Here is a 144,179-nt window from a genome sequence, read left to right as displayed (position 1 = left end):
GGAGAGATAGAGGGAGAGACATGGTGAGGGATAGAGAGGGAGAAAGAGAAAAACAGGGTGAGGGAGTGAAAGAGAGCGAGAGAGAGAGACATGGAGAGAGAGGGAGAGACACAATTGAGGGAGAGAGAGAGAGACAGGGTGAGAATTAGAAAGAGAGAGAGTCAGGCTGAGGGAGAGAATGGGAGAGACAGGGTGAGGGAGGGAGAGAGAGAGAAAAAGAGTGAAAGGATGAGGGAGAGAGAGAGAGAGACTGGGTGAGGGAGAGAATGAGAGTCAGGGTGAGAGAGAGAGAGAGAGAGAGAGAGAGAGAGACAGGGTGAGGGTGAGAGAGAGGGACAGTGTGAGGGGGAGAGATATAGGCAGGGTGAGCGGGGAGAGAGAGAGAGAGAGAGTCTGAGTGAGGGGGAAAGAGAGAGAGAGGGAGACAGGGTGAAAGAGAGAGAGGGAGATTGGGTGAGGGAGAGAGAGAGAGAGAGAGGGAGAGGGTGAGGGAGAGAGAGAGAGAGAGAGGGAGAGGGTGAGGGAGAGAGAGAGAGAGAGAGAGACAGGTTGAGGGAGAGAGAGAGAGAGACAGACAGAGACAGAGACAGAGACTGGGTGAGGGAGAGCGAGAGAGGGTGAGGGAGAGAGAGAGAGAGACAGGGTGAAGGAGAGAGAGACAGCGACGGGTAAGGGAGAGAGAGAGTGAGACAGGCTGAGGGAGAGAGAGAGTGAGACAGGCTGAGGGAGAGAGAGAGATACAGGCTGAGGGAGAGAGAGACAGGCTGAGGGAGAGAGAGAGACAAGCTGAGGGAGAGAGAGAGAGACAGGGTGAGGGAGGGAGAGACAGGCTGAGGGAGAGAGAGAGAGAGAGACAGGGTGTGGGACAGAGAGAGAGAGATGGGGTGAGGGAGAAGGTGAGGAATAAAATGTCCCAAAATGCTATGCAGGGTACATTATAAAACAAAATTTGACACCAAACCCACATAAGGAGAGATTAAGACTGATGACCAAAAGCTTGGTCAAAGAGGTTAGTTTTAAGGAAAGTCTTTAAGCAGGAATGAGAGGTAGAGAGGCAGAGAGGTTGTGGGAAGGAATCCCCCAGTGTTAACAGGCAGTGACATTAATTCCTGATTGTCGGGAGAGATTTGTTAGGAAAGGGTATTAATGTTTACGGAACCGAGACAGCTCGATGTGGATTAGGAGCAAATCAGCCGTGACCTGAGTGAATGGGTGGGACGAGCTGGAGGGGCCGAATGGCCTCCTCCTAAGGGTTTTAGTAATATCACTGCCAATGCATTGATGGTTTTCTGTTCGAAAAAAGCTGACCAGGTCGGGGTTCTCTCTGGTCTCCCCTAAACCCTCCCGCCAGCCTTGGAATGACTCATTGATTCATGTCTAAGGGAACTGGTCAATGGTCCTGGTAGAATTTCCCTCTTTGCTGATGGGTTAATAAAGCAGATCAAATCCTGAGCTTTATAAACAGAGGTCTAGAGTATAATAGACTGCATGTTAACTTTGTGTGTTCCTTGTACAATTACCCCCAAGTCTCTCTGAACATCAATACTTACCAGTTTCACACCTTTTAAAAAATAATCTGCTTTTCTTTTTTTATGACCAAGAAGACAGGCAGAGACAGAGATAGAGAGAAAGATAGAGAGAGGGAAAGACAGAGGGATGGACAAAGAGAGAGAGATAGAGAGAGGGAGATCCAGAAAGAGAGAGAGACAGACAGACAGACTGAGAGAGATAGAGACAGGGATTGGGAAGACAGGGATTGAGATAGACCGAGATAGAAGGAGAGACAGAGAGAGACAGACAGAGATAGGGAGAGAAAGGCATTGGAAGAGATAGAGATCGTAGGAGAGACAGAGACAAAGAGAGTGGGAGAGAGAATGGGAGAGACAGAGGGGGCACAGAGACAGAGAGAGAGGGAGAGACAGAGATAAGGAGAGAATAGGGGGAGAGATGGCGAGATATGTGAAGAGAAAAAGATTAGTGAAGACAAATGTAGGTCCCTTGCATTCAGAAACGGGGGTACCGCAGGGAGCAGTGCTTGGGCCCCAGCTATTCACAATATATATTAATGACTTGGGTGAGGGAACTAAATGTAACATTTCCAAGTTTGCAGACGACACAAAGCTGGGGAGGTGGGGGGGGGGGGGGGGGGTGGAATGTGAGCTGTGAGGAGGATGCAAAGAGGCTACAATGTGATTTGGACAAGTTGGGCGAGTGGGCAAATACATGACAGATGCAGTATAATGTGGATAAATGTGAGGTTATCCACTTTGGTTGTAAAAACAGAAAGGCAGATTATCTGAATGGTGATAGATTGGGAAAGGGGGAGGTGCAGCAAGACCTGGGTATCCTTGTACACCAGTCGCTGAAAGCAAGCATTCAGGTCTAGTGAGCAGTTAAGGAGGCAAATGGTATGTTGGCTTTCATTGAAAGAGGATTTGAGTACAGGAGCAAGGATGTCTTACTGCAGTTACACAGGGCCTTAGTGAGACCACATCTGGAGTATTGTGTGCAGTTTTGGTCTTATCTGAGGAAGGATGTTCTTGCCATGGAGGGAGTGTAAAGAAGATTTACTAGGCTGATTCCTGGGATGGCAGGATTGACGTCTGAGGAGAGATTGTGTCGACCAGGCCTATATTCACTGAAGTTTAGAAGAATGTGAGGGATCTCATAGTAACCTATAAAATTCTAACAGGACTAGACAGGCTAAATGCAGGGAGGATGTTCCCGATGGCTGGGGAGTCCAGAACCAGGGGTCACAGTCTCAGGATATGGGGTGTGCCATTTAGAACCGAGATAAGGAGAATTTTCTTCACTCAGAGTGTGATGAGAAGGCAGAGGAGGCCAAGTCATTAAATATATTCAAGAAGGAGATAGATATATTTCTAAATGCCAAAGGGATCGAGGGATATGGGGAGAAAGCGGGAACAGGGTACTGAATTAAATGATCAGACATGATCGTTTTTGAATGGCGGAGCAGGCCTGAAGGGCCGAATAGCCTACTCCTGCTCCTGTTTTGTATGTTTCTATGAGAGAGGCAGGCTGAGAGAGAGGGGAGAGACAGAGAAAGAGGGAGAGATAGAGGGAGAAACAGAGACAGGGAGAGATAGAGATGGAGAGAGGTGGTTCTGAGACTTTGATACAGACACGGACACAGACACATACACACAGACACTCACAGACACGCACAGACAGACACTCAGACACTCACACACAGACACTCACACACACACATAGACACAGATTTTACAAGCCACACTGATGTCAGTAAAAATGGCCAACAGAACCTCAGTAACAATCCCCAGTGTCTGCCCAGTCCTGAGAGAGACAGAGAGATAGAGAGTGACAGAGAAAGTGACAGTGGAAGAGGGAGGACAAAACAGCTTGTAGGAGAAACTTTACATTTATTTGTGCTCAAAAGATTTTATTAAAAGTTGAAAGGGACTGGACACTGAAAAAGCTGTCAGTGCACAACAACCCTGAGAGACTTTAGAAGTGAGGGAAGGGGAGACACTTGACAATCTACACTGATGTCAGTAAAAATCCCCAAACACAACCTCAGTAACAATCCCCATTATCTGTCCAGTCCTGTGTTGCGGGTTTAGTGTGAGGGTTTTAGGGGTGAGTGTTGGATCAGTGTTTGATATTTTCAAACTGCAGGGAAAGAATTAAAGGTTCAAAATTAACCAAGAAATGGCTGAAAGTCCTGGGATTAACATATCAACGTACAGGAAGACTCAGGAAGATGTCCTGTCCTGGGATTAATATATCAATGGACTGGAAGACTCAGGAAGGTCCTGTCCTGGGATTAATATATCAATGGACTGGAAGACTCAAGAAGGTGTCCTGTCCTGGGATTAACATATCAATGGACTGGAAGACTCAGGAAGGTCCTGTCCCGGGATTAACATATCAATGGACTGGAAGACTCAGGAAGGTCCTGTCCTGGGATTAACATATCAATGGACTGGAAGACTGAGGAATCTGGTTTATAACTGTGATTTGATTGTATTTGAATATTGCTGATTGCCTGTGTACCTGAGAGAGGAAACACTGGGCTCTTGCTGTGCTATTTTGTTTAAAAATGTCCCTGCTTTGAATTTTAATGCAATTTTTTCTCCTTCTTTCCCCTGAGGAAATTTCATTCTGAAAACTGTATCGTGAAGTTGAAAAGGGGGTAAGTTTGGGATGAAGAATCCTTGGAGAGGAGCTTCCTCCAGAGGGGATGGACTGAGGCCTTGTCCGTGAGTTGTGTCCGTTTATTTATTTAATTGATTTTAACAAGGCTTGTTATAATTCCCGACTCATGCTGGTGTTTTGGGCAGTGCCGTGAATTTTAGGGTTAAGTGAAATGTGCAGCAGCCATTTGAATTGAGAGTGAGGTTCTGAGAGTGGATTTCTCTCTCTCTCTCTCCATCTGTCTCTGAATGAGAGTAACAGGAGGGAGAGAGAGGCAGGAGAGTGAGGGAAACATGGAGAGGAGGGGTAGCCACTGTTATCGCACTACTGTTTGTGGGATCTTGCTGTGCACAAATGGCCTGTAGTGTTTCCAAAATTGCAGCAGTGATGACCACTATAAAAATTAACTCATTCAGTGTCAAATGCTTCCGATTCTTTCAATTCATTTTCCTGAAGTTCTGAGTTTCCATTTCTCTCTCTGTCTCTCTCTCTGCAGCTTCCTTTCCTTCTGTCTCTCTATTTAAACCTTTAATAGTTAAAAACACACGCAGTGATTTGTTATTTTTTTAAATGGTGAGCCAGTAATATTTCCGAGCTCATTTCAATAAAGATTACATATGAAATAGAGGGGAAAAACCGATATGGACAGAGAGAGGGACACAGGGGTGACTGAGATAGAAACAGAGAGATACAGAGACAGGGAGAGAGATAAAGAGACAGGGAGAGAGATACAGAGACAGACACACAGAGGTGGAGGGAACTGTCTGAACCCTTTTAGCCTTTGGTTTATTAACTGATTTGTTTGTATGTGGGAGTTGCTGAGAGAGTGTCTATGTCACTGAGGGCAATTCCTGGGCTCTTGCTGTGCTATTTTGTTTAACAATGCCTTTTAATCAATTTGCTCTCTCTCCCTCTTGCCTTAGGAATTTTCATTCTGAAACTGCATCCTGTAGATGAAAGGAGGGAAAGTCTGTGACGAGGAATCCTCGGACAGGAGTTTCCTCCAGAGGGCACGGACTGAGGCCTTGTCTACAGGCTGCACCCAAAGGGCCCACGTGAGTTGTGTCTGTTTATTAGCCCGAGGTTTAATTTCCTCTTTGGGTCCCTGGGTTAACTAGTTCCTGTTGGATTGGGGCCCTGGAGTTGTAAACAGGTTGACAGCCTGGGATTAAAGGTACAGCCACAGGAGGGAGTCCCATTTGCCACTTGCTCCTTCCAGCCCGGTCTGTGAGGTTTGGTGTGAGCTGTGGAGGGAATTGATCAGTTTGACTGGGGCCTGTTCTTGTTGCCCAGGTTTAGTGCAGAGCCTGTGAGTGGGGCCAGCATTGTTATATTATCAAACTGCAGGAATGTTCCTCTCTGTTTGGGCAGGGGGGAAAGGGGAGGTGTTTAAGAGACACAGGATCTGGAGCTCTCCAGGGTGTAGTTACTGCCCAGCTCCCAGCCTATGGAGTCAATCCTCTCAGTCACACCCTACCACAAGGTCTGATTTACAAAAAAATTAATCCTGGGACCGGAATGTGGAAAAAGAAATGTTTCCCGAAGGAATTTGAAAAGGGAGTTTCGCCCTTGAGGGGGGACTATTGGCTCTTATCGCATTGCTACTTGTGGGATCTTGCTGTGCATCTAGTGCCCTTCAGCATTTCCTACATGACGACAATGAGGACGCTTTAAAAATCAGATTCCTGAGGGTCTGAGTGTGAATTTCTCTGTGTTTTCTCTCCATCTTCCTCTGTTTTTCTCTCCCCCGCATCTTCTCTAATTTAACCATTAATCAATAGGTGCCAGAATGTGATGTGTGCTTATTTTAAATGGTGATAGAAACAGAGAGAGAGAGAGAGAGAGAAACAGGTGGAGTGTAGGTGAGCTGCTTAAGGCAGAGAAAGATGGAGAAAGACAGAGAGAGAGACAGGTGGAGTGTGGGTGAGGGAGGGAAAGCAGAGAAAGACAGAGAGGGAGAGAGAAACAGGTGGAGTGTAGGTGAGCTGCTTAAGGCAGAGAAAGATGGAGAAAGACAGAGAGAGAGACAGGTGGAGTGTGGGTGAGGGAGGGAAAGCAGAGAAAGACAGAGAGAGAGAGAGAGACAGGTGGAGTGTGGGTGAGGGAGGGAAGTCAGAGAAAGACAGAGAGAGACAGTTGGAGTGTGGGTGAGGGAGGGAAGGCAGAGAAAGACAGAGAGAGAAAGAGAGAGACAGGCAGAGTTTGGGTGAGGGAGGGAAGGCAGAGAAAGACAGAGAGAGAAAGAGAGAGAGAGAGACAGGTGGAGTGTGAGTATGGGAGGGAAAGCAGAGAAAGACAGAGAGAGAGAGAGAGATTGAGAGAGTCAGGTGGAGTATGGGTAAGGGAGGGAAGGCAGAGAAAGACAGAGAGAGAGACAGGTGGAGTGTGAGTGAGGGAGGGAAGGCAGAGAAAGACAGAGAGAGAAAGAAATCCACACTCAAAACCTTGGGAAAGTGAATTTTGAAGTGTCAGCATTGCTGGGATCTTGCTGTGCACCGCCTGAATGCAGAATTCGCTGCATTGTAACAGTGACTGCATTTTAGAAGTGATTTCATTGTGTGTAAAGCTCTCCTGAAGGTCTGGAATTAAAGTCCTGAGCTTGAAGCCGATATAATTCCCGAATAATACTGGTGTTTTAGGTTCTGGGCTGAATTTGACAGTAAAATGTAACACCTGGGAGTGGGGGGGGGGGGGGCATTTAAATTCACATTTTCAGGATGGTAATGCGAATTTATCTCTATCCTTTCTACGGGAGGGGATGGGGGTCACCAGTGTTTGTGTGTTTTTACAAAGAGGCAGAAACAGATATAGAGAGACAGAGAAATAGAGAGAGAGAGAAATAACTGGAAATAACAGGGTAAACACAGAGGCAGACACACAAGCTCTGGGGGGTCTGCAGTGTTTAGTCACTGCCCAGCTCCCAGCCCCTGTCGAGAAGCTCCCCCGTTCCCCAAACCATATTTCCCACCCTCGAGGGTGTCTTGATTTTCAGTTTAAAGCTCTCCTGAAGGTCTGGAATTAAAGTCCTGAGCTTGAAGCCGATATAATTCCCGAATAATACTGGTGTTTTAGGTTCTGGGCTGAATTTGACAGTAAAATGTAACACCTGGGAGTGGGGGGGGGGGCATTTAAATTCACATTTTCAGGATGGTAATGTGAATTTATCTCTATCCTTTCTACGGGAGGGGATGGGGGTCACCAGTGTTTGTGTGTTTTTACAAAGAGGCAGAAACAGATATAGAGAGACAGAGAAATAGAGAGAGAGAGAAATAACTGGAAATAACAGGGTAAACACAGAGGCAGACACACAAGCTCTGGGGGGTCTGCAGTGTTTAGTCACTGCCCAGCTCCCAGCCCCTGTCGAGAAGCTCCCCCGTTCCCCAAACCATATTTCCCACCCTCGAGGGTGTCTTGATTTTCAGTTAAATTAAATTCTGGCCCAGTGATTAAGTTTGGTCACATTCATCTCAGTTTAAAGAGAGAATTTCACAGTTTCTGGGAACAGAATGGAGCTGATTGCTGCAAATGTCTGTCTGTAAATTGCAGCAATGTTGTCCACAGTGGGGTTTGAAGTGAAAAGTTTACAGGTTGTTTGGAAGCAGCTCCTTGTCATGTCTCTGCTCAGAGCTGCCTCTGTTACCTGGATTAACAGGACGATGGGCAGGTATTCAGCTCCTAAAACCCTGTCTCACATTCCAATCACTTCCCATTCTCTGGCTCTGTGTCAGGGGGATGTGTCTGTAAAATAGGGAGTCACTGAGAGATTGTTTTATGTCAGTGAGTGAGAGAAAGAGCCCAGAGAAAGAGCCCTGGGCTCTTTCTGTTTTATTTCTGTTCACAAATGCTTTGGTTTGTTTGAATCAATTTTATTTCTCTTTATTCCCAAGGAGAATCTTTTCGGAAGCTGCAGTTTTGATGTTGCAGAGGGAGAATCTTTTGGCACGTGGAATTCTCAGAAAAGAGCTTTAACCAGAGAGGAAAATAATAATAAATATATATGTGTCATTGTCAAATTCATTTCTACATACAGAAAAGAAGACTTTGTGTTTTGGGGGCTGATAGAAAAACAAAGTGCTGGAAATGCTCAGTATTACCAGATCCGTTTTTATTTCAGATTCCCAGCATCTGCACTATTTTGATTTTGTGTTTTTGGGTGTCTGTGGTTTTTTTACCACAAGGGAGGGGGCTGGAGGGAGCTCCGAAGGAAATAGTTTGGGAAGCTCCAGAGCAGTCAATGTAATCCCACAGATTTCTCTCTCTCCATCTCTGGCTGCATTTCTCTCTTTCAGTTCCACATCTCCTTTCCTGCAAGATTATCTCTGCAACTCCTACTCCCTCCCCGAGACACCCCTCTCTATTCTGAATCTACATCTTAATTTGTATCTCTGCCACTCGACATCTTTCAGTCTCTGCATCTCTCTCTTTGTCTGGGATCTTTCTCAATACCTGCTTCTGACTCCCTGACTCTTTCATTCTCCATTTCCCTCTCCATTTGTTTCTCTCTCTCTCTCTCTATTCCTCACTCAGTTCTGTGTTAATCCCTGGCTCTCTGCTTTCTATGTCTCTGTCCCTCTGTCTGGGGGTGGATTTGAACTCGCTGCCTTGGTGTTGCACAGCGTGATTGTGAACGGGGATCCTGCTTTCCATCTCTGCCCAGTTTTGCTCCCATTGAGGTAAAAACAGGGGAGAGATGCTGAACGGGGAGCCGATTCACAACCACCCTCCTCACCTCCACCCTGGTTTGCACCAATGGCACCAAGTCCATGTCCAGCCCAGTGTTTCTTTGCCTCTCTTTGTGTATCTGCTCCCTGACTGTCTCTGCCTGTCTTCTTGTGGCTCAATTGGGCAAGGGACAGATCAGCCATGGTTTAACATGGGTGGGACAGGCTCAAAGGGCTGAATGGCCTCCTCCTGTCCCTGTGCCAGTCAGCGAGTGTGTGTTTGTGTGTGTCTCCCCCTGTTTGATTCCCTGAAGCCGATGGGGAGAACAGGTGAAACACCTTTCTGCAGGGAGGGATGTGTCTAGATCTGGGATCTTGCTGTGTGTTAAAGGCTCAGAATGCCAGTTAGCCTCTGGGGGTCCCTGCTCTATGCCCGGCCCTGTGTTTGGCCGGACAGGAGTTAAAGGTGCCGAGGGCCTGGGAGCCATTTGATAGAATTACAGTGACTTATCCGGACCAGGAATTAAAGTGAATTAAAGACTGTCGGGAGACAGAGTCACACCCAGGAAAGTGATGGAGGTTGGAATTACACAGTGGGGTGACTGGGACGGGAGTTACACAGGGGGGAGGCTGTTCATGGGGGAGATGATACAGGGTGGGAATTAGTGGGAGGGGGCTTTTACAGAACAGGGAGGGTATTTAGAAAGGGGGGAGTGTTTGCAGTGGGGGCAGGGGGAGAATTAGAGGGCGATATTAACAGACGGAATGAGTTATGTTAAAAATGGGAGGGGGGAGGATTCTCCAGTCTGTTTCTGGGGGGGGGGGGTTTCGATGTGAGACTGTTCACTGGGAGGCCGGGGGGCTAATTACATGGGGGTCTGTTGACAGGAGGGGTATTAGATTACGGTCTGTTCCCGGGGGGGGTGTTATTTAGATGGGAGGCTTCCCGGGGGGTATTTAGATGGAGGTCCATTCCCGGGGGGGGAGGTGGTATTTACATGAGGTCTGTTCATAGTGAGGGTATTAGATGGGGTCAGTTAACTGTGGGGGGGGGGGGGGTCCTGTTCACAGGGGGATATTTTTCGGGGGGGGGGTGGAATTACAGCAGTGGGAAAAATTTACATGGGGCTAACAATTGTGGGGGGGGGAAATTTGGGCAGGGGGGGGAATTTCCAGGGGGGAGTAATTGGCAGGGGGCATATTTGTGGGAGGAATCATTTCCGGGGGAGAATTTTGCAGGGGGAATAATTTCTGGAGTGGGGGGTGGAAATAGTTTCCTGGGGGGTCTTTTGTGGGGGTGGGGGGGGTGGGATAAATTAGCAGGGGGTATTATTTGCCGGGGGAAATAAATTGAGGGGGAAATTTTGCGGGAAATATTTAACGATGGGGGGGGGGGAAATTTTGCCAGGGGGAATAATTTCAGGGGGGGGGGATCATTTGGTGGGGGGGGGGAAAGAAAATTGAGTGGGATATTTCCCGGGGGGCTAATTTGAGGGGAGAATTTTGCACGTGGGTGGGAGGGAATTTTGCCAGGGGAAATTTTTGTGGGGGGAAATAATTTGAGGGGGAATTTTGCGGTATTTAGATGGGTTGTCTTTGAACAGGGGAGGGGATAATTTGATAGGGTCTGTTCATAGTGAGGGTATTTGATGGAGGTCTGTTCACAGGGGGATATTTTCCGGGGGGGGTGAACTGCAGTGGGAAAGATTTGGGGGATAACAATTGTGGGGGGAAATTTCCAGTGGGGAATAATTTGCGGGGGGTGAATGATTTCCGGGGGGGATTAATTTGAGATGGGGTATTATGTGGGAAATATTTTGCGGGGCTGGGGGGGTGTTAATTTTGTGGGAAATATTTTGCGGGGGGGGGTAATTTTTGCAGTGTGGGAAATATTTTGCGGAGGGGGGGGGGAGGTGTGGTGGGGGGCAATCCAGAAAGAGAGAAAATGCTGCAAAGTGAGAGAAGGCCAGAGAGAACCAAAGAAAGAGAGAGAGAAGTAGAGAAAAAGACATAAAGAGTCAGAGAGATAGAGAAAAGACTGAAAGAGAGAGAAATAGAGAAAAGACAGAAAGAGAGAGAAGTAGAGAAAAAGGCAGAAAGAGAGAGAAGTAGAGAAAAAGACAGAAAGAGAGAGAAGTAGAGAAAAAACAAAGAGACAAAGAGATAGAGAAAAGACAGAAAGTCAGAGAAATAGAGAAAAGACTGAAAGGGATAGAGAAAAGACAGAAAGAGAGAGAAATTCAGAAAAGACAGAATGAGAGAGAAGTAGAGAAAAAGACAGAAAGAGACAGAGAGATAGAGAAAAGACTGAAAGTCAGAGAAATAGAGAAAAGACAGAAAGTCAGAGAAGTAGAGAAAAAGACAGAAAGAGACAGAGAGAGAGAGAAAAGACTGAAAGAGACAGAAATAGAGAGAAGACAGAAAGAGAGAGAAGTAGAGAAAAAGACAGAAAGAGACAGAGAGATAGAGAAAAGACTGAAAGTCAGAGAAATAGAGAAAAGACAGAAAGTCAGAGAAGTAGAGAAAAAGACAGAAAGAGACAGAGAGAGAGAGAAAAGACTGAAAGAGACAGAAATAGAGAGAAGACAGAAAGAGAGAGAAGTAGAGAAAAAGACAGAAAGAGACAGAGAAATAGAGAAAAGACTGAAAGAGAGAGAAGTAGAGAAAAGACAGAAAGAGAGAGAAGTAGAGAAAAAACAAAGAGACAAAGAGATAGAGAAAAGACAGAAAGAGAGAGAAGTAGAGAAAAAGACAGAAAGAGAGAGAAGCAGAGAAAAAGACAGAAAGAGAGAGAAGTAGAGAAAAAGCAAAGAGACAGAGAGATAGAGAAAAGACAGAAAGTCAGAGAAATAGAGAAAAGACAGAAAGAGAGAGAAGTAGAGAAAAAGACAGAAAGAGACAGAGAGATAGAGAAAAGACTGAAAGAGACAGAACTAGAGAGAAGACAGAAAGAGTCAAAGAAATGGAGAAAAGACACAAAGTCAGAAATAGAGAAGACAGAAAGAGACAGAGAAATAGAGAAAAGACAGAAAGAGACAGAGAAATAGAGTTTTCTAGGGCTGCTTGATGCCATATTCTGTCAAATGCTGCCTTGATACCAAGGGCAGTCACTCTCACCTCACCTCTTTAGTTTAGCTATTTTGTCCATGTTTGAAACAAGGCTGTCATGGGGGTCAGGAACTAGGTGGCTCTGGCAGAACCCAAACTTATCAGTGAGGGGGTCATTGCTAAGCAAATGCTGCTTGATAGCATGTTCGACAACACCTTCCATCACTTTACTGATAATTGAGGGTAGACTGATGGGGCAGTAATTGGCTCGATTGTACTTGTCCTGCTTTTTGCATACACGACATACCTGGGCAATTTCCACATTGCCGGGTAGATGCCATTGTTGTGGTTATACTGGAACAGCTTGGCTAGGGGCACGGCAAGTTCGGGATCATAGGTCTATGGCAGAATGTTGTCAGGGCCCTTAGCCTTTTCAATATCCAGTGCCGTCAGTCATTTCTTGATATCACGCACACATCAACAGCATTGCCCTCATCAACCCTCGCTGATACCTCTTTAACAATCTTCAGCAAGTTAGTTAAACACGATTTTCCCTTGTCAAATTCACGCTGCCTTTCTTTAATTATCCTGCATTTGTCCATGTGGCGATTACTTTTGTCCTGAATTATTGTTTCTAGAAGTTTCCTCACCATCGAATTTCAACTTATTGGCCTATAGTTGCTGGGCTTATCTTTATATGCTTTTCTGAACAAGTGTGTGACACTTGCAATTCTCCAGTCCTCTGGCACCAGCCCTGATTCTAAGGAAGACTGGAAAATTATGGCCTATACGTCCACAGTTTCCACTCCCACTTTCCTCAGTATCCTTGGATTTTTCTTGAATGAACTGCAGGTATAGACAGCCTATACAATACCTCATTAAATTTAAATCGTTCTAGTGCATTAATTACCTCCTCTTTCACCATGGCCTGGGCAGCATCTTCCTGCTTGGTAAAGACAGACACAAAGTATTCATTTAATACCTCAGCTATTTCCCTGCCTCCGTGTATAAATCTTCTTTTCATCCCTAATAGGCTCTACCTCTCTTTTTACAACATTTTTACCATATATATGCCTTTTGAGGACTTTTAGATTCCATTTTATATCAGCTGCCAGTCTCTCTTGATTCTCCCTCTTTGCTTTTCTTAGCTGCTTTTTCGCTTCCCCTCTGAACCTGCTATATTCAGCCTGGTTCTCCATTGTATTATCCACCTTGACATCTATCATAAGCACATCTTTTCTTCTTTATCTTCATCTCTATCTCTTTTGTCATTCATAGAGCTCTGAGTTTGTTTACTCCACCTTTCTGCTTCGAGGAATATACCTTGACTGTGCCTGAACTATGTCTTCTTTAAAGGTAGCCCATTGTTCAAGTACCGTTTTTCTTGCCAACCATTGATTACAGTTTATTCAGCCCAGATCCATTCTTACCCCATTGAAGCTGGCTTTCCACCAGTTAATTATTCTTACTCTAGATTGTTCTTTGTTCTTTTCCATAGCCGACCTAAACCTTATGTGACTGACTCCGAAATGGTCTCCTATTGATATTTGATCCACTTGGCCCACCTCATTCCAAAGAATCAAGTCCAGCAGTGCCTCCTTTCTGGTTTAACTGGGAACATACTGCTGTGGAAAATTTTCCTGAACAAATTCTAGGATTTCTTACCCATCTCTACCCTTTATACCATTACTATATTTGGATAACTAAAGTTCCCTATTATAAATACTCCATAATTCTTGCACTTCTCTCAATTTCTTTGCAAATTTCTTCCTCTACAACCTTTCCACTCTATTGTCACCTATCGACTACACCGGGCAATACAACTGCACATTTTTTGTTCCTTAGCTCTTGCCAAATATATTCTGTCCTTGACCCCTCTGGGATATTCCTTCAGCACGGTAATGATCTCCTTAATCAAAATCACACCTCTTCTCACTTTTCTTCCTTTCCTATCTTTCCTGAACACCTTCTATCTAGGAATATTTAACACCCAGTCCTGCCATTCTTTGAGCCAGGTTTCTGTTATTGCTACAACATCATACTTTCACATGTCAATCTGCACCTTTGATGCCGTACAGAATTCACCAGGTAGTTTAACGGTACTGTTATTGCTTCTTAGCTCTAACCAAATGCACTCTGTCCTTGACACCTTGAGGACAGCCTCTCTCCATTTCACTGCTACATTCTCCTTAATACTCCCACGCCATCTGAATGTGTTTCCTTCTATATCTTCATTTTAGTACTCAGTCCTGCCCTTTCAACAAGTCTCCGTTATCACCACAACATCATTTTCCCACATAGAGATCTTCGCCTGCAGCTCACCAATCTATTTACCATGCTCAATGAATTCATATACATGCATAGTAAACCTAATTTGGTCAGTGTTACATTGTCTGTTACTCTGACCCCACTAATACCTTAATATTCTACTGCTGTTTGTAAGTCCAAATTTCTTGTTTCCCTCCCCCACCAATTTATTTCAAACCCTCCCCAACAGCACTAGCAAACTGCACCGCAAAGACATTGGTCCCAGCTCTGGTCCGGTGCAATCGTCTGGCCTTTACAGACTCCCCGGAACTGGTCCCAATGTACGAGGAATCTAAAGATTTCCCTCCTGCACCAGCTCTCCAGTTATACATTCTTCAGCACTGCCCTCCTATTTCTATACTCACCAGGGCCTGACACCTGGGTAGTTGGAGACTGCTACCTTTGAGGTCTTGCTTTCTGGTTTCTTTCCTTGCTCCCTGAAATCTGTGTCTAGGACATCATCCCTTTCAAACCTGTCTTCACGGCCTTATCGCTCTTTAAACAGGCGCGACGAGCCGAATGGCCTGCTCCTGCTCCTATTTCATATGTTCTTATGATCCTCAGCTCAGTGTCAACTGCTATCTTGGTGCCAACAGGTGTGGAGATAGACTGGTCTGAGACACCTGATTTGATCCCAATTTAAATGCAATTGAAAGATCATGTCTGTTCAAAGCATCAACTATAAAATACATGCTTGATTTTCATGTAGTCACCAAAAACTAATCTACAATTCCTAAATTTGCGGATGAAATCAATTTTGGGGGAGGGGGAGTCGATACCGAGGAGGTTTGCAACAAATTACAGGAGGACATTAGTAAACTTGCAGAATGGGTGAATAATTGACAAATGAAGTTTAAAGCAGATAAATGTGAAGTGAAGCATTTTGGTAGGAAGAATCGGGAAGTCACCTATTACTTAGAAGGTGCAAATCTCGGTTGGGCAGAAGAAAAGGCAACTTGGAGAACAAATACACCAATGGCTAAATGTTGTCCTACAGGTCAGCTACACTATTAAAAAGCAAAGCAACAAAGGTTCATTTCCTGAGGGATAGCTTTGTCAATTTATGCTAAACTTGTATGGAACCTCGATTAGAGCACACAGCTCCAAATTGGTCCCCTCATCCAGTACAGATCCATGATGAACTTCTAAGTACCCTGCCATAACCTCCTTGATAATGGATTCTAGTAATTTCCCTGTGACAGATGTTAGACTAACTGGCCTAGAGTTTCCTGCTTTCAGTCTCCCTCTTTTCTTGAATAAAGATGTCCCTGAATCTAAGGAATTTTGTAAGATTATAACCAAAGCCTTGACTATCACTGCAACCATTTATTTTAAGATCATAGGATGAAGGCCATCTGGTCCTGGGGACTTGGTAACCTTTAAGTCTAATAGTTCTCCCACCACCTTTTCCGTGGTAATGGTGATTGTTTTAAGTTTCTCCTTCCTATTCACCTCTTGATTTTCAAGTATCTTAGGCAGGTTTTTTAAAAACTTTTCTCTTGTACTCTACTTTCTACCCCTTATTTTATTTATTTTTTTGTCATTCTTTGCTGGTTCTTAAAATCTGTCCAATCCAGCTCATCTGCTCTGAGCTGAAGCTCCTCGAGCCATAAACATTTACTGCAGACGTGTTTGCCGTGGATCACATTGGTGTACATGAGCTCCCATGTACTGCAGCTGCACCACATCACCATCTCTGCCATCCTGATTGTGCTTTAAATATGAATTTTTTAAAATTAATGCCTCTCCTCACCAGCATTTGCTGTACTGATCCAAATCTTAGTAATACAATAAACCTTACTGCTCAAAATCGAAACAAAACAGTACTCACTTCCCTTCTGTTTGTGTGGCTTAATTAATTATAAAGTAGCAACTGAAATTTTACATTTTTCTAATTTGCAGCAATTAACAAACACACACTAACAACAGTGCAGGAACCTCGCTATTTACAGACACTCCCTAAGAGCAGTTACTCACCAACCAACCACCTTACAAGTTTTCTGTGATGTCACTGCCTCAAGGTTGCCCTCTATTTCTGGGAAGCAACTTGTATCTTCTGCAGGTACTGGAGGGTAGAAAAAGGACCTCTTTCCCCCTTTCACTGAATTCCCACATGAACCAAATTCCCATCTTCACATTCTGACTGCATCTCACTCAGGCAACGTCTTCTTTCCCTTCATCCTTTACTCCTTGTGGTTTGAAATCCTGATTGTTTTTCTACAGCCTCTGATAAGTCACTGGGTCGCTGCTACAGTAATTAACACCTATTCAAACAACTACTGTCAGCTGATTGACAGGTGACTGCCACTACCAGGCAGCTGTCTGTTTAACAAAGCAATTGAACTAACTTGAAGTTTGAAAGTTCTATATCAAAGCTTGACTCTAAATCTAAAGTGAACTTGAGAAAGTCTTACCAGTACTTACCACGTGATGTAAGTTCCCACCTTCACACTCTATGGCTCACGCAGGGAAAGCCTCCTCTTCATGCGTTCCTTGCTCCATCAGTGAGCATGTTATTGCTGAGAAATGCCATTTGATAGTACTGTCGACGACACCGTCCAACATTTTGTTGATGATTTACGTTGATGGGGCTGTAATTGGCCAATAAAAACAAGAAATGCTTGAAATACTCAGCAGGTCTGGCAGCATCTGTGGAGAGAGAAGCAGAGTTAATGTTTCAGGTCAGTGACCCTTCTTCAGAACTGGCAAATATTAGAAATGTAAAAGGTTATAAGCAAGTAAAGTGGGAGTGGGGGCAAGAGATTATAAAGGAGAAAGTGTAAATAGGACAAGGTCACAGAATAGCTGACCAGAAGGTCGTGGAGCAAAGGCAAACAATATGTTAATGATGCGTTGAAAGACAAAGCATTAGTACAGATAGGGTGTTAATGGACTGAAAATTGAACAGCCGCAAGTACAAACATGAAAAAAACAGTGGGTATGCAAAGTGAACAAACTAGGATAAAATAAAATAAACAGAAAAGAATATATATAAAAAAAGGAAAAAGAAAAAAAATAACTAAAAATAAAAGTAAAATGGGGGGCCCGTCATGCTCTGAAATTATTGAACGCAACGTTCAGTCCGGCAGGCTGTAGTGTGCCGAATCGGTAAATGAGATGCTGTTCCTCGAGCTTGCGTTGATGTTCACTGGAACACTGCAACAATCCCAGGACAGAGATGTGAGCAGGGGGGAGTGTTGAAATGGCAAGCAACCGGAAGCTCGGGGTCTTGCTTGCAGACTGAGCGGAGGTGTTCCGCAAAGCGGTCACCCAGTCTGCGTTTGGTCTCCCTAATGTATAGGACACCACATTGTGAGCAGCGAATAATTGGCGAATGTACTTTGTCCTGTGTTCTGTGAATGGGACAGGCGTGGGCAATTTTTCACATCGGTGCGTAGATGTCAGTGTTGTTACTGGACTGGAACACTTGGCTAAAGTTTAGGGCTAGGTTTGCAGTTAGCTTTAGTCTTAGAGTTGGGGTTAGCATGACAGTTAGTGTTCAGCTACAATATAGTTCAGCGTTATGTTTACAGCTACTTTCAGGCTTATGGATAGTGTTAGGTTTAGCATTACAGTTAGTGTTAGTCATACCAATAGGATTAGGGTTAGGTTTGCAGTTTTGTTTCGGATTCGGGGTAGTGTTACAGTTAGAGTCCAGGTTAGTGTTACATTTAGGTTTCGGACTAGTGTTAGTGTATGGGTTAGTGTTGCATTTAGTGTTAAGGTTAGTGTTAAGAATTGGGTTAGTGTTGCAGTGGAGGTTAGGGTTAGGCTGACAGTTAGGTTTAGAGTTCGGGTGATATTTGCGTTTTCTAAGAGCCACCCCTCATGCTGCAATCCAAATCCGCAGACATTACATTTTTAAGTGCAAGCCAAGTCTGTAAGACGTTACACATTTAAGTGCGAGACACATTTACAGGTTTCTGGGTTTGGATCCCTATTTGCGATGAACAGCACCAGATACAGTTTCAGGACAAACTCCTGATCTTTACTAAGCACAAAGCTTAATCAAAGGCAAGTTACAGGCTACATTACAGTACAATGCTCAAAGCTCCTGCATCATTCTTTAACTCAATTTAAATCAAGGACAAGTTACAGAGAACGTTACAACACCAAATAAAAAAGAGTAGGTTACACGAGCAGTCACACCAGCAATTGATCAGCTTGGTGGCTGGTGGTGGTGTTGCTTTCCATATGGCTGCTCAGGTCGGCTGACTCATTGTTGCAGAAGAGTGACAGTTCTTATACCCATTTTCTTCAAGACGTGTACGTACCCCAAGCCACATCAGTTATTATCCGCTGTAGGTATATCTTACCCTTATTGGCGATCAATTGACCCCATGTTTACTGAAGTAATATCTGAGGGGTTTTGCAGAGTTTGCAACAGTTCGATAATTCTGGACAGCTGGATGCTTGTTTTCACAGAAATCTCGAGACCCATATCTTTATTTTGGTTGCAGATATCTCAAATATAGCATTGTGGCCCCATTCAATCTGATATAATTGCCTGGTTTTTGTAAGCAGGTCAAAAAGCAATGTCACCCAATTAATGCTTTAGATCAGCAAATTGTAAAGAAGTTTACCAATTGAAACCATTCTCAGCTTCTCAAGGTATATTTTTCATCAAGCTTTAGAATGAACTCATTAATCTCTTCGAAAAACTCTACTGTCTTATCGTTTATGTTTAATGTTTTAGTTTTAGTTTTAGAGATACAGCACTGAAACAGGCCCTTCGGCCCACCGAGTCTGTGCCGACCATCAACCACCCAGCTATACTAATCCTACACTAATTCCATATTCCTACCACATCCCCACCTGTCCCTATATTTCCCTACCACCTACCTATACTAGGGGCAATTTATAATGGCCAATTTACCTAATAACCTACAAGTCTTTGGCATGTGGGAGGAAACCGTGTTTGGGTTAGTGTTACAATCAGGGTTAGGATGAAGTTTACAGTTTGGATTAAGTTTGCAGAAAGGGTTTGTGTTAGGGCTTGTATTACATTTACAGTTAAGTTGAGTGTCAGTGTTAGGATTAGGATTAAGGTTCCAGAAAGAGTAGATCTTGGATTAGGGTTATAGTTAACTTTAGGACTAGGGTTAGGGAGAGGGTAACAGTTTTAGGACTAGAGTTAGGGTTGCAGTTGCAGTAAGGGGTCGGATTAGCGTTTGGGTGAGTGTAGCAGTTGCTAATAGAGGTAGGGTTGTAATTGCAGTTAGGGGTAGGATTAGGGTCACGGTAACAGTTACTGTTGGAGTTATGGTTACAGTTAGCGTTAGGACTATGTTTAGGGTAGCAGCTAGGGTTCGGGCAGATGTTAGGGCTGGAGTTGCAATGAGGATAGGGTTGGGATTGAAGTAAGGTTAGTGTTCGGGTTATTTATAGTTATAGTTTAAGGGTTAGAGTTAGTTTTGGGACTGAGAAAGAAAGGCAACAAACGTGTCTGAGAGGGAGACACAGACATAACGAGATAGATAGATAGATAGATAGATAGATCGATAGATAGATAGATAAGAGAGCAACAACAACATATATTTGCATAGTGCCTTTCGCACAATAAAACATCTCAAGACACTTCACTGGAGCATTTCAAAATTTGTCATCAAGCCAGGTAAGAATAAATCAGCTCAAGTGACCAAAAAGCTTGGTGTTAAGATTTTAGTTCTTAGTATTGTCTTATAGCAGGAGAGAGAGAGAGAGAGGCAGTGAGGTTTAGGGAGGGTATTCCAGAGCTTAGGGCCTAGGCAGCTGAAGGCACTGCCACCACTGGTGGAGAATATTAAATCAGTGATGTGCATGAGGCTGAAATCAGAGTATTGTGGAGATCTCTGATGGTTATAGACGCTGCAGGAGGCTTCACATAAAGGAAGATTGTTGGGGCTGGAGGAGTTTGCAGAGAGAGAGGGCAGTAGGGCAGGAGGAGATTACAGAAACAGGGAGCAGCGAGGCCATGGAGGGATTTCAAAACAAGAAGGAAAATTTTTAAATCGAGGCATTCGATGACAGGGAGACAATGTCGGTTAGGTGAGAGGTGAATGGAACTTGGTGCGAGGTCAGACATGGCCACAGGGGTTTGGGTTTCCTCAAGATTGTAGAGGGTAGGGTGTGGAAGACCGGCCAGGAGTGCGGTGGAATTGGCAGGTCTAGAGGTAACAAAAACATGGATGAGGGTTTCAGCAGAAGATCAGCTCAGGTAGGGAGGGAGTTGGCCGATGTTACAGAGATGGAAATAGGTGATATTTGTGATGGTGTGGATATGTGGTCAGAAGCAGATCTCGGCAGAAAATATGACATCAAGGTTGAGAATTCTGACAGTTGCCAGGGAGAGAGATGGAGTGGGTGGCTATCACATTTGTGGCAGGGATCGTTGGAGGAAATTTCTGTTCATCCGGTACCGGATGTCAGACAAGCAGTCTGATAATTTAGAGATGGTGAAGGTGTTGAGAGAGTTGCACTGAGGTAGAGCTGGGTGTGGTCAGTGTACATTTGGAAACTAATGCTGTGTTGTCATATGATGTCACCGAGTGGCAGCATAGAGATGACAAATAGGAGGTGGTGACAGATAAATCCTTGGGGACACAAGAAGTAATGTAGTGGGAGTGGGGACAGAATAAATTTTCAGCAATCTTCTGACAATAGAGAAATGAGGAGGGATAGATTACATTTGTCACAGTCGGATGACAGTGGAGAGATGTTAGAGGATGATGGAGTGTTCAACAGTGACAAAGGCTGCAGACAGTTCGAGAAGGACGAGAAAGGATTAGTTACATTTGCTACAGTCACAAGGATGACATTTGTGAATTAGTTAATAACATTTTCGGTACTGTAGCAGGGCTGGAATCCTGATTGAATGATTCAAACATGAACCTCTGGGAAAATGGGCAGGGATCTGGCAGAAAACAACACTTTTAAGGCATTTGGAGAGGAAAGAGAGGTTGGAGTGCTTTTTTATTCGTTATGTTGGATGTGGATGTCGCTGGCTTGGCCAGTATTTATTACCCATCCCTAATTGCCCTTGAACTGAGTGGTTTGCTCAGATATTACAGAGGTGAAGTTAGTGTCAACAACATTTCTGTGGGTCTGGTATCACATGTAGGTCATCAGATTTCCATCCTGAAAGAATATTCCAGAAAAAGATGGGTTTTTACAAAATTCAATAATGGTTTCGTGGCCACCCTTAAACTAGCTTTTAAATTCCAGATTTTAATTAATTGAATTTAAATTGCACCATTTGCTGTGGTGGGATTCGAACCCATGTCTACAGAGCATTAGCCTGGGCTCTGGATGATTAGTCTACTGACATTACCACTATGGCATTGCCTCTCAAGCAGAGCAGTCACCAAGCTGAGGCACCAGGGCTGCTGGCCCTTCAGCTGAACCCTGCCATGTTCCCTCACCCAAGGTGCCGTTTACAATGCCAAGCACCTCGGCTGGGTTTGCCCAGATGCAAGCATATCACCATGTCCCCCACCCCTGCCCACTCCCACCGATGTATTTCGGGTCATCCAGCTGTCAGTCACCTCTTGCCTGCTGCCCCACTGCTCTTTGGTGTGTGTGATCCCCCACCCCACCAGTGTACTTCTGGTCATCCAGCTGTCAGTCACCTCTTGCCTGCTGCCCCACTGCTCTTTGGTGTGTGATTCCCCCACCCCACCAGTGTTCTTCTGGTCATCCCGCTTTCGGTCACCTCTTGCCCATTGGGGATAAACTTTACATTAATGGAGTGCAAACACTGGGATCCGCCTCTAGGTTGTTCTCAGTTGTTTTATTTATTCATTAATTGAATAATTGATGCGATGGGATATTTCACCGCGCTCTTGAACTGCTCTCTGAACTTACACTGAGTCGCCCCATAAATAAATGTCTTTGTGCAACAATTTAAAGTCCGCAGCATTAATCCAGCTCGTCGAAATATATGTTCGGAATCACTGTAATCTGTGGGAACTCTTCCTGTAATATTCTAATATAAGAATTGTACAACATATACCAACCACAGAAGTATGAAGCTGCCAGATATGCTGAACAGTAAAATCACAGACTTCCTTCTGCTCTCCATCTCTGGGTCACTGCAATTCTCTCCCTTCCTCTCCCCCCTTAGTCCTTTACGGACTCGACTGGCCACGAAAATATGTCGGACTGTCAGAGCATTGAGGAACAGAATTAACGCGAATGGGAGTAATGGGATTAAAATCTTATCAAACCTGTCAAATCCCACCCATCTGGGCTCAGTAAAATATGCTGTAATTAGATAACAGCCCAATGGAACATTGTCAATTATGTCTCCATGTTCAAATACAAAGTAATAGGGGACGTTTTCTAAACAGAGCAGAATGCAGGTTGTTACTAAAATCACACCTGCCGTTTTCTCAGTGCAATATTTTGTTTTCAGCTTCTGACAACAAATGGCTACAAATCGATCAAAGGAGAAAGTGACGGTGAACCAGACAGAACACTCTGTGGCTGTCCGACTCAGGACAATAATAACACTACACACAGGAGTGATGTGCAGGAAACATCGCGGGGAATGATAATAACTGATCCTGAACAGTATCACCTCAGTTATAATGAACAGTAGATCCGCTGTTGCCATGGCCACCAGGTAGCGAGTGGTACAGGTGGAGAGGCCGCATTTTCCCCGGGACAGGATCACAATCGCCAGGAAATTAACTGTGAGAGAGAGAGAAGGGAAAAGAGACTGGAAATTACTGATCAAACATTCTCCGTGTCTGAATCAGAGATTAAAGGCAGGATTTTAGTGATGAAAACAGGTGAGTTAGGGCGGGTCAGAGATTAAATTTTTAAAAATATCAACACTGAACCCAACGGACCTCCAGTCGCCCACTTCCGGGTTTAATGGAGTCGGGACAGGAGTCGAGCAGACAGTCACTCCCAGGAGGCGGCTTGACAATTGAAAGAGTTTAATTAGGGGGCAAGTATCTCATTTCATCTGTCTCACAGGTCTAACTCTGGCCGGCCTGGTTTCCACATGAGAGCCCACACCACATACAAAGACACCTGGGTTTGGCAATTGGAACAGTTCCCTGATCCAGGATCGGACTGCACCTCGGGAATAGGTGCCCCCAATCTCAGATCACACCCCACTTTCCCTGGAATCGGACCACACCACCACCAGGATCAGAGCCCCCCCCCCCCCCCCCCCCACCTCTTATTGGACTCTGCTCCCTGGATCAAACCTCCCCCCCCTGCCCACACCCGCCCCTCTGGCTCGGACCCATCTCCTGGGATCAGACCAGCCTCCAGGGTTCGGGCGCACTGGGAATCAGGTTCCCACCCATTGTGTCTTGGATCAGAGACTCCCCCACGCCCGCTCCCCCGAACTGAACTTGAACAATCTCGAGGATGGGAGACCTCACCCTGGGGTTGTGATCAAACACTACTCCTCCACTAACCCGGTCCGCATTCCACGAAAGGAGACTCCTTCACGGGATTGGGGATCAGACTTTCCCTCTTACCCTCCCCACACTCAGCACACACTACAGGATAGTAGACCCCTCCTGGAGTTTGGGATCGACAGCCCAGCGATCCGAGAAGTCACCACTCTTTCCCCGTCTGGAGTTGGGGAATGAACATTTCCCCAATAACAGGCAGCTTTCCCCCAAATACCTCAGGGCCCGCACTTTGACCGTCCTGGTCCTGTAGCCTAATCCAGTGTCCTGCCTGTCCGACTGGACGCCAAACCTGTCAGTCAGGTGGATTTTAGGGAGGAGAACATGTCAAAGATTAGATTAGAAGTGAGATGAGGATTTTCTTTCCACCCAGAGGGTGGGGGTCTGGAAATCACTACCAGAAAGGGTAGTAGAGGCAGAAACCTCAAGGGATTAGGCTGGTTGACAATGGGCCAAGTGACCTCTTTCTGTGCCGTAAACTTTCTATGATTCCATTCTATTTAAGATAAAACAGGACTCAGTACTGGAGTGAAAACAAAATACTTTTACTGCTGTAAAACTGATAAAAATAGACGAATGTTGAAGACATTCAGGAGGTCAGGCAGCATCTGTGGGGAGCAAAACAGAGTTAACATTTCAGGCTGGTAGCCTATCATCAGAACTGGAAGATATCAGACATTAACAGGTTTAAAACAATGATAGAGGCAGTGAAAAGTGGGGTATCGGGTCAGGAAAGAACAAAGGGGAAGATATGTGATTGGGTGGAGGGCAGGAATGATTGGATGACAAAAGGAATAACGGTGAAAGGCGAATGGGACAATTAAAGAAATAGAGGATGGGCCCAGAGGAGGCATAAATGGTGACATCAGGGGAACACGGACTCACTGCATTCCACAAACAAAGTGATTCCTGACAACGCTGACCACCACTGACATCATCAGGCTGCGCCGCGGTGTGCACATGCACAGATGGTCTCCTGCTCTCTGCGCATGCGCTGCGTTCCGGCTTGCCAGGACTGGTTAGCGTATGCACCGATGGTGTCATCGCGTGACGTCTGCATCTTCGGGCAACGCGCCTGGTCGGCCTCTGCGCATGTGCTTTATGCAACACCAACGGGTATTCACGCATGCGTCAAGCTTCGGTGCGAGTTTCTGAAAGTGGAAGGAGGAGAGGTTTTGTCGGGCATTTTCTCGCAATTATTTAGTCGTTTTGAAGATTTGAGTCTGCTTCATTTTAATCAGAAAGAGGAGATTGCTCCAAGGTAAGTTGTTCTGAAAACACATACCAAAATTCGGGAGGAGCTGGGGAATGTAGATTGGGAGCAGCTGTTTGAAGGTAAATCCACATTTGATATGTGGGAGTCTTTTAAAGAGAGGTTGATTAGCGTGCAGGAGAGACATGTTCTTGTGAAAATGAGGGATAGAAATGGCAAGATTAGGGAACCATGGATGACAGGTGAAATTGTGAAACTAGCTAAGAGGAAAAAGGAAGCAAACATAAGGTCTGGGCGGCTGAAGAAAGACGAAGCTTTGGAAGAATATCGGGAATGTCGGACCAATCTGAAACGAGGAATTAAGAGGGCTAAAAGGGGCCATGAAATATCTTTAGCAAACAGGGTTAAGGAAAATCCCAAAGCCTTTTATTCATATATAAGGAGCAAGAGGGTAACTAGAGAAAGGATTGGCCCACTCAAGGACAAAGGAGGAAAATTATGCGTGGAGTCAGAGAAAATGGGTGAGATTCTAAACGAGTACTTTGCATCGGTATTCACCGAGGAGAGGGACATGACGGATGTTGAGGTTAGGGACAGATGTTTGATTACTCTAGGTCAAGTCGGCATAAGGAGGGAGGAAGTGTTGGGTATTCTAAAAGGCATTAAGGTGGACAAGTCCCCAGGTCCGGATGGGATCTATCCCAGGTTACTGAGGGAAGCGAGAGAGGAAATAGCTGGGGCCTTAACAGATATCTTTGCAGCATCCTTAAACACGGGTGAGGTCCCGGAGGACTGGAGAATTGCTAATGTTGTCCCCTTGTTTAAGAAGGGTAGCAGGGATAATCCAGGTAATTATAGACCGATGAGCCTGACGTCAGTGGTAGGGAAGCTGCTGGAGAAGATACTGAGGGATAGGATCTATTCCCATTTGGAAGAAAATGGGCTTATCAGTGATAGGCAACATGGTTTTGTGCAGGGAAGGTCATGTCTTACCAACTTAATAGAATTCTTTGAGGACAGGTTTAGATGGAGGATCTGGATCGGCCTAGGCTTGGAGGGCCGAAGGGCCTGTTCCTGTGCTGTAATTTTCTTTGTTCTTTGTTCTAAGTGACAAAGTTGATTGATGAGGGAAGGGCTGTAGATGTCATATACATGGACTTCAGTAAGGCGTTTGATAAGGTTCCACATGGTAGGCTGATGGAAAAAGTGAAGTCGCATGGGGTCCAGGGTGTACTAGCTCGATGGATAAAGAACTGGCTGGGCAACAGGAGACAGAGAGTAGGAGTGGAAGGGAGTTTCTCAAAATGGAGACGTGTGACCAGTGGTGTTCCACAGGGATCCGTGCTGGGACCACTGTTGTTTGTAATATACATAAATGATTTGGAGGAAAGTATAGGTGGTCTGATTAGCAAGTTTGCAGATGACACTAAGATTGGTGGAGTAGCAGATAGTGAAGGGGACTGTCAGAGAATACAGCAGAATATAGATAGATTGGAGATTTGGGCAGAGAAATGGCAGATGGAGTTCAATCCGGGCAAATGCGAGGTGATGCATTTTGGAAGAACCAATTCAAGAGTGAACTATACAATAAATGGAAAAGTCCTGGGGAAAATTGATGTACAGAGAGATTTGGGTGTTCAGGTCCATTGTTCCCTGAAGGTGGCAATGCAGGTCAATAGAGTGGTCAAGAAGGCATACGGCATGCTTTCCTTCATCGGACGGGGTATTGAGTACAAGAGTTGGCAGGTCATGTCACAGTTGTATAAGACTTTGGTTTGGCCACATTTGGAATACTGCGTGCAGTTCTGGTCGCCACATTACCAAAAGGATGCAGGTGCTTTGGAGAGGGTGCAGAGGAGGTTCACCAGGATGTTGCCTGGTATGGAGGGCGCTAGCTATGAAGTGAGGTTGAGTAGATTAGGATTATTTTCATTAGAAAGACGGAGATTGAGGGGGGACCTGATCGAGGTGTACAAAATCATGAGAGGTATAGACAGGGTGGATAGCAAGAAGCTTTCTCCCAGAGTGGGGGATTCAATTACTAGGGGTCACGAGTTCAAAGTGAGAGGGGAAAAGTTTAGGGGGGATATGCGTGGAAAGTTCTTGACGCAGAGGGTGGTGGGTGCCTGGAACGCGTTGCCAGCGGAGGTGGTAGACGCGGGCACGATAGCGTCTTTTAACATGTATCTAGACAGATACATGAATGGGGAGGAAGAAAAGAAATACAGACCCTTAGAAAATAGGCGACAGGTTTAGATAGAGGATCTGGATCGGCGCAGCCTTGGAGGGCCGAAGGGCCTGTTCCTGTGCTGTAATTTTCTTTGTTCTTTGTTCTTTGTCTGGGCCACTGCATGTGCTCCAGTCCCTGTTGTAAGTTGCTCTGTTCCTGCACCCATCCGAGCAGTGCACATGGACACACAGCCACCTGTTCCTGCACCCATCAGAGCAGTGCACATGGACACACAGCCACCTGCTCCTGCACCTATCAGAGCAGTGCACATGGACACACAGCCACATGCTCCTGCACCCATCAGAGCAGTGCACAAGGACACACAGCCACCTGCTCCTGCACCCATCAGAGCAGTGCACATGGACACACAGCCACCTGCTCCTGCACCCATCAGAGCAGTGCACAAGCACACACAGCCACCTGCTCCTGCACTCATCAGAGCAGTGCACAAGGACACACAGCCACCTGCTCCTGCACCCATCAGAGCAGTGCACATGGACACACAGCCACCTGCTCCTGCACCCATCAGAGCAGTGCACATGGACACACAGCCACTTGCTCCTGCACCCATCAGAGCAGTGCACATGGACACACAGCCACCTGCTCCTGCACCCATCAGAGCAGTGCACAAGGACACACAGCCACCTGTTTCTGCACCCATTGGAGCAGTGCACAAGGACACACAGCCACCTGCTCCTGCACCCATCAGAGCAGTGCACATGGACACACAGCCACCTGTTTCTGCACCCATTGGAGCAGTGCACAAGGACACACAGCCACCTGTTTCCCCATCCGCCCTTGAAACAACCATGGGGAGCCTTGTGAGCCTCCGCAATTGCCAGCTGCTGCCTGTCAAGCAGAGAGGGCATCAAAAGGGGTCAAGCACTTGGGGAACATTCAGCAAGCAGAGACTGAGCACTAAAAGAAACAAGCATGCTGTGTCTCGTGGTCACACAAATGTGAATGCTCTTGCTGTGTACACAACTGGTGAGGTGAGAGTGCAGCCACACCGTTCTCCATCCTCAATGTTGCTTTAAGGCAAAGGTAGATAAGAGCGAAAGAAATGGGTGGGGGTGTAGTGGGAGGGAGTTAAATTCAGAAGTTCCTGAAGAGGGGGATGCAAAAGGCAGAGACCAGACAGCTGCAATGCCTGTTGAGAAGTAAGAGAGAAAGCTGCTGGATGGGGGATCTGCAGCTGGAGAGAACGGCTGGCTGGAGAGGGCCGGAAGTGAGCAGCCGTAGAGAGCCGCGGGGAGAGAGCGGCCGAAGACCTTGGTGTTGCCAGGTGCGGGGACCGGCCGGTGCAAGTTTATGGCGCATGCGCAGAAAACGCAGTCCACCTCCCTTTCCGCTCCCTCCCCTCCCCCTGCTGTCTCCGGCTCCGCTCTCTGCACCCCAGCCGCCTCACTCGACCTCTCACTCCACCATTGTGTGCTGACATGTGTTTAGGTTCGGTTGTCTCCGTGTGATTATTTGAGCAGCGCCATCTTTAGTCTTGGCAGCTGCCGAAAGTCGCAGTCGATGACGTTTTAGTGGCACATGCTGCATTTGCGCATGTGCTACAGCAGCGCCACCTGGCGGTCGCATTGTCTGCAAATGCAGCTTTTTTTGAACAGTCGGAATTCTCGGTTCCTCCGCTGCCGCGCAGGCGCAGTCAGATCCCTACGACACTGCAGGTTGAGCCTTGCCACTGCTCAAGCGCACAGTAAAGCCTTTCTTCCGGGTTTTATCCGCGGCTGGTCTGTGAGTGACGGTGAGGAAGAGTTAGAACATTGTATAGTATTAATACCGAGTAAAATAGCATCAATATAGAGAGATAGAGTATTAATATAGTAATAATACAGTGATATAGTATTAATATAGTGATATAGTATTAATACAGTGTTAATAGAGGGTTTGGTCTGATTGTGTTAATCTACAGTTTGTAGAGAAGGACCACTGACCACCTCCAGGCGCGTATCCATTGTCTCTCGAGATAAGGAGGCCCAAAAGAAAGAAAAAAAAAAGAAAAAAGAAAGAGAAGATGGAGAATTTCCGGCTCCACCGATGAAAACCCGGAAATAAAATAAAATAAAATAAAATAAATTAATAAACTGACAGGTTTTAACCAAAATCTGGGTTTTACTAATCACTTATTTCCCATTGTTACATCTGTTTCTCAATTTAACACAATATTGGATGTAATGGTTGATCATTAACTGGTGATAAAATTATAATCATGTTATTTTTACAGGATATATTTTTAAACTTGATTTAAATGTAATTACTTTGTGTTCTGTCAGAATAAAGAGTTCTCAATGGTCACCTGATCCAGCTCCCAGCCTCGACCGAGGGTTTTTATTAAACTGAGAACAGTGTTTGTTCTGCTGCATTGTAGATTCATTGCTGTACTCGTTCAACACAAATCACCTGGTTATTGTTGGGACCTGATTTCAACAGGAAATGAAACGACCATGTTTCAGCCCTTTAAACACTCAATGGAGTTTTATTCAAGGAATGTTTCGACTCCTGGACTCCTCAAATGTATGTTGTGATACTCACAATCCTGGCACTTCTGAAATATTAGATGCTTTGGAATTGAATTCAGTATGTTCGCAATAACTTAAATAGTAACTGCTACCAATTCGAAGGTAGATGCACCCAGTGAGATCAGACAGTGTGTAACACGGGGAGGATGGACCCAGTGAGACCAGACAGTGTGTAACACGGGGAGGATTGTTCCAGTGAGACCAGACAGTGTGTAACACGGGGAGGATTGTTCCAGTGAGACCAGACAGTGTGTAACATGGGGAGGATGGACCCAGTGAGACCAGACAGTGTGTAACCTGGGGAGGATGGACCCAGTGAGACCAGACAGTGTGTAACCTGGGGAGCATGGACCCAGTGAGACCAGACAGTGTGTAACACGGGGAGGATTGTTCCAGTGAGACCAGACAGTGTGTAACATGGGGAGGATGGACCCAGTGAGACCAGACAGTGTGTAACCTGGGGAGGATGGACCCAGTGAGACCAGACAGTGTGTAACACGGGGAGGATGGACCCAGTGAGACCAGACAGTGTGTAACACGGGGAGGATTGTTCCAGTGAGACCAGACAGTGTGTAACATGGGGAGGATGGACCCAGTGAGACCAGACAGTGTGTAACCTGGGGAGGATGGACCCAGTGAGACCAGACAGTGTGTAACCTGGGGAGCATGGACCCAGTGAGACCAGACAGTGTGTAACCTGGGCAGGATGGACCCAGTGAGACCAGACAGTGTGTAACACGGGGAGGATGGACCCAGTGTGATCAGACAGTGTGCAACCCAGGGAGGATGGACCCAGTGTGATCAGACAATGTGTAACCTGGGGAGGATGGACCCAGTGAGACCAGACAGTGTGTAACCTGGGGAGGATGGACCCAGTGAGACGAGACAATGTGTAACCCGGGGAGGATGGACCCAGTGAGACCAGACAGTGTGTAACCCAGGGAGGATGGACCCAGTGAGACCAGACAATGTGTAACCCGGGGAGGATGGACCCAGTGTGATCAGACAGTGTGTAACCCAGGGAGGATGGACCCAGTGAGACCAGACAGTGTGTAACATGGGGAGGATGGACCCAGTGAGACCAGACAGTGTGTAACATGGGGAGGATGGACCCAGTGAGACCAGACAGTGTGTAACCCAGGGAGGATGGACCCAGTGAGATCAGACATTGTGTAACCTGGGGAGGATGGACCCAGTGAGACCAGACAGTGTGTAACACGGGGAGGATGGACCCAGTGAGACCAGACAGTGTGTAACACGGGGAGGATTGTTCCAGTGAGACCAGACAGCGTGTAACACGGGGAGGATGGACCCAGTGAGACCAGACAGTGTGTAACACGGGGAGGATGGACCCAGTGAGACCAGACAGTGTGTAACCTGGGGAGGATGGACCCAGTGAGACCAGACAGTGTGTAACCCAGGGAGGATGGACACAGTGTGATCAGACAGTGTGTAACCCAGGGAGGATGGACCCAGTGTGATCAGACAGTGAGTAACCCGGGGAGGATGGACCCAGTGAGATCAGACAGTGTGTAACACGGGGAGGATTGTTCCAGTGAGACCAGACAGTGTTTAACCTGGGGAGGATGGACCCAGTGTGATCAGACAGTGAGTAACCTGGGGAGGATGGACCCAGTGTGATCAGACAGTGTGTAACCAGGAGAGGATAGACCCAGTGAGATCATACAGTGAATAACCCGGGGAGGATGGACCCAGTGAGATCAGACAGTGTGTAACCCGGGGAGGTTGGACCCAGTGTGATCAGACACTGTGTAACCCGGGGAGGATGGACCCAGTGAGATCAGATAGTGTGTAAGCTAGGGAGGATGGACCCAGTGTGATCAGACAGTGTGTAACCTAGGGAGGATGGACCCAGAGCGATCAGACAGTGTGTAACCCGGGGAGAATGGACCCAGTGTGATCAGACAGTGTGTAACCCGGGGAGGATGGACCCAGTGTGATCAGACAGTGTGTAACCCGGGGAGGATGGACCCAGTGTGATCAGACAGTGTGTAACCCGGGGAGGATGGACCCAGTGTGATCAGACAGTGTGTAACCCGGGGAGGATGGACCCAGTGTGATCAGTCAATGTGTAACCCGGGGAGGATGGACCCAGTGTGATCAGACAGTGTGTAACCCGGGGAGGATGGACCCAGTGTGATCAGACAGTGTGTAACCCGGGGAGGATGGACCCAGTGTGATCAGACATTTGCCTCAAACACAGAGGGAAACTGCCACATTTCCATGTTAAATTGTGAAGGTTTGTGGGAATTCCAGGTGGGTGATCTGGGGATCTGAGGTTGGGACTAAATTCACCAGACACACGTGGCCCTGATCCTGAAGACGTGGAGGATCCCGGCAGCTATTGGTCCTTCTGTTACCTCAGCAATCCAAGAGACAGTTTCTGATACAGTGTCAGTTTGTCCACGGTGCTGAGAAAATAGGCTCATTTCTGCCGCAAACACGGGTTGTTTTCCTGTAGCCCAGGCGGATGGACCGGGGATCTGTGGAAAGGAACAAAATCAAACAGAAATATTTGTCCCTTAAATTTCACTTTGATGGTTAAAAGACAAGTGTACATTACATTACCTCACACCGCCTACATCCTTCTCATTTTCTGCCCTGCTGTAGTTAGATCTCCTGGTGAATGACGGAGTGATGAGAAAGGTCCACAGCTGGAAGTAAACAGGGATTGTAGACTGAGGAACAACAGCAGGTGAACCAGCGCAGGATTGTGAGAGCACCAACCAGAGAGAACCCTTCCCATTCAAAGAGCTGTCATAGATCGACTGGGGAGAAAGGTAAGAGAAAGTCCCATTTACTCTGAGAGACACTGGTCCTGTGGACAGTACACAAAGGTGACAGGGTGAGGCAGGAAATGGTGAGAATGAGACTGGGAGTGTCTGACCACCGAGAACAATTAACCAGAATGAGGCCGTGCAGTGGAATGTGAAGTGAGATCAGTTTCTGTCTCAAAACACACAAAACCCAGAAGCACCTTCATAACAACACAGAGGTCCAAGTCAACTTTGTGTTCAATTTTGAGTAAAGGGATTTGATCTGAGGGGTGACTCCAGTCTGCGTCAGAGCCCAGCAGATGGACAGTTGTCTGTTTATTAGGTGGGGCTGAAATCACACCAAGTGTTAAAATGTCTCAGATTTGGGGACAAATCAAATGGGAGATTTGAAGTGAAAAGTAATTCCTGTCAATTCACTGAACACGATGCAGAGATAAACCTCAAAGATCCCAAACCAATAAAAACACAGAATATAGTCTGAAATGGGGATGAGTCATCATATTAGAAATAAAGCAGAAAATGCTGGAAATACTCAGTGGATCAGTCAGTTTCTGTGGAGAGAGGAAAGTGAGGTGAATGTTTCAGATCCTGATCCTGTTCTCAGGAATCGTCATCAACCTGAACCATTAACCTCACCGTCCTCTCCCCACAGACTGTCTGATCCACTGAGGATTTCCAGTATCTCTGAGGTGCAGAGAGATCTGGGTGTCCTGGTGCGTGAATCGCAAAATGTTAGAATGCAGGTTCAGCAAGTAATTAGGAAATCTAATAGAATGTTATTGTTTATTGTGAGGGGAATTGTATATGAAATTAGGGAGTTATACTGGCTATTGGTGAGACCACATCTGGAGTATTATAAAAGCAAAATACTGCGGATGCTGGAAATCTGAAATAAAAATCAGAAATGCTGGAACCACTCAGCAGGTCTGGCAGCATCTGTGGAAAGAGAAGCAGAGTTAACGTTTTGGGTCAGTGACCCTTCTTCGGAACGAGCAAATATTAGAAATGTCAAAGGTAAAAAGCAAGTGAGCCGGGGGTGGGGCAAGAGATAACAAAGGAGAAGGCGTAGATTGGACAAGGCCACATAGCTGACCAAGAGGTCATGGAGCAAAGGCAAACAATATGTTAATGGTTTGTTGAAAGACAAAGCATTAGTATAGATAGGGTGTTAACGGACTGAAGATTAAGCAGCAGCAAGTACAAATATGAAAAAAAACAGTGGGTAAGCAAACTGAACAAACTACAATGAAATGAAATAAACAAAAGAAAAAAAATTGTAAAAAGCGTAAAAAAAGAAAAAGAAAAAATAACTAAAAATAAAAGTAAAATGAAAGGTCCATCATGATCTGAAATTATTGAAATCAATGTTCAGTCCGGCAGGCTGTAGTGTGCCTAATCAGAAAATGAGATGCTGTTCCTCGAGCTTGCGTTGATGTTCACTGGAACACTGCAGCAATCCCAGGACAGAGATGTGAGTATGAGAGCAGTGGGGAGTGTTGAAATGGCAAGCAACCGGAAGCTCAGGGTCCTGCTTGCGGACTGAGCGGAGGTGTTCTGCAAAGCGATCACCCAGTCTGCGTTTGGTCTCCCCAATGTACAGGAGACCACATTGTGAGCAGCGAATACAGTATACTACATTGAAAGAAGTACAAGCAAATCGCTGCTTCACCTGAAAGGAGTGTTTGGGGCCTGGGATAGTGAGGAGAGAGGAGGTAAATGGGAAGGTATTACACCTCCTGCGATTGCAGGGGAAGGTGCCATGGGACGGGGACGAGGTGGTGGGGGTAATGGCGGAGTGGACCAGGGTGTCGCGGAAGGAACGATCCCTTCAGAATGCTGACAGGGGAAGGGAGGGAAAGATGCGTTTGGTAGTGGCATCACGCTGGAGGTGTCGGAAATGGCAGAGGATGATCCTTTGGATATGGAGGCTGATGGGGTGGAAAGTGAGGACAAGGGGAACCCTGTCACGGTTCTGGGAGGGAGGGGAAGGGGTAAAGGTGGAGGTGTGGAAAATGGGCCGGACACGGTTGAGGGCCCTGTCAACCACAGTGGGGGGAATCCTCGGTTGAGGAAAAAGGAGGTCATATCAGAAGCTCCGTCATGGAAGGTAGCATCATCAGAGCAGATGGAGAAACTGGGAGAATGGAATGGAGTCCTTACAGTAGGCAAGGTGTGAAGAAGTGTAGTCGAGGTAGCTGTGAGAGTTTGTGGGCTTATAATGGATATTAGTAGGCAACCTATCCTCAGAGATGGAGACAGAAAAGTCGAGGAAGGGAAGTGTCAGAGATGGACCATGTGAGAGAAGGGTGGAAATTGGAAGCAAAGTTGATAAAGTTTTCCAGTTCAGGGCGGGAGCAGGAAACGGCACCGATACAGACATCAATGTACCGGAAAAAGAGTTGGGGGAGGGGGCTTGAATAGGACTGGAACAAAGAATAAAAACAAGAAATGCTGGAACCACTCAGCAGGTCGGTTCCGAAGAAGGGTCACTGACCCGAAACATTAACTCTGCTTCTCTTTCCACAGACGCTGCCAAACCTGCTGAGTGGTTCCAGCATTTCTTGTTTTTATTACAGATTTCCAGCATCTGCAGTATTTTGCTTTTATTTTACTGGAACAAAGAATGTTCGACATATCCCACAAAAAGACAATCATAACTAGGACCCATGCGGGTACCCATAGCAGCACCTTTTACTTGAAGGAAATGAGCAGAGTTGAAGGAGAAGTTGTTCAATGTGAGAACAAGTTCAGCCAGGCGGAGGAGGGTGGTGGTGGATGGGGACTGGTTGTGCCTCTGTTCCAGGAAGAAGTGGAGAGCCCTCAAACCATCCTGGTGGGGGATGGAGGTGTCGAGAGATTGGACGTCCATAGTGAAGAGGAGGCGTTTGGGACCAGGAAACTGGAAATTGTCAAAATGACGTAGGGCGTCAGAAGAGTCACGGATGTAGGTGGGAAGAGACTGGACCAGCGGGGAAAAGATAGAGTTAAGATAGGAAGAAATAAGTTCAGTGAGGCAGGAGCAGGCTGGAGTATTATGTACATTATTGGTCTCCTTATTTAAGGAAGGATGTAAATGCATTGGAAGCAGTTCAGAGAAGGTTTACTGGATTAATAGCTGGAATGGGTGAGTTGTCTTTTGAGGAAAGGTTGGACAGGCTAGGCTTGTATCTGCTGAAGTTCAGAAGAGTAAGAGGCAACTTGATTGAAACATATAAGATTCTGAAGGGTCAGGACAGGGTGGATGTGGAAAGGATGTTTCCTCTTGTGGGAGAATCTAGGACTAAGATTCACTGTTTAAAAATAAGGGGTCGCCCATTTAAGACAGAGATGAGGAGAATTATTTCTCTGAGGGTCATGAGTTTTTGGAACTCTCTTCCTCAAAAGGCAGTGGAAGCAAGACTTTGAATATTTTTAAGGCAGAGGTCGATATTCTTGATAAGCAAGGAGGTGAAAGGTTATCGGGGTAGGTGGAATGTGGAGTTAGAATCAGATCAGCCCCTTGATCTTGTTGAATGGTGGAGCAGGCTCGAGGGCTCTTGGGTAATTTGTATGTCCATGTAGTTATCAATGACATAGGACTAGGAAAGAGCTTCTACATAGAGAGTATGAGGAGGTAGGCACTAACTTAAAAAGCAGAACCTCAAAGGTAATAATTTCTAGACTATTAATCGAGCCACGTAAGATAAATAAGATTGGAGAGTTAAAATAAAAACAAGAAATGCTGGAAATACTCAGCAGGTCTGGAGCATATGTGGAGAGCAAAGCAAAGTTAATGTTTCAGGTCAGTGATCCTTCATCAGAACTGGCAAATATTAGAAATGTAATAGGTTTTAAGCAAGTAAATCGGGGGTGGGGGAAGAGCTAACCAAAAAGAAAGTGTTGATAGAACAAGGTCACCGAGAATAACTGACCAGAAGGTCATGGAGCAAAGGCAAACAGTATGTTAATGGTGTGGTGAAAGACAAAGCATTAGTACAGAGAGGGTGTTCATTGACAGAAAAATGAACAGCCCTGGCCCAAAGCACAAACATGAAAAAAAACAGTGGGTTGGCACAGTAGAAACATAAAGTAAACAATCCTAAACAAAGAAAAAGAAGAAAAATAACTAAAAATAAATAGGGGGGCCATCATGCTCTGAAATTATTGAATTCAATGTTTAGTCCGGCAGGCTGTAGTGTGCCTAATCGGTAAATGAGATGCTGCTCCTCGAGCTTGCGTTGATGTTCACTGGAACACTGCAGCAATCCCAGGACAGAGATGTGAGCATGAGAGCAGTGGGGTGTGCTGAAATGGCAAGCAACCAGAATCTCAGGGTCCTGCTTTCGGACTGAGCGGAGATGTTCCGCAAAGCGGTCACCCAGTCTGTGTTTGGTCTCTCCAATGTAGAGGAGACCACATTGTGAGCAGCAAATATAGTATACTAAATTGAAAGAAGTACAAGTAAATCACTGCTTCACCTGAAAGGAGTGTTTGGGGCCTTGGATAGTGAGGAAAGAGGAGGTAAAAGGGCAGGTATTACACCTCCTGCGATTGCAGGGGAAGGTGCTGTGGGAAGGGGACAAAGTGGTTGGGGTAATGAAGGAGCGGACCATGGTGTCACGGGGGGAAAAATCCCTTCGGAATGCTGTCAGGGAAGGGAAGGGAAGGGAAGATGCGTTTGGTAGTGGCATCACGCTGGACGTGATGGAAATGGCGGAGGATGATCCTTTGGATGTGGAGGCTGGTGGGGTGGAAAGTGAGGACAAGAGGAACCCTGTCGCAGGGAGGGAGGGGAATGGGTGAGGATAGAGGTGCGGGAAATGGACCGGACATGTTTGAGGGCCCTGACAACCACAGTGGGGGGTAATCCTCGGTTGAGCAAAAAGGAAAACATATCAGAAACGCTGTCGAGGAAGGTTGCATCATCAGAGCAGATGCGTCGAAGACAGAGAGACTGGGCGACTGGAATAGAGTCCTTACAGGAGGCAGGGTGTGAGGAAGTGTAGTCGAGGTAGGTGTGGGAGTCGGTGGGCTTATAATGAATATTAGTAGATAACCTATACCCAGAGATGGAACAGAGAAGTCGAGGAAGGGAAGGGAAGTGTCGGAGATGGACCATGTAAAAGTGAGAGTTAGGTGGAAATTGGAAGCAAAGCTCATTTTAAAGTTTTCCAGTTTGGGGCGGGAGCAGGAAATGCCACCTATACAGTCATCAATGTACCGGAAAAAGTCGGGGGAGGGGCCTGAGTAGGACTGGAACAAGGAATGTTTGATATATCCCACAAAAAACAGGCATAACTAGGACCCATGTGGGTACCCATAGCGACAACTTTTACTTGAAGGAAGTGAGTGGAGTTGAAGGAGAAGTTGTTCAATGTGAGAACAAGTTTAGCCAGGCAGAGGATGGTAGTGGTGGATGGGGACTAGTTGGGCCTCTTCAGGAAGAAGCGGAGAGCCCTCAAACCATCCTGCTGGGGGATGGAGGTGTAGAGAGATTGGATGTCCATAGTAAAGAGGAGGTGGTTAGGGCCAGGAAACTGGAAATTGTCAAAATGCCGTATGTGTCAGAAGAGTCACGGATGTAGATGGGAAGAGACTGGACCAGAGGAGAAAAGATAGAGTCAAGATAGGAAGAAATAAGTTCAGTGGGGCAGGAGCAGGCTGACACAATGGGTCTGCTGGGACAGTCCTGTTTGTGGATTTTGGGAAGGAGGTAGAAGCAGGCTGTCCGGGGTTGTGGGATGAGGAGGTTGGAAGCTGCAGAGGGAAGATCTTCGGAGGTGATGAGGTCAGTGACGGTCCTGTGGACAATAGCTTGATGTTCGATGGTGGGATCATGGTCCGGGGGAAGTAGGAAGAAGTGTCTGAGAGTAGGCGCTAAGCCTCTACAAGGTAGAGATTGGTACGCCAGACAACAGCACCACCCTTATCTGCAGATTTTATGACAATGTTGGGATTAGACCTGAGAGAACGGAGTGCAGCAAGTTCAAAGGGAGACAGGTTAGAGTGAGTGAAGGGAGGGTGAAGGGTGGGCAGAGAAATTGAGATGGCTGATATCTCGCCGACAGTTTTCAATGAAAAGATCAAGAGCAGGTAAGAGGCCAGAGGGAGGGTTCCAGGTGGTGGGTGAATGATGGAGGTGGGTGAATAGGTCTACTGGTCAGTGGGAGGACTCCTGGTCAAAGAAGTGAGCCCGGAGGCGAACGAAGAAAATTACAGCACAGGAACAGGCCCTTCGGCCCTCCAAGCCTGCGCCGATCCAGATCCTCTATCTAAACCTGTCGCCTATTTTCTAAGGGTCTGTATCTCTTTGCTTCCTGCCCATTCATGTATCTGTCTAGATACATCTTAAAAGACGCTATCGTGCCCGCGTCTACCACCTCCACTGGCAACGCGTTCCAGGCACCCACCACCCTCTGCGTAAAGAACTTTCCACGCATATCCCCCCTAAACTTTTCCCCTCTCACTTTGAACTCGTGACCCCTAGTAATTGAATCCCCCACTCTGGGAAAAAGCTTCTTGCTATCCACCCTGTCTATACCTCTCATGATTTTGTACACCTCAATCGGGTCCCCCGTCAACCTCCGTCTTTCTGATGAAAATAATCCTAATCTACTCAACCTCTCTTCATAGCTAGCGCCCTCCATACCAGGCAACATCCTGGTGAAGGCGACAGAAGAAGAGCTCAAAGACGTGCCGAGAGCGAAATTCATTGAGGTGGCGACGTACGGGGATAAAACCCAGTCCTTTGCTGAGTACAGAACGTTCCGCATCAGAGAGGGGAAGGTCAGAGGGTATCGTGAATGCACGGCAAGGGATCAGATCAGAAAGGTTGGGGTCAGAGGGAAGTGAAGGGGAAGAAGGATCTGGGGGGGGCATTTGTCCCCATCAGCTACCGGAGCTTGCCTTCCTTAATATTTAAAAGGAAGAGGTTTTTTGTTAATGCTTCGGCTAAGACGAAGGATGAGATGAAAATGCAAAGTAGAACAGCTTTGAGTTAAGGTGAGGCGGTGCTTCTGGAGAGAGAGGTTCAGTGTGTACATGTGGCGGCACATAGCACTGAGTGTGGATCTCAGGATGTGGCGAGAACAGCAGTCTGAGGAACGTTGTATTTCTCGGAGCTACCTGTAATCCTGGGTGGATTCAAAACATTCGATCCTGGGTGGATGAAACTTCAGTTGGAATCCACATGGAATAAGTCAGAGCCGGAGACAGTCACTGAGGAAGGAGATGTGGCTGTGAAAATGAGTTTTGGTCGACACTTTATCAAACACCAGGAGGGAAATGGAAAGCAATGAAGGTGAACAAGGTAAAAGAGACAAACAAAAATCCCGTCAGAGAGAAGAGCAGAACTTCTTCAAGGTGGGCATTCCTGGAGAAGTGGCAGTGAATTAAACACTAAAATAAAAGCAAAATACTGCAGATGTTGTAAATCTGAAATAAAAACAAGAAATGCTGGAAATCTTCAGCAGGTCTGGCAGCATCTGTGGAGAGAGAAGCAGAGTTAATGTTTCAGGTCAGTGATCCTGTATTTTATTTTGTTTGTTTTAGTCCAGCAGCTGTTGGTGTTGACTCTCCATGTTCCCATTGACATTTCCTCCACAACATCCAACTTTATTTTCAACTTTCTTTTGGAATTCCAGATTCTTTCACAGCCTCCTCTGTCGCGCAGGCGCAGTCAGAGCCCGACGACGACAGCGACGCAAGTGTAGCCTTGCCACTGCGCAGGCGCACAGGAAAGCCTTTCTTCCGGGTTTTCTCCGCGGCTGGTCTGTGAGTGACGGTGAGGAAGAGTTAGAACATTGTATAGTATTAATACCGAGTAAAATAGCATTAATATAGAGAGATAGAGTATTAATATAGTAATAATACAGTGATATAGTATTAATATAGTTATAGTATTAACACAGTGTTAATAGAGGGTTTGTTCCGAATGTTTTGGCATTGAATTCAGTATGTTCGCAGCAAGTTAAACAGTTACTGCAAACAATTCGAGGGTTAGATGGACCCAGTGAGATCAGACAGTGTGTAACCCGGGGAGGATGGACCCAGTGTGATCAGACAGTGTGTAATCCGGGGAGGATGGACCCAGTGAGATCAGACAGTGTGTAACCCGGGGAGGATGGACCCAGTGAGATCAGACAGTGTGTAACCCGGGGAGGATGGACCCAGTGAGATCAGACAGTGTGTAACCCGGGGAGGATGGACCCAGTGTGATCAGACAGTGTGTAACCCGGGGAGGATGGACCCAGTGAGATTATGCAGTGAATAACCCGGGGAGGATGGACCCCGTGAGATCAGACAGTGTGTAACCCGGGGAGGATGGACACAGTGTGATCAGACAGTGTGTAACCCGGGGAGGATGGACCCAGTGTGATCAGACAGTGTTTTAACTTTGGGGAAACTTCTAGAAACAGTAATTCGGGACAAAGTTAATCGATGGACAAATTTGGGTTAATTACAGGAAAAAAACAGGCTGAATTCGTTCAGATAAAATCATGTTTAACTGACTTGCTGGAGTTGTTGAAGTGGAAACTGAGATGGTTCATGAGGGATCATAGGAAATAGGAGCAGGAGTAGGCCATTCGGCCCGTCGAGTCTATTCTGCCATTGAAATGGATCATGGCTGATCATCTACCTCTCTGCCATTTTCCCCATTATCCCCATTTACCTTGCTGTTAGTATTCAGAAATCTATCGATTTGTGTATTGAACATGTTCAATGACTGAGCTTCCACAGCCTGCTGGGGTAGAGAAGTCCATAGATTCACCACCCTCTGAGTAAAGAAATTCCTCCTCATCTCAGTCTTAAATAGCCAGCCCCTTATTCTGAAACTGTATCCCCTTGTTCTAGACTCACCAGCCAGGGGAAACATCCTATCCACATCTACCCTGCCACGTCCCGTAAGAATTTTGTCATTTTCAATGCGATCACCTCTCATTCTTCGAAGCTCGAGAGAATACAGGCCCAGTTTCTGCAATCTTTCCTCGTCAGACAATCCCACTGTCCCAGAGATTAGTCTGGTGAATCCCCATTGCACTCCCTCTATGGCAAGTATATCCTTACATGAGGAGACCAAAATTGTACACAATACTCCAGGTGCATTCTCACCAAGGGTTTATACAAGTGAATCAATACATCTTTACTCCTGTACTCAAATCCACTTGCAATGAAGGCCAATGTACCATTTGTCTCAGTCGCTTGCAGCACCTGCATACTAGCTTTTAGTGACTTGTGAACAAGGGCACCCAGGTCTCTTTGGAAATCAACATTTCCCAACCTTTCACCATTTAAGAAATGCTCTGCAATTGATCCCCATATCCAAATCATTTATGTAGATTATATAGAGGGTAATTCTGTTGATGTAGTCTACATCGACTTCCAAAAGGCCATTGATACAGTGCCACACAACAGACTTGTGAGCAAAGTTATATCTTGTGGAATAAATCGATACAGAATTGGCTGAGTGACAGTTGTAGTTAATGGATATAAAAACAAGAAATGCTGGAAATACTCCGCAGGTCTGGCAGCATCTGTGGAGAGAGAAGCAGAGTTAACGTTTCAGTTAACATTCTGAAGAAAGGCTACTGACCTGAAACGTTAACTCTGCTTCTCTCTCCGCAGATGCTGCCAGACCTGTGGTGTATTTCCACAACTTTCTGCTTTTATTTCAGAATTCCAGCATCTGCAGTATTTTGCTTTTATTTTAGTGTTTAATGGATGTTTTTTGTCGTGGAGTTCCACAGGAGTCAGTGTCGGGACCCTTGATCTTCCTGATGTATATTAATGATTTACACCTTGGTGTACAGGGCACAATTTCAAAATTTGCGAATGATGGAAAACTTGGAAGCATTGTGAACTGTGAGGAGGATAGTGTAGAGCTTCAACAGGACATAAGCTGGTGGAATGGGGCACAAGTAACAGATGAAGTTCAATGTGGAGAAAAGTGAAGTGGTTCGTTTTAGCAGGAAGAAAATGGCGAGAGAATATAAAATAAAAAGTACAACTCTAAAGGCGGTGCAGGAACAGAGGTACCCAGGTGTCCATGTGCTTATGTTATTGAAGGTGGCAGGATAGGTTGAGAATGAGTAATAAAGCAAACAGAATGCTTGGCTTTATGAATAGGGGAATAGAGTACAAGAGCAAGGAGGTTATGTTGAACTTGTATAATATACTAGTTTGGCCTCAACTGGTTTATTGCTTCAGGTTCTGGGCGCTGCATTACAGGAAAGATGTGAATACGTTGGAGAGAGTGCAGAAAAGATTCATGAGAATGGTTCCGGGGATGAGGAACTTCATTTACATGGGAGCAGGAGTAGGCCATTCAGCCCAACGAGCCTGCCCCGCCATTCAATACGATCATGGCTGATCACCCATTTTAATGCCTTTTTCCCACACTATCCTGATATTCCTTTCTGTCATTGGTATTTAGAAATCTGTCAATCTCAGCTTTAAACATACTCAATGAACGAGCATCTACATCCCTCTGGGTTAGAGAATTCCAAAGGTTCACAACTCTCTGAGTAAAGAAATTTCTCCTCATCTCTGTCCTAAGTGGCTTCCCCCTTATTTTAAAATTGTGTCCCCTGGTTCTAGACTCCCCAACCAGGGGAAACATTTTAGCTGCATCTACCATGTCTATCCCTTTAAGTATTTTGTAGGTTTCAATGAGATCACCTCTCATTCTTCAAATCTCGAGAGAATACAGGCCCAGTTTCCCCACTTTCTCTTCATAGGACTGTTCTGCCATCCCAGGGAACAAGTCTGGTGAACCTTCATTGCACTCCCTGTATGGCAATAATATCCTTCCTAAGGTAAGGAGACCAAAACTGCACACAGTACTCCAGGTGTGGTCTAACCAAGGTTCGATACAATTGAAGCAAGATTGCACTACTCCTGTACTCAAATCCTCTTGCGATAAAGACTAACATACCATTAGCCTTCTTACTTGCTTGCTGAACCTGCATGTTAGCTTTCAGTGACTGATTGACCAGGGCACCCAGGTCCCTTTGTACATCTACATTTTCTAATCTCATACTATTTAAGAAATACTCTGTACATCTTTTCCTCCTACCAAAGTGGATAACCTCACATTTTTCCACATTATATTCCATCTGCCACGTTCTTGCCCATTCACGAAGTCTGTCCACATTCCCTTGAAGCTGCTTTGCATTTTTATCATAACACACATTCCCACCTAGTTTTGTGTCATCCATAAACTTGAAAATATTACATTTGATCCCGACATCCAAATCTTTGATATATTTTGTGAACAACTGGGGCCCAAGTACTGATCCTCGTGCTACCCCACTAGTCACAGCCCGCCAACGCGAGAATGGCGCGTTTATTCCCACTCTCTATTTTCTGCCTGTTAACCAATCCTTAATCTATGCCAGTATATTACCTCCTATCCCATGTGCTTTAATTTTGCTAACCAACCTCCTGAGGGGGAATTCATCAAAAGCCTTCTGAAAATTCTGCAAATATTACGTCCACCGACTCCCCTTTATCAATTCTGTTAGTAACAGCCTCATAAAACTTCAGCAGATCCGTCAAACATGGTTTCCCTTTCATAAATCCATATTGACTATGCCCAATCAGATCATTGCCTATGTACTGTCATACCTTTTAATGAATTTTCCCAATCCACCTTATCGAATTTGTCCCTCATGCCTTCTTAATTTCCATTGTCAATTTAAACCCTGGCTTCAGATTCAAATACCTCACTTTCAAACATAATGTAAAATTCTAGCATATTATGGTCGCTCATCCCTAAAGGTTCTTTTACTACAAGATTATTAATTAGCCCTTTCTCATTGCATAATATTAGATCTAAAATAGCCTGTTCTCTCATCAGTTCCTCAACATACTGCTCTAGAAAACCATCCCAAACGTGCTCCAGGACCTCGTCCTCCACAGCATTAGTGCTCATTAGGTTTACCCAGTCTATGTGCAGATTGAAGTCACCCATGATTACTGTATTACCCATACCATATGCTTCTCTAATCTCCTGATTAATACCTTACCCCACACTACCGCTACTGTTTGGCCTGTCAACAACTCCTACCAATATTTGCTGTACCTTGCTGTTTCTTAGCTCCACCCAAACAGATTCCACATTTGTTCTTCCGATCTGAGATCCTCACTTACTAATGTACTAATCCCATCCCTTATTATCAGCGCAACACCACCTCCTTTTCCTTTTTGCCTGTTCTTCCTAAAAGTTGAATATCTTTGAATATTCAGTTCCAATCTTGGTCACCCTGTAATCACATTTCCGTTATGGTGATTATTGCCTCTATTTGGGCCTTTAAATCATCTATCTTGTTGTGATTGCTGCATGCATTCAAGTAGAGTGCCCTTAAGCTTGTCTTCTTGACATTATTCTGCATTCTAAGCAAAGTTGACGCTTGCCTTTGTTTTGCCTGCCTTCTGATGTCACTTGCTATTTTTCTACCTCCTGTTACCAGCTTTACTTCCTTCCTACGAAGAGGGATTGGAGAAGTTGGGACTGTTTTCTTTGGAGAACAGAAGGCTGAAAGGAGATTTGATAGAGGTATTCCGAATCGTGAGAGGTCTGGGCAGAGTTGATGGGGAGAAACTGTTCCCACTCCTGAAAGAATCAAGAACGAGAGGGCACAGACCTAAGGTAATTGGCAAAAATAAACAATGGTGACACGAGGGAAAACTTTTTCATGCAGCAAGTGGTTATGATCTGGAATGCACTGCCAGAGAGTGCGATGGAGGCAGGTTCAATTGAAACATTCAAAAGGGAATGATATAGTTATCTGAAAAGGAAGAATGTGCAGGGTTATGGCGAGAAGGCAGGGGAATGACACAAAATGAATTGTTTACTCGGAGAGCCAGTGCAAATGTGATGGGCTGAATCCTTCAGTGCTGGACTAATTCTGTGGTTATTGGGCAAAGGCAGTTTGTATAGAGTGAAGTCACAGATCAGCCATGATCATATTGCATGGCAGAAAGGGCTCTCGAGCTGGAATGGCCGACTGTAGGTGAGATCAGGGAGGGAGATTGTGATATACTTGAACAAATTAGCATTGAAAGGGAGGAGATTTTAATGGGCTTAAAAGTGGATAAATCGCCAGGCCCAGATGAGATGTATCCCAGGCTGTTATGTGAGGCAAGGGAGGAGATAGCAGAGGCTCTGACACAAATTTTAAAATCCAATCTGGCCACAGGAGAAGTGCCAGAGGACTGGAGGACAGTGAATGTGGTACCATTATTCAAGAAGGGTAGTAGGGATAAGCCAGGTAGTTACAGGTCAGTGAGTCTAACTTCAGTGGTAGGGACACTATTGGAAAAAATTCTGAGGGACAGGATTAATCTCCACTTGAAGAGGCAGGGATTAATCAAGGATAGTCAGCATGGCTTTGCCAGGGGAAGATCATGTCTAACAAATTTGATTGAATTTTTCGAGGAGGTGACTACATGTGTCAATGAGGGTAAAGCAGTTGATGTAGTCTACATGGACTTCAGTAAGGCTTTTGATAAAGTCCCACATGGGAGATTGGTCAAGAAGGGATCCAGAGCAAGTTGGCAAATTGGATCCAAAATTGGCTTAGTGGCAGGAGGCAGAGGGTTGTGGTTGAGGGTTGTTTTTGCGAATGGAAGCCTGTGACCAGTGGTGTACCACAGGGATCGGTGCTGGGACCCTTGCTGTTTGTAGTGTACGTTAATGATTTAGACATGAATATAGGAGGTGTGATCAGTAAGTTTGCAGATTACACGAAAATTGGCGGTGTCGTAAATAGTGAGGAGGAAAGCATTAGATTACAGGACGCGATAGATGGGTTGGTAAGATGGGCGGAGCAGTGGCAAATGGAATTTAATCCTGAGAAGTGTGAGGTGATGCATTTTGGGAGGAATAACAAGTCAAGGTAACATACAATGAATGGTAGGACTCTAGGAGGTATAGAGGGTCAGAGGGACCTTGGTGTACTTGTCCATAGATCACTGAAGGCAGCAGCACAGGTAGATAAGGTAGTTAGGAAGGCATATGGGATACTTGCCTTTATTAGCGGAGGCATGGAACATAAGAGCAGGGAGGTTATGATGGAGCTGTATAAAACGCTAGTTAGGCCACAGCTGGAGTACTGTTTACAGTTCTGGGCACCACACAATAGGAAGGATGTGATTGCACTGGAGAGGGTAAAGAGGATGTTGCCTTGGCTGGAGCATTTCATCTATGAAGGGAGACTGAAAAGGCTAGGGTTGTTTTCCTTAGAGCAGAGAAGGCTGACGGGGGACATGATTGAGGTGTAGAAAATTATGAGGAGCATTGATGGGGTAGATAGGAAGAAACTTTCTCCCTTGGCCGAGGGATCAATAACCAGGGGGGCAGGAGGTTTAGAGGGGATTTGAGGAAAAATGTTTCCACCCAGAGGGTGGTTGGAATCTGGAACACACTGCCTGAAGGGTGGGTAGAGGCAGGAACCCTCTCAACATTGAAGAAGTATTCAGATGAGCACTTGAAATGCCATAGCATACAAGGCTACGGGCCAAGTGCTGGAAAATGGGATTAGAATAGGTAGGCTTGATGGCTGGCATGGACAAGGTGGGCCAAAGGGCCTGTTTCTGTCTCTGACTCTAATGCTGTTCCTCTGAGCTCCAGATACCCTGGGTATAGTTTCTTGACTAATATTTGCTGAGTTTGGAGCAGAGATTGTAGTGAATGAGGAACAATTTTATTCCACAGGAACGTTCCGAGGAGCGGACAGTATAGACAGTGACATATGGCTGGAAGAGATTAAAGAGATAGGGAGGATATCAGGCAAGAAGGATTTGTAATCGGCAGGGAAAAATCTTCAAACCAATTTACTGGCAGATTGGGAGCCAGCGGGTCTTGGCACAAAGGCAGTGAACAGGTATGAGGGACTTTATCCAGGTCAGTCATTGCAATGTGGCACTGAGAATCATTTCCAAAATTGGCTTAGTGACAGGAAACAAAGGGTAATGGTCGACGGATGTTTTTGTGAGTGGAAAGCGGTTTCCAGTAGCATTCCGCAGGGCTCAGTGTTGGTCACTTGCTGTTTGTGGTATATATTAGTGATTTGCACTTTAATGTGGGAGGCATGATTGGGAAAATTGCAGGTGACAGGAAAATTGGCCATGTAGTTGATAGTGAAGAGGATAGCTGTAGACTCCAGAATGATATCAATGGTTTGGTTGAGTGGGCAGAAAAGTGGCAAATGGAATTCAATCCGGAGAAGTGTGAGGTAATGCATTTGGGGAGGACACATAAAACAAGGAAGGATATTGAAAGGGGTAGAAGAAGTGAGAGACCTTGGAGTGCATGTCCACAGGTCCCTGAAGGTGGCAGGACAGGTAGATAGATTGGTGAAGAGGGCACATGGAATGATTTCCTATATTGGCTGAGGTATAAAATACAAACGCAGGGATGTAATGCTGGAACTGTATAAAACGCTGGTTAGGCCACAGCTGGAATATTGCGTACAGTTTTGGTGACATTACAGGAAGGACATAATTGCTCTGAAGAGAGTACAGAGGAGATTTACAAGAATGTTGCCAGGGCTTGTAAGTTGCAGCTATGAGGAAAGATTGGATAGGGTAGGGTCGTTTTCCTGAGAACAGAGTGACTTAATTGTGCTTTACAAAATTATGAGGGGCCGAGATAGAGTAGACAGGAAGGACCTGTTTCCCCTGGTGGAGAGGTCAATTACCAGGGGGCGCAGATTTAATGTGATTGGTAGAAGGATTAGAGGGGACATGAGGAAAAACTTTTTCACCCAGAGGGTGGTGGGTATCTGGAATTCACTGCCCGGATCAGTGGTGGAGGCAGAAACCCTCAACTCATTTAAAAGGACCTGCACATGAAGTGCTGCTGTAACCCACAAGGCTGTGGAGCAGGTGCTGGAAGGTGGGATTAGATTGGAGGCTAGTTTTTTTTCAGCCAGTGCAGTCATGATGGGCTCAATAGCTTCTTTCTGTGCCTTACCCTTTCTCTGGTTCTGTGGTTTTATGGGGGAATTAGGATTGTAGGAGGTGAGGGAGGAATGAAAACTTCGGAAGTTAGGACCATAATAGGTAGACAAACCTGGAAAGAGTAACACGGAGACAGAGGAAAGGGAATTAGACATGGGGGAGTCAGGAGAAATATAATTTTAAGTAAGAAATTAATTTTCAAATTCCTTGAGATTCTAAATTGAATCATCCGTCAGATTTTTAAAAATGAAATTAAATTATAAATTTACAGTCACACAAATAATAAGGAATTAGTCAATGTTACAGTTTCACTTATTTATGACACACATTTGCTGATTCAGTTGCAGTAAGTGAGACTTGGAGTATAATATTCATGGGGGTGAACATCCTGATCAAGGCTGATCAATAAACTGAAGACTGTCTGATGAATTTTATAATCATTGCTCTATTGCTAATAAATTACAATGATTGGTTGACTGTGCATTTTATTCTGGTGTTTGATTCCAAGAATTGCAATCTTTGTCCCTTGCGATCTGTGCCCTTTTATAGTCCAATAATAATCAGGCTTTGTGCTGAACAATGAAATTGGAAACATCCTTTTTCTGTGGCATTTTCTGAACCACAGATCACAGAATCGTTACAGTGCCGAACGAGGCCATTCGGCCCATCGTGCCTGCAGCAGCTCTCTCAATGAACAATTCACCTGATACCGTCCCCATGCCTTCTACCTGTAACCCTGCACATTCTTCCTGTTCAAATAACAGTCTAGTTCTGGTTTGAATGCCTTGATTGAATCATCTTCCACCACACTCTCAGATAGAAGAGTTGAGGGAGAATTTAGTCATTGTTACCATACATAGAATCCATGACATTGGATAAAAGCTCAGTAATTCAGTTCGAATTTGACTGAGACCGTGTGGGATTCAGATTCTCCTTGCTCCAAACAACAGGGCGTGTTGTGTTGTGATGAAAAGTCTGAAGGTTGTGTTTATGACTGGAATGTGGGATTAATCTTTAACTAGGGTGTGTGCAGAACACACAACTCTAACCCACCAGGCATTCTGCAACCAGAATCCAGAGACACAGCACAAGGTAAGGACCCTGAATTTACTGAACACAATTATAGACTTTTTATGTACCCGAATGGACTCCTCGCCTTTTCTCTGCGTAGTTGTTCAATGTTATTGATAAGTTGTAATATCCATAATGGATCGAGTTACAAAGAATTGTTTTATTCGGAAATTCACTGACTGGAAACAGCACCATTTAACAAAATAAAACTGCCAAATATAGTCTCGCTCGCTAAAATTCTACTGTTGTAAATAATGTTTAAATATATTTCTAGTGTATGAACAGTGTAAGTCTATAATTGTGCAAAGATGGGAGGCAGGTCAGAAGATTGGACAGAATATTAAAAAAAAAAGCAAAGAATGACTAAAAGATTGATAAGGAAGGTAAAATTAACATACGAGAGAAAACTAGCTGGAAATATAAAGACAAATTGTAAGAGCTTCTATAGATATTAAAGATTTAACAAAGTGAGTGTTGGTCCTATCGAAAGTGAGTCTGGGGAACTAATAATGGATAGTAAGGAAATGGCAGATGAACTGAACAGGTATTTTGCATTGGTCTTCACTATTGATGATGCAAGTAACATTCCAGAATTAGTTATAAGTTAGGAAATGGAAGGGAGGGAGGAACTTAAGAAAATTACAATCACCAGGGAAGTGATACTGAACAAATTGTTGGAGCTGCAGGCTGACAAGTTCCTGGGTCCTGATGGACTTCATCCTTGGGTGATAAAAGAAGTGGCTAGTGAGATAGTTGATGTGTTAGTTTTAATTTTCCCAAATTCCTTAGGTTCGGGGAAGGTTCTGTTAGATTGGAAAATAGTGAATGTAACTCCTTTATTCAAAAAGGGAGGGAGACAGAAAGCAGGAAACTACAGGCCAGTTAGCATAACATCTGTCTTCGAGAAAATGTTAGAAGCTTTATCAAAGATGTTATAGCAGGACACTTAGAAAAATTCAAGGTAATCAGGCAGAGTCAACATGGTTTTGTGAGAGGGAAATCATGTTTAACCAATTTATTGGAGTTCTTTGAGGGAGTAATGTGTGCTGTGGATGAAGGGGAACCGGTGGATGTACTGTACTTCGATTTCCAGAAGACATTTGATAAGGTGCCACTTCACAGGTTATTGCAGAAAATAAAAACTCATGGTGTTAGGGGCCAACAAATTGGCATGGATAGAAGATTGGTTAGCTGACAGGAAACAGAGAGTAGGCATAAATGGGTAATTTTCTGGTCGGTAAGAAGTAACGGGTAGTGTGCCACAGGAATCAGTGCTGGGGCCTCAACTTTTTACAATTTATATAAATGACTTCGATGAAGGGACCAAAGATATTGTTGCTAAATTTGCTGATGAAACAAAGATAGGTAGGAAAGTAAGTTGTGACGAGGTCATAAGGAGGCGACAGACGGATATAGATAGTTTAAATGAGTGGGCAAAGACCTGGCAAATGGAGTACAATGTGGAAAAATGTGAAATTGTCCATTTTGGCAGGAAGAATTAAAAAAACAAGCACATTATCTAAATGGTGAGAGGATGCAGAGGGATCTGGGTGTCCTCATGCATGAATCACGAAAGGTTAGTATGCAGGTACAGCAGGAAATTAGGAAAGCTAATAGAATGTTATTATTTATAATGAGGGGAATTGAATACAAAAGTAGGGAGGTTGTGCGTCAGTTATACAGGGCATTGGTGAGACCACATCTGGAATACCGTGTACAGTACTGGTCTCCTTATTTAAGGAAGGATGTAAATGCGTTGGAGGCAGTACAGAGAAGGTTTACTAGACTAATATCTGGAATGGACGGACTGTCTTATGAGGAAAGATTGGACAGCCTATGCTTGTATCCGCTGGAAATTAGAAGAGGAAGAGTCGACTTGATTGAATCATATAAGATCCTGAGGGGTCTTGACAGGGTGGATGTGGAAAGGATGTTTAGGATGTTTCCTCTTGTGGGAGAATCTAGAACTAGTGGGTCACTGTTTAAAAATAAGGGGTTGCCCATTTAAGACAGAGATGAGAATTTTTTTCTCTGAGGGTCGTGAATCTTTGGAACTCTCTTCCTCAAAAGGCGGTGGAAGCAGAGTCTTTGAATATTTTTAAGGCAGAGGTAGGTAGATTCTTGAAAAGCAAAGGGGTGGAAGATTATCGGGGGTAAGTGGAAATGTGGAGTTGCAGTTTAGCCATGAACATTTTGGATGGCGGAGCAGGCTCGAGGGGTCGAGTGGCCTACTCCTGCTCCTAATACACGTTCGTAAACGGTAATGACCGCAAAGCTAGAGTCCAGGACTCTTCAACATAATCCCTAACTATCACTGAAATTTAAAGTTTCCAGCCCTGAGTTTGGGGGAGGGGGTATGGGGTGGTGGGAGTGGAGAGGTTGATGGTTATGGGGTTGCGGTTGGGGGTATTCTTTTATCCGTATTGAGTTCAGGATTCTTCGGTCCCAAAGTGAGTGAAATGCTGCCTTGTTAAAGGGGAGTCGCGATCAGCACTTCTCCAGAATTTAACTCTTGCATTTGTGAATAAGTCTGAAGATTTCAGGTACAATATGAACTGAACACCCATAAACAGGTTATTGTTGGGTCAATACTGACATTTAAAGGCACTATTGATGAGTCCATCTATCACTTTGCTGATCATTGTGAGGTGGCTGATAGGGTGATAAGTTTAGACTTTGTGGATAAGATACAGCTGGTCAATGTTTTATATTGTCCAATATGTCAGTGTCAGATGCTTTGGAATTGCTTGGCTCAGACAGCTTGTTATGATGTTCAGCTCTTCAGCTGCTACTGGTGGAATGTAGTCACAACCCAGAGTATTCACTGTGTTCCACTATTTCAGCATCATCTTAATATCAAGTACAGTGACTCTGTAAGTGTAGCAATCTCTTACAATTCTCTTTTAAACTCGCGTGTTGTTGCCCCTTTATTTCAGGATAAGCATGTTCATGGATCCACAGAATCAGGGTTAGTTCCTTGGCTTGCAGGAATTGAAGAACTGGGCAGTAAGACGACAGATTATGTGGGAAAGATTATAAACAGCAGGTTTCATGGCGAGCGTTTAAATTGAATTGATGACACAGAAATTTTTCAGGCAAGGGAACCGGATTTCCCTTCTGAACAACAAACAGAAAGAACTGGGAGAAATGCAGTCACTGTTACCACGGTTAAAAGATCAGTAATTTCAGTGCTATTTAACATTATTAGGACAGTGTTGTACAGGGCGGGGAATGTAGGGACGATGGATCAAAACAAGAAATGCTGGAAATTCTCAGCAGGTCTGGCAGCATCTGTGGAGAGAGAAGCAGAGTTAACGTTTCAGGGCAGTGACGCTTCTTCAGAACTGGCAAATATTAGAAATGTGAAAGGTTTTAAACAAGTAAAGCGGGGGTGGGGCAAGAGATAACAAAGGAGATGTTGATAGGACAAGGTCACAGAATAGCTGACCAGAAGGTCATGGAGCAAAGGCAAACAATATGTTACTGGTGTGTTGAAAGACAAAGCATTAGTACAGATAGGGTGTTAATGGACTGAAAACTGAACAGCCGCAAGAATAAACATGAAAAAACCCAGTGGGTAAGCAAACTGAACAAACTAAGATAAAATAAAATAAACACACGAAAAAAGAAAAAAATAACTAAAAATAAAAGTAAAATGGGGGACCTGTTATGCTCTGAAATTATTGATCTCAGTGCGCAGGCTGTAGTAAATGAGATGCTGTTCCTCAAGCATGCGTTGATGTTCACTGGAACACTGCAGTAATCCCAGAACAGAAATCTGAGCATGAGAGCAGGGGGGAGTGTTGAAATGTTGTCGAGTCCCGTCGGGTTGGGTCGTGTAGTCATGCTGTACGGGCAAATAACATTCGTGCCACACAAGTGCAAGGCAAAGAGCATCTCCAGGAAGAGAGAAACTAACCATCTCCCCTTGACATTTAATGGCATTATCATTGCTGCATCCCCCACCGAGATAAACATACAAAATAAGAGCAGGAGTAGGCCACTCGGCCCCTCAAACCCGCTCTGCCATTCAACAAGATCACGGCTGATCGGACTGTAACCTCAACTCCACATTCCCATCTACCACCAATAATCTTTCACTCCCTTGTTTATCAAGAATCTATGTACCTCTGTCTTAAAAATATTTGGAGACGCTGCTTCCACCGCCTTTTGAGGAAGAGAGTTCCAAAGATTCACGACCCTCTCCTCATCTCTGTCTTAAATGGGTGAGCTCTTATTTCTAAACTTATTTTGGGGCAGCACAGTGGCGCAGTGGTTAGCAGCGCAGCCTCACAGCTCCAGCGACCCGGGTTCAATTCTGGGTACTGCCTGTGTGGAGTTTGCAAGTTCTCCCTGTGTCTGCGTGGGTTTCCTCCGGGTGCTCCGGTTTCCTCCCACATGCCAAAGACTTGCAGGCCATTATAAAATTGCCCCTAGTATAGGTAGGTGGTAGGAGAATGGTGGGGATGTGGTAGGGAATATGGGATTAATGTAGGATTAGTAGAAATGGGTGGTTGTTGGTCAGTACAGACTCGGTGGGCCGAAGGGCCTGTTTCAGTGCTGTATCTCTTAAAAAAAAAACAAGGGGTCACAGAGCTGAAACGTTAACTCTGATTTTCTCTTCAGAAATGCTGCCTGACCTGCTGAGCATTTCCAGCATTTTCTGATTTATTTCAGATTTCCAGCATCTGCACTATTTTGCTTTTGTACGAATCGTTCTGTTTAACTCCATTCATGGTCTCCTTCCTCTTCCAGCTCAGCAAGACGCCCTCTGAGAACACTCCATTTCTCGAATTCTGGTCTCTTGTATATTTCACCCTCTCTTCACTCCAACTATGGTGGTCACACCTTCTGCTGGTCCTGATCTCTGCTCTGCAATTCCCACCTAAACCTCTCCACCTCCCTCTCCTCAATTTGGACACTGCTTAAAAATGACTAACTTGATCAATCTTTTGGCCACCCCTCGTTCTACATCCTTTATTCAGCGCCCATCTTTTGTCTGATTTGGCTTCTGTGAAGCGCTTTGGGATGGTTTCTGATGTTTAAAGTGCTGTGAAAATATAATTTGTTGTTAAGTGTTTATTATCCCAGTGTCGGTGAATGAAACAGTAGGTAACTGAATTTTACAAGGTCTCAAATTTGGTTATAAATTATTGCCGGAAGATAACTTCAGCTATAGTTTGGAGAAATTACTGATGTGACCGAGTCACTTTTAGCTTTCCACAGTGGGTAAAGAAAAGTACGCTGACTGATAGTTTTAATTGAACACACGGGTGAGGGCAGACAAACAGTGAGACACACATATAGTTGGAGAATTATGATTGCATATAATTGTCAATGTGTAATTACACATTATTGGTGTTTTCTGAGATTGGAAAACCCGTTAAGATATTCCACATATCAATGGTCTCATTATCTCACTGTTTAAAAAGGGACGATTACAAACTTAGCGAGACTGTTAATGTTAAAAATATGAGATATAAGCGCCCAAACCAATTTCAAGAATTACAAGACAAAATTTCACATTCTAAGACTTTTTGTATACAACTAAACTAAAAGAAATCCCCATTTACTAAGTAGCTGATACCCCAGATTACAAATCATGATATTTTCATTACTTGTTAAAATACTTGAAAACCTCACAACACACTTAGGCATTACACATTCCTCTTTGATGGTGAAATATTTGTTATTAAAAGTCTCAAACTCCTCCCACCTGCAAAGGGTTGTATCTCCCAGACCTCTTCAATATCAGTCTCCTCTTCGAGTACTTCTCCGAGCTGGGCACCTGTGAATAAGATGATTCCTGGTGATCCATCACAAAATCAGTAAAATTTAATGGGAACCTCACATCAACAGTAAATTCTCCTTTTGAAATAAAGATATTACAGAAGTATGATTTTCAGCAGAGATAACGATGTAACAGGGGCGGATGGTCCCAGTGTGATCAGACAGTGTGTAACCCAGGGAGGCTGGACCCAGTGTGATCAGACAGTGTGTAACCTGGGGAGGATGGACTCAGTATGATCAGACAGTGCGTAACCCGGGGAGGATGGACCCAGTGTGATCAGACAGTGCGTAACCCGGGGAGGATGAACCCAGTGTGATCAGACAGTGTGTAACCCGGGGAGGATGGACCCAGTGTGATTAGACAGTGTGTAACCTGGGGAGGATGGACCCAGTATGATCAGACAGTGTGTAACCCGGGGAGGATGGACCCAGTGTGATCAGACAGTGCGTAACCCGGGGAGGATGGACCCAGTGTGATCAGACAGTGTGTAACCTGGGGAGGATGGACTCAGTATGATCAGACAGTGCGTAACCCGGGGAGGATGGACCCAGTGTGATCAGACAGTGTGTAACCCGGGGAGGATGGACCCAGTGTGATCAGACAGTGTGTAACCCGGGGAGGATGGACCCAGTGTGATCAGACAGTGTGTAACCCGGGGAGGATGGACCCAGTGTGATCAAGCAGTGCGTAACCCAGGGAGGCTGGACCCAGTGTGATCAGACAGTGTGTAACCCGGGGAGGATGGTCCCAGTGTGATCAAGCAGTGCGTAACCCAGGGAGGCTTGACCCAGTGTGATCAGACAGTGTGTAACCTGGGGAGGATGGACCCAGTGTGATCAGACAGTGCGTAACCCGGGGAGGATGGACCCAGTGTGATCAGACAGTGCATAATCCGGGGAGGATGCACCCAGTGTGATCAGACAGTGTGTAACCCGGGGAGGATGGACCCAGTGTGATCAGACAGTGTGTAACCTGGGGAGGATGAACCCAGTATGATCAGACAGCGCGTAACCCGGGGAGGATGGACCCAGTATGATCAGACAGCGCGTAACCCGGGGAGGATGAACCCAGTGTGATCAGACAGTATGTAACCTGGGGAGGATGGACCCAGTGTGATCAGACAGTGTGTAACCTGGGGAGGATGGACCCAGTATGATCAGACAGTGCGTAACCCGGGGAGGATGGACCCAGTGTGATCAGACAGTGCGTAACCCGGGGAGGATGAACCCAGTGTGATCAGACAGTGTGTAACCCGGGGAGGATGGACCCAGTGTGATCAGACAGTGTGTAACCTGGGGAGGATGGACCCAGTGTGATCAGACAGTGTGTAACCTGGGGAGGATGGACCCAGTATGATCAGACAGTGCGTAACCCGGGGAGGATGGACCCAGTGTGATCAGACAGTGTGTAACCCGGGGAGGATGGACCCAGGATGATCAGACAGTGTGTAACCCGGGGAGGATGGACCCAGTGTGATCAGACAGTGTGTAACCCGGGGAGGATGGACCCAGTATGATCAGACAGTGCGTAACCCGGGGAGGATGGACCCAGGATGATCAGACAGTGTGTAACCTGGGGAGGATGGACCCAGTGTGATCAGACAGTGTGTAACCTGGGGAGGATGGACCCAGTGTGATCAGACAGTGTGTAACCCGGGGAGGATGGACCCAGTGTGATCAGACAGTGTGTAACCTGGGGAGGATGGACCCAGTGTGATCAGGCAGTGCGTATCCTGGGGAGGATGAACCCAGTGATTTAAAAAAAAAATCTTTCACCTAACTCCATATAGCTGCCTTTGCCCGATATCCTTTTAAATGAGATTAGAGAACAAATATGCATTAATTTGAGGTGTAAGTCTATCATTTGGCCCAGCATCAATTGCTGTTTGCAGCAGAGTGTTCCAAATTTCTGCCACCCTTCACATGTCGAAGTGTTACTACACACCTCATTCTGTAATTTGTAGACTCTCTCCCCTCATCCTAAATTCCCCAACTAACAGAAATGGCTTCTTTCTATTTACCATAACCATTCCCATAATATGTTGAAAATTTCACTCAAATCACCTTCTTAATTCCAGGGGATGCAACCCAAACCTCTGGAATCTCTCTTTGAAATTTAACCCTTGAAGTTCCAGTATCACTCTAGTAAATCTGTGCTGCACTCTCTCCAAGGCCAATATATCCTTCCTAAGATGCCCAGAACTAACCACAGTACTCCAGGTTAATGTGTGTCTGGAGAAATGGTGCAGGAGAGAGTTTCAGATTCTGGGGCAATGGGATAAGGTCTGGGGCAGGATAGACCTGGAGAAGATGGAGAGGTTACACCTGAACACAGCTGGGATCAGTGTCCTCACTGTATAGTTCACTGGTACTTTGGGAGATGGTTTAAGTTAATTGGGCAGTGGGGTGAGCACCAGAATAAAATGTCGTGCGGGGAAACTAGATGCACAGAGGACTGGGAGAAGCAAATGGAACTAGTGTAAATAATAGTGCAATAATACAAGGGAATGGACAGCAGCCAAATGTGAAGCAGTCTACGATGTGTTTGGAGTGCAGATACCTGAATACATGTGGCATGGTAAATAAGGTCGGTGAGATACAGGCGCAAGTCGCCACATGGAAGAATGATACAATGGCAGTAGCAGAGATACTCCAAGAAGGAGCAAATTGGGAACTTAATATTCCTGATTACAAGGTATTAGGGAACGTTAAGAAGGGGTGTGTTTGCAATCTGGACCAAAAAATAACTATTGTAGCTCTGGAGAGGGTTGATGTTGTTGAGTGGAGAAGGACAAGAATGTATTCGATGACAATTAAACAACAATAGAGGAGCTATTGCATTACTGAGTAATATAGGCCACCAAATAATGGAAAAGTGATTGAGGAGCAAATTGCAGGCAATTTATAGGAAGATGTAAGAACTGCAGTGTAGTGATGAAGGGAAATTTCAATCATCCTAATATAGACTGGGATAATAACAGTGTAACCTACAAAGAGTGGGAGAAATTCCTAAAATGTATACAAGAGAACTTCCTTTATCAGTGTTTCCAGCCCAACAAGGAAGGATGTTTTGCTGAATCTAGTTCTATGAAGATAAGAACATAAGAAATAGGAACAGGAGGCCCCTTGAGTCTGTTCCAGCATTCAGTACGATCATGGCTGATCTTCTGCCTCAACTCCACTTTCCCACCCACTCCCCATATCTCTCGATTCCCTGAGAGATCAAAAATCTATCTATCTCGGATTGAAATATTCTTAATGAGGAAACATCCACAATCCTCCGTGGTAGAGAATTCTCAAGATTCCCTCTGGGGAATAAAGTGGAGAAATGTAGCATGTTTTAGTGGGAGAGCATTTGTGGAACTGTGATCATAATCTCATCCAGCTTCGAATAAATAGTAATGGGAAAGGACAAGGTACAATCAAGCATAAAAACTTCAGTTCAGGACAGGAGGACCACTATTGAACGGATCTGGCTCAGAGGATTGTGAAAAGTGATCCAGCATAAGATCTATGAATCAAAATTGGTCCAGCAAATAGAAGGATGTCAAATAGGAGATGATCAAGACACATTCCTATTGGAGCACGGGAAGAAGGAAGGAACGGCATTCACACCGAGAGCAGCCTGGGTGATAACCGATATACAGGTCAAAATGAGATGGAAAAATACAGTACATGGGAATTGTAAAGTTCATACTACAGTAGAGAACAAAACTGAATGTAACAAATGCAGAGATCTTAAAGGGAATATGAAGGGCCAAGAGAGCATATGAGAATAGATTAGTGGCAAACATAAAAGGGAATCCAGAATTGTTTTATAAATACATAATAATGAAAGGGTAGTCAGAGGAATAGTGGACCTGATTAGGGACCAAAAAAATGAGAATTTATGGAGGCAGAGGGCATGGATAAGGTATTAAATGAGTAATTTACATGTGCTTTCACTAGGGAAGAGGAGGCTGTCAATGCAGCACGAAAGGAGGAGGCAGGAGTGATATTGAGTAGAATAAAAATAGACAAAGAGAATGTCCTTAAAAGGTTGGCAGTCCTTTAAAGTAGAAAAGTCATCAGGTCTGATTGAGATGCATTCTGAGCTAGTGAGGGAAGGAAGGGTGGAGACTGTGACCACAATCTTCGAATCCTCCTCGGATGAGGGGTGGTGCCAGCGGACTGGAGGATTGCAAATGTTACATCCCTGTTCAAAAAAGGGAAGAGGGATACACCTGCCAACAACAGGCCAACCAGCCGAATGTCAATGATGGGGAAACTTTTGGAAACAATAATCTGAATAAAAATTAATTGGCACTTGTAAACTTATGGGCCATCTAAATTGAAAGTCAGTCCGGATCTGTTAAAGGCAAAGTAAGTTCTGCCTAAAGTCTCAACTGTCATCAATGAAGTCATGAGGTTAATGAGGGTAGTGTGTAGATCTTTTCGTACCACCTGGACTTCAAAAGCTTCTGACAAAGTACCCTGACTCAAGACAGCTTCGCAAATTACCATAAGTCTAGACTTGTTACCCTGAGGCCATATGATAAGGGCCTGGTGATACTTAGGGACTTGTCGAAGGACGGAAAGCGGAGACAGTGAGATGATCTTACAAGACTGACCGCGGCCCAATATAATGGAGCTCCCAGGGGTTGGTATCAGGACCACTGCACTATTGTGTGTATATTAATGACCTGAACTTGGGTATACAGGACACAAAACCCAGTAAACAGTTCGGGGAATAATGACATGCTTCTGGAGGACATTGACCAGACAGGTAAATTGGGCAAACACATGGCAGATGAAATTTAGCAGAAAAGTGTGCATGTAAATTTTGGCAGGAAGAATAAGGCAGAGGCAAATATGTATGTAGTGAGGTACAATTTTAAACAAGTGCAGCAACAGAGACATGTTGGCGTACCTGAAAGGGCTGGAGGCAGATCACGTTGAGAAGGATGTTTAAAAAACATATTTGTGATCCTTGGCTTTCTTCATAGAGGATTAGATTAAAATAAAACTATGGCTTATACTAAACCTACAACACTCGATGTACAGTTACATCACTGGCACACTAGCTTGTTCAATTCTGGCACCACAATATCAGAGAGATATCAGCCTTGCAGAGGATCTTGGAAGAGACTACTAGAATAGGAGAGAAAGGATGAGGGACTTTCATACTCTGCTCTGATAAATCTTGGGCATACATACCAGCACGAACTGACTCTCATTCAGAAAGATCATCAACTGCGAAATGGAGAATTCACTATCAAGTAAGATCAGTACAGACCAGAACCCTGCTACAAGTGAAGAAGCTGACACAGGACCCAGTGAACCAGTACAGAGAACAACTCCGCTTCACCTGCAGGAAGGTGATCAGGACACAGGAACCTGTACCAGATCGACAGCATTCAACACCCTGCTACAAGGGAAGGAGATCAGGACACAGGAACCAGTACCAGGGAAGCGACTCATTCTCCCAGAGATGTAATACTTGATAATAATACAAGTATTGAACGAAATACAGGTTAGTAGAATTAAACTCATTACAGTTGTTCCAAGAATATCTGATACCTCAATTACTACAGCAAAACTCTCCATTCCTTCACTGACCAACAAAAAATATGTAATAGACATGGAACAGTAGTTCACAGCTGTAATTGGTGCATATTCTGGATTCTCTTTGCTGCACCTGTCTTTTATTATTTCATTTTGTTAAGGAAGAAGTGCCAATGAGGTAGTAATTGCTTTTAACGTGCAAAATAGGCACTGCCCCGATCCTCCCGCGCTCGCACCCCGATCCTCCCGCGCTCGCACCCCGATCCTCCCGCGCTCGCACCCCGATCCTCCCGCGCTCACACCCCGATCCTCCCGCGCTCGCACCCCGACCCGCCCCCGCTCGCACCCCGACCCTCCCGCGCTCGCACCCCGACGCTCCCCCGCTCGCACCCCAATCCGCCCGCGCTCGCACCCCGATCCTCCCGCGCTCGCACCCCGATCCTCCCGCGCTCGCACCCCGATCCTCCCGCGCTCGCACCCCGATCCTCCCCCGCTCGCACCCCGACCCTCCCCCGCTCGCACCCGGATCCGCCCGCGCTCGCACCCGGATCCGCCCCCGCTCGCACCCGGATCCGCCCCCGCTCGCACCCGGATCCGCCCCCGCTCGCACCCGGTCCCATGACCCCGTTCATCTTGGTGGTAGAGGTTGTGGTTTTCGAAGGTGCTGTTGAAGGTGGCTTTGTAAGTTACTGTAGTGCATCTTTTCGATGGTACACACTGCTGCCACTGTACACTGGTGGAGGGAGTGAATGTTTAAACTGGTGGATGGGGTGTTGATCTAGCTGACTGCTTTGTCTTAGATGGTTTCGAGCTTCTTGAGTGTTGTTAGAGCTGCACTCATCCTGGCAAGTGGAGAGTATTCCATCAGATTCCTGATTGTAGACAGTGGGCAGGCTTTGGGGTGTCAGGAGGTGGGTTACTCACTGCAGAATTCCCAGCCTCCGACATGCTCTTGTAGCTACAGTATTTATAGAGCTGCTCCTGTTCAGTTTCTGGTCAGTGGTAACTCCCAGGATGTTGATGGTGGTGGGGTGGGTGTGGGGATGGGGTGCTCAGTGATGGTAATGCCGTTGAACATCAATGGATGGTGGTTAGATTCTCTCTTGTTGGAGATGGCCATTGCCTGGTGCTTTCCTGGTGTGAATGTTACTTGCCATTTACAGCCTAAGCCTGAACGTTGTCCAGGTCTCGCCTGCAGGCACGGACTGCTTCAGTATCTGAGGAGTTGTGAATGGTACTGAAAACAGTGCAATCATCAGCGAACATCCCCACTCCTGACCTTATAATGGAGGAAGGGTCATTGATGAGGAGTTGAAGATGGTTGGGCCTGGGACACTTCCCTGAGGAAGTCCTGCAGCCTATGGTGCAACCTAACAGTGCGTGAACATTTATGTAATAGTGATAATATGATTGAGTTTAATTCGTGTTTTGAAAGGGAGAAACGCGAAGCAGCTGCTAAGATTCCAGATTTAGGTAAGGCTGACTTCAATATGATGAGACAAAGACTGTCAACAGTAAACTAGGCAAAGCTGTTAATGGGTAAAATGATAGCGAATCAGTGGGAGGTGTTAAAAGAAGAATTTGTGATGCAGAGCCAGTTTATATCCCTAAGACTGCAATCGATCAAATGCTGCCTTGATGTCAAGGCCAGTCACACTCTCATCTCACCTCTGGAGTTCAGCTCATCTGTCCATATTTGGATCACGGCTGTGATGAGGTCAGGAGCCGAGCGGCTCTGGTGGAACCCAAACTGAACATCAGAACTGTCAATGATACCTTCAATAACTTTGCTGATGATTGGGAGCAGACTGATGGGGCAATAATTGACTGGATTATATTTGTCCTGCTTTTGTCACAGGACATACTTGGGCAATTTTCCACTTTGTCGGGTAGGTGCCAGTGTTGTAGCTGTACTGGAACAGTTTGTCTAAGTTAGTCCTGGAGGACAGGTCTTCAGTACTACTGTCAGCATATTGTCAGGGCCCATAGCCTTTGCTGTATCCAGTGCCTTTGGACGTTTCTTGCTGTCACTTGGACTGACTCTAATTGCAGATATCCTAACTATAATCTTCCAAAGTTCTCTCGAGTCGGGAACCATTCTTTTAGATTTGAATATTGTGCTGCTATTTAAGAAAGGTGAGAGAGTGAAACCAGGGAATTAGAGACCAGTTAGCCTAACATCTGTTATCAGGAAATTACTAAAGTCTGTCATAAAGATAGAGTGACTGAACACCTTGGAAAATTTTCAGCTGATCAGATAGAGCCTTCAGAGATCTGTAAAGGGTAAGGTGTCATGCTTTCGAGAATTGTGACAATGAAAAATTACAGACTGCAGCAGAAGAGTTATAAAAATTGACTTTGCCTTTCAAGAAAATGGATAATCCTGCAAATGATGGCCACACATGCATTCGGATAGTGGCACATTGTCTGTTTAGAACAAAGAATATCTTCAAAGCTAAGAGCTGTCAATTGTTCCCATCCTACACCCATCCTGAAACATTCCTGAGTTGAATGGAATAAAAACAATAAAGGCCTGAAATACTCGGCAGGTCTGGCAGCATCTGTGGAGAGAGAAGCAGAGTTAATGTTTCAGGTCAGTGACCATCAGAAATGGCAAAGGCTGGAAATAATGCGGGGTTGGGCAAGAGATAAGCAAAGAGAAGTCCCCCTCTGAACTGTCTGCACTCCGTTCTCTCAGGTCTAACCCCGACAGTGCCATCAAACCTGCAGACAAGGGTGGTGCTGTTATTGACTGGTGTACCAACCTCTACCTTGCAGAGGCTTAGCACCAACTCTCAGACACTTCTTCCTACTTCCCCCTGGACCATGACCCCACCACCGAACATCAAGCTACTGTCTACAGGACTGTCACTGACCTCATCTCCTCTGCAGATCTTCCCTTTACAGGTTCCAACCTCATAGTCCTGCAACCCTGGACAGCCCGCTTCTACCTCCTTCCCAAAATCCACAAACAGGACTGTCCCGGCAGACTCATTGTTTCAGCCTGTTCCTGCCCCACTGAACTTATTTCTTCCTATCTTGACAATAACTTTTCACCCCTGGTCCAGTCTCTTCCCACCTGTGGTGGTGCAGTGATAATGTCACTAGACTAGTAATTCAGAACCCAGTTCTGGGGACATGGGTTTGGATCCCACCACCACAGATGGTGAACTTTGAATTCAATTAATAAATCTGGAATTAAAAGCTGGTCTAATGATGACCAGGAAATCACTGTCGACTGCTGTAAAAATCCATTTGGGTCACTAATGTCCTTCAGGGTAAGAAATCTTTTCCTGGTCTGGCCTACATGTGACTCCAAACCCACAGCAATGTGGTTGACTTTTAAAAATGCCTTCTGAAATGGCCAAGCAATCTGCTCAGTCCAAGGGCAGTTAGGGATGGACAACAAATGCTGGCCTCGCCAGCGACACCCACATCCCACAAACAGATAAAAAAACATCCGTGACTCTTCTGACACCCTACATCATTTTGACAATTTTCAGTTTCCTGGCCCTAACCGCCTCCTCTTCAGTATGGACTTCTAATCTTTCTACACCTCAATTCTCCACCAGGACGGTTTGAGGGCTCTCTGCTTCTTCCTTGAACAGAGGCCCAACCAGTCACCATCCACCATCACCACTCCTCCACCTGGCTGAACTTGTTCTCACATTGAACAACTTTTCCTTCAACTCCACTCACTTCCTTCAAGTAAAAGGTGTTGCTATCGATACCCGCACGGGTCCTAGTTATGCCTGTCTTTTTGTGGGATATGTCGAACATTCCTTGTTCCAGTCCCACTCAGGCCCCCTCCCCCAACTCTTTTTCTGGTAAATTGATGACTGTGTTGGTGCAGTTTCATGCTCCCGCCCTGAACTGGAAATCTTTCTCAACATTGCTTCTAATTTCCACTCTTCTCTCACCTTTACATGGTCCATCTCTGTCACTTCTTCCTTTCCTCAACTTCTCTATCTCCATCTCTGGGGATAGGCTGTCTACTAATATTCATAAGCCCACTGACTCCCACGACTACCTTGACTACAATTCTTCACACCCTGCCTCCTGTAAGGACTCCATTCTATTCTCCCAGTTTCTGTGTCTCCGATGCATCTGCTCTGCTGATGCAACATTCCACGACAGTGCGTCTGATATATCTTCCTTTTTCCTCAACCGAGGATTCCCCCATCACTGTGGTTGACAGGGCCCTCAACCGTGTCCAGCCCATTTTCTGCACTTCTACCCTCGCCCCGAAGAACGGCGACAGGGTTCCCTCGTCCTCACTTTCCACCCACCAGCCTCCACATCCAAAGGATCATCCCCCGCCATTTCCACCACATCCAGCATGATGCCACTACCAAATGCATCTTCCTCTCCCTTCCCCTGTCAGCATTCTGAAGGGATCGTTAGCTCCGCGACACCCTGGTCCACTCTTCCATTACTCCCGACACCTCGTCCCCTTCCCACGGCACCTTCCCATGCAAATCACAGGAGGTGTATTACCTGCCCATTTACCTCCTCTCTCCTCACTATCCATGGCCCCAAACACACCTTTCAGGTGAAGCAGCGATTTACTTGTACTTCTTTCAATGTAGTATACTGTATTCGCTGCTCACAATGTGGTCTCCTCTGCACTGGGGAGACCAAACGCAGACTGGGTGACAGCTTTGCGGAACACCTCCGCTCAGTTCGAAAGCAGGACCCTGAGCTTCCGGTTGCTTGCCATTTCAACACACCCCCCTGCTCTCATGCCCACATCTCTGTCCTGGGATTGCTGCAGTGTTCCAGTGAACATCAACACAAGCTCGAGGAACAGCATCTCATTCCCCGATTAGGCATGCTGCATCCTGCCGGATTGAACATTGCATTTAATAATTTCAGAGCATGAAGGGTTAGTTATTTTTTCTTTTTTACTTTTTATTTGCTTGTTTTATTTTGTTTCATCATTCATTTTTTTTAACCATGTGCCTACCCATTGCTTTTTTCATGTTTGTGCTTTGGGCCAGGCTGTTCTATTGTTCTGTCAATTAACACCCTCTGTGCTTTGTCTTTTACCACACCATTAACGTACCATTTGTCTTTGCCCCATGATCTTCTGGTCAGTTATTCTCTGTGACCTTGTCCTATCAACACCTTCTCTTTGGTTATCTCTTGCCCCACCCCCACTTTATTTGTTTGGTAATGCTCACAGGAGGTTTCAGCTGTTTGATATCAGAGGAAATGTAACAGTCTGGATAGAATACCGACAATGTGTTTAGTTTTCTCCATTTGTGTTCACAGATCCGAACTCCACAATCACTGATTTCCTGACAAAGTGCGACGATTACCAGCTGTTCAAGTTGATGAAATTCTACCGGGACAGACTAGAACAGGCGATTGAAGAAGGAGTGGAGGGACTCAGTCTCATATTAAAAGAGGAGGACCATTTCACTGGACAAGAGCATCAAGTAAGTGGGAGGGATACAGAATGAGGTTAATTTGTTCTAATGTCACAGAACTGTTAGAATATAGTCACATGGGAGCATAGGAAATGCTGGGTAAAAAATGACCAAGGTCTGACTCGCCTTCTAACATTTGGGCAGTCACATACTGCACTGATAATGGAGTTGTTAATTGTTAACTGATCTCTATCAGCTAGTCTACAACAGACCCAGGTATGTGGAAAAGCCCAGAGGTGGAGAGCTTTGGGAACCAGAGGTCTAAAGTCACCTGTTCCTTCCAAGCGTGTTACACTCACCACGTTTGGGTCCAGTGACATAGTGATCATGTTACTGGATTGTTATACCAGAGATCTGGACCAATAATCCAGACACCTGAGATCAAATCTCACTGTGGCAGTTTGTGAGTTTGAATTCATTAAATAATATTGTATATTTGTCAAAACCCAGCTGGTTCAGTAACATCCTTTATGGAAGGAAAGCTGCCGTCCTCATCCAGCCTGGCCTACCTGTGACTCCAGACACAGTGGTGTGGTTGACTCTTAATTGCCCTTTGAAATGGCCTAGAAAGCCACTCAAACTGCTACAAAAAGTATAATAGTAAAACCAGGTGGACTGACCAGAATCGTATTCAGTCACACAGCCCGCTGACCCTCCAAATTCCTCAGTAACATCTGCAGACTTGGAAAAAAAATTGAAAGAACTTATCCCACAGCTCAGTTAAGCAACAGCCTGACCTAGGTATGATCAAGTCTAACCATCAATCAATATCCCAGACTCCTCCATCACTATTCCTAGGTATGTCTTTTCCCACCAGACAGAACGATGGGAGATGGTGGCCCAGTGATATACAGTAAACAGGGTTGGCCACGAGAGACCTCAACATTGACTCTGAATCCCGTGAAATCTCATGACCTGAGGTCAGACATGGACGAGGAAACCACTTTCTGATTATTGTCCTCCCTCAGTTGAGGAATCTGTATTCTTTCATGTCACGTGGAAGAAGCAAGGGCCCAGAATTTACTCTGGAGGGGGTGAGGGTGGAGAATCTGTAATATCCATCAAGAGTGGCTCAGAAGAACCACTCCTGACCGAGCTGGCCAATCCTGAAGGACATATCTGGCAGACTGGGCATGCAGAGGATGGCGAGAGAACCAACACAAGGGAAAAAATCTACTTGTCCTCACCCATCTATCTGTCGCAGATGTATCTGTCCATGACCGTATTGGTAGGAGTGATCACCACACAGTCCCTGTGGAGACTAAGTCACGTTTGGGAACTGAAGACTCCTCCATCATGTTGTGTGCACTACCACCGTTCTAAATGTGATGATACAGAATAGATCTATCATCCAAAACTGAGCATCCATGAGGTGCTGGGAGCCACGAGCAGCAGCAGAATGATATTTCACTACATTCTGTGACCTCGTGGCCTGTCGTATCCCTCACTCTACCATTATCATCAAGCCAGGGGACCAACTCTGGTTCAATGAGGAGAGTAGGAGAGCATGTCAGGAGCAGCACCAGGCAAACTGAAATTGAGGTGCCAACATAGTGAAGCTACATCATAGGACTACATGCTGAACAGCAGAAGTGGCATGCTGTAAACAGACAAGCGATCCCACAACCAACAAATCATAAAACTTTACAGTCCTGTCACACCCAGTCATATAGTGCTGGACAATTAAACAACTAACTGAAGAGGACGTTCTGCAAACATCTGCATCGTCCATAATGGCGAAGCCCAGAGTGCAGAAAACAAAGCTGAAGCATTCGCAGCCATCTTCAGCCAGAAGTTTCAAGTAGATGATCCATCTCTGCCTCCTCCTGAGGTCCACACCTTCACAGATGCCGGTCTTCAGCCGGTTTGATTTACCCTACGTGATAAAAGGAATGGCTGAGTGCACTGGACACAGCAACTTCTATGGGCCCCGGCGATATCACATCTGCAGTGATGAAGTAACCACATCTCTAGGAAGCTGTTCCAACACTGGCAGCTGCCTGACAAATTGGAAGAATTGCCAATGTATGTCCTGCTCCACAAAACGCAGGACAAATCCATCACCCAATCAATTACTGCCCCATAGGCTACTCACAATCATCAGCAAAGTGATAGAAGGTGTCGTCAACAATGCTCTCAAGAGGCACTTACCAATAATCTGCTCATCGATGCTCAGTTTGGGTTCCACCACAGACACCCAGCTCCAGACCTCATTATGGCCTTGGTCCAACTCTGGATAAAAGAACCAAATTCTAGAGGAAAGGAGAGAGTGTTGGCCCTTGACATCAAGACAACATTTGACCGAATGTGACATCAAGAAGCCCTAGTACAATTGAAGTCAATGGGAATCGAGGAAAACTCTCCACTGGCTGGAGTCATGTCTAGCACAAAGGAAGATGGTTATGGTTGTTGGAGGCCAATCATCTCAGCCCCAGGACATCACTACAGGAATTCCTCAGGGCAGTGTCCTTGGCCCAAAGATCTTAAGCTGCTTCAGCGATGACCTTCTCTCCATCATATGGTCAGAAATGGGGATGAAGATTGCACCGTGTTCAGTTCCATTTGCAACTCCTCAGATAATGAAGCAGTCTGTGCACACATAGAGAAAGACCTGGACAACATTCAGGCTTGAGCTCACAAATGGCAAATAACATTCGTGCCATACAAGTACCAAGGTACAAATCAGGAGTGTGATGGAATATTCTCCACTTGCCTGGATGAGTGCGGCTCCAGCAACACTCAAGAAACACAGCACCATCCAAAACAAAACAGCCTGCTTGATTGGCACCCCATCCACCACCTTAAACATTCGCTCTCTTCACCATCGACGCACAGTGGCAGCAGTATGCACCATCTACAAGATGCACTGCAGTAACTCATCAAAGCTCCTTCGACAGCACCTTTCAAACCCATGACCTCTACCACCTAGAAGTACAAGGGAAGCAGGTGCATGGGAACATCACCACCTCCAAATTCCCCTCCAAGTCACACACCATCCTGACTTGGAAATATATTGTCATTCCTTCATTGTCACTGGGTCAGAATCCTGGAACTCTAACAGCAGTGTGGGTGTACCTTCAACACATGGACTGCAGCGGTTCAGGAAGGCAGCTCACCCCCACCTTCTCATGGGTAATAAATGCTGGCCATGCCAGAGGCATCCACGTCCCATGAATGAATAAATAAAAACTGTCATATCTTAAATTACACTAATAGTGCATCTCAAAATGTTATTTTCTGAAATATATCTGTCTACTTCACATTTGAATGAATCAATACTAACTCCAACTTCCCTAGGAAGTGTGTCCTACAGATTAACTGTTCACTCACTGTAATATTGTTACGAGAGATTAGTTGTGAATTTACCCTCCTTGATGCTCAGGCTGTGTCCTCTGTTTCTACTGTACTGGACAAAGTGAAACAGCAATCATATCACCTCTCAACCTTCTCTTTTCCAGTGAGGACATTCCCAGATTACACAATAGTTCCTCAATTCCAATCACTCCCTTCTCTCAGTTATTCTAGTTCCTCTTTTCAGTAGCAACATTAACGTTTATGTACTGAGTCAATCAGAATTATACACAGTCATCTAAGTGCAGTCACATGAATGATTTTCGGAAGTGACAGGATTATCTCATTCTTTCAGCTCAATCTTGCACTGTTAATACACCCTAACATGTAATTTGCTTCCCGGCTGCCACTGAGAATTGTTGCAATGTTAGATCTTCAAATTGCAGATTGTTACAGGATAGAAACCGGGAAATAGGAAAGAAAGGATAAAATGGCAAATACCATGAATCTGAAACAATGTTCTGAAGAGGTGAAAATATCAGTGGATCCATCAGTATCTGTACAAAGAACAGGGTAGTGGTTCGAGTGTAACTGGAGTCTGGACTGAAAACAAAGGGAAAGAGTTTTAGTCGGATTGGAAAAAAGGAGAGAAGAGAGGCAACAGGCAGGAATTGGCGGGAAGGCAATGAACCAGCCAGGAAACTGCTTAATAGTAAATTGGGGAACTTTAGATGACAAAAATAGCCTGTGGGTTAAACAAAAGCCATTTAAACACAAAGAGCTGAAATGATGAAAATGTGAGAAATACAAAACGGGAAAACAACCCAAAAAGAAACTGAAGGGACAGAATAACCTGGTTTCCCATTAATGCTGTGCATTTAATTCATCACATACTTACAGTCTTGAAGACTTCCATCAACTCATCCCTTAATTTTCTCACCTTGAGGGAATGATTGCTAAATTCTCAAATCCCACATTAACTCCTTAGTCTCTGGTAACATCCTGATGAATCTGCAGGACAGTGTCTCGATTGTTTTATTTCATTCCAAAACTGTCCACAACTTGCTCAGTTACTTTCCCCTGTGCCCTTGGTGTGCAGCGTCACTTCCCAGGTGGAATATCAGGAAATTGAACTCATTCAGTGTGTAATCTTCTGCCCTTGTGCTCTCGGTGTGGAATGTCGCTCTCCATGTTCTCCATTAGATATTGGGAAGATTGACACCACAAACTCCATCTCTTCACCTCTTGATTTTTTCCCCCTGCCAGACAACCAGGGATATTCACCAACATGTTGCAGCACAGACATTTGACAAAATTATTGACTCAGCCATGGACATGGGGACAGTTAATCTGCATATAAAGTCCATAGCCAACCTAATGTCATCAAAACAGAGTAAATTTAAAATACATTTCTCCCGATGAATAAAGTAGCTAAACATCACTGGAAAGCAGTACAACTGTATTCGCTAACAAGCAAGTAAAACAGTATGTGATGCCAGTGTGAATTACTTTTGTTGACAGAATAGAGCTAGCTACACCATGTACTAACATTACATTTGCATATAGGCAGCGAGCTAAACTATTATGTGATAAAAACCAGACTGCGAGAAGTAACAGTCTCTTTCCCAAGCTGGGTTGAATAATCTCTCATTTCGAATTTAACACCACGTTTTTTTAATGGGTAAGAACAAAAGCAGGAAAAAACATTAACATAGAATGAAAATTCACAGCTACTTCCCAAGTCCCTCCTTGGTCATTGAGGACACTTAATACATGTTAGACTTTATAAAATATGTTCCAGTCCAAAACTTGAATGAGATGTGACTGTGTAGATTGATGTCCTTCGCAAAGTTAACATCAGAACCTGCGCAATATTGCTGTGGTCTTTGTGAAACGGTTCATTTACTCAACTTCCCATTCTTCTCCTTTCTCTAATGCTAAACTAGTATTTTTGGGGGAGTTTCTAGTTTGTTTCGGTCAGAGGTGTTTTTTTTAATGAAAGGAATTGTTGTCATTCTGCATCACTTGTTCTCCCTCTTTCCAGCAGGTTTTCTCTAACACACACACCCCACCTGTGCTGTGTCTCAAATCGTTCTTCCCTCCCCTCCCCCTCCCCCAGGCCCCTTTATAACTGAAATAAGTTTCTTTCAAGTTTTGGGGTTTGATGTTACAGTTTATTAATCTTTACTTCCTCCAAAACAGCTGGAACGCTGATGGCCGTTAACCTGGACCTGTCACCAGGAGAAGCTCCGCACTTGCCATCCCGTGGGACCGGGAGCTTCTTATTGGGGGTGTTTCTGAAGCATTACCGCCCACCCACCAGCACTGTCCCCCCAGACCCACACCCCCCGGCTCTGTCCCTCCATTCCTCCACCCGCCAGCTCCAGTACTTTGCTGCATTCTGCCGACCCCCTCTCTCCATCTCCAGCACCTGCTCCAGTCATACACCAGCACCATGCCTGTTCCCATCACAGTCGGTGATCTGCCCCACCCGGAGAGGCCCTGATGCTTTTTAATTACTTTCGCTCCTGATATTTTAAAATATCTTGCTCCAAGCCTTTAAACTTGTGTTTTAAAATAACCGAGCGGCTAAGGTTATTTTAAAACACAAGTTTAAAGGCTTGGAGCAAGACATTTACAATTACCACGGACTTCAACATTTTTAACCACGGACCACTGGTGTCCGTGTGCAGACACATTGTCAACTGCTGCTGGCCACTGCCTGAGGCTAAGTCAGACTGTCTGTGATTTCAGCATCCACCCTCAATCTGAACTCCATATCCGACATTCTCTCCATCACGATGATCCCCTACTTCTATCTATGTAACATTGCCAGTCTCTACCCCTACTTCAGCTCATCTCCTGCTGAGCCCTCGTCCATGCTTCCAGACGCAACTATTCCAATGTTCTCCTGCCCAGCCTCCCACCTTACACACTCTGTAATCTTCAGCTACTCAGAGTCTTCTGCCTGTACCCTGTCCCCTCCAGGTCCCATTTCTGATATCACATGTGTGCTCACACACCTAGAATGGCTTCCAACCCTCAGGCCTTCAATTTAAAATTCCTGTCCTTCTATTTAAATAGTTTGATGACCCCATTGCTTCCTTTCGCAGTTCCCGTCTTCAGTTCTCATCCCACTGGAATTTTCCATTGCTCTGACACTGTCCTTTTGTACAGCCCTTCCTTCACACCACCACTGGTGCTCAAACTTTCAGTTATCTTGGGCCTCACACTCTGAAATTCACTACTGAAACCGATCCCCATCCCATTCCTTCTTAAAACTTACCTTTTCTTTAGGTTTTGGTCACCTGTGCCAATTTATCCTGCTCTGTCTCGGGCCCACTGTCTGATTCAGCCTCTGTGAAACATCTTGGGTTGTTTCTTGACATTAAAAGTCCTATATTAAATGTAAGTTGGCGATGGAAGTCCTGACTATCCATTGCTGGATATGTTCTCCCGGTTACTGAGGTTTCATACTGGCAGTGGGTGTACAAAACATTGCGTATCTGACATTTCAATTACTGAGGGGAATATATATGGAGTGATTGGATTTTCAGTATTGTTATTATTGGTTGATTCTCCTGACTGATAAATCAACAGGGGTTGTTTCGATTGGTTGGTGATAATTTCTCAGATGGTTTTCTCGCTGCTTCCCTCAGTTCAGAATCGTCCTTCCCTGTCACTTGAGTTCTGATTCGCTGCTGTTTTATTTCTGAGTAAATCACAAAGTGTGACCGCAGGAAATAAGTGTGAGAAACAAGTGGATCATATTGTCAATCAGTATCTGATGTCATGTTGGACACTGAAGGACAGAGAAAACTAATCCCATTAAAATACTGCAGATTCTTAGTGATTCCTCACTCTCCTAGAACAATACATCTGATTTTGAATTTAGTTTTATCACATTTATTTGCCATTAATGTCTGAATCAGGATGTTTACAGAATATTCAGCCCATGTTCAGAATGTATCAGTACCTGGCCCAGTGACTGCTTTCTGTGCTCAAAACTGAGAATTCAGATATTCATTATTATTCTTTACAGAAAGTCACTGAGCTCGTGGAGAAGGGAAACCGGACAGACAGTTCCAAACTTCTCCTAAATCTGGTGATGGAGAAAGACTCTCGGGTCCAAAGGCTGATGTGGAAATCCTTTGTGAAAATGTGCCACAGGTTACCAAAGTTGTACAAAATGCTGAAAGAAATACAGGAACTCGGTACGGTAAAATCACACACTGAATTCAACTTCAGATTCAAACACTGCAGAATTTACTATAATATTACACAAATCTGATTTCATGGAAATTAATTGATTTTAACAGGTTGTGATTCATTTGATTATATGGACATCGCACGAGGTTTATCTGAAATACCCAGTGACCTGAAAGGTAAGTGATGACATGGAGATTTCAAACTGTTTATTTCACTTCCCAGAATCAGAATGATTGACTGTAGTCGTTTGTTTAAGAGATTGACAGGATCTGGGAATCAGAAAATCAAAGGCTGGAGAAACAAGATTGAACATTGTTTGGATTTGTTGTCAATTCTCAATTATTCGGCATAGATTCAAGTTACAATTCATATGATTTCTGTCATATCCTGTAAATATGTGAACATTGTATTTCACTTAATCCAGCTGCTGATCATTATTATTTCTGAAATCTTACACACATCTGGCAGGATCCTGATAAGCTGTGAATCTTAATACAAACCTCCTGTGTGCTGCACGGATGCTCTGGGCTCACAGTAAAGAGCAGTGCCTTGACCCAGATGTTAAGGGTTCCCTGCACCCCGAGCAATATGTCCCACCAAAATGATGAGCAGGAAGAGACCAGATGGTCCATCAAACCCACCCCATTCCACGAAGGCTCGAGCATTATAGCTAAACACTTCATCCCTCCCTTACCCCTTACCCCCACAAGACACCACTCCCACAGTCAAGCAAAAAACATGGAAACAACGAGAGTCAATATGGGAAAATGTGCTTGGTAATATTCCTCTCTGACTGCCCCCCCCCCCACCGCCCCCGCACCCATCCCCGTGCAATCCAGGAGATCACACGGACCACATTTTACCTATAAAGACACTTACCTTCTGCATGATGAGATCTCTGTCCCAGTCAGGAATTGGTCCAGCTCCCTCTTGAAGGTAAACAGAGAGTCAGCAGCCAGCAGCACATTCCAGAGGATCACAATTCTCTGGGAAAGAAGAACCATCGAACATCCAGTTTATTCCTACAATTACATAGTTTAAATGTGTGTTTGCTGGTCCTCCCAATCTGATAAACTAGAATAATCTATCAACAGAGACTCTATCCAGCCATTCAGTTATTTAATAGACCTCTATCAGGTTGCCTGTAAGTCTGTGCTGCTCTAAAATAAATAGACCAAGGTCCTTGACCTTGTCTCAGTAGCTCAGGTTCCCTAAGATAGGAATCATTCCTGAAGATTTCCTCTGTACCTTTTCCAATGGCACTATATCATCCACCATGTGGGGGAACCAAGACTGGGCACAGTATCCAGATGTGGTCTGACCAGTGACCTGTACAGTGTCAAAGTGGAACCTTGTCTTTTATACTGAGTGGTTCGATTAATATAACCCAGTACTTTGGTAACTTTAGCAATGATTTTTTTACATTGGTCATTAACCTTCAGTGATCTGTGTACAGTAACACCAAGATCTTTTTTCCCTCTCACACTCTCTCACTATTGATGCCTCCGAATGATTCCTGTGTTCTCTGATTGCCCGATCAATATGTGTGGCACTACATTTAACTAAATTAAATGCCATTTCCCATGTTTGCTTCACTCTCCTGGCACATCTACAATGTTTTTGGATTTGATTGCCCTCCTCAACCGTTTTAACCGTTGCACATATGTTAGTGTCATTTGCAAACCTACTTCCCATCCTCCCAACGCCACTGTCCAGGTCACTAATACAGACTGTGAAGAGTAGCAGGTCTAGGACCAGTCACTTGTAACTTGTCTTCAAGCTGAACCACATCTGTTAATTATAACATTTTGGCTGCAGGATTGAAGACAATTCCCAATCCAGAGTTTCAAATTTCTACTGATACATCAAGTTTCCATCTTCTGAAGTAACCTAGTGTGAGAAACCTTATCAAAGACTTTCTGAAAGTCCAAGTAGACAATGTGCACAGGATTTCCCTCATCCACCATCCCAATGACTTTCTCAAAAAAAAACTCTGCAAAATTTGTTGGGCAGAAGCTATTTTCTCAGAAGCTCAGTTATAAATTTCTATTGGTCCTTCCCTTTCCCTGTAAACATAAAAGACATTTCTTCTGATCCCATTAGCATCTTCCCAATAAGGGATGTCAGCATGATAGGCCTGTAGTTCCCTGGCTCTGATTTGTCTCCTTTTAAACTGTAGGGAAAGAGGTGGAGAAATGTGAAATATTGAAACGTTATCATTTCACAGCAAAGAATGAGACATCAGAGTGTGTTTGATCCAAACTGAGAATATATGTTAATGTTCACACAATAGAACATTAATCTGTGGAGAAATGTGAGGAAAAGACAATGTTCAGAGTGACTGGAAAGTTAGTTATTGGCCAACTTCCTAATGACAGTGAAAGAGAGAATCTCATTCTACTCAAAGAATAATCCTTTAACTCTGGAGTTGTTTTTGAACCCAATGTAATGACTAACAGAAACATATTTTTAATTTCCCAAACCTGCATTATAGGAAATCAAGACCAAAACAAAGCAATGCAGTATAATTATTGGTAGAACAGTTCAGATGAACTGTGAATGTTTTCTGCTCTAACATTACACTGAGAGGTGGGCTGTTGTTCAATTTCTAATTCTAATCAGTAACATGACCGGACTGTTATAAAACCACAATCAATGAATGTATGTGTAAAACTGCTGAATAATTGTTAGCTTCCAGTCGCCTGTAATTTTAATTAGGAGCATAGGAACAAAGGAGCAGGAGTAGGTCATTCTGCCCATTGAGCCTGCTCCACCATTCACTTTAGATCATGGCCGATCATTTACCTCAATGCCACTACCCTACGTTATCTCCATATCTCTTGATGTTATTAGCATCCAGATAGCTATCAATTTCTGTCTTGAACATGCTCAATGATTGAACTTTCACAGCCCTCTGGAGTAGAGAATTCCAAAGATTCCCTACCCTCTGCGTGAAGAAATTCCTCCTCATCTCAGTCTTAAATGGCCTATCCCTTATTCTGAGACCAGGTCCCCCGGTTCTAGACTCACAAGCCAGGAGACATATCCTAGCTACATCCACCCTGTCACACCCTGTAAGAATTTTGTATGTTTCAATGAGATCACCTCTCATTTTTTTGAAAATCTGGAGAATACAAACCCAGTTTCCTCAATCTCTTCTCATAAGACAGTGTCCCAGGGACAAGTCTGGTGAATCTGCATTGTACTCCCTCTATGGCAAGTTTATCCTTCCTTAAATGAGGATACAAAAACTGTACACAATATTCCAGGGTTGGTCTCACCAAGGCCCTATACAATTGCAGCAAGACATTTTTACTCTTGTATTCTCATCCTCTTACAATGAAGGCCAACATACCTTTTATCTTCCTAATTGCTTGCTGCACCTGCACGCTCGCTTTTAATGACTCATGAACAAGGACACCAGGTCCTTTTCGACATGAACATTTCCCAACCTCTCACCATTTAAGAAATACTCTGTTGTACTGTTTTTTCTACGAAAGTGGATAACTTCATACCTATTCACATTGTAGTCACCAAGGTGGGAGTAATGCAGTGCTAATTCAGTCCCACTACTTCGCAGGTCACAACATACCAGTAAAGTATCCCTCCTACTGAAAATTAGCCAAATTAAACACTTTATTTATCCCCCAGAATAAAGTACACCAAACCAGGTTTCTTTAAACAACAACAAAATTAACTATTTACTATTAAACTAAATCTTAAACAGTAATGGGTTAAATCTGTATATAGAAAAAGATTTCATAGCTTCTTATTCTTCCTAGCCCTCATGCACACACACATGCATTCAAAAATCGGTTAACTGGGGGAAAAAGCTTTTTTGTGTTCAACTATTTCTTAGCAATAATGAGATAGTTGGTGGTCATGGGCTGGTAGGATATTTCTAGATCGGAGAGGGATCCCAGAGTCGAATAGTCAGATGCTACTCGAAGTCTCTCCTGGCGGGTTTGATGAACAGTCTGTGATGGGTAGGCGTTCAAGGTAATTCATCTGCAGCAGGCGTCAAACGGGTCTTTCAGCAAAGGATGCAGCAACAGCTCTATCTAAATTTTAAAGTAACAGTCCAGCAATAGAAGCTTTCTCGAAATTTCAAGATCTCCCAAAACACAAACGACAGGAATCACTCTTGAGGCAGAGATTTTCCAGAGAATGGCGACAATAGCAATTTGCTACCTTTAACAATGCAGGGCTTCCTCTTAGCAAAGGAGCCTTTCTCCATAGAGAGCAGCAACTCCTCTTTCTCTGGATCTTTTCCTCTCCAGGGCTGTTTTTCTCTCTCCAGGTAGAACACAGCCACAACTCAGATGTAGGATTCCCTTTCTTAAGAGAGACAAGTCTTCTTTTCAGGAAGAGATCTTTTCCTGGTCTGCAAAAAGAAAAACGAATGAAAAAAAACAACTGCCTGCCTGTTTGTTCTGCCTCCTGCCTTTCCAGCACTGGTCTTTCACAAAGCAAAATTGAAACTGAACTCTTAACAGTAAGTCAGGTGACCTGTCATTTCCCTTGCTGTTGTTTGGAAACAGGTTGCCTTGCAATCTATACCCACCCAGTTCAGCATTTAGTGTTCTCAGAGAGAAATCCCCTTTTCTCCTAGTCTTTCAAAACACAAAACTCCAAGTTTTCTTCTGAAAAATAAAACACTTGTAACACCTCCGCCCTTGGTGAAATGAAACGCCAACTGTATAAACACATTTTCGCATTCATACCCATCATTCATTCTACTGGTAGTTAACACGATTTTTCTTTGTAGCATTTTCTATGTTCTATCAAACGGCTTTTAGATAGGTATATGGATAAAGGAGAATGATGGGGTATAGATTAAATTGTCCTTGACAGAGGACAAAGGATCGGCACAACATCGTGGGCCGAAGGGCCTGTTCTGTGCTGTATTTTCTATGTTCTATTGTTGCTCCTGGAACTGAAATAAGGTTAAATTTGTGACAAAGCATTGGCGATAACATTGTTTTTTTTTCCCGAAATGTGTCCAATCTTCAAATGATAAGGCTGTAACAATAATCTTTATCTTTATATTCTAGCATTTTGGTTTAAACATTTTTTTTTACAAAGATTGTTTCCATCAGCCAATTGCAACCTTCCAAACATAGTCTCCTGGTTTTTTCATGTGTTGTTTCCAAGTATTCCTAAAGACCAGCACCTCAGCAAGATGACCTTCATCGTTAGGAACAATGGCCACTACTGGGTTCACTCGTCTCTGAATTTTTTTTTTTGAGTCATTAATCTGTGTGGTAATACTTGACACTGGAAAACCCCGTCCATTGTAACAAAAACAGTTTCTTTCTGAGCTTGGGGTGTCAAAGGAATTTGCCAGGATCTCTCGAACCAAATTTACCTCTCAGACAAATGGCACTGCCCACTCTGTAAATATTCTTCCAAGCGAGAAATTGAGCAAGTCTGCCTTCATTACTGCATTGACTTTTCTGTAGCCTGAGCAAAGTTGGGTTGACCTGTCAGGTTTAAACACTAATAACTATTGGTGAACTCCAGCTGCTTTGACTCCATTCAGTTACGTTGTTTTCCAGCATGGATTTCTGCTTTTACTTGAGCCTGGACTTAAGCAAAAAGGTTGGTGTTTTATAGGATAAAATAAAAGCAAAATACTGCAGATGCTAGAAATCTGAAATAAAAGCAAGAAATGCTGGAAATACTCAGCAGGTCTGGCAGCATCTGTGGAGAGAGAAGCAGAGTTCATGTTTCAGGTCAGTGACCTTTCCTCAGAACTAGCAAAGGTAAGAAACAGGTTTTAAGCAAATAAAGCAGGGGTGGGGCAAGAGATAACAAGTTTTATAGGAATGGATTCCACTACATCCACATCATGTATGGCTAAGGTTGTACATCCTGGCTTATCCCGACGGACTCTTAAACGCTGTGAAAAGTCTTGTTAGGTCTTCACGTTGTTCTGTCTGTAAGTACAAAAGCATGTTGTCCAATTTTCCTTGCCATTCTGTATTAGCTAACTTGACAGTAGGAGGTTCAATCTGAAAATTGTCTAGGCCTGCTTCTACCTCATCCTCACTATCCTTTTCCTTCTCAATAGTCCCCATGACCTAGCATACCTGTACTGGTTTATCCTCCTCCCTGTGGTAATATTGCATCAACATATTGATATCAAACAGCCAATTCTTTTCCCAGTGATCACGGGTTTCAATCAAGTAATTTACCGTACCCACTCTTTACACCACTTTATACTGAACCTGCTTTTAATAGTTCACCCTGTAAAGGTAATAATACTAATACTTCATCCCCTAGTTGAAAATTTTGGGTCTTTGCATTCTTGTCCGCCCATTTTTTTCATATTGGCTTGGGATGATTTAAGATGTTCCTGAGCGACGTTACAAGCTTTCGTGAGCCTTTCCTGGAACACAGATACATCGTCGCGTATCGAAGGTTCATTCCTTTGTTCTAAGAATCTGTCTTCGATGAGTCTTATTTCTTGTCTGCGGGGAGGCAGTGGTGTAGTGGTATTGTCACTGGACTAGTAACCCAGAGACTCGGTATTTTTCTGGGGACATGGGTTCAAATCCCATCAGAGCAGAAGGTGAAATGGGAATTCAATTAATAAATCTGGAATTAAAAGCTAGTCTAATGATGGCCATGAAACAATTGTCGATCGTTGTAAAAACCCATCTGGTTCACTAATGTCCTTTAGGGAAGGAAATCTGCTGTCCTTACCTGGTCTGGTCTACATGTGACTCCAGACCCACAGCAATGTGGTTAACTCTTACATGCCCTCTGAAATGGCCTAGCAAGCCACTCAGTTGTACCTATTGTACGAAGTCAATAAAACAGAATGAAACCGGAAAGACCACCCGGCATTGACCTAGGCATTGGAAATCACAACAGCAAACCCAGCCCTGTCGACCCTGCAAAGTTCTCCTTAATAACATCTGGGGGCTTGTGCCAAAGTTGGGAGAGCTGTCTCAAAGACAAGTCGAGCAACTACCTGATATAGTCAAACTCACGGAATCATACCTGCCAGATACTGCCATCACCATCCCCGGGTATGTCCTGTCCTACTGGCAGGACAGACCCAGCAGAGGTGGTGGCACAGTAGAATACAGTCTGAAGGGAGTTTCCCTGGGAGTCCTCAAGATCGACTGCGGACCTGATGAAGTTTCATGGCATCAGGTCAAACTTGGGTAAGGAGCGTTCTTGCTGATTACCACCTCCCGCCCTCCCTCAACTGTGAATCAGTACTCTTCCATGTTGAACAGCACTTGGAGGAAACACTGAGGGTGGCAAGGGCACAGAATGTACTCCGGGTGGGGGACTTCAATGTCCATCACCAAGAGTGGCTCGGTTACACCACTACTGACCGAACTGGCCGAGTCCTAAAAGACATAGCTGCTAGACTGGGTATGCGGCAGGTTGTGAGGGAACCAACAAGAGGGAAAAACATTCTTGACCTTGTCCTCACCAATCTGCCTGCCACAGATGCACCTGTCCATGACAGTGTTGGTAGGAGTGACCTCCGCACAGTCCTTGGAGAGATAAAGTTCCGCCTTCACATTGAGGATACCCTCCATCGTGTTGTGTGGCACTACCACTGTGCTAAATGGGATAGTTTTTGAACAGATCTAGTAATGTAAAACTGGGCATCCATGAGGTGCTGTGGGCCATCAGCAGCAGTAGAATTATACTCAACCTCAATCTGTAACCTCAAGGCCCGGCATATTCACCACTCTACCATTACCATCAAGCCAGGAGACAAAACCTGGTTCAATGAAGAGTGCAGGAGAGCAGGCCAGGAGCAGCACCAGGCATACCTCAAAATGAGGTGTCAACCTGGTGACGCTACAAATGATTCTGTGATTATGAATATCTTAGCCTGTTGCCTGACTAGTCTGTGAGACAGCTCTCTGAATTTTGGCACAAGATGTTGGTGAAGAGGAGTTTACAGGGTTAAGATCATAAGAACTAGGAGCAGGAGTAGGCCGTCCGGCTGGTTATGCATGTGGTGTCAGGAGCCTCCGTCAACACCAGGTGGTTTGTCTGGTTTTATACTGCTTACACTTTTTTTTAACCAATATGATAGAACTGAGTAACTTGCCAGGCCATTTCAGCCAGCAGTTCACAGTCAGCCACATTGTTGTGTGTCTGTAGTCACCGAGAACCAGACTGGATGGACGGCAGATTTCTTTCCCTAAACGACATTAGTGAACCAGGTGGATTTTCATGACCATCTGGTAGTTTTCCTGTACAACATTCTTGATACTAGCTTTATTCCAGATTTATTTACTGAACAGAATTTACATTCCCCAGCTCCCATGGTTGTATATAAACTCATATCTCTGGATCAGTGATCCAGGCCTCTGCCTTACTAGTCCAGTGACGTAACTGTGTTACTCTACCCTTGGTGGAACACAGAGACCTCAGAGTTTTGTCAGGCTGGAGGTGGTTACAGCGATAGGGAGGGTCCAGGCCCTGGAGGGATTTGAAAATAATGAGAATTTTTTAATTAATATGTTGCTGAACTGAGAGCCAATGTCCAGCCAGATAAACTGCTCATTGTCTGATACAATAACAGTGGGATTACTGACAATTCACAGTATAACCCACTTGTGTCCGATGTCAAATTTCCCATTTCTGCAGAAGGTAAACACTGCTGATGGTTTTAAAAATGAATCCAATGTAATGTCTACTGTTGTAAAACCAGGATCACGTGTGGATTTGTAATGAGATTTCTAATCGTACAGGGCAGGACAGATCATGTTAACCATCAGAGGGAAAATATCACCTGTGTAGGCATCTCCATGTTCAGTAAATGTTAGAATCAAATCAGGATTTAAAACTTCTTTTCACCATTCTTCACTTTCAGGTGAAGTTTTAATTAACTGAGTTTTAATTTATACATACACCTCTATTGAAGCTGTGAATTAAATCTTGCAACTTTATTGAATAATAAAATGTTTTCAGAAGTTGTTTTTATATCAATACAGCTAACATTGAAAACCACTTTCTGTCTGTTCTAATTGAAGATATTCAACAGAAACACAAGGAAACACTCCGGGTACAAACTGAAACACTGAGAGTGAACACTATCCTAATAAAGGAGAAGGTTAAGATTTTCCAGCTGGTTGATCGATACGCTGAGCTAACGGTCATTTCTACTGTTCGAGATCGGACACTTGTAGAACATGAACTGCTGGTAAGAGGCCGAGACCATGAAGAGTGGAGAGAGAAACATCTCCGGATAGAACTGGAAAAAATCCGAACTGATCAATTGTTCCAGAGCAGTTTTTCCTGGGGAAAATCCAAATCTGGGAGTTCAGCAGCAGTGAGTGGAGCCCCGGGGATTGGAAAAACAACAATGGTACAAAAGATTGTTCATGACTGGGCCACTGGGAAAATATACCCACACTTTCAATTTGTTTTCAGTTTTAAATTCCGGGATTTGAATACTATTAACTGCAGAATAAACCTGAGGAATCTGATACTGGATCTGTATCCTTACTTTGGGAATGTTCTGGGAGAGCTCTGGAAGAATCCAGAGGGATTGCTGTTTATATTTGATGGCTTGGATGAATTCAAGGACATGATGGATTTTACTGACAATCGGAGAAATACAGAACCTCAGTACATGTGCACAGATCCCGAATGCTGGTGTGAAGTGTCTGACATTGTGTACAGTTTAATGCAACACAAGCTGCTCCCAGGATGTTCAGTGTTAGTGACCAGTCGTCCCACTGCATTACATTTATTGGAAAAGGCTGAGATCAGTGTCTGGGCTGAAATCCTGGGATTTGTTGGTGATGAACGGAAGGAATATTTCAACAAGTTTTTTGAAGATCAGACGGTGGCAGCAGCTGTTTTCAAACACGTGGAGGAGAACGAGATCCTGTACACCATGTGTTACAACCCTTCCTACTGCTGGATCCTCTGTCTGTCACTGGATCCCTTCTTTACACAAAGAGACAGGAAACAGCAGCAAGTTCCCAAGACCATCACCCAGCTATATTCCTACTATATTTACAACATTCTGAAAAACCATAGCCGAGAGATTGAAAACCCCCGTGATGTGTTACTGAAGGTCGGTGAGATGGCCTTCACAGGAGTCTCCAGGAAGAAGATTGTGTTTAGAAATGGAGATTTGATCGAGTACAATCTGCAACCTTCCCAGTTCCTGTCTGGATTCCTGATGGAACTTTTGGAGAGAGATGATTCTGTCCAGAATGTGGTTTACACATTCCCGCACCTCACCATCCAAGAGTTTGTAGCTGCACTTGCACAATTCCTGACTGCAGGTCGCGGGGACATCCGGAATCTCCTCAGTGAAGCTCACAGTGAGGAAGATGGGAGATTTGAGATATTTCTGCGTTTTGTCGTTGGTCTCTCCTCCCCACAGGCAGCTCGACCCCTGGAGGAGTTTCTGGGTCCATTTCCTCATCAAACGACCTGTCAAGTGATTGACTGGGTGAAGGAGACAGTTAAAGGACAGATTGGAAAAAACACGAATGTAACTGGTAAAAGGAAGCTCCTGAACACATTGCACTACCTGTTTGAGTCTCAGAATAAAGCACTGGTTCAGGACACAGTGGGATCTATGGACACACTTAAATTTAGTGGATTGCGACTAACCCCAATTGACTATGCCGTCCTGTCACACGTTATTGGTCTCTGTGATACCATAAAAAACATTAATCTATATCGCTGCGACATTCAGTGTGAAGGATTCCAGCGGCTGAGTCCCGTACTGCACAAATTCCAGGTGTTGAGGTAACTGTTTATTTGTCTCTAACTGTTGAAATGTTGAACAGTCACAGATTGTGTTGTTGCTCTGTAATGAAGGGAAAGAAACAGTTCTGTTGACCCTCAAACTTGGGTGTCAACTGACGTGGCAGACAAAAGACACCTGCACGAGATACTTCATATAAACACTTTTATTGATACTTAAATCACTTAGCTACTCATTATTTCACTTGTTAAACTACAATAAATCACAAGACTCACGGCTTGGACTTCAATTCGACCCGTTGTGAGGTGAGGTGATCAGTCTCCCTCTGATGGGTTCTCTTCACTGAACTGGACTCAGGGTTCCCTTTCCGTGATGGTCCTGCAGGTCTTCTCCTTTCGGGGCTCCGAGCCTCCCCTTCTTATCCAGTTTCTCCCAGCATTGCGAATGTTCTTTGTCACGTACACTCAGGACCTGGAGTCGTCTGTCTGCTTAGTTTTAAAATCAAAATACGTCTGCTGGCCTTCCTTCTTATCTGTAACCTTGCCTCACAGCATCCCACAGTCTCATCGAATGTTTTATCACCCACTGCCTAGCAGGCTGGAAAAGACTTTACCTGCTTCACAGCTCCGTCTCCTTGTGTAAAGCTGGCAACTTTTACCTTCATGCCTTGCACAGTTTTAGTTGTTAACCTTCGGCTGCAGTTCAGTTGAACCAGAGAGAAACAGATTTGACACAACGATGACAAATAATAAGAGGATTGTTTAGTTTTACCATCAGGACTGGAAAATCTAAAATGAATCCTTGTGAACCATCAGGGATTTTACAATCTGTATGGAATCAGTAAATACAGGTCACTGAAAGGGTCTGATAATTTAATTACAATAAATCATCATTAATAAGGCTGGACAGCGGAATGTAAATATAAAATATAAACCAGCAGTACAGAAAATTAATGTCAAATATTTTCCACATCCAGCATTTTAACTCGAAACAGGACAGAAAACCCAAGTTTAAATAATTAACATTAGCTATTTAATCCAATCCCATGCAGGATGTGTATGTCGAGTGAGATGTTCCCTGGATTGGGAGTATTGGGAAACAGGAATTATTTTAGCTGTAAATGTTTAGGATTATTCACAGTCCTGAACATTTAAGAGTGATTTTTGGGAGGTTAAACTTGCTGATAAAAAGGCTCCAATCTAACATGTTGTGGGGTATTAACCCCGGAGTACAGACACACACCGGTCAGCGGTGGGGCCTCACAGCAGCAGCTCCTGGGAAAAACCTGGGCCTGAACCCAGGGATTTCCCATAATCTGTCCCTTGTGCGTGAGGCCCCAATCGGGAAGGGAACTCCCAAAGATTCCCCAAAAACTGTCGGGCCAGTTAACGTTTGAAATAAATGCAGCACCAGTTTAATGGGGAATAAAGTGAGAGACTCCCCTCCCCTGTAAAATAGGAGCACAGGCACATTTAAAACTTGCAACTGAGGCCATTCGGCCCATCATGTCCTCACTGGCTCTCTGAAAGAGAAACTCCCTCAATTCCATTCCCCTGCCTTCTCCCCATAACACAGCCCATTCCTCCTTTTCATCTCACTCTCTAATTTTCTTTTTGAATACTTCAATTGAACCTGCTGCAACCACATTCTCAAGCAGCGCATTCCAGACCTTAACCACTCGCTGTGTGAAAATGTTTTTCCTCATGTCGCTTTTGCTTCTCTTACCAAACACTTTAAATCTGTGCCCTCTCATTCTAGATCCTTTCACAAATGGGAACAGTTTCTCTCTATCTACTGTGTCCAGATCCCTCATGATTTTGAGTACCTCTATCAAATCACCTCTCAGCCTTCTCTTCTCCAAGGAAAACAGTCCTAACTTCCCCAGTCTATCTTCATAACTGAAGTTCCTCATCCCTGGAACCATTCTTTTTCTTCATTTCTGTACTTTCTCCAAAGCCCTCACGTCTTCCTTCAAGTGTGGTGCCCAGAATTGGACACAATACTCCAGCGGAGGCTGAAGTCTTATACAAGTCTTACACAGTCATTTGCTGTGATCTGGATTGCACTGCCTGAAATGACAGTGAAGCAGATTTAATCATAACTTTCAAAAGGGAATACTTGAAAGGAAAGATTTGCAGGTGGATGGCATTAGGTGAATTGCTCATTCAGAGGGCTGGTACAGACACGATGGGCTGAATGGCCTCCTTCTGCACTGTAACAATTCTGTGATTCTGAAATTGTCCATTTTGGAAGGAAGAATAAAAGAAGCATATTATCTAAATGGTGAGAGATTGCAGATGCAGAGGGATCTGGGTGTCCTAGTGCATGAATCACAAAAAGTTAGTATAGAGGTTCAGCAAGTAATTCGGAAAGCTAATAGAAAGTTATCCTTTATTGTGAGGGGAATTGAATACAAAAGTAGGGAGGTTGTGCTTCAGTTATACAGGGTATTGTTGAGACCACATCTGGAGTAATGTGTACAGTGTTGGTCTCCTTATTTAAGGAAGGATGGAAATGTATTGGAAGCAGTTCAAAGAAGGTTTACTAGAGTAATTCCTGAAATGGGTGGGTTGTCCTCTGAGGAAAGGTTGGACAGGCTAGACTTGTATCCACTGGAAGTTTAGAAGAGTAAGAGGTAACTTGATTGAAACATATAAGATTCTGATGGGTCTTGACAAGGTGGATGTGGAAAGGATGTTTCCTTTTGAGGGAGAATCTAGAATCAGGAGTCACTGTTTAAAAATAAGGAGTCGCCCATTTAAGACCGAGATGAGAATTTTTTTTCTCTCAGGTTTGTGAGTCTTTGGAACTTCCTTCCTCAAAAGGCAGTGGAAGCAGAGTCTTTGAATGTTTTTAAGTCAGAGGTAGATAGATTCTTCATTCGCAAGGGGGTGAAAGGTTATTGTGGATAGGCAGGAGATCAGCCTTGATCATGTTGAATGGTGGAGCAGACTCAAGGGGCTGAGTGGCCTACTCCTGCTCCTAATTCATATGTAAGGAGAACAACCCCAGATTTTCCAATCTAACCTTGTCGCTAAAATCCTCCATCCCTGGAATTGTTCTGTTAAATCTCTACTGCACCCTCTCAGTGACCCTCACATCCTTCCTAATGTGTGGTGACCAAATCTGGACGTAATACTCCAATTGTGGCCTAACCAGAGCTTTATAAAGATGCTGCATAACTTCCCTGCTTTTGTACTCAATACTTCTATTTATGAAGCCCAAGATCTCATAAACTTTGCTAACTACTCTCCCAATATGTCCTACCCTGTTCAAAGACCCATGCACATGAACCCCCAGGTCTCTCTGTTCCTGCACACTCTTGAACTGTGCCATTAAGTCTATGTTGCCTCTTCCTATCTCTTCTGCCAAATGCATCACCTCACACTTCTCTGTATGGCATTCCATCTGTTATTTGTCTGCCCATTCTGATAGCCTATCAATGTCCTGATGCAGGCGATTGGTATCATCCTCATAAGAACATTAGAAATAGGAGCAGGAGTAGGCCATTCAGCCCCTCGAGTCTGTTCTGTCATTCAATAAGATCATGACTGATCTAGTTGTGGCCTTAACTCCACTTTCCTGCCTGTCCCCAATAAACCTTGAATCCCTTGTCAATCAGAAACCTGTCTAACTCAGCCTTGAATATATTCAATGATCCAGCCTCCACTGCTCTCCGGGGAAGAGAATTCCAAACACTAACAACCCTCAGAGAAGAAGTTCCTCCTCATCTCCGTCTTAAATGGGAGGCCCCTTAGTTTGAACCTGTGCTCCCCCCCCACTCCCCCGCCCCCCCAGTTCTACATTCCCCACCAGGGGAAACATCCCCTCAGCATCTACCCTGTCATGTCCCCACAGAATCTTATATTTTTCAATTCGTTCACATCTCAATCTTCTAAACTCCAATGAGTATACGTCCAACTTGCTCAACCTTTCCTCATCAGACAAACCCCTTGTTGACCCTTTTTCTCTGTCGGGTATCAACTGATGTGACAGACAAAGATACACTAAAACCAAAGTATCGCATCACTTCACTTTATTAGTACTAGAATCACTTAAACCATACAAAAGCTTACAACAGTTTTATTTAGACACCAAATAAGTACAAGTCTCACTTCTTGTACGAGATAGTACCCGTCAACACAGCACGTCTTGTCACGGTTGATCACTGAGCCTCCAGACTCAGGGTCCTGTCTTCGAGAGTTGTTCCCGGCTTCTCGCCGAGAATACCCTCCAGTTTTAACCCTTATATATTCTTTGAAGGCTCCTTGTTCAACCCATGACTCACATGATCTTGTTTTGCACAAATCTTCAAGCATTATCTCATCTTTGGACAACATTAGCCATTTAGCCATCTGAACAGAAGTCCAGACTTGTTTACAACAACCACCGTTCATTCCCCTATATCTGTTCCTCTTTTATCTATTCTTGTTCAACACTCTAGTCTCATGGTCACATATCCCGAACCACAAGCTTCGACATGTCTGTTAGCTTACCAGCCAAAGACCTGCAGGTTGATAGGTAAATTGGCCATTGTAAATTGCCCCTAGTGTTGGTAGGTGGTAGGAGAATGGTGGGGATGTGGTAGGGAATATGGGATTAATGTAGGATTAGTATAAATGGGTGGTTGTTGGTCGGCACAGACTCGGTGGGCCGAAGGGCCTGTTTCTGTGCTGTATCTCTCTATGACTCTTCAGTTCTGCACTTATGTTTAGCTGCCTTCGAGCATGCCGGGTACAAAGCGTTACTTGACCAACTTTTCAGGGCCTACATTCGGGAATCAGCCGAGTGACCTCTGAACTACTTCCAATGCAAATGTGTCCTCCCCCTCCCTTAAATAAGGTGACCAAAACTGTACAGAGTACTGCGGATGTGGACACAACAATGCCCTGTACTGTTGCAGCAAGACTTGCCTATTTTTATACGCCATCCCCTTTGCAATGAAGGCCAACATTCATTTGCCTTCCTAATTACTTGGTGTTCCTGCATGCTGAGTGTTTGTGAGTCATGTACAAGGTCACCCAGGTCCTTCTGGACCACAGCATTCTGCAGTCTCTCTCCATGTAAATAATTGTATTCCTGCTGGCAGATGGAGTATAATGCGAAAAATGTGAGGTTGTCCACTTAAGCAGGAGTAAACTTATTTACGTGGAGAGAGACTGCAGAATGCTGTGGTCCAGAGGGACCTGGGGTGGCCTTGTACATGACTCACAAACAGTTTTGTCCACCTACTTAACTTATTGATATCCCTTTGCAGACTCCTCACAACTTACTTTCATACCTATCTTCATACTGTTTCCAAATTTGGCTACAATACATTTGGTCTCTTCATCAAAATAATTCGTGTAGATTGTAAGTAGTTACAGTTTGCTGTCCTGAAAATGACCCATTTATCCCGACTCTCTATTTCCTGTCAGTTAGCCAGTCCTCTATCCATGTTAATATATCACCCCCAATACCAGGAGCTCTTATCTTGTGCAGTAACCTTTTATGAGCGATCTTATCGAAGACCTTTTGGAAATCCACATACACTACATCTACTGGTTCCCCTTTATCCACCCTGCTTGATGCATCCTCAAAGAACTCGAAGAACTTTGTGAAACATGATTTCCCTTTCACAAAACCATGTTGACTCTGCCTGACTGTATTGTGATTTTTCCAGATATCCTGCTGCTACCTCTTTAAAAAATGGATTCTAGCATTTTCCCAACGATAGATGTTAGGCTAACTGGCCTGTAGTTTCCTGCTTTCTGTCTCTCTCCTTTCTTGAACAGAGGTGTTATACTTGTGATTTTTCCAATCCACTGGGACCTTTCCAGAATCTAGGGAATTTTGGAAGATTAAAACCAATGCATCCACTATTTCTGCAGCCACTTCCTTTAAGACCCTCGGGTGCAGGCCATCAGGTCCATGGGATTTGTCAGCCTTTAGTCCCATTAGTATTCCCATTACTTTTTCTCCAGTGAGAGTGATTGTTTTAAATTCCTCCCTGCCTTTTGCCTCCTGATTTTCACTGTTTTCCACATCTCCAAGTTTAGTATCATTGGCAATTTTTGAAATTCTACTCTGTATTCCAATATCCAAGTCATTTGTATATATCAAAAAAGCAGTGGTCCCAGTATTGACTACTGTCTACCATCCTCCACTCTGAAAAACAACACGACTCATCGATTTTACAAATCTATGCTGGCTCTCCGTAATTAACATAAACCTCTCCAAGTGCCTGTTATTTTTTTTCCCTGATTATTGTTTCTAAAACCTTACCCACCACTGATGTTAAACTGCCCGTCCTGTAGTTACTACGAATGTCCTTGCAGCCTATCTTGAGTCAGTGTGTCATATTTACCACTTTCCAATCCTCTGGCACCTCCCCTCTATCGAGGGAAGATTGGAAGATTATGACAAGCCCTTCTGCTATCTCCATCCCACTTCCCTTAGCAACCTGGGATGCAAGCCATCCAGACCAGACGACCCATCCACTCCAAGCAAAGCCAGCTTTTCCAGTCCATCCGGCTGAGCAATTTTCATCTGTCCATTACTTCCAGCATCTCCACTTCTGCTATTTTGTCAGCATCATCTTCCTTAGCAGACACCAATACAAAGTACTGATTAGGTATTTTAACCTTACCCTGTGTCTCTGAATATATATCACCTTCTTAGTTACTAATAGACACCACCCTGCCTCTGACTATCCACTTACCATTTACATGCTGGTGGAAGATTTTTGGATTCCCTTTTATATTAACTGCCATTCTATTCTCATATTCTTTCTTTGCCAGTCTTATTTTGCTCTTCACTTCCCCTTTCAGCTTATTGTATTTGTCCTGGTTCTCTCATGACGAATCCAGCTGACATGAATCATACACCCTTTTCTTGTTTCAGTATATTCTCTATCTCGTTCATCATCCCAGGAGTCCTGGCTTTGGTTCCACTAACTTTTACCCTTGTTGGAATGGACTGAACCTGTACCTGAAACATCTCCTCCCATTGGAGACTGCTGAAAATGACAACACATTGGAGAGCAGTCCAGACCATGGCACCAATGAGCAAGAGACTGCACAGGGGGAACAGCAAAATGTAGAGTGGTTATAGGAGATTCGATAGTCAGGCATTTCTGTAACCCTCCTTGTGAGTCCCACATGGTGTGTTGTCTCCCTAATGCTGGGGTAAAGGAGAGAGTGTAGAATAGTTTGCAGGGGGAAGGAAGTGATCCAGAAGTTGTGGTACACATCAGTACCAATGACATAGAGAGGGCAGTTATTGAGGTCCTATAGTCTGATTTTCAGGAGCTCGGGAGAAAGTTAAAAAGTTAGACCTCAAAGATAATCATCTCTGGATTAGTCCCAGTGTCACACGCCAGTGAGAGTAGAAATCGGAAGATAAGGAGCATCAATACGTGGCTTGAAGCATGGTGCAGGAGGGAGGGCTTCAGATTCTTGGGGCATAAGGACCCGTTCTGGGGCTGAAGGCACCTATTCAAAAGGGACAGGTTCCACCATAACAGGACTGGGACCAATGGCCGTGTGGGGATGTTCACTCGTGCGGTTGTGGAGGGTTTAAATTAAAGTGGCAGGAGGATGGTCACCAGCATATAGAAGTAGAATAGAGGAATAAGATACATAAAGGAGTGAGTGTATTGGATAATACTAGAGAAGGAAGTAGTACCATATTAGATACGAACATACACCATAGCAGGTGGAGTCGGCCATTCGGCCCTTCGAGTCTGTTCCACCATTTGATAAGATCATGACTGATCTGATTGCGGCCCCAACTCTACTTTCCTGTCCAGCTGCTATAACTTTTGACATCCCGTCAATCAAGAATCTGTCGAACTCAGCCTTAAAAATATTCAATGACCCTGCCTCCACTGCTCTCTGGAGAAGAGAATTCCACAGACTAACAACCTTATGAGAGAAAACATTTCTCATCATCTCTGTCTTAAATGGGAGACCCTTTATTTTTAAACTGTGTTCCATAATTTTAGTCTCTCCCACAAGGGGAAACATCTTTTCAGCATCCACCTGTCAAGTCCCCTCAGGATTTTATATGTTTCAATAAGATCACCTCTCATTCTTTGAAACTCCAATGAATACAGATCCAACCTTTCCACATATGATAACCCCTTCATCCCAGGAATCAGTCGCGTGAATCTTCTCTGAACTGCTTCGAATGCAATTCTATCCTTTAAGTAAGGGGACAAAAACTGAATGCAGTACCTCAGATGTGGTCTCACCAACACCCTGTCCAATTGTAACTAAGCTTCCCTATTTTTACATTCTATTCCCCTTGCATTAAACAACAACATTCCATTTCCTTCCGAATCACTCACTGTACCTGCGGACTAACTTTATGAATCATGTACCAGGACACCCAGATCCCTCTGTACTGCAGAGTTCTGCAATCTCTCCGTTTAAATAATATACTGCTTTTCAATTCTTCCTGCCAAAGTGGATAAGTACACACTTTCCCATATTATACTCCATCTGCCAAAATTTTGCCTCCTCACTTAACCTATCTATATCTCTATGTAGACTCTTTATTTACTTCATTGGCTGTAAAGTGCTTTGAGATGTTCGGTGGTTGTAAAAAGCGATACAGAAATGCAAGTCTTTTTCTTTATATGGAGATATTAGATCAGGTGACCAAAAGCTTGGTCAAAAGTAGGTTTTAAGGAGTGTCTTATTGGAGGAAAGTGATCTGGGGAGGGTTTTCCAGAGCTTGGGGCCTGGAAAACTGAAGGTCACCAATGGTGGAGTGATTAAAATCAGGGATGTACAAGAGGCCAGAATTAGAGGAGCACAGATATCTCGGAGGGTTGTGGGGCTGGAGAAGATTACAGAGATAGAGAGATTAAGAAGGATTACAAGGAATACAAAGGCATGTTTAGCCATGTGTGTATAAACACAAAGTGTGGTGAATAAGTTTGTTGAGCTACAAGCACAAACAGCATGTGGGAATATGAAATAAAAACAAAGTGCAGTCAATACTCAGCAGGTCAGGCAGCATCTGTGGAGAGAGAAGCAGAGTTAATGTTTCAGGTCTGTGACCTTTCATCAGAACTGATGTAAAGATAGGGAAGGATAAAAGGGAAGTGTGGTGACAGTACTGATTAGGGAAGACATTGTCCCTCTGTCCCTCCACACTCTTTAGAACTATGACATTAAGTCTATATTGCCTCTGCCTCCCCATTCTGCCAAAATACATCACCTCACCCTTCACTGTTTTAAATTCCATCTGCCACTTGTCTGCCTATATTATTAGTCTATCTCTGCCCTGTTACAGTCGATTGGTGACATCCTCACAGTCTGCTACATCTCCGAGTTTGGTATCACCAGTAAATTTTGAAATTTTACTCTCTTCCAACATCCAAGTCATTTAGAAATGTCACAAATAAAATCAGTGCACCAGCACTGACCCTTGCGGAATATCAATGTCTATCATCCAGTAGTCTGATAAACAACCATTTACCACCACTCACTGGTTTCCATCCTTAGACCAGTTTTTTGTTTTTGTCTAAGCTGACACTGACCTTTCTGTTCGATGCACCTTGATGTTTTTTTATTAACCAGCCTTTTATGTGGAACTTTGTCAAAAGCTATTTTAAAATCCATATCGAGAACGTCCACCAAATTCCCCTCATCAACCTTCTCTCTTACATCATTAAAAACATTCAGTTAGATTAGTCAAACATGATCTGCCTTTTACAAATCCGTACTGACTCTCCTTAATTAACTCAAACCTCTCCAAATACCTGTTCACTTTTTTCCTGATCATTGTTTCCAAAATCTTACCCAACACAGTTAAACTGTCTGGTCTGTAGTTACTACACATGTTCTTACAAACTTTCTTGAACAAGGGTGTCACATTTGTCACTCTCCAATCCTCGAGCACCTTCCCCATATCTGGGGAAGATTGGAAGTTTATGACAAGCCCTTCCATATCTCCACCCCCACTTCCTTAAGCAACCTGGATGCAAGACATCCAGACCAGGTGACATATACACTCGAAGCAGAGACGGCCTTTCCAGTACACCCTGCCGATCAATTTTCACCCCATCCATTACCCCTACCATCTCCACTTCAACCGGGATTTTGTCAGATTCCACTTTCTTAGTAAACACCGATATAAAATACTCATTTCATGTTCTAGCCTTGCCCTGCACCTCTCAGCATATATCACCCTCTTTGACCCTAAGAGGCCTCACGCCACATCTTACTACCCCCTTAAGCCCTTAAGGTGATTGGTAGAAGGATTAGAGGGGACATGAGGGGAAACGTTTTCACCCAGAGGGTGGTGGGTGTCTGGAATTCACTGTCAGGAATGGTGGTTGAGGCAGAAACTCTCAATTCTTTAAAATGGTACCTGGACATGTACCGAGGGTGCTGTAACCTGCGGGGCTGTGGACCAGGTGCTGGAAGGTGGGATTATTTTGGGTGGATGGCTTGTTTGACCAGGGCAGATACGATGGGCTGAATGGCCTCCTTTTGTGCTGGACAGTTTCTATGTTTCTTACTATTTACATGCTGTCAGGGTAGGCGGTGGCGGAGTGGTATTATCACTGGACTAGTAACCCAGAGACCCAGGGTATTCCTCTGGGGACATAGGTTCGAATCCCACCACAGCAGAAGGTGGAATTTGAACTTAATAAAAAATCTGGAATTAAAAGCTAGTCTAATGATGGCCATGAAACCATTGTCGATTGTTGTAAAAACCCATCTGGTTCACTAATGTCCTTTAGGGAAGGAAATCTGCTGTCCTTACCTGGTCTGGCCTACATGTGACTCCAGACCCACAGCAATGTGGTTAACTCTTACTTGCCCTCTGAAATGGCCTAGCAAGCCACTCAGTTGTAACTAACCGCTACAAAGTCCATAAAAAGGAACGAAACCTGACAGACCACCCGGCATCGACCAAGGCACCGGAAACGACTACGGCAAATACAGCCCTGTCGACCCTGCCAAGTCCTCCTTACTAACATCTGGGGCTTGTGCCAAAGCTGGGAGAGCTGTCCCACAGACTAGTCAAGCAACAGCCTGACATAGTCGTACTCACGGAATCATACCTAACAGACAATGTCCCAGACACTGCCATCACCATCCCCGGGTCCATCCTGTCCCACCGGCAGGACGGACCCAGCAGAGGTGGTGGCACAGTGGTATACAGTAGAGAGGGAATTGCTCTGGGAGTCCTCAACATCGACTCCGGACCTCATGAAGTCTCATGGTATCAGGTCAAATATGGGCAAAGTAACGTCCTACTGATTACCACCTACCGTCCTCCCTCAGCTGATGACTCAGTACTCCTCCACGTTGAACAGCACGTGGAGGAAGCACTGAGGGTGGAAAGGGTACAAAATGTACTCTGGGTGGGGGACTTCAATGGCCATCACCATGAGTGGCTCGGTAGCACCACTACTGACCGAGCTGGCCGAGTCCTAAAGGACATAGCTGCTAGACTGGGTCTGCGGCAGGTGGTGGGGGAATCAACACGAGGGAACAACATACTCGACCTCATCCTCACCAGTCTGCCTGCTGCAGATGCATCTGTCCATGACAGTATTGGTAGGAGTGACCACCGCACAGTCCTTGTGGAAACGAAGTCCCGCCTTCACATTGAGGATACCGTCCATCGTGTTGTGTGGCACTATCACCGTGTTGAATGGGATAGATTTCGAACGGATCTAGCAATGCAAAACTGGGAATCCATGAGGCGCTGTGGGCCATCAGCAGCAGCAGAATTGTACTCAACCACAATCTGTAACCTCATGGCCCGGCATATCCCCCACTCTACCATTTCCATCAAGCCAGGAGACCAACCCTGGTGCATTGAAGAGTGCAGGAGGGCATGCCAGGAGCAGCACCAGGCATACCTCAAAATGAGGTGTCAACCTGGTGAAGCTACAGCCCAGGACTACTTGCATGTCAAACTGCGTAAGCAGCATGCGATAGACAGAGCTAAGCGATCCCATAACCAACAGATCAGATCTAAGCTCTGCAGTCCTGCCACATCCAGCCGTGAATGGTGGTGGACAATTGAACAACTAACTGGAGGAGGTGGCTCCACAAATATCCCCATCCTCAATGATGGGGGAGCCCAGCAGATCAGTGCGAAAGATAAGGCTGAAGCATTTGCAACAATCTTCAGCCAGAACTGCCGAGTTGATGATCCATCTCGGCCTCCTCCAGAAGTCCCCAGCATCACAGATGCCAAACTTCAGCCAATTCGATTCACTCCACGTGATATCAAGAAACGACTGAAGGCACTGGATACTGCAAACGCTATGGGGCCTGACAACATTCCGGCAATAGTACTGAAGGCCTGTGCTCCAGAACTTGCCGCGCCCCTAGCCAAGCTGTTCCAGTACAGCTACAACACTGGCATCTACCCTGCATTGTGGAAAATTGCCCAGGTATGTCCTGTACACAAAAAGCAGGACAAATCCAACCTGGCCAACTACCGCCCCATTTGCCTCCTCTCAATCATCTGTAAAGTGATGGAAGGTGTCATCAACAGTGCCATCAAGTGGCACTTGCTTAGCAACAACCTGCTCAGTGATGCTCAGTTTGGGTTCCGCCAGGGCCATTCAGCTCCTGACCTCATTACAGCCTTGGTTCAAACATGGACAAAAGAGCTGAACTCAAGAGGTGCGGTGAGAGTGACTGCCCTTGACATCAAGGCAGCATTTGACCGAGTATGGCATCAAGGAGCCCTAGCAAAACTGAGGTCAATGGGAATCAGGGGGAAAACCCTCCGCTGGCTGGTGTCATATCTAGCGCAAAGGAAGATGGTTGTGGTTGTTGGAGGTCAATCATCTGAGCTCCAGGACATCACTGCAGGAGTTCCTCAGGGTGGTGTCCTTGGCCCAACCATCTTTAGCTGCTTCATCAATGACCTTCCTTCAGTCATAAGGTCAGAAGTGGGGATGTTCGCTGATGATTGCACAATGTTCAGCACCATTGACGACTCCTCAGATACTGAAGCAGCCTGTGTAGAAATGCAGCAAGACCTGGACAATATCCAGGCTTGGGCTGATAAGTGGCAAGTAACATTCGCGCCACACAAGTGCCAGGCAATGACCATCTCCAACAAGAGAGAATCTAACCATCTCCCCTTGACATTCAACGGCATTGCCATCGCTGAATCCCCCACTATCAACATCCTGGGGGCTACCATTGACCGAAAACTGAACTGGAGTAGCCATATAAATACCATGGCTCCAAGAGCAGGTCAGAGGCTAGGAATCTTGAGGCGAGTAACTCACCTCCTGACTCCCCAAAGCTTGTCCACAATCTACAAGGCACAAGTCAGGAGAGTGATGGAATACTCTCCACTTGCCTGGATGGGTGCAGCTCCAACAATACTCAAGAAGCTCGACACTATCCAGGACAAAGCAGTCCGCTTGATTGGCACCCCATCTACAAACATTCACTCCCTCCACCACCGACGCACAGTGGCAGCAGTGTGTATCATCTACAAGATGCACTGCAGCAATGCACCAAGGCTCCTTAGACAGCACCTTCCAAACCCGCGACCTCTACCAACTGGAAGGACAAGGGCAGCAAATACATGGGAACACCACCATCTGCAAGTTCCCCTCCAAGTCACACACCATCCTGACTTGGAACTATATCGCCGTTGCTTCACTGTCACTGGGTCAAAATCCTGGAACTCCCTTCCTAACAGCACTGTGAGTGTACCTACCCCACATGGACTGCAGTGGTTCAAGAAGGCCGCTCATCACCACCTTCTCAAGGGCAATTAGGGATGGGCAATAAATGCTGGCCTGGCCAGCGTCGCCCACATCCCATGAATGAATTTTTTAAAAATGGATTTTTGGGTTCCCTTTTACGTTAACTGCCATTCCATTCTCAGATGACCTCACACATCAGAGCTGCAACAATCTCCCACACGGCAGCTCAGTTAAATAGCCGGCATGGCCTCCCCCGACAAAGTGGAGGGGACGGGCTGTCTGACATCTGCAATGGTGTCAGATGTCTGTGTGCAGGAGCTGGTGCCATTTTTCAAGGGCAGCCAGTGCTGCCCCCAAAATTTACCAAACAAAATAGTAACGGCCCTTTCCCACCCCCCAAAACAATTACATTAAGTATTTTCCCTTTCCCCCCACAAAACACTTACCTTTGAAACGTGACCTTTGGTTCCCCCAGACTGTACAAAGTTTAAAGTTCATCCCTTCCCACAATCCCCTATACAGATGATGATTGTTTGACCCCCGTCCCCCCCATCACCGCTCCCCCCCCCACGCCACACAAAAAATCTTAATTCCCCCCCCACCCCGCACCAGTGTCCTGCCTGCTTTTCCCAGACGGGGAAGTGAAGGTGTGGGAGTGCCGGCTGCTGCACTGGAGATCGTGGTGGGCCCGGAAGATTCGAGGTAAGTTTATTTAAATCTATTCATTAAAATATTTCAATGCAGGTCCCGTCGCCCAGCGGCAGGGGTGCCGTCACAGAGCCTTGTCACCACCAGGAGGATCAGGCCGGGCCCTCCCGGAGTCGGGCTCCATGGTGAGCCTCTGCCAGAAGCATCTTCCACCTCCCCCACCATGGAGCCTGAAATCAGGGGCTCGGTAAAATCCAGCCCATTGTGTTTGGCCTGGTTCGTGCTTGAAGAATTCACCTGACATGCTCCATACACTGTTTTTTTATTTTGTCATATTCTCTATCTCCCTCATTATCCAAGGAGCCCTGGCTTTGATTCCCCGACCTTTCCAGCTTGTTGGAATGTACTTAGCCCATTCTCCGTGATATCCTTTACCCCAGCACCAGGGAGGTAACACATCATACAGGACTGACCAATCTGAATTCACTGTTTGATTTGTGGGTGACTATCTAACATTGATGGTCTCTAGTTTTGCTTTTCCCCACAAGTGGAAACATTCTCTCTGTGTCTCCTCTATTGAAACCTTTCATACTTTTAAACACCTCTGTTAGATCACCCCTCAGCCTGCTCTTTTTTTTTCAAAGAAAAGAGACCAGCCTGTTCATTCCCTCCTGATCGGTATTCCCTACATTTCTGGTATCATCCTTGTAAATATTTTTCACCCTCTCCAGTGCCTCCATATCTTTTTTATAATATGGTGAACAGAATTGTCTGCAGTATTCCAGGTGTGGTCCAACCAGGGTTTGACACAAGTTTAGCATAACTTCTATACTTTTCAATTCTACCCCCTAGGAATAAACCTTAGTGCTTGGTTAACTGTTAACCTGTGTAATTACTTTTAGTGATTTGTGTATTTGTACTCCCAGATCCCTTACCTCCTCTGCCCCATTTAGATTCTTATTTTGTAAGTAATATGTAACCTCTTTGCTTTTCTTTCCAAAAATGTAATACCTCACATTTATCTATGTTGATATTAATTTTTCAATTACATGTCCATTCTGCAAGTTTGTGAATATCTTCATGTAATTTGTTGCTATCCTCCTCAGATTAACTATCCCCACAACCCCAAGTTTGGTGCCATCTGAAGATTTAGAAATTGTGTTTTTGATTCCAAAGTCTAAATCATTAATATAAATTGTAAAACAGTGATCCCAGCACTGATCCTTGTGGAACATCACTTTCCACCTTCTGCCATTCTGAGTAACTACTCTTTATCCCTATTCTCTGCTTTCTGTTTTGAAGCCAGCTTGCTGTCCATTCTGCTTGATCCCTGATCCTGCAATCTCTGACCTTATTCATTAGTCTGTTCTGTGATACCTTATCAAAGACTTTTTGAAAATCTGGATAAATTGCATCTACTGCATTAGCATTGTCTACTTTCTCTGTCACCTCTTCAAAAAATTCAACAAGGCTGGTTAAGCAAGACTTTCTCTTTAAATCCATGCTGACTTTTCATTATTATATCTTTGGTTTCTAGATATTCTTCTCTTCCCACCTTTAGTAGAGATTCCATTATTTTTTACCACTGATGTTAAGCCAACTGGTCTATAGTTCCCTGTACATGTTCTATCTCCTTTCTTAAATATAGATATAATGTAAGCGATCTGTCAGTCTTCTGGCACGACACCTTTCTCTAAAGAATGATTAGAAATGTGTAGTAATGTCTCTGCTATCTCTTCCCGAGATTTTTTTAAAATGTGTGGATGTAATCCATTTGGACCAGGGGTTTTTATCCTCTGAGTTTGATTAGTTTATTTAAAACTTCACCTTTTTATTTTCAATGCTGTTATCTGATTTCTAATCTGTCCACCTATCCTGTTTTCCTGGTAAATATTGAAGCAAGGTCATTATTTAATATTTCTGTCATTTCTCTATCATTGTCTGTTGTGATATAATCCTGACCATCAATAATTGACCCTTTTCCATCATGATTTTCCTTTTTTTATTTATGTGCCTATAAAATATTTTACTATTTGCTCCTTGATAATTTAATTGTTCCTTTTTGTCCTTTTTGAAAATTTCTAATCTCTTTGTCATGCTCTCCCCTGCTGCTCATGTGCTTAGTGTCTGTCTTTTTCCAAGACCTCATTTTTCTTTATCTGATGTCTTTATTCATCCATGGTAACTCATTAGTGTTTCACTTGTTCTTATCTTTTTAGCAGAATATATTTTTCCTGGAATATGTCCAACATGGTTTTAAATGTTTCCCATTGCTGTTCGACATCACTGTTTGACAATATTGTTGTCAGTTTTATTTTCCTCGGCTCTATTCTCAGACCCTCAAAATCCACTTTTCTCCAATCTATTCCCTGGTCTTCGTCATACTTACCTCCTTCTCAATTATTATCTTTAAGTATATAATATTAATGTTCACTATTGTCTGGATGTTCCCCTACTTTTACTTTTATCTGCTCTGGCTCATTGCCCATTACTCGATCCAGTAGGGAATCCTCCCTTGTTGAGCTTCTTACATATTGGGTTAGAAAGGAGTCTTGTACACATTGTTGGAACTCCATTCCCTTATTTCCTTTACATGTCTCTTCTGGCCAATTAATCTCATGTTAGTTGAAATTCCCCATGATTATTATTCCATGTGTTTTTATTAATTTCCCTAATTTCTTTGTATACTTCTCCCTCACCTTCCTTCCACTATTCGGTGATCCGTAGACTATCCCTGTGAATGTGGTTGATCCTTTATTATCTTTTATCTTTATCCATGTGGATTCTATTTCTCTCTTGCTGATGGCCGTGTCACTTTTTGCTCCTGCCATTGTTTTCAGTATTAAGTACAGCTACTCCACCTCCCCAATTTCCTCTCTCTCTTTTCTAAGTAGTTTATATCCTGCAATGTTTAATGCTCAGTCCAGATTTTTCCATAGCGATGTCTCAGTAATCCCTAATATGGATCCTCACAATGTAGTATTGCCTCCAGTTCCCCTGTTTTATTACTGACACTGTGTGTATTGCTGTATAAAAAGTTTAAATCATTTGTATTCGCAGTTCCTCTTACTTTATTTTTTAACCAGCTTTTTACAATCATACTCCATAATTCTATTGACCTCCTTTCCATCGAAGTCCTCACTTTTTTTTCTGTCCAATGAGTACTACTAAAGAGTGTTTTTTTAAAATTCAGTGTAGCTTATTAAGGACTTTATATTGTAGTGGGTAGAACAAGGCCCCGAGTGTAATTAGTATTTTTAATGGGAGTATCTAAATTAATTTAAAGGTAAGTCATGGCAGGAGAGCTCAGCCCTGTGGTATACTCCTCCTGCACTATGTGAGAAATCAGGGGCGCTTCCAGTATCCCTGATGACCATGTGTGCAGGAAGTGTATCCATCTGCAGCTACTGGCTACCTGCATTACAGAGCTGGAGCTGTGGGTGGATTCACTGTGGAGCATCCGCGACGCTGAGGACGTCGTGGATAGCACGTTTAGTGAGGTGGTCACACCGCAGGTAATGGTTGCACAGGCAGAAAAGGGATCGGTGACCACCAGATGGACTAGTAGACGTAGGCAGGTAGTGCAGGAGTCCCCTGTGGTCATCCCCCTCTCAAACACATATACCGCTTTGGATACTGTTGGGGGGAATGAGCTCCCAGGGGAAAGCAGCAACAGCCAGGTCTGTGGCACCACGGAGGGCTCTGCTGCACAGCAGGGGAGGAAAAGGGGTGGAAGAGCTATAGTGATAGGAGGATTCTATCGTAAGGGGAGCAGATAGGCGTTTCTGTGGCCACAAATGAGACTCCAGGATGGAATGTTGCCTCCCTGGTGCTCGGGTTAAGGATGTCTCGGAGCGGCTGCAGGACATTCTGAAAGGGGAGGTGAGCAGCCAGAGGTCATGGTCCATATTGGTACTAACGACATGGGCAGGAAGAGAGATGAGGTCCTGCAAAGTGAATATAGGGAGCTCGGCAGAAGGTTAAAAAGCAGGACCTCTAGGGTTGTAATCTCAGGATTACTCCCTGTGCCACGTGCTAGTGAGGGTAGGAATAGGAGGATAAGGTAAATGAATGCGTGGCTGAAGAGCTGGTGTTGGCGGGAGGGCTTCAGCTACTTGCATCATTGGGATCTCTTCTGGTGCAGAGGTGACCTGTACAAGAGGGGCAGGTTGCACCTAAACTGGAAGGGGACCAATATCCTTACGGGGAGGTTTGCTCGTACTACTTGGGAGGATTTAAACTGGGAGGGAGGTGGGACCCAAAGTAGTAGCCTCTCCGATGAGATAGTTGAGATAAATGTAGAGGTTAAAGCAAGCAAGTCCAGGAGGCAGGACAGGGAGCGTGGATGGTCTGGTTGGCTAAACTGCATTTACTTTAATGCAAGAAGCCTTACAAGTAAGGCAGATGAACTCAGAGCATGGATCAGTACATGGGATTGTGATATTGTAGCTATTATGGAAACGTGGTTGAGGGATGGGCAGGACTGGCAGCTCAATGTTCCGGGGTACCGAAGCTTCTGGTGTGACAGAGGTGAAGGTCAGAGTGGAGGGGGAGCTGCACTATTGATTAGGGAGGACATCACGGCAGTACTGAGAGGGGATATCCCGGGGGGAACGTCCAGTGAGGCCATATGGGTAGAACTTAGAAAATAAGAAAGGGGTGATCGCTTTGATGGGATTATACTATAGGCCCCCCAATAGTCAGAGGGAATTGGAGGAGCACATATATAGGGAAATCACAGATAGGTGTAGGAATTATAGGGTTGTAATAGTAGGTGATTTTAACTTCCCCAATATTGACTGGGACTGCCTTAGTGCTAAGAGATCAGATGGGGAAGAATTTGTTAAGTGTGTCCAGGATAGTTTTCTGAAGCAGTGTGTGGATGGCTCTCCTAGAAAAGGGGCTCGACCTCCTCTTGGGAAATGAGGCTGGGCAGGTGGTTGATGTGTCAGTGGGGGAGCACTTTGGGACCAGTGACCATAACTTTATTAGCTTCAAGATAGTTATGGAAGAGGATAGGACTAGTCCTCAGGTTGAAGTCTTAAATTGGGGCAAGGCGAATTTCGATGGCATCAGACAGGAACTCTCAGAAGGAGGCATATGTCAGGTGTAGGCAGCTGGGATAAAGCAAGTCCCTCGAGGAGTATAGGGGATGCAGGAGTACACTTAAGAAGGAAATTAGGAGGGCGAAAAGGGGCCATGAGATTTCCCTGGCCGATAAGATAAAGGATAATCTTCAAAGATTCTATAAGTATATTAAGAGTAAAAGGGTAGCTAGGGAGAAAGTAGTTTCCTTTAAAGATCAGTGTGGCAATCTATGTGTGGAACCATGGGAAATGGGTGAGGTCTCAAAGTGAATACTTCTCGTCTGTATTTACTGTGGAGAAGGTCATGGAAGCTAGTGAGTTCAAGGGAGGGAACAGCGATATCCTGGAGCATATCAACATTACAAAGGAGGAGGTGTTGAAGGTTTTGAAGCGCATTAAGGTAGATAATTCCCCAGGGCCAGACCAGGTGTATCCTAGGATGCTATGGGAAGCAAGGGAGGAGATTGCTGGGGCCCTGGCAGAGATTTTTGTATCATCGTTAGTCACAGGTGAGGTACCGGAAGACTGGAGTATAGCTAATGTTGTGCCTTTATTTAAGAAGGGCAGCAGGGATAAGCCAGGGAACTACAGGCCGGTGAGCCTTACATCAGTGGTGGGAAAGTTATTGGAAAGGATTCTGAGAGACAGGATTTCTATGCATCTGGAAAGGCATAGTCTGATTAGGGATAGTCAGCATGGCTTTGTGCGTGGGAAATCATGTCTCACGAATTTGATTGAGTTTTTTGAGGAGATGACCAAGAGGATTGACGAGGGCAGGGTGATGGACGTTGTCTACATGGACTTTAGCAAGGCCGTTGACAAGGTCCCGCATTGTCGGCTGGTCCAGAAGGTTCGAACACATGGGATCCAGGGTGAGCCAGCAAATTGGATACAAAATTTGGCTTGGTGGTAGTGGGGGGTTGTTTTTCAGATTGGAGGCCGGTGACCAGTGATGTGCCGCAGGGATCAGTGCGGGGACCTCTGTTGTTTGTCATATATATTAATGACTAGGATGTGAATGTAAGGGGCATGATTAGTACGTTTGCAGATGACACCAAAATTGGAGGTAGAGTGGACAGTGAAGAATGTCGTCTAAGGTTGCAAAAGGATATAGATCAACTGGGAAAGTGGGCAAGGGATTGGCAAATGGAATTTAATGCAGACAAGTGTGAAGTGATGCATTTTGGGAAATTAAACCAGGGCAGGGCATAGACAGTGAATGGCAGGGAGTGTTGTTGAGCAGAGAGGCCTTGGGGTGCAAGTACATTGTTCCCTGAAAGTAGCAACACAGGTAGACAGTGTGGTGAAGAAGGCATATGGCATGCTTGCCTTCATCAGCTGAGGCATTGAGTACAAGAGTTGGGACGTCATGTTGCAGTTGTACATAACGTTGGTTTGGCCACACTTGGAGTACTGTGTGCAGTTCTGGTCATCGTACTGCAGGAAAGATGTGATTAAGCTAGAGAGAATGCAGAAAAGATTCACAAGGATGTTACCTGGTTTGGAGGGCCTGAGTTATAAAGAGAGATTGGATAGGCTGGGTCTGTTTTCCCTGGAGCAAAGGAAGCTGAGAGGGGACATGATACAAGTATATAAATTTATGAGAGGCATAGAGAGGGTAGATAGCCAAAGTCTGTTTCCCATGGTGGGGGTGACTAAAACTAGAGGGCATAGATTTAAGGTGAGAGGGAGGAGTTTTAAAGGGGATCAAAGGGGTAAATTTTTCACACAAAGAATAGTGGGTATCTGGAATGAGCTGCCAGAGGAGGTGGTGGAGGTAGGAACAGTAGCGACATTTAAGAGGCATCTGGACAGGTACTTGAATGAGAGAGTCATAGAGGCATATGGAATTAATGCAGGCAGGTGGGATTTGGCATGGATGCAGTGGGCCGAAGGGCCTGTTTCTATGCTGTACGACTCTATGAGAATGCTCCACTTAACCTGTATTGTTTCTATTCAGGCTGAATTCATTTTCTGTTCGTCCCTCCCCATCTCCCCCACACCCCCTCACCCCCACCCTGCCCCGTCTTATTAGTTTAAAGCCTTTACCACCTCCCTATTTACCCTTTCCACTTGGACACAGGTCCCATCCCGGTTCAGGTGGAGTCTGTAAACTCAGTATAACTCCTTCCTGTGCCAGTACCGGTGCCAGTGTTTCATTTAAAGGAACCCCTCTTTCCCACACCAGTTCTTTAGCCACACTTTAATTCTCCTGATCTGACTGTTTCTTTGCCAATTTGCATGTGGATTGGGAAATAATCCAGTGATTATTGCCCTTGAGATCCTGCTTTTTAATTTAGCTCCGAACACCTGATATTCCCTCAGCAGGATCTCCTCCCGGTTCCTACATATGTCGTTTGTTCCAACATCGACCACGACAACTGGATTATTCCCTCCCCTTCCAAATTGCTCTCCTGTCACCATAAGATATCCCTTACCCTGGCACCTTGTAGACAATGCACCCGACAGGATTCTCATTCATGTCTGCAGAGGACGCTATCCATCCCTCTAATTATAGAAACCCTTATCACTACCACATTCTATTCTGCTCTTTCCCCCTTGGACAGTCTTCTGAGCCACAGTACCTTGGTCTACATTGTGACTGTCCTCCCCACAGTCTTTCTTCTTGTCCTCACAGGTAACAAGTACATTGTACCTTTTGGACAGGACCTGTGTTTGAGGAACCTCCTTCTCAATCTCTCCTCAGTCCTCACCGTGCTGCTCCCGAATGTTTACACCCTCTTCTTGAACCTGTGATTTTCTTTGAGCTGTGACTGTGTTCTGGATAAAACTGTGAAGAAATTCCTCCCCCTCCCTTATGTTTGGGAATGTCTCGAACTCACATTCCAGCCCATTGACTCTGAGCTGGAATGACTGAAGACGGAGACATTTCCTGTTGGTGTGGGAATGTGGGACAGTCTCACTATCCTCAAACTCCCACATCCTACAGTCCCAACACGTAGCCTGCCCTGTCATCGCTAGTCTTTTATAATTAATTTCCTTATTGATAACCTGAATAAATGTAATTAGGTCTTTTAAAACAATTCATAATAAATGTATTAATTAGTTCATTTATCTGATTAATTTAATAAAGTAATAGATTTATTTCCCCAAGCAATACTTTATTCAAATGCTGTCACTTAGAGAGACAAAAACACACTGTAATACTCACCAACCAATCACCTACCTTCTGTCCCGTTACTTCCCTCTTTGATGTTTATTGACAGCTCCTGAATATATGAGGAGTTCGACAGTGTGAGATTCATTGTCAGTGACAGGAAAATCTGGTTATTAATTTCCTCAAGTCTTTTTCAGTGTTTCCTGTAACATTCAACAGAAAGTGAATTGTATCCGGTCCAGGGTTTGATTCAATTTGTTTCTCACTCTCTGTCTGTTTGTGTTTAGACTGAATTCCAATAATCTGGGAGATTCAGGAGTGAAATTACTGTCTGTGGCTTTGAGGAACCCGGACTGTAAAATACAGAAACTGGAGTAAGTACCAGACTGTGTGAGATTGTGTTTATAATAACTGGGTATCTGACACTGTGCATCATTATTACTAATATCAGTAATAGTGTTATTAATAAACACTGGGAATTTACTCTAATTCCCGTTATTGATTCCAGTCTGGGAGCAAACAATCTCACAGCTTCTTGTATCGAAGATCTTGCCTCCGCTCTCAGTACAAACCGATCACTGACTGCTCTGGACCTGAGTGATAATAATCTGGGAGATTCAGGAGCGAAACTACGGTCTGAAGCTCTGAGGAACACGGACTGTAAAATACAGGAACTGTGGTAAGTACCAGACTGTGGGAGATTGTGATTATAATAACTGGATGTCTGACAATGTGCATCATTATTACTAATATCAGTAATAGCGTTATTAATAAACACTGGGGATTTGCTCTGATTCCTGTTATTTCTCCATCTTTGATCCCAGGCTGGGAGGAAACAATCTCTCAGATTCTTGTATCGAAGATTTCGCCTCCGCTCTCAGTACAAACCAATCACTGACGGATCTGAACCTGTGTGGTAATAATCTGGGAGATTCAAGAGTGAAACTACTGTCTGAAGCTCTGAGGAACTCGGACTGTAAAATACAGAAACTGTAGTAAGTACCAGACTGTGTGAGATTGTGTTTATAATAACTGGGTATCTGACAATGTGAATTGTTATTAATATCAGGAATGATGTTATTAATAAACATTGGGAATTTGCTCTGATTCCTTTTACTTCTCTATCTTTGATCCCAGTCTGGGAGAAAACGATCTCACATCTTATTGTATCAAAGATCTCGCATCTGCTCTCAATACAAACCAGTCATTGACAGAGCTGGACCTGAGTTGTAATAAACTGGGAGATTCAGGCGTGAAACTACTGTCTGAGGCTCTGAGGAGCCCAGACTGTAAAATACAGGAACTGTGGTAAGTACCAGACTGTGTGAGATTGTGTTTATAATATCTGGGTATCTGACACTGTATGTTACTATTAATATCAGTAATAGTGTTATTAATAAACACTGTGCATTATTATTAGTATCAGCAATGGTGTTATTACTAAGCACTGCATATTACTCTAGTAGTAACACCATCAGTAATAATGTTATTAATAAACACTGGGAATTTAGTCTGATTCCTGTTAATTCTCCATCTTTGATGCCAGGCTGGTAGAAAACAATCTCACAGCTTCTTGTATCGAAGATCTCGCATCTGCTCTCAATACAAACCGATCATTGACGGATCTGTACCTGAATTATAATGAACTGGGAGGTTCAGGAGTGAAACTACTGTCTGAGGCTCTGAGGAACCCAGACTGTAAAATACAGAAATTGGGGTAAGTGCCAATTGTGTGCAGGTAGTGGGCAGTAACCTGTCTCTAGATGCAGAAATCAACAAGCGCATGGGTAAGGCTTCCACTGCTATGTTCAGGCTGGCCAAGAGAGTGTGGGAAAATGGCGCACTGACACGGAACACAAAAGTCCGAGTGTATCAGGCCTGTGTCCTCAGTACCTTGCTCTACGGCAGCGAGGCCTGGACAACGTATGCCAGCCAAGAGCGACGTCTCAATTCATTCCATCTTCGCTGCCTTCGGAGAATACTTGGCATCAGGTGGCAGGACTATATCTCCAACACAGAAGTCCTTGAAGCGGCCAACATCCCCAGCTTATACACACTACTGAGTCAGCGGCGCTTGAGATGGCTTGGCCATGTGAGCCGCATGGAAGATGGCAGGATCCCCAAAGACACATTGTACAGCGAGCTCGCCACTGGTATCAGACCCACCGGCCGTCCATGTCTCCGTTATAAAGACGTCTGCAAACGCGACATGAAATCGTGTGACATTGATCACAAGTCGTGGGAGTCAGTTGCCAGCATTCGCCAGAGCTGGCGGGCAGCCATAAAGACAGGGCTAAATTGTGGCGAGTCGAAGAGACTTAGTAGTTGGCAGGAAAAAAGACAGAGGCACAAGGGGAGAGCCAACTGTGCAACAGCCCCAACAAACAAATTTCTCTGCAGCACCTGTGGAAGAGCCTGTCACTCCAGAATTGGCCTTTATAGCCACTCCAGGCGCTGCTTCACAAACCACTGACCACCTCCAGGCGCGTATCCATTGTCTCTCGAGATAAGGAGGCCCAAAAGAAGTGGGCAGTAACTGGGGTTTCAGTTGAGCACAAATAAAGAGCCACTTATTGATACTGTGGTGTGATTGAGTGAGGAGGTGTATGTTTGTAATGCTAAACTCTAAATTAATGTAAGACTGAGTAAAGATTAGCTCCAGTAATATTCTTCACCAACTGCATTTCCAGAGTAGAATATGGTAACAGAGAATGGTCGCCTCATGGTGAAGGTCGAAGGTTATGAAAAAAAGGCTGCGTTTGCTGACAATGTAACCACCAGGTGGCACTGCACTGGCACACGTGTAAATGCAGCCTGCTGCACTGAAACGATACTGTCTGCGGTGTTCGGGTAGCTGCCAAGACTAAAGATGGCGTTGCTCAAATAATCACAGAAAGGCAACCTAAACCCATGGCAGCCCACAATCGCTGGACAGGGAGCGGGGTGTGTGGGGGGGAGCGGAGAGAGGGAGGGCTGGGGCAGCAGGCGGCCAGAGTGAGGATGGTGGGTGGGGAGTGGGGATGGAGAACGAAGAGGGGTGGGGAGCGAGCAGTGGGGGGAGTGAGCGGGAGGAAGCAGGGAGTGAGTGGCCTGCAGTCAGTGGCTGGGGGCTGGGGAGGAAGAGTGCACACTCACACCCACCGCCACCAAGTTCTTCAGGCTGCTCCCCCCCCCCCCGCTTCACCCCCTCGCTCTCCACCCTCTTCCCCCCTCGCTCTCTGCCTGCTTCCCACCCTCGCTCTCTGCCCGCTTCCCCCCCTCGCTCTCTGCCCGCTTCCCCCCTCGCTCTCTGCCCGCTTCCCCCCTCGCTCTCTGCCTGCTTCCCCCCTCGCTCTCTGCCCGCTTCCCCCCCTCGCTTTCTGCCCGCTTCCTCCCCTCGCTTTCTGCCCGCTTCCCCCCCTCGCTCTCTGCCCGCTTCCCCCCCTCACTCTCTGCCTCCTTCCCCCCCTCGCTCTCTGCCTGTTTTTCCCCCCCCCCGCTCTCTGCCTGCTTCCCCACCCTCGCTCCCTGCCCGCTTCCCCACCCTCGCTCCCTGCCTGCTTCCCCCCCCTCGCTCCCTGCCCGCTTCCCCCCCCTTATAATAACTGGGTATCTGACACTGTATACTATTAATATCAGTAATAGTGTTATTACTAAACACTGTGCATTATTATTAGTATCAGCAATGGTGTTATTACTAAGCACTGCATATTACTCTAGTAATAACACCATCAGTAATAATGTTATTAACAAACACTGGGGATTTACTCTAATTCCTGTTATTTCTCCATCTTTGATACCAGGCTGGTAGAAAACAATCTCTCAGATTCTTGTATCGAAGATCTCGCCTCCGCTCTCAGTACAAACCGGTCACTGACGGATCTGGACCTGAGTTTTAATAAACTGGGAGATTCAGGAGTGAAACTACTGTCTGAGGGTCTGAGGAACCCGGACTGTAAAATACAGAAACTGCAGTAAGTGCTACTTGTATATTAATTGTGTGCAGATAGTGGGCATTGACTAGGGTTTCAGTTGAGCACATAAAAAGAAACACTTATCAATACTGTGGTGTGATTGAGTGAGGGGGTGTATGTTTGTAATGCTAAACTCTAAATTAATGTAAGACTGAGTAAAGATTATCTCCAGTAATATTCTTCACCAACTGGATTTCCAGAGTAGAATATGGTAACAGAGAACGGTCGCCTCATGGTGAAGTTCGAAGGCTCTCAAAAAAAGGCTGCGTTTGCTGACAATTTAACCACTAGGTGGCGCTGCACTGACACGTGTAAATGCAGCCTGCTGCACTAAAACGTCACTGTCTGCGGTATTCGGGTAGCTGCAAGGACCAAAGATGGCGCTGCTCAAATAATCACAGAAAGGCAACCCAAACCCATGGCAGCACACAATCGCTGGACAGGGAGCGGGGTGGGTGCGGGGGGTCTGGGGGGGAGCGGAGAGAGGGAGGGGTGGGGCAGCGGGCGACCAGAGTGAGGATGGTGGGTGAGGAGCAGTGGGGAGTGTGGATGGAGAACGAAGAGGGGTGGGGAGAGGGGGGTGGGGAGCGAGTGGTGGGGGGAGAGAGCGGGAGGAAGCAGGGAGTGAGTGGCCTGCAGTCAGTGGCCGGGGGCTGGGGAGGAGGAGTGCACACTCGCACCCACCGCCCCCAAGTTCTTCAGGCTGCTCTCCCCCTAGTTCCCGCCTTGCTCTCCACCCGCTTTCCCTCCCCCTTGCTCTCCACCCGCTTTCCCCCCCCCTTGCTCTCCACCCGCTTTCCCCCCCCTTGCTCTCCACCCGCTTCCCCCCCCCCTTGCTCTCCACCCGCTTTCCCCCCTTACTCTCCACCCGCTTTCCCCCCCCTTGCTCTCCGCCCGCTTCCCCCCCCTTGCTCTCTGCCCGCTTGCCCCCCCGCTCTCTGCCCACTTCCCCCCCTCGCTCTCTGCCCGCTTCCCCCCCTCGCTCTCTGCCCGCTTCCCCCCCTCGCTCTCTGCCCGCTTCCCCCCCTCGCTCTCTGCCCGCTTCCCCCCTCGCTCTGCCCGCTTCCCCCCTCGCTCTCTGCCCGCTTCCCCCCCTCGCTGTCTGCCCGCTTCCCCCCCTCGCTGTCTGCCCGCTTCCCCCCCTCGCTCTCTGCCCGCTTCCCCCCCTCGCTCTCTGCCCGCTTCCCCCCCTCGCTCTCTGCCCGCTTCCCCCCCTCTCGCTCTCTGCCCGCTTCCCCCCCTCTCGCTCTCTGCCCGCTTCCCCCCCTCTCGCTCTCTGTCCGCTTCCCCCCCCTCGCTCTCTGCCCGCTTCCCCCCCTCGCTCTCTGCCCGCTTCCTCCCCTCGCTCTCTGCCCGCTTCCCCCCCTCGCTCTCTGCCCGCTTCCCCCCCTCGCTCTCTGCCCGCTTCCCCCCCTCGCTCTCTGCCCGTTTCCCCCCCTCGCTCTCTGCCCGCTTCCCCCCCCTCGCTCTCTGCCCGCTTCCCCCCCTCGCTCTCTGCCCGCTTCCCCCCCTCGCTTTCTGCCCGCTTCCCCCCCCCTCGCTCTCTGCCCGCTTCCCCCCCCTCGCTCTCTGCCCGCTTCCCCCCCCTCGCTCTCTGCCCGCTTCCCCCCCCTCGCTCTCTGCCCGCTTCCCCCCCCTCGCTCTCTGCCTGCTTCCCCCCCTCGCTCTCTGCCTGCTTCCCCCCCTCGCTCTCTGCCCGCTTCTCCCCCCTCGCTCTCTGCCCGCTTCTCCCCCCTCGCTCTCTGCCCGCTTCTCCGCCCCCTCGCTCTCTGCCCGATTCCCCCCCTCGCTCTCTGCCCGATTCCCCCCCTCGCTCTCTGCCCGCTTCCCCCCCCTCGCTCTCTGCCCGCTTCCCCCCCCTCGCTCTCTGCCCGCTTCCCCCCCCTCGCTCTCTGCCCGCTTCCCCCCCTCGCTCTCTGCCCGCTTCCCCCCCTCGCTCTCTGCCCGCTTCTCCCCCCCTCGCTCTCTGCCCGATTCTCCCCCCCTCGCTCTCTGCCCGATTCTCCCCCCCCTCGCTCTCTGCCCGCTTCTTCCCCCCTCGCTCTCTGCCCGCTTCTCCCCCTCCTCGCTCTCTGCCCGCTTCTCCCCCTCCTCGCTCTCTGCCCGCTTCTCCCCCCTCGCTCTCTGCCCGCTTCTCCCCCTCCTCGCTCTCTGCCCGCTTCTCCCCCCCCTCGCTCTCTGCCCGCTTCTCCCCCCCCTCGCTCTCTGCCCGCTTCTCCCCCCTTGTAATAACTGGGTATCTGACACTGTATATTATTAATATCAGTAATAGTGTTATTAATAAACACTGTGCATTATTATTAGTATCAGCAATGGTGTTATTACTAAGCACTGCATATTACTCTAGTAATAACACCATCAGTAATAATGTTATTAATAAACACTGGGGATTTACTCTAATTCCTGTTATTTCTCCATCTTTGTTACCAGGCTGGTAGAAAACAATCTCTCAGATTCTTGTATCGAAGATCTCGCCTCCGCTCTCAGTACAAACCGGTCACTGACGGATCTGGACCTGAGTTATAATAAACTGGGAGATTCAGGAGTGAAACTACTGTCTGAGGCTCTGAGGAACCCGGACTGTAAAATACAGAAACTGCAGTAAGTGCTAGTTGTATATTAATTGTGTGCAGATAGTGGGCATTGACTAGGGTTTCAGTTGAGCACATAAAAAGAAACACTTATCAATACTGTGGTGTGATTGAGTGAGGGGGTGTATGTTTGTAATGCTAAACTCTAAATTAATGTAAGACTGAGTAAAGATTATCTCCAGTAATATTCTTCACCAACTGGATTTCCAGAGTAGAATATGGTAACAGAGAACGGTCGCCTCATGGTGAAGTTCGAAGGCTCTCAAAAAAAGGCTGCGTTTGCTGACACTGTAACCACTAGGTGGCGCTGCACTGAGACATGTGTAAATGCAGCCTGCTGCACTAAAACGTCACTGTCTGCGGTGTTCGGGTAGCTGCCAGGACCAAAATGGCGCTGCTCAAATAATCACAGAAAGGCAACCCAAACTCATGGCAGCACACAATCGCTGGACAGGGAGCGGGGTGGGTGCAGGAGGTCTGGGGGGGAGCGGAGAGAGGGAGGGGTGGAGCAGCGGGCGACCAGAGTGAGGATGGTGGGTGAGGAGCAGTGGGGAGTGTGGATGGAGAACGAAGAGGGGTGGGGAGAGTGGGGTGGGGAGAGAGCGGGAGGAAGCAGGGAGTGAGTGGCCTGCAGTCAGTGGCCGGGGGCTGGGGAGGAGGAGTGCACACTCGCACCCACCGCCCCCAAGTTCTTCAGGCTGCTCTCCCCCCAGTTCCCGCCCTTGCTCTCCCCCCGCTTCCCCCCCCTTTGCTCCCCCCCCGCTTCCCCCCCTTGCTCTCCACCCGCTTTCCCCTCCCCTTGCTCTCCACCCGCTTCCCCCCCCCTTGCTCTCCACCCGCTTCCCCCCCCCTTGCTCTCCACCCGCTTCCCGCCCACTTACTCTCCACCCGCTTCCCCCCTTGCTCTCCACCTGCTTTCCCCCCTTGCTCTCCACCCACTTCCCCCTCCTCGCTCTCTTCCTGCTTCCCTCCCCTCGCTCTCTTCCCGCTTCCCCCCCCTCGCTCTCTTCCCGCTTCCCCCCTTTATAATAACTGGGTATCTGACACTACGTTAGTATTAATATCAGTAATAGTGTCATTAATAATCACTGTGCATTATTAATAGTATCAGCCTTGGTGTTATTACTGAGCACTACATATTACTCGAGTAATAACACCATCAGTGATAATGTTATTAATAAACACTGGGGATTTACTCTAATTCCTGTTATTTCTCCATCTTTGATCCCAGGCTGGAAAATAACAAACTCACAGATTCTTGTATCAAAGATCTCGCCTCCGCTCTCAGTACAAACCAGTCACTGACAGATCTGGACCTGAATGATAATGAACTGGGAGATTCAGGAGTGAAACTACTGTCTGAGGCTCTGAGGAACCCGGACTGTAAAATACTGGAACTGGAGTAAGTGCTAGTTGTATATTAATTACGTTCAGGTAGTGGGCAGTAACTGGGGTTTCACTTGAGCACATAGAAAGAGGAACTTATCGATACTGTGGTGTGGTTGAGTGAGGAGGTGTATGTTTGTAATGCTAAACTCTAAATTAATGTAAGACTGAGTAAAGATTAGCTCCAGCAATATTCTTCACCAACTGGATTTCCAGAGTAGAATATGGTAACAGAGAATGGTCACCTCAAGGTGAAGGTCGAAGGTTATGAAAAAAAGGCTGTGTTTGCTGACAATGTAACCACTAGGTGGCGCTGCACTGACACGTGTAAATACAGCCTGCTGCACTGAAAAGTCACTGTCTGCGGTATTCGGGTAGCTGCCAGGAATAAAGATGGCGCTGCTCAAATAATCACAGAAAGGCAACCTAAACCCTTGGCAGCACACAATCGCTGGACAGGGAGCGGGGTGGGTGCGGGGGGGGAGTAGGGGGGAGCGGATAGAGCAGAGAGAGGGAGGGGTGGGGCAGCGGGCGACCAGAGTGAGGATGGTGGGTGAAGAGCGGGGGGGAGTGGGGATGGAGAACGAAGAGGGGTTGGGAGAGGGGAGCAAAGAGGGGGGTGGGGAGCGAGCGGTGGGGGAAGACAGCAGGAGGAAGCAGGGAGTGAGTGGCCTGCAGTCAGTGGCCGGGGGCTAGGGAGCAGGAGTGCACACTCGCACCAGCCGCCCCCAAGTTCTTAAGGCTGCTCTCCCCCCACTTCCCCCCTCGTTCTCTCCCCGCTTTCCCACCTCGCGCTCTCCCCGCTCTGTCATCGCTTCCCCCCTCACGCTCTCCCCGCTTCCCCCCCTCGCTCTCCCCCCGCTCTGTCATCGCTTCCCCCCGCCTCGCTCTCTCCCAGCTCTGTCACCGCCTTCCCACCTCGCTCTCTCCCCGCTTACCCCCCCCACGCGCTCTCCCCGCTTCCCCCCCTCGCTCTCTCCCCGCTCTGTCACCGCCTTCCCCACTCGCTCTCTCCCTGATTCCCCCCCTCGCTGTCTTCCCTGCTCTCTCCCTGCTTCTCTCCCACTGCTCTGTGCCCACTTCCCCTATGCTCTATGCTGACTTACCCCCACGCTTTCTCCCCAATTCCCCACATCGCTCTCTCCCCGCTTTCCCCCCGTCGCGCTCTCCCCGCTTTCCCCCCGTCGCGCTCTCCCCGCTTTCCCCCCGTCGCGCTCCCCCCGCTTTCCCCCCGTCGCGCTCCCCCCGCTTTCCCCCCGTCGCGCTCTCCCCGCTTTCCCCCCGTCGCTCTCCCCCCGCTTTCCCCCCGTCGCGCTCTCCCCGCTTTCCACCCGTCGCGCTCTCCCCGCCTTCCCCCCGTCGCTCTCTCCCCGCCTTCCCCCCGTCGCGCTCTCCCCGCCTTCCCCCCGTCGCTCTCTCCCCGCCTTCCCCCCGTCGCTCTCTCCCCGCCTTCCCCCCTCGCTCTCTCCCCGCCTTCCCCCCCTCGCTCTCTCCCCGCCTTCCCCCCCTCGCTCTCTCCCCGCTTTCCCCCCCTCGCTCTCTCCCCGCTTTCCCCCCCTCGCTCTCTCCCCGCTTTCCCCCCCTCGCTCTCTCCCCGCTTTCCCCCCCTCGCTCTCTCTCCGCTTTCCCCCCTCGCTCTCTCTCCGCTTTCCCCCCCTCGCTCTCTCTCCGCTTTCCCCCCCTCGCTCTCTCTCCGCTTTCCCCCCCTCGCTCTCTCCCCGCTTTCCCCCCCTCGCTCTCTCCCCGCTTTCCCCCCCTCGCTCTCTCCCCGCTTTCCCCCCCTCGCTCTCTCCCCGCTTTCCCCCCCCTCGCTCTCTCCCCGCTTTCCCCCCCCTCGCTCTCTCCCCGCTTTCCCCCCCTCGCTCTCTCCCCGCTTTCCCCCCCCTCGCTCTCTCCCCGCTTTCCCCCCCTCGCTCTCTCCCCGCTTTCCCCCCTCGCTCTCTCCCCGCTTTCCCCCCCTCGCTCTCTCCCCGCTTTCCCCCCCTCGCTCTCTCCCCGCTTTCCCCCCTCGCTCTCTCCCCGCTTTCCCCCCCTCGCTCTCTCCCCGCTTTCCCCCCCCTCGCTCTCTCCCCGCTTTCCCCCCCTCGCTCTCTCCCCGCTTTCCCCCCCTCGCTCTCTCCCCGCTTTCCCCCCCTCCCTCTCTCCCCGCTTTCCCCCCTCGCTCTCTCCCCGCTTTCCCCCCCTCCCTCTCTCCCCGCTTTCCCCCCCTCGCTCTCTCCCCGCTTTCCCCCCCCTCGCTCTCTCCCCGCTTTCCCCCGCTCTCTCCCGCTTTCCCCCCTCGCTCTCTCCCCGCTTTCCCCCCCTCGCTCTCTCCCCGCTTTCCCCCCCTCGCTCTCTCCCCGCTTTCCCCCCCTCGCTCTCTCCCCGCTTTCCCCCCCCCTCCCCGCTCCCCCCGCTCTCTCCCGCTTCCCCCCTCGCTCTCTCCCCGCTTTCCCCCCTCGCTCTCTCCCCGCTTTCCCCCCCTCGCTCTCTCCCCGCTTTCCCCCCCTCGCTCTCTCCCCGCTTTCCCCCCCTCGCTCTCTCCCCGCTTTCCCCCCCTCGCTCTCTCCCCGCTTTCCCCCCCTCGCTCTCGCCCCGCTTTCCCCCCCTCGCTCTCTCCCCGCTTTCCCCCCCTCGCTCTCTCCCCGCTTTCCCCCCCTCGCTCTCTCCCCGCTTTCCCCCCCTCGCTCTCTCCCCGCTTGCCCCCCCTCGCTCTCTCCCCGCTTGCCCCCCCTCGCTCTCTCCCCGCTTGCCCCCCCTCGCTCTCTCCCCGCTTGCCCCCCCTCGCTCTCTCCCCGCTTGCCCCCCCTCGCTCTCTCCCCGCTTGCCCCCCCTCGCTCTCTCCCCGCTTCCTCCCCGCTCTCTCCCCGCTTTCTCCCCGTCGCTCTCTCCCTGCTTCCCCCCAGTCACAGCGAGTAGTCCACCCCCTGACTCCCCAAACCTGTCTACCATCTACAAGGCACAAATCAAGAGTGTGATAGAATACTGTCTACTTGCCTGAATGAGGGCAGCTTCAACAACACTCAGGAAGTTCAACACCATCCAGGATAAATGCAGCCCACTTGATCAACACCCCATTCACCACCTTCAACATTCACTCCCTCTACCAGGGACGGACAATAGCAGCAGAGTGTACCAGATACAAGATGTACTACAGCAACTCACCATGCCTCCTTCAACAGCACCTTCCAAACCCACGACCTCTTCCACCTCGAAGGAAAAGGCAGCAGATGCGTGGGAAGTTTTCCTCCAGGCCACACACCATCCTGACTTGAGAATATATCACCGTTCCTTCACTGTTGCTGGATCAACATCCTGGAATTCCCTCTCTAACAGCATTGTGGATGTACCTGCACCAGATAGACTGCAGAGGTTCAAGAATGCAGCTCACCACCACCTTCCCAAGGGCAATTAGGGATGGACAACAAATACTGGTCTTTCCAGTGACGCCCACATCCCACAAAACAAATAAGTATAAAAAATAACCAGTGGAAGAATGAAGTGGAGATGTGGACATGGGTTGTGTCCCGATGAGAAATCTGGAGAAATGTGTGTTTAAGTTCCCATCCCTAGGTGACCCAAAGAACATGAAACTAGTCATTTTTAGCGATGGTTCACATGCTAATCTTCCTGATGGGTATTCTAGTGCAGCTGGTTTCATAATATTACTGATGGGTGAAAATGGGAGATACTGTCCTTCAGCTTGGGAAGCTCCGAAAATAAAAAGGATTGTTAAAAGTACTTCAGCTGATTGACACACTGGCCCTTGTGGAGACAGTGGATATGGGATTCTATTTGTCAAATATTGTAAGTGAGATTCTATACAAGGGGTTTACTGAAGATCACATACTCATTGAATGTTATGTAGATAATTGTTCATTGTTGGCTGATGCACATTCTACTAAAAGTGTCAGAAAAGGTTCCAGATCGATCTTGCTGGCTTGAAAGAAATGCCGGTTTAGTATGAAAGAACGAGTTTGTGATGCAGAGGTTATGATTTGATACACAACTCCAGCAGTCTCTGTCCATTCTAATTCATCCTTCCAGTGCCATAGCGCCCGAGGCAGGAGGGCCACGAGTCATGGTCGGCCCCAACCCTGGCGTTAAAGTCCCCCAGCAGGAACAAATGGTCGGTATTAGGAATGCTACTAATGATATTATGGAGTTCCTCGTAGAACTGGTCTTTAACTTCAGGTGGGGAGCAGAGTGTTAGAGCTTAGATGCTGAGTAGGTGTACTGGACCAGAGGCGGTGAGCAGTCGAATGGACAGTGTGCACTCCGAGTCATTTGAAGGTGGCTCTATCATGCTGAGCAAAGAGTTTCTGATGGCGAAGCCCACTCCATGCTGCCTTGGTTCTTCAGGATCCCTGCCTGCAGAAGGTGTAGTTTTGCTCTCTTCGAGATCTGCTCGCAGGGAGGCATGTCTCCTGAAGTGCTGCAATGAAGTGCTGGCATTGAGTCTACTGAGCTCATTGTTAATGATGGCGGTCTTCCGAGAATCGTTGATTCGTGTATGGTCTTCCAACAGGCCAGGACACACATTCCTGACATTCCAGTTTGCAAATCGAAGGGCTGGTACCTTCTTTCCTTTTTTTGTCGTGCTGTTTGGTGTGGTGTTACAGTCCACTTGTCAGGCAATGACCCTGAGCTCCAAGCACCCATTGAAGCAAGTGGACTGTGGCGGGACAGAACCTTACTGACCGGGGGCTGCCGGGTTTGAGGCAGGTGGTACTTATCCTGTGAGATGCAATGACCTCTGCCAGTCTTTCCTGTTTAGTTTGTTCAAATCCCATCTACTTTGTGGAAATGGTGAAGAACCTTTCAACATCTTTATTAATTAATATTATTAATTATTATTTATTAATATCAGTAATAGTGTTATTAATGAATGCTGGAGATTTACACTGATTCCTGTTATTTCTCTCTCTGATCCCCAGTCTACGGGATGTCGGTCTCACAGATTCTTGCGCCGAGGATCTTGCCTCTGCTCTCAGTACAAACCAGTCACTGACATTTCTGAACCTGACATTGAACTCCTTCACAGACCGATCTGTCCCCGCTCTCAGCTGCCTCATACTGAACTGCAGGAGTCTGGAGCAGATCTGGTGAGTGTTTGTGTTCATGTTTAATTAATAAATGAAATATAAATGGGATTCAGTCACTCTTATCAGTAATATCTCTAATTATTATTAAAATATTAATCCCAGTCTCCCTGTTATTTACACTATTGTTCAGTCTGTTTATTTCCTGTTTAATCTTTAATCTGTTTCAGTTTAGGGGGGCATCAGTTCAGTTCAAATGGAGAGAATCAGCTGAAGTCGCTGCAGGGTACGAGACCCGGACTGGATGTGTTTGTGTGAACATTTCAATTTGTAAACATCACTGGTTTCTCCATATAAACATTTTTGGCCAATTTTCTGTCCTTCCCCTTTAATTGGCCGCGCTCCAGGTTTAAATCCTATTGGCTGTTTCACTGTTTCTAGTTCGAGCTGAGCGAGTGTCATCTCCCATTGTGACATCAGAGGCCCAGCAACATGGTCACGTGACTCAGCCGCCCGGCCCCACAGCGCTGCTTCTGCAGGATATCCGGGACTGAATGTTCCCCAATGGGGCACTGGGGAAATGTACAGACAGGAAGGGTCCAGGGTGGGGCTCAGTCTGGGCTGCAGTGGGACACTGGTAATTACACTCAATATCCCTGGGTTTGGGAATTACGTTATCCAGGGTTCACACTCAGTATCAGTACCCAGTGACCCTGCTGGGAAGTGAACCTGTGTGTGTTCAGGATGGAGACAGGCTCTGTTCAGCTTGGATTGATCCCACCGTCCAATAGATACCAATACCCAGTGCCTGGGGTCACCCAGAGGGAGTATCAGGGAGGTTCCTGAAACTGGTGCACGCAGGATGGGTCAGCACTGCGAGAGGAGAAATGGGGAAAGTGCCAGTCAGGAATCCCACTGTTCTGTCTGGGTGATCGTGAGCATTTATAGTGTTTAAGGATCCTGAACTTAACGTGTTTCTGGCACCAGCATGGGAGCAGGTACTGGTGTTACCATGGAAATTAAACATTGTGTACTTACTGTGGACTGAATTTTCAAACGGAATCACCTGAGACTGTAAACCATGAGATTGTGAAAAGGTGCAATGACCCTGTGAAACATCCTGAGGAAACTGAGGGGTCGATGAACGGACTTGTTACCTGTACTCACCTGGATTTGTATAATGACTTCCACTTGGAAATGTTTTATTAAACTTCACCTCTGTATCACTGCCTCCTGGATGATGTAACAGTACTGATGAGAATTGTTATTGTGTGATGTTGAATTAAATGATACATTATCTTAACAAGTACATCTCAGGACTTCTTACCAACTTCAAATTTGAGAATAGTTTCAGAGAGTTTTGACCATGGAATCCCTTCTTATATTTTCTGGTCATAGAAAAGCCTCTGGAGACTGAGTTCATTCAATCGTGACCTCACTATTGTTTGAATTGTCCAATTAGGAAACGATCTGTCCACCCAAACCAGGTCAGAATCTCAAAATCTCTGACTTCCCACACTCGGACTCCTATCAGCTCGAATGTGAACGCCTGGTAAAAGCAAGTAGAAATGATGTGGCCTTAACATCCAGCTAATTTGCCTCGGCACAACCAATATCTGAGCCTCTGAGATTCTGCTACGGTGTTTATCTTTTACTTCTCACACAGCAGGTCACCTGTTTTCACACTCTACTGCATCTCTGTTGAAGTTTACTTTTAACCAGGGTTATAAAGTTACAATCAGATCTCGGCTGATCAGGGTGATGTCAGGAAGCACTTCCCCCAGTAAGAAAAGTGGAAATCTGGATCCTCACTGAAACGACTGTGGATGCTGAGGGTGTATTTGAAAAGTGAAAACATATTGATGGACCTGACTGATGAATTAGACAATGTGTAAAGGCCGGTCAATGGGTTTAAGACACAGAGGGATTGAATGACCTCCTTGTAGTCATGTTTGAGTTGTTATAATCACAGAGGTGAGATTAATATACTGTTCATTTATGCCCCAGGAGGATTTATACAACGGAAGGTCTCGGGCCTTTCAGAATTGTTGATTTCAGACACATTTATTCACTGTTAGCTAGAGGGAGAATTTTTTTTTTAATTCATTCATGGGATGTGGGCGTCACTGGCCAGGCTAGCATTTATTGCCCATCCCTAATTGCCCTTGAGAAGGTGGTGGTGAGCTGCCTTCTTGAACCGCTGCAGTCCATTTGGGGTAGGTACACTCACAGTGCTGTTCGGAAGGGAGTTCCAGGATTTTGACCTAGCGACCGTGAAGGAACGGGGATATAGTTCCAAGTCAGGATGGTGTGTGACTTGGAAGGGAACTTGCAGGTGGTGGTGTTCCCATGTATTTGCTGCCCTTGTCCTTCTAGTTGGTAGAGGTCGTGGGTTTGGAAGGTGCTGTCTAAGGAGCCTTGGTGCATTGCTGCAGTGCATATTGTAGATGGTACACACTGCTGCCACTGTGCATCGGTGGTGGAGGGAGTGAATGTTTGTGAATGGTGTGCCAATCAAGCGGGCTACTTTGTCCTGGATGGTGTTGAGCTTCTTGAGTGTTGTTGGAGCTACACCCATCCAGGCAAGTGGAGAGTATTCCATCACACTCCTGACTTGTGCCTTGTAGATGGTGGACAGGCCTTGGGGAGTCAGGAGGTGAGTTACTCACCGCAAGATTGCTAGCTCTGACCGGATCTTGTCGCCACGGTATTTATATGGCTACTCCAGTTTTTGGTCAATGGTAGCCCCTAGGATGTTGATAGTAGGGGATTCAGTGATGGTAATGCCATTGAATGTCAAGGGGAGATGGTTAGATTCTCTCCTGTTGGAGATGGTAATTGCCTGGCACTTGTGTGGTGCGAATGTTACTTGCCACTTCGCCCAAGCCTGGATATTGTGCAGGTCTTGCTGCATTTTTACAGGAACTTCTTCAGTATCTGAGGGGTCACGAATCTTGCTGAACATTGTGCAATCATCAGCGAACATCCCCACTTCTGACCTTATGATTGAAGAAAGGTCATTGATGAAGCAGCTGAAGATGGTTGGGCCGAGGACACTACCCTGAGGAACTCCTGCAGTGATGTCCTGGAGCTGAGATGATTGACCTCCAACAACCACAACCATCTTCCTTTGTACTGGGTATGATTCCAACCAGCGAAGAATTTTCCCCCCGATTCCAATTGACTTCAGTTTTTCTAGGGCTCCTTGATGCCATACTCGGTCAAATGCTGCCTTGATGTCAAGGGCAGTCACTCTCTCCTTACCTCTTGAGTTCAGTTCTTTTGTCCATGTTTGAACCAAGGCTGTAATGAGGTCAGGAGCTGAGTGGCCCTGGCGGAACCCAAACTGAGCGTCACTGAGCAGGTTATTGCTAAGCAAGTGCCGCTTGATGGCACTGTTGATGACGCCTTCCATCACTTTACTGATGATTGAGAGTAGGCTGATGGGGCGGTAATTGGCCGGTTTGGACTTGTCCTGCTTTTGGTGTCACAGGACATTCCTGGGCAATTTTCCACATTGCAGGGTAGATGCCAGTGTTGTAGCTGTACTGGAACAGCTTGGCTAAGGGCGCGGCAAGTTCTGGAGGACAGGTCTTCAGTACTATTGCCGGAATATTGTCAGGGCCCATAGCTTTTGCAGTATCCTGTGCCTTCAGTCGTTTCTTGATATCACGTGGAGTGAATCGAATGGGCTGAAGTCTGGCATCTGTAATGCTGAGGACCTCAGGAGGAGGCCGAGATGGATCATCAACTCGGCACTTCTGGCTGAAGATTGTTGCAATTGCTTCACCCTTATCTTTCGCACTGATATGCTGGGCTCTCCCGTCATTGAAGATGGGGATATTTGTGGAGCCACCTCCTCCAGTTAGTTGCTGAATTGTCCACCACCATTCATGGCTGGATGTGGCAGGACTGCAGAGCTTAGATCTGATCCGTTGGTTGTGGGATCGCTTAGCTCTGTCCATCACATGCTGCTTACGCAGTTTGGCACGCAGATAGTCCTGTGTTTGATATTGAACCTCCTGAGTCAGACACATTAACAGATATTCACTGGACCCAGTAACCTTCAGTGTGACAGGGCGAATGGATCAAATTCAAAGTATCAGATCTCTCTCTCACACACACACATGGGCACTCTCTTGCTGCCTCTTGCTTTCTCTATCTCCCAGCCTACATCTGTCTCTCTCCTTATATCTCTTTCTCACTATTGCCCCATTGCTCTGTCGCTCTGCTTCTCAACACCAATGACAACTTACATTGATCTGGCGCGTTCAACATAGTGAAACATCACAGACCACTTTACGAGAGGGATCGCATACACAATTTAGCACATAAGGAGAGATTCAGACAAGTGACTGAAAGCTTGGTCAAAGAGTTAGATGAGAAAGCTCCATCTTGAATGAGGAGAGAGAGCTGAAGTGGTGAAGAGGTTTATGGAGGGAATTCCAGAGCTTGGGATCTAGACAGCTGAAGGCACGGCCACCAATGGTGTCACAAAGGAAGTCAGTGGTTTGGAAGATGGCAGAAACTGAGAAATGCAGAATTCTTGCAGGGTTGTTGGGCTGCAGGAGATTACAGAGACAGGGCAGGGCAATCCATGGATGGATCTGAACACAAAATTTAAACTGAGTTGATGCTGAACTGGGAACCAATGTAGGTCAGTGAGCACAGGGGTGATGGGTGAACGGGACATGGGCAGCAGAGTTGTGCTTGACTGGAGTGTACAGGGGGTGGATGATGGGGAAACGGCCAGGATAGCATTGGAATAGTCCAATCTGGAGGGATCTAAAGCCCAGATGTAACGAAGAAATTCCTGTCTGTTGGTCTCTTCCTCTGTCTTTACAATTCGAGTCAAGCTTCACCTCAGTGGAGTACAGACTGGAAACTTTATCAGGGAAAATATCTTAAAGAGTGGTAATGGAGAACATCTGTTAATGGAAATCTTAAGGATGGGAAGAGGCACCAAGTGAAGTGCTGGAAGGACTGATGCTGAGGTTCCTGTTATTTTTACACAGATTAGTGAGTTGGACGATGGTAACAAAGGGTATTGCAGGAGAGAGCAAATAGAAGTTGGAAAATAATGGTGAATATTGAATCCAGAATGAGAAACGCTGGGAACATCTAGTGAGTAAGGGCGACAATGTGGGGTAGTTCAACTGGATCGAAGTTTCTCATGTTACACAATATTGTCAAAGGCTTTGAGTGAGTGAGTGTGAAATGAATACAGGATCTGTCTCCACTGTTCTGGATGTAAATGTAGATGATGGTCTGTTTGTCTATGGGATCTTTGTATCAGTTCCGTGCCCAGAATGTGAGCATGTGGGTGAATAATTCCCATCTCTTCCCCTGCCTCAGCTCATCTGCTGCAGAAACCCTTATCCATGCCTTTGTTATCTCTAAACTTGATGAATTCACTGCTCTCCTGACTGGCCTCCCATTTTCCACCCTCTGTAAATTCAGCTCAACCAACTCTCTGCTGCCCATGTACTAACTCACAACAGCTCCTGTTCACCCACCTCCCCCGTGTTAGCAGACTGAAATTCATTTCTGGTCTAACACATCTCAAATATAAAATACTCATCAGTGTGTTCAAATCCTTCCATTGTCTCGCCTCTCACTTTCTCGATAACCTACTCAGGCCCCTACATTACTCCCTACCTCTCTCACCTCCTCCAGCCCTACAAGGTCTTTGGGCATTGCTGGTAAGGTCAGCTTTAGTTGTCCCTCCTTCATTTCTCTTGAGAAGGTGATGGTGATCTGTCTTCGAAACCACTGCAGTACACCTGGTGTGGGTAAACCCACGGTGTTGTTAGGGAAGGTGTTCCATGATTTTGATCCAGCAACAGTGAAGGAACGGCGAAATATTTCCAAGTCAGGAAGGTGTGTGACTTGTAGGGAAAATTGCAGGTGTTGATGTTCCCATGTGTCTGCTGTCCTTGTTCTTCTGAGTGGTAGAGATCATGGGTTTGGAAGGTGCTGTCGAAGGAGGTGTGGCGAGTTGCTGCAGTGCATCTTATAGATGGTACAAACTACTGCCACTGTGTATCGGTAGTGATGGGAGTGAATGTTTAAGGTGGTAAATGGGGTGCCGATCAAGTGGGTTGCTTTGTCTTGAATGGTGTTGTGCTTCCTGAGTGTTGTTAGAGCTGCACTTATCCAGACAAGTGGAGAGTATTTCATCACATACTTGACTTGTGCCTTTTGGATGATGGGCAAGCTTTGGGGAGTTCGGAGGTGGCTCCTCACCGCAGAATTCCCAGCCTCTGTCTTGCTCTTCCAGCCATAGTATTTATGTGGTTTCATCAGTTCAGTTGTGGTCAATGGTAACCCCCAGGATGTTGATAATGGGGGATTCAGCAATGGTAATGCTTATCTGCAACAGTCCCAATCTCTGTAACCTCTGCCAGTCTTTACAACCCTCCTGTCATGAATAGATAAGAACCAACTGTAAATTGTGATGAACAGATAAGAACCAACTGTAAATTGTGTTTTCTACACTTGGATGTTATTGTCAACTGCCATTTTATACAGCATTTTTGCAGCATATTAAGGTTTAGTTTAGTTTAGAGATACAGCACTGAAACAGGCCCTTCGGCTCACCGAGTCTGTGCCGACCATCAATGACCCATCTATACTAATCCTACATTAATCCCATATTCCTACACATCCCCACCTGTCCCCATATTTTCCCTACCACCTACCTATACTCGGGGCAATTTATAATGGCCAATTTACCTACCAACCTGCAAGTCTTTTGGCTTGTGGGAGGAAACTGGAGCACCCGGAGAAAACCCACGCAAACACAGGGAGAACTTGCAAACTCCACACAGGCAGTACCCAGAATTGAACCTGGGTTGCTGGAGCTGTGAGGCTGCAGTGCTAACCACTGCGCCACTGTGCTGCTGTGTTCCACTTGTTAAAATGGAGGAGGGAGATCTTGTGGGACAGCTACTTGAATGGGTCCAGCTACGGGATCCAGGGGCAGCCTTTTTCAGCCTGCCTGCATTTAAACCTGTAGCAGTTGAGGATACATCTTGTTCAAAAGCACAGCTGCCTTGGGCAGAACCAGAGCTGCATTCAAGCTGCATTTACTACACTCTAAGGCCTTCCAGCAAGCAAGGTTTAAACAGAGAGAAAGGTGAGACAGTTGGAGGCTGCCAGGGAAAATCTCATTTCACCCAGTAACTGCCAAATCTCCCTAACCCAGATTCAGGCTTTGAGGCATGTAAGTATGCCAAGTTCATACAAGAATTTGAAGAGAGTGAGATAGAATCCTTTGTTGCCACTTTTGAGAAGGTAGTGGGACAGCTATGATGGCCCCAAGAAATGTGGACCCTCATAATTCAGGGTGAGTTAACAGGGAAGGCTCAAGAGGTCTATTCAAAGCTGACCCCTGAAATATCAGCTAATTATGAGCAGATCAAAGCTGCCATGCTTAGTGCATATGAGTTGGTTCCAAGGCATATCACTGGCAATTCAGGAATGCTGGGAAAAAAAACATGCAGAGTTATCTGAATTCGAAAGGCAGAAGCAAATCACTTTCGACTGGTGGTCCGGTCTGTAAAAATATAGCGCACCTATGATGAATTACGTGCGATAATATTGCTGGAGGAATTCAAAAATTGCCCACCCCCCAATCTAAGAATGCACTTAGAGGAGCTGAGAGTCTGCACAGCTAGAGAGGCTGCAGTCGATGCTGTTAGCTATGAGCTCACACATAGTCCTGGCAACTCAGGCCGATCCTTCCAAAGCCACCCCAAAAACTGTGCAGGATGAGAACGGAGAGTAAGATAGAAAGGGAGCCACACCTGGAAAGGGTATACCACCCCAAGCCCACAAAGAGAAACCCCAGAGACCAGTGTGTTCCCACTGAAACAAAGTGGGTCACTCCAGACTAGAATGCTGGAGGCTAAAAGGATAGCTGGTGGGTCTAATAGGTCTCTGCAAGTGTGGTCCCAAGGAGGAGAACCCAGTAAAGATCATAGCAGGACCAGCAGAGGACCTCACTGTAGATCCGAGATCCTATGAGGGTATTACCCTATGCATTGCTGGACCAAACAAAATCCCCGAGAATTACTGGAGTTTTGTTCTCGCAGGAACCATGCCCCCTTATCCTTCCCAGGAGGTGAGCAATTCCATTGCACTGCTCAGGGATACAGGGGCCACTCAGTCCTTAATGTTAGAGAACAGCTGAAACCTCCCACACGAAATCTCCATGAAAGACAAGGCCCTGATCAGTGTAGTGGGAGGAGGACACCTGTCTGTTCCCCTCCATCAGGTCCACCTACAGTGTGACCTGGTCTCAGGCCCCATAACCGTAGGAATTGTCCCAGAGTTACCAATAGCAGGGATAGACTTCCTAGTAGGGAATGACTTGGCTGGCAGCAAGATAATAGCAACCCTGATCCCTGACTGTTACTATGTATGTGATGGGGTAGTAATGCGGAAGTGGAGACCTGTGGAGGAGGTGCGGACAGTGCTCCACCAGATTTCAGTGGCCCCAAAATACTGGCTAGACATTTTAAGGATAACCATTGCTGCCCTGATGGCTGGAGATGTGGGTATTTGGAAAACTTTAGCCCGAGTAAGCAAACTCTTTTACTGGCCTCGCCTCTGGTCCGATAATTGTAAAAGCTGCCATGTCATAGAGAGATACAGCACTGAAATAGGCCCTTCGGCCCACCAAGTCTGTGCCGACCATCAAACACCCATTTATATTAATCCTACATTAATTCTATTTCCCTGTCACATCCCCACCTTCCCTCAATTCTCCTACCACCTACCTACACTAGGGGCAATTTACAATGGCCAATTTACCTATCAACCCACAAGTCTTTGGCATGTGGGAGGAAACCCACACAGTCACAGGGAGAACTTGCAAACTCCACACAGGCAGGACCCAGAACCAAAGTCAGGTCACGGGAGCTGTGAGGCTGCGGTGCTAACCACTGCACCACTGTGCCGCCCACGCTTACCACATTGCAGGCAAACCCCAGGCCACAATTAAACTGCCCCCCCCTCAAGCCCATTCCGGTGTTCGGTGAACCCTTTGACCGAATATTGATAGACTGTGTGGGGTCACTACCAAAAATCAAAACCGGCTATCAATACCTCCTCACCATAATGGACGTAACCACCCGATTCCCCAAAGTCATAGCTCTCAGGAAAATCACAGTTTAGGCTGTGATCAAAGGAGTAATCCAGGTCTGCCGAGGGAGATTTAATCAGAGCAGGAATCTAACTTCATGCCCAGAGTGTTTCAGGAAGTTGTATATGGCTTAGGAATCACTGAAGTCCTCAGTGTATCACCCTCAGTCCCAGGGAGCACTAGAGAGGTATCACCAGACCCTGAAAACCATGATTTGGATTTACTGCTCTGAGTATCCACATGACTGGGACAAAGATTTATAACCTGCAATATCTACGTGGAAATAGAGAGACAGAACATCCGAACAGGATCAGGGTAAGGGTAATGTAGCTTCTAAGCTGCAGTTATGTATTTTATTCTTTCATTGCTCCCTTTCCTCTTCCTGTCTAAAAGCCTATTTCCAGCGGTCTGATATGTTCCTCTGCTCTGAGTGGAGTTATTTTGTGAGTGCGGAATCAGACAGTGACAGCAGTCAGTCCATATAACACAGGGTATTTCAGGACTGAATCTACTCCTAGTCCCCAGCAGTCTCTCCACAGACAAATGTATGAACATTTTCGAGACTGAAAACCCATCTTAGTCCAGTAATGCTTCCTTATTTTAGAATTTGCGGGATCTTTAGCAAAAGCGTCAGTGTTAACGAACTTTCCTGGAACAAGAGATAAAGGAACATTTCTAACTAACTTTGTTAACAGTTTAAACGGCAATGAATTGTGAAGCAGGTTCAATTTAATGTAAGCAGGAAGGTCTGTACCATGTTCTGGAATGTTTGAATTGAAATCCATCCTGTATCCTGGCAGCAGCTTTCACAGAGGGTGGAGGGTGACTGAATTTCACACAATAAAGATCAGATCAAATTCCCAATTTGTAACTTCACAAAACAATTCCAGAAATTTCTACCTGATTGGTTGTAATGAAATAACAAGGACAAAAGTCTCGAACTCTACACGGAAATAGACAGAAAATCCTTGCGGGATCAAGGTAAGTTTCATTCCTATCTTATTCTTTAATTTATCTCTTTAATCTTCATTTTTGCCGCAGTTTCCCACAGTCTGGTATATTCCGCAGCGCAGGGTTTACAGTTATTCTGAAAGTTTGCGGTGGCTGTAACTGCCGGACAGTTCATTTTATACCGGGGATTTCAGGAATAAACCCAATCCCGGTCTCCACCAGTCTCCCCGTGGACACGTTTTATGAACCGTTGCGAGACAAATCAACAAAACGAGCTCTGGAGATTTAATCCAAACCAGTGTAACAGCGTTTACTGGTTTAGAATTTGCATTTCAGACAGATAGAGTTGGGGGAGTAATAAAAGCAAAATACTGCGGATGCTGGAAATCTGAAATAAAAACAAGAAATGCTGGAAATACTCAGCAGGTCTGGCAGCACCTGTGGAAAGAGAAGCAGAGTTAACGTTTCAGGTCAGTGACCCTTCTTCGGAACGGGGATAGATTTGGGAACCTGGGCCCCTCTAACACCGTGTGATCTTTTTTTGTGTTTTTTTATATATTATCACTTACTGAAACTTTCATTACCCTGTACATTTTAATTTAACTGATGAAAGGTGGGATCAGAGGTTCAGCTCAGTAAACGCCTCACACATTCACACAAGCAGATTATCGCTCACTGCCGAGCACCTGGAAAATCAGCCTCTGGTTAACCTGACACCAGACTGAACACTATCCAGTCTCAGCATCAGATCGACTCGGGAGATATAACTTGTCAATTAATGTGGCAATGACAATTTAACTCAAAGAGGGAAGGATATGAATTCCGTGGATAATAGAGCAGGGACTTGAGTTTTTACTGCACAGTAGTTTATATTGAAGAGGTGGTTAATGACAAACTGGATGGAAAAATACAGAGGTCACTCCCTTTAAAAAGAACAAACTTGAGAAATATTTTCGATCGAAACCCGTTCAGGCTGAAAGCAGCTTTCTTACAGAAAGAGGGAAACGAATTCTTGATCTTTATATAATAATCCATTCTGAGCCCTGGCAGCAGCTTTCTCAGAGAAACTTGCTAAAATAAATCAAAGAGCTCATAGCTGATTGGTTGTAATGGAATACCAAGGATAATCGTGACAAAATCTGCACAGAAATAGAAAATCCTTGCGGGATCAAGGTCAGATTCATTTATGTTTTATTCTTTCATTTCTTCCTTGACTCCTCTTCTCTAAAGCCTGTTTCCCGCAGTCTGATATGTTCTGCAGCACCGGGTTTGTATCTATTCTCAGACCGTGCGGTGACTGTGACTGTGACTGCGGACAGTCCATTTATACCGGGGATTTCAGGATAAAGCCCACCCCCGGTCTCCACCAGTCTCCCATAGACACAGTTTATGAGCGACCGCAATTGTTGACAACGCGGACGTGTCCGATGAAGTAGCGTTGTCATGAATTACTTTGTTCTACATTACCACACTTCAGAAGGGTCCGTCATTGTCTGAGACGCTGCGGTGGTGATAGGCTCCATTTAAATATCAGTCTTTTCCTTTTCTTCCAGACCCCTTTATTCACAGACGGGTCTACACTGTACGTTGAATCAATCGAGGAAGGGAGGAGATCTTCTGGGCTATAAACTTCCTTGTCAGCAGTGAACTGAAAATGTTTGGCGTGAGAAGAAACCGCTGCTTCCCACTTACCTGACAGAATGTAACACCAGTGCCAAAGTTTCAATGGTGTTTCAAATATCTCTCACTGCATCCAAATCAGTATCACTGGCTGCTTGCTCAAGACAACAACTATCTTGCAATTATATAGCGCCTAGTAACATAGTTAAAAACATCACAAGGTGCTTCACAGGGGCGTTAATCAGACAAAAACTTGGCACTGATCCAAAAGGAGATATTAGGAGAGGTGAGCAAAAACTGTCTCAAAGAGTTCGGTTTTAAGGAGAGACAGGTGGAAAGCAATGCTCCATCGAAGCTGGATGGCGATGCAGCAACCGAAAACGCATGCGCGTTTGTGCGCACAAATTAAAGGGCCCTCACACCTAAAAAAAAGTCACCCGTGCACTCGAAAACAGGAATTAGAGCGGATGTAGGTAAAGTGGTTTAATGAAACAATTCCAGAGCATAGGGCCTCAGCGTGAAGACATGTTCACCTGTGGTGGAGCAATGGGAATAGGGTCCCAAGGTCCAATGTGGAGGAGTGCAGAATTCTCAGAGGGTTGTTTGGGCTGGAGAATGCATTGGAGATAGGGTGGGTTATATAGGCTGGAGGAGGTTACGAAGACAGGGAGAGTTGTAGGGCCTAGAGAACGTTACAGAGATTGGGAGGGGTGTAGGTGCTGGAGTAGGTTACAGTGATAGTGAGGGTTATAAAGTCTGGAGGTGTTTCTGAGGTTGGGAAGATTTTTGGGTACTGGCAGAGGTTGCAGAGATAGGGAGAGTTATAGGGCCTAGAGGACTTTACAGAGATTGGGAGGAGTGTAGGTGCTGGAGGAAGCTCTAGAATTGGGAGCGTTGTCGGAGCAGTGGAAGTTGCAGAGATCAGGAGGTTTCTAGGAGCTAAAGAAGGTTAAAGAAGTGGTGAGCGCTGCAGGGACTGAAGGAGGTTAGAGATAGGGAGGATTATATGGCTGGAGGAGGTTGCAGAGATAGGGAGAGCGGTAGGTGCTCAAGGAGGTTACAGAAATAGGGTGGGTTATAGGGACTGGAGGAGTTAAGAGGTGGTTGGCAGAGGTTAGAGAGATGGGAGAGTTGTGGGGACTGAACAAAGCTACAGAGATAGGAAGGGTTGTAGTGACATCAGGAGGTTACAGAGATAGGAGGCGTTGTAGGGTTTTAGGAGGCTGCACAGAATAGATTTTCAGGGCTGGAGTTTAGAGAGATTGGGAGTGCTGTAGTGGCTGGAGTAGGTTGCAGAGATAGGGAAGGTTATAGGACTGGAGGAGGTTTCAGAGAGGGGTTGTGGGCTGGAGCAGGTTGCAGAGATAGCATTGTAGGGTCTGAAGGAGGTTGCAGAGATGGTGAGCGTTGTAGTGTCTGGAGGAGGTAACAGATAGGGAAGGTTGGAGGAATGAATGAGGTGACAGTGAATGGATTTTAGGTGCTTCAGTTTCGAGAGATTGAGTGTTGTCGGGTCTGGAGGATGTTACAGAGATAGGGAGAGTTGTCAGAATGGACTAGGTTACAGAGGTAGGGCAGTTATAAGGTGTGGAGGAGGTTATCGAAATAGGGCGGATTGTAGGAATGGAGAGGTTACGGAGCTCTGGCTGATTGCAGAACTGGAGAACCTTACAGGATAGAGAGAGGAGTGAGGGCCAGGGAGAGGTTTAAAAACAGACAGGAGAATTTTTAAAACCCAGTGTTGTTGGACCAGGAACCAATGTTGATCAGCGAGCACAGGAGGTGACAGGTGAACTAGACTTGCTGCGAGTTTGGAGAGGAGACAGCTTGAATAATACTTTGTACGTTAGATAATGTTTTTGTTCACAGTACTGGTGAATGGCCTGAATACGGTCATTGCAGGAGGCGGCATTGTGCTTTATGTTGTGTCGATTTTATCACGCCCCACCGATTATTGCATTTATCACATGGTAGGGCGTCTGGCAGGAAACAGTCAGAGAAATGATGAACCCAGAGCTTCGCAGGGAAAGTGTCAGAGAAATGATGAACCCAGAGCTGGTTCACTTGCTGCTCACACTGGCCGACATACTCTGCCCCTTGCTCCCGTGCTTTTGTACCGTGTCTTCACACCGCCATTTTCACTGGGCACTAACCCGCTTATAACAAACAGTTTAGAAACAGAGGAACAAAGAAAGACTTATGGTATAGAAGGATGCAATTCGGCCCATCGTATCTGTGCTGGCCATAAAGTATCTATCCAAGCGAATTTCACCTTCCAACTCTTATTCTGTAGCCCTCAAGCTTACGATACCTGAAGTGTGTGTCCAAGTACTTTTTCTTTTAATGTGATGAGGGTATTTGCCTCGATCACCCTTTCAGTCAGTGAATTCCAGACCCCTACCACCATCGTGTAGGACTGGGGACCAAGGTCTGGAAAGTGGGACTAGGCTGTATAGCCCTTTTCTGGCCGGAAATTACACGATGGGACGAATGACCTGTTTCTTGTAGCATAATATTCAATTATTCTATAATTCTGTGCTATCTAGTTTGGTGTACTGTGTAGGTTTGAGGAACTACATTATCTTAAGGTATTGTGTTAGGTTGAAGCATTTTTTGAGATACTGTATGAAATGGAGATGTTGCATTAATTTGAGGTGCTGCATTAGTATGAGAGATGTGTTAGTTTCATTTTGAGGTGATGTATTAGTTTGTGGTGCTGTGTCAGTCGGATGCATCATTTGGAGGTTTTGTGTCATTCAGAGGGTTTGTGTGGGTTAGAAAGGTTGGAGAGGTTTTATTGTTCAGAGGTGCTGTATCGCTCAAAGCAGCTATATCACTGGGAGGGGCTGATTTGAGATTTTTCCACTGGTTTAAAGCATTGAATTATGTCGAGGTACTGCATTAATTTGCGGTATTAAATTAGTTGCAGATGCTGTATTAGTTGAATTCTGCAATGCAAAGTCACAAATAACACACGTCAATCATTAAACTGAATGTCCAACATTATTGAGGGAAACCACATCTCAGAGTGCAGTAGAGCAGCCCTGAGTGAGGCACTATAGCATTTGGAGTTTAATTACTGAACGGTTACCGTCGAGTGAAGGACACCATTGAAACAACATGAGAACTGGGGATGGGACTAATGGTGTTTGAAAGAAAAACCACAGTGCTGGGGGAATACAACTTCTAACTTTCATTATTTAATTCATGAGTTCAGAATTGTTCAGTCTTGGGAGTTTTCCAACTCAATCTCAGGAAAAAAAGTAATATTTTCCATCACAACATGGACTGAACTCAATGTCGTAATCTGTTCAAATTTTTAAAAATAAAATAATGTGAATGATGTTGCAACATCAGTAAACCCGCAGAGACCACACAAGGTATAAAATACATGGTCTGGGAATGTAGCTCGTCAGAGTTTAACACAGTAATATTGCCTGCAGCACGAAGGGCAGACCACGTCATACAGAATATGCGTGAAACATTATACAGTATCAGGAAAATATATTACCTTATCCTTGCCGTCATTGGTGTACCTGGTAAGTGCCTATAACCATTGAAGTTGTGTAAACCTGTGTGTGAGCTGGTCTCTGGTTTTACACGGTGCATGCTGATCTGGTCTGGTGGTCACTGTAAATGGGACACTTTGGTCACTCAAATATCCTGAATTAACTCTGCAGTTTTATTTCATTGCCTCAACTGAAATTAAAAATTACTGAAATACTGAATTAACAAGCTATTGCCTTTAATGGAACATCGTGTACTGTTAGATCAGATCTCAGTGACGGCAACTCCCTCAGGGAAGGAATTTACGGGATTACCAGTCAGTGTAAAATTATACTGAGTGTGGGTCACTAACTGGAGTGAAATACCTGACCCCAGTGAACATGTATTCCTGGTAGTATCTGTCACTGTAGAATTGTACTGCCTGTGGGCCATAACCGGTGTGGAACACCTGAACCCAGTGGCCATGTATTACTGGGAGCATCTGTCACTGTAGAATTGTACTGAGTGTGGTCACTAACTGCAATGAAACAACCCAAACAAAATACTGCAGATGCTAGAAATCTGGAACAAAAACAAGAAATTCTGGAAATATTCAGCAGGTCTGGCAGCATCAGTGGAGAGAGAAGCAGAGTTAATGTTTCAGGTCAGTGACCCTGCATCAGAACTGGCAGAACCAGAAATGTAATAGGTTTATAGCAAGTAAAGCAGGGGTGAGGCAAGAGATAACAAGCCTTCTGGTCAGTTATTTACTGTGACCTTGTCCTATCAACACTTTCTCTTTTGTTATCTCTTGCCCCAGCCCCGCTTTACTTGTTTAAAACCTATTTCTGGCTCTGCCAGTTCTGATGAAGGGTCACTGACCTGAAACCTTAAACCTGCTTCTCTCTCCACAGATGCCGAGTATTTCTAGCATTTCTTGTTTTTATTTCTATTTCAAATTCATTGTTTCAGGTGACTGGTCTTTCAATTCTATGGAGTTGCCTCTGCGTTTTCTGAATGTAATTGATTGCAAGGTGAAAACTTTTAGCTGATGATTGGCAGAGTGTATAAACTGACATTATTGATATTTCTGTTTTCTATTGAACTGCTGAACCGAAACAGATGTTAACTAATTACTTACAGTTAAACAACAGGACCGCGCAGAGACATTATTATAATCCTCTGTATAATGACTTATTCCTAATCTGAGTACAGTTACATGAAACAGTTCAATTATTTTAGTCCCCCAACATGGTCCTGAGAATCTGTAGTTCGTGACTGCTGCATTGCATTATCTTGATATTACACAGGATGAATATTAGGTTGTGGTTATTGGATCATCCCATTCTGTTACTGATTATGTTGGATGGGCTAATTCTAATCAATGATTCCGAATCTATACACATGTAACCTGTAACAATCCCTGCTCTTAGCTCAGTGTGGTATGTCCCTGTGAGGACAGACACCTGCAACTGAGGAATGCACATATCAGGATTTAATAATAGAGATCAGACAAGTGGAAGTAAATAATAATATTAATAAACTGTGAATGATGAAATAAGTAGTACGCTTCTCTCATTTTTGGTATCATGGTGGTTAAAATAATTGTGCCTGGTCCAGTGAATAAATAGCATTTGGAGACCAGAACTGCACAACACGCCAAGTGTTGTATAACCATGGCTATATTAGTTTAATACGAGCTCTTGCTTTTCAATTTCTTTCAGCCAGAAATGAACACCTGTGCTTTGTTTGTATTTTTATGGCCCTGTTAACCTGCGTTGTTTATTTAAAGGGTTGATAAATCTGTTCCTCTTCAACTCCCATTCTGCTTTACCCCAATAAGAAAATTATTTTGCAATGAGTAGTTGGGAAGCTTATTCTTCCAACCAAAATTCAGCCCCCACACTAAGCTATACTGAAACTAATTTGCTATTTAAATTTATAGTGTTTGTGGAATGCAGTGAGTCCGTGTTCCCCTGATGTCACCACTTAAGTCTCCTCTGGGCCCATCCTCTATTTCTTTAATTACCCATTCGCCTTTCACCGTCATTCCTTTTGTCATCCAATCATTCCTGCCCTCCACCCAATCACATATCTTCCCCTTTGTTCTTTCCTGACACGATACCCCACTTTTCACTGCCTCGATCATTGTTTTAAACCTGTTAATGTCTGATATCTTCCAGTTCTGATGATAGGCTACCAGCCTGAAATGTTAACTCTGTTTTGCTCCCCACAGATGCTGCCTGACCTCCTGAATGTCTTCAACATTCGTCTATTTTTATCAGTTTGACAGCAGTAAAAGTATTTTATTTTCCCTCCAGTACTGAGTCCTGTTTTATCTTAAATAGAATGGAATCATAGAAAGTTTACAGCACAGAAAGAGGCCACTTGGTCCATCGACAACCAGCCTAATCCCTTGAGGTTTGTCTCTACTACTCTTTCTGGTAGTGATTTCCAGACCCCCACCACCCTCTGGGTGGAAAGAAAATCCTCATCTCACTTCTAATCTAATCTTTGACATGTTCTCCTCCCTAAAATCCGCCTGACTGACAGGTTTGGCGTCCAGTCGTACAGGCAGGACACTGGAATAGGCTACAGGACCAGGACGGTCAAAGTGCTGGCCCTGAGGTATTTGGGGGAAAGCTGCCTGTTTTGGGGTGAATGTCCATTCCCCAACTCCAGACGGGGAAAGAGTGGTGACATCTCGGATCGCTGGGCTGTCGATCCCAAACTCCAGGAGGGGTCTACTATCCTGCAGTATGTGCTGAGTGTGGGAGAGGAAGAGGAAAAGTCTGATCCCCAATCCCGTGAAGAAGTCTCCTTTCGTGGAATGTGGTCCGGGTTAGTGATGGAGTAGTGTTTGATCACGACCCCAGGGTGGGGTATCCCATCCGAGAGATTGTTCAAGTTCAGTTCGGGGGAGCGGGCGTGGGGGAGTCTCTGATCCAAGACACGATGGGTGGGAACCTGATCCCCAGTGCGCCCGAAACCAGGAGGCTGGTCTGATCCCAGGAGATGGGTCCGAGCCAGAGGGGCGGGTGTGGGGGTGGGGGTGGGGCGGGGCAGTTGATCCAGGGAGCAGAGTTCAATGAGAGGTGGTGGGGGGGGCGGGGGGGGGGGGGGGGGGGGGGAGGGGGGTGGCTGGTGTCTGATTCCGGTGGTGGTGTGGTCCGATTCCAGGGAAAGTGGGGTGCGATCTCAGATTGGGGGCATCTATTCCTGATCTGATCCTGGATCAGGGGACTTGCCAAACCCAGGTGTCTTTGTATGTGGTGTGGGCTCTCATGTGGAAACCAGGCCGGCCAGAGTTAGACCTGTGAGACAGATGAAATGAGAGACTTGCCCCCTCATTAAACTCTTTCAATTGCCAAGCCGCCTCCTGGGAGTGACTGTCTGCTCGACTCCTGTCCCGACTCCATTAAACACGGAAGTGGGCGAGTGGAGGTCCGTTGGGTTCAGTGTTGATATTTTTAAAAATTTAATCTCTGACCCGCCCTAACCCACCTGTTTTCATCACTAAAATCCTGCCTTTAATCTCTGAGTCAGACACGGAGAATGTTTGATCAGTAATTTCCAGTCTCTTTTCCCTTCTCTCTCTCACACAGTTAATTTGTTGGCGATTGTGATCCTGTCCCGGGGAAAATGCGGCCTCTCCACCTGTACCACTCGCTACCTGGTGGCCATGGCAACAGCGGATCTACTGTTCATTATAACTGAGGTGATACTGTTCAGGATCGGTTATTATCATTCCCCACGATGTTTCCTGCACATCACTCCTGTGTGTAGTGTTATTATTGTCCTGAGTCGGACAGCCACAGAGTGTTCTGTCTGGTTCACCGTCACTTTCTCCTTTGATCGATTTGTAGCCATTTGTTGTCAGAAGCTGAAAACAAAATATTGCACTGAGAAAACGGCAGGTGTGGTTTTAGTAACAACCTGCATTCTGCTCTGTTTAGAAAACGTCCCCTATTACTTTGTATTTGAACATGGAGACATAATTGACAAAGTGCCATTGGGCTGTTACCCAATTACAGCATATTTTACTGAGCCCGGATGGGTGGGATTTGACAGGTTTGATAAGATTTTAATCCCATTACTCCCATTCGCGTTAATTCTGTTGCTCAATGCTCTGACAGTCCGACATATTTTAGTGGCCAGTCGAGTCCGTAAAGGACTGAGGGGGGAGAGGAAGGGAGAGAATTGCAGTGACCCAGAGATGGAGAGCAGAAGGAAGTCTGTGATTTTACTGTTCAGCATATCTGGCAGCTTCATACTTCTGTGGTTGGTATATGTTGTACAATTCTTATATTAGAATATTACAGGAAGAGTTCCCACAGATTACAGTGATTCCGAATATATATTTCGACGAGCTGGATTAATGCTGCGGACTTTAAATTGTTGCACAAACACCTTTATTTATGGGGCGACTCAGTGCAAGTTCAGAGAGCAGTTCAAGAGCGCGGTGAAGTATCCCATCACGTCAATTATTCAATTGATGAACAAATAAAATAACTGAGAACAACCGAGAGGTGGATCCCAGTATTTGCAGTCCATTAATGTAATCTTTATCTCCAATGGGAAAGAGGTGACCAAAAGCGGGATGACCAGAAGTACACTGGTGGGGTGGGGGAATCACACACCAAAGAGCATTGGGGCAGCAGGCAAGAGGTGACCGAAAGCGGGATGACCAGAAGTCCACTGGTAGGGTGGGGGAATCACACACCAAAGAGCATTGGGGCAGCAGGCAAGAGGTGACTGACAGCTGGATGACCCGAAATACATCGGTGGGAGTGGGCAGGGGTGGGGGACATGGTGATATGCTTGCATCTGGGAAAACCCAGCCGAGGTGCTTGGCATTGTAAACGGCACCTTGGGTGAGGGAACATGGCAGGGTTCAGCTGAAGGGCCAGCAGCCCTGGTGCCTCAGCTTGGTGGCTGCTCGGATGGACGGGGCAAAGTCCTATGTTAGCTGATATTGTTAACAGTTCTCTCTTCTCAACTTCTGTCCCTCTGTCCTTCAAATCACCGTCATCACCCCTCTCAAAAACCAACCATTGCAACCATCCTTGCAAATTGCCACATCTCTGCTTGAGAGACAAAGCCATAGTGGTAATGTCAGTAGACTAATCATTCAGAGCCCAGGCTAATGCTCTGTAGACATGGGTTCGAATCCCACCACAGCAAATGGTGCAATTTTAATTCAATTAATTAAAATCTGGAATTTAAAAGCTAGTTTAAGGGTGGCCACGAAACCATTATTGATTTTTATAGAAACCCATCTTTTTTTGGAATGTTCTTTCGGGATGGAAATCTGATGGCCTACATGTGATACCAGACCCACAGAAATGTTGTTGACACTAACTTCACCTCTGTAATATCCGAGCAAACCACTCAGTTCAAGGGCAATTAGGGATGGGCAATAAATGTTGGCCTAGCCAGCGACATCCACATCCAACATAACGAATAAAAAAGCACTCCAACCTCTCTTTCCTCTCCAAATGCCTTAAAAGTGTTGTTTTCTGCCAGATCCCTGCCCATTTTCCCAGAGGTTCATGTTTGAATCATTCAATCAGGATTCCAGCCCTGCTACAGTACCGAAAATGTTATTAACTAATTCACAAATGCCATCCTTGTGACTGTAGCAAATGTAACCAATCCTTTCTCGTCCTTCTCGAACTGTCTGCAGCCTTTGTCACTGTTGAACACTCCATCATCCTCTAACATCTCTCCACTGTCATCCGACTGTGACAAATATAATCTATCCCTCCTCATTTCTCTATTGTCAGAAGATTGCTGAAAATTTCTTCTCTCCCCACTCCCACTACATTACTTCTTGTGTCCCCAAGGATTTATCTGTCACCACCTCCTATTTGTCATCTCTATGCTGCCACTAGGTGACATCATATGACAACACAGCATTAGTTTCCAAATGTACACTGACCACACCCAGCTCTACCTCAGTGCAACTCTCTCAACACCTTCACCATCTCTAAATTATCAGACTGCTTGTCTGACATCCGGTACCGGATGAACAGAAATTTCCTCCAACGATCCCTGCCACAAATGTGATAGCCACCCACTCCATCTCTCTCCCTGGCAACTGTCAGAGTTCTCAACCTTGATGTCATATTTTCCCCCGAGATGTGCTTCTGACCACATATCCACACCATCACAAAAATCACCTATTTCCATCTCTGTAACATCGGCCAACTCCCTCCCTACCTCAGCTGATCTTCTACTGAAACCCTCATCCATGTATTTGTTACCTCTAGACCTGCCAATTCCACCTCACTCCTGGCTGGTCTTCCACACTCTACCCTCTACAATCTTGAGGAAATCCAAACCCCTGTGGCCATGTCTGACCTCGCACCAAGTTCCATTCACCTCTCACCTAACCGACATTGCCTCCCTGTAATCGAATGCCTCGATTTTAAAAGTTTCCTCCTTGTTTTGAAATCCCTCCATGGCCTCGCTGCTCCCTGTTTCTGTAATCTCCTCCTGCCCTACTGCCCTCTCTCTCTCTGTAATCTCCTCCTGCCCTATTGATCCCTCTCTCTCTGTAATCTCCTCCTGCCCTACTGACCCCTCTCTCTCTGTAATCTCCTCCTGCCCTACTGCCCCCTCTCTCTGTAATCTCCTCCTGCCCTACTGCCCCCTCTCTCTCTGTAATCTCCTCCTGCCCTACTGCCCCCTCTCTCTCTGTAATCTCCTCCTGCCCTACTGCCCCCTCTCTCTCTGTAATCTCCTCCTGCCCTACTGACCTCTCTCTCTCTGTAATCTCCTCCTGCCCTACTGCCCCCTCTCTCTCTGTAATCTCCTCCTGCCCTACTGCCCCCTCTCTCTCTGTAATCTCCTCCTGCCCTACTGCCCCCTCTCTCTCTGCAATCTCCTCCTGCCTTACTGACCCTCTCTCTCTGTAATCTCCTCCTGCCCTACTGCCCCCTCTCTCTGTAATCTCCTCCTGCCCTACTGAACCCTCTCTCTCTGTAATCTCCTCCTGCCCTACTGACCCCTCTCTCTCTGTAATCTCCTCCTGCCCTACTGCCCCTTCTCTCTGTAATCTCCTCCTGCCCTACTGCCCCCCTCTCTCTGTAATCTCCTCCTGCCCTACTGCCCCCCCCCCTCCCTGTAATCTCCTCCTGCTCTACTGACCCCATTCTCTCTGCAATCTCCTCCTGCCCTACTGCCCCCCTCTCTGTAACCTCCTCCTGCCCTACTGCCCCCTCTCTCTGTGTAAACTCTTCCTGCCCTACTGACCCTTCTCTATCTGTAATCTCCTCCTGCCCTACTGCCCCCCCCTCTCTCTGTAAGCTCCTCCTGCCCTACTGCCCCCTCTCTCTGTGTAAACTTCTCCTGCTCTACTGACCCCCTTCTCTCTGTAATCTCCTCCTGCCCTACTGACCCCTCTCTCTCTGTAATCTCCTCCTGGCCTACTGCCCCCCCCCCCTCTCTCTGTAATCTCCTCCTGCCCTGCTGCCCCCCTCTCTCTGTAATCTCCTCCTGCCCTACTGCCCCCCCCTATCTCTGTAAGCTCCTACTGCCCCCTCTCTCTGTGTAAACTTCTCCTGCCCTACTGACCCCCTTCTCTCTGTAATCTCCTCCTGCCCTACTGACCCCTCTCTCTCTGTAATCTCCTCCTGGCCTACTGCCCCCCCCCCCCCTCTCTCTGTAATCTCCTCCTGCCCTGCTGCCCCCCTCTCTCTGTAATCTCCTCCTGCCCTACTGCCCTCTCTCTCTCCGTAAACCCCTCCTGCCCTACTGCCCCCTCTCTCTGTAAACTCCTCCTGCCCTATTACTCCCTCTCTCTCTGTAATCTCCTCCTGCCCTACTGCCCCCTCTCTCTCTGTAATCTCCTCCTGCCCTACTGCCCCTTCTCTCTCTGTAAACTCCTCCAGCCCTACTGCCCTCTCTCTCTGTAATCTCCTCCTGCCCTACTGCCCCCTCTCGCTCTGTAAACTCCTCCAGCCCTACTGCCCTCTCTCTCTGTAAACGCCTCCTGCCCTCCTGCACTCTCTCTCTCTGTAATCTCCTCCTGGCCTACTGCCCCCCCCCTCTCTCTGTAATCTCCTCCTGCCCTGCTGCCCCCTCTCTCTGTAATCTCCTCCTGCCCTACTGCCCCCCCTCTCTCTGTAAGCTCCTACTGCTCCCTCTCTCTGTGTAAACATCTCCTGCCCTACTGACCCCCTTCTCTCTGTAATCTCCTCCTGCCCTACTGACCCCTCTCTCTCTGTAATCTCCTCCTGGCCTACTGCCCCCCCTCTCTCTGTAATCTCCTCCTGCCCTGCTGCCCCCCTCTCTCTGTAATCTCCTCCTGCCCTACTGCCCTCTCTCTCTCCGTAAACCCCTCCTGCCCTACTGCCCCCTCTCTCTGTAAACTCCTCCTGCCCTATTACTCCCTCTCTCTCTGTAATCTCCTCCTGCCCTACTGCCCCCTCTCTCTCTGTAAACTCCTCCAGCCCTACTGCCCTCTCTCTCTGTAATCTCCTCCTGCCCTACTGCCCCCTCTCGCTCTGTAAACTCCTCCAGCCCTACTGCCCTCTCTCTCTGTAAACTCCTCCTGCCCTCCTGCACTCTCTCTCTCTGTAAACTCCTCCTGCCCTACTGCCCCCTCTCTCTCTGTAAACTCGTCCAGCCCTCCTGCCCTCTCTCTCTGTAATCTCCTCCTGCCCTACTGCCCCTCTCTCTCTGTAAACGCCTCCAACCCTACTGCCCTCTCTCTCTGTAAACTCCTCCTGCCCTACTGCCCTCTCTCTCTCCGTAAACTCCTCCTGCCATGCTGCCCCCTCTCTCTGTAATCTCCTCCTTCCCTACTGCCCCTTCTCTCTCTGTAAACTCCTCCAGCCCTACTGCCCTCCCTCTCTCTCTGTAATCTCCTCCTGCCCTACTGCCCCTCTCTCTGTAATCTCCTCCTGCCCTACTGCCCCTTCTCTCTCTGTAAACTCCTCCAGCCCTACTGCCCTCCCTCTCTGTAAACTCCTCCTACCCTACTGCCCTCTCTCTCTGTAATCTCCTCCTGCCCTACTGCCCCTTCTCTCTCTGTAAACTCCTCCAGCCCTACTGCCCTCCCTCTCTGTAAACTCCTCCTATCCTACTGCCCCCTCTCTCTCTGCAAACTCCTC

At 46.1% G+C, this 144,179-nt stretch overlaps 1 protein-coding gene across 1 annotated transcript; it reads left to right on the top strand.

Annotated features, from left to right (window-relative positions):
- Positions 1 to 60,630: 60,630 nt before the first annotated feature.
- Positions 60,631 to 121,066, top strand: LOC137385156 (NACHT, LRR and PYD domains-containing protein 12-like). Its single transcript, XM_068060101.1, has 15 exons — positions 60,631 to 60,686; positions 65,993 to 66,159; positions 73,484 to 73,655; positions 73,761 to 73,826; positions 82,665 to 84,402; positions 107,192 to 107,278; positions 107,413 to 107,583; positions 107,729 to 107,899; positions 108,042 to 108,212; positions 108,451 to 108,621; positions 110,687 to 110,857; positions 113,288 to 113,458; positions 114,680 to 114,850; positions 119,751 to 119,918; positions 120,086 to 121,066. The coding sequence occupies exons 2-15, from the start codon at positions 66,055 to 66,057 to the stop codon at positions 120,171 to 120,173; spliced, it is 3,621 nt and encodes a 1,206-aa protein (XP_067916202.1). The 5' UTR covers positions 60,631 to 60,686; positions 65,993 to 66,054; the 3' UTR covers positions 120,174 to 121,066.
- Positions 121,067 to 144,179: the final 23,113 nt, after the last annotated feature.

The sequence above is a fragment of the Heterodontus francisci genome, chromosome 28, assembly GCF_036365525.1.
Source record: "Heterodontus francisci isolate sHetFra1 chromosome 28, sHetFra1.hap1, whole genome shotgun sequence".
Classification (NCBI taxonomy): Eukaryota; Metazoa; Chordata; class Chondrichthyes; order Heterodontiformes; family Heterodontidae; genus Heterodontus; species Heterodontus francisci.
The sequence above is the reverse complement of the archived record's forward strand: the minus strand, read 5'-3'. Positions and strand labels throughout refer to the sequence as shown.

What these genes read in the sequence shown, in the direction of transcription:
- LOC137385156 (XM_068060101.1), top strand. Translation starts at nt 66,055, where the DNA reads ATGAAATTCTACCGGGACAGACTAGAACAGGCGATTGAAGAAGGAGTG. An exon ending in CACAAATTCCAGGTGTTGAG is followed by an intron (nt 84,403 to 107,191) that starts GTAACTGTTTAT and finishes GTTTGTGTTTAG; the next exon opens with ACTGAATTCCAATAATCTGG. An exon ending in TGTAAAATACAGAAATTGGG is followed by an intron (nt 108,622 to 110,686) that starts GTAAGTGCCAAT and finishes CTTTGATACCAG; the next exon opens with GCTGGTAGAAAACAATCTCT.